The sequence below is a fragment of the Hyperoodon ampullatus genome (assembly GCF_949752795.1).
Source record: "Hyperoodon ampullatus genome assembly, chromosome: 2".
NCBI lineage: Eukaryota > Metazoa > Chordata > Mammalia > Artiodactyla > Ziphiidae > Hyperoodon > Hyperoodon ampullatus.
Window position 1 is genome coordinate 36,329,309 of NC_136915.1, and position 132,023 is coordinate 36,461,331.

Consider the following 132,023-nt stretch of genomic DNA (forward strand, 5'->3'; position numbering starts at 1 on the left):
CAGAGAAAAAGTCTTTATTTGAAAAACAGATAAGAAAAATATTTTTAAATAGCTGTTTTGTGATTTCAACCAGGTACAAAAGAACAAAGCAGGCCATGATGAGAAGTAATAAACTGAGATAAGAAGAACGCATTAAGTACAGTAAGACATAATTTGACACAGAAGACAAAAGACAAACCTGAACTGAAGATAATAAATGGGACCATTGACCTTGCATAAAATTTTAAATATTCCCAGAATGCAGGGGAAAAGAAAGACAATTATGACGATTACAGAATAAAGGGTGAGTTGTGTCAGGGAGGCAGAAATTCTCTTCTACTCTTCTAGTCTCTTTTGGTCTAAGAATTAAATTGACATGAGCCAGATTAACAGGAGAAAATCACACAAAAGTTTAATAACATGTATGCATAGGAGAGACCCTATGGAAACATGTATACATGGAGAGACCCTATGTATACATAGGAGAGACCCTATACATAGGAGAGAGACCCTATACATAGGAGAGACCCAGGAGAGACCCTATACACAGGAGACCCTATACATAGGAGAGACCCAGGAAAACTGAGTAACTCATCAAAATTCCTGAAACCCTCACCTTAAATACCTCACCTTAAATACCATCTTTAGCTCAGGACAAAAGAGGATACTGGGGCTAGTGGTTTGGGCCTTCAAAAGGGAGGAAGGCAATTCACAGGGAGATGAAAAAGCAAATGTTTGGTGAACAAATGTTCACTGGGCCATTTAAAAAAAATCACAGACACAGAGTGAGCTCTGATCTCTCAGAGTTTCCCCTACCACACCTAGTCCATATTCATTGCAGATGTCTCTGGTGATAGCTTTATTCCAGTAATAGGCCCTCTGCCTAATTTCTTCAGGCAGTTATGGGGAAGCTCTAAGTTTCTTCCTGAGCCTTTTGGGCCTTGATTGTTTTCAGCTTGAAATAATCCATGTGCCATAGAGGCATTTGGGGGTGGCAAATTTTGTTCCCCTACAGTTCCATAGATCCAACTTACAAGTATTAAAGAATTCCTAAAGAAGACAACAGTAAATGGATCAGAAGCATTATCCAAAGGTATACTATAAGAAAACTTTCTGAGTCTCAAAAGAAATACTATGAAGATCAAAATATTCCACTGTATTCCAGGGAAAATTAATGAAAGAAAGACTTCTTTAATTTAATATATACTAAAACTGAACCATAGGCAGTCCCTACAATCCAGTAATTCCACTTCTAAGTATATATCCAACAAAATGTTTATATGTGTGCACCAAGAGACATCTACTAAAATGTTCATACAGCATTATTTGTTATAGTTTGTATTGAAAAATCCAATGTTCATCAGTATTAAAATGAATAAGTAAATTGCAGTATAATCACAAAAGGGAGCACCACACAGAAATAAAAAGTAATGAAACCATAGCTATCTACATGCAACAGCAATGATGAATTTCACAAACATAATGTTGACCAAAAGAAGCCAGACACAAAGCATGCATACCATATGATTCCATTTATAGAAAGTGAAAAAACAGCCAAAGTAATCTATAGTGTTAGAAGTCAGGACAGTAGTTACCTTTGAGGAGAAAGAAGATAGTGTTTGGAAAGGGGCATGAGAGAGGCTTCTGGGGTGCTGTCAATATCTATTTTTTGGCTTGTGTGATGGTGACAAATGATTTATCACTTTGTGATAAATCAGTGTGAGCTATACATTTTGGAGAAAAACACTTTTCTACGTCTATGTGTGATATTTCACAAGAAAAAGGTTTTGGTTTATATTGTTTTTTAAATGTGAGTGCTTATCAAGAATTCCTAACTTGGAAATCTGAGTTCTGACAATTTATGGTGCCAGGAGGGAAATGCAAGGATCTCTCATAACCCAGAAGCTCTCCACTTTTACTTTCCTCCCCATCTGCCAGCTGTATAGAGGGGATCATATGGCTTTTCTCTTTTATGTGTTAATATGGAGATGTTCAAAATATGGTGAGTATTTCCAAATATTGAACCAACTTTGCATCTCTGAAAAATCTCATTTGGTCATGATGTATTATTCTTTTTATATGTTACTGGATATTATTTTCTAATACTTGGTTAAGAATTTTTGCATCTATATTCATAAGGTATATTTATCCTTAGCTGTCCTTTTTGTAATAACTTGTCTGGTTTTAGTATCAATGTAATGCTCACCTCATAAAATGAGTTGGGAATTGTTCCCTCAACCTGTTTTCTGAGACAGTGTGTGTAGTATTGGTATTTTCTTCAATTTGTGTTTGACAGATTAATCAGAAAAACCATCTGGCCCTGGAAGGTATATTGCAGGAAGCTTTTCAACTACAAATTCAATTTTTAAAATACATATAAATTTATGCATATTCTCTCTCTCTCTCTCTCTTTCTCTCTCTCTCTTTTCTGTTCTGGAAATTTATATCTTCACAAAAGTTATCCATTTCATCTAAGTTGTCAAATTTATTGGCAAAATTCTTTATGATATTTCCTTTCTCTCAATTAATGTCTGTAGGATGTGTAGTGATGTCCCACTTTTATTCATTATATAGATCATTTGTGTCTTCTTTTTTTCTCTTGATTAGTTTATCTGTATTGTTGAATTTTCTACAAACTAGCTTTTGATTTTATTGGTTTTATCTATTGAGTACTTGTTTTCCATATTATTCAATTCCACTCTTTATTATTTCTTTAATTCTACTTATTTTTTTATTCAAATTTGCTCTTCTTTTACCACCTTCCAAGGTATAAGCCTAATCCATCAATATTGTACTTTGGTTCTTTCCTGGTACCAGCAATTAAAGCTATAAATTCCCCTCTAAGCACTGGTTTATATATATTCTAAAAGTCTTAATGTTGTGTATTCATTTTTTATCAGTTCAAAATATTTTCTAATTTATCATGATTTTCTTTCATTCAAGACATTTAGGAATGTGTTGTGTAATTTACAAGTAATTTGAATCTTCTAACTGTCTTTTGGTAATTGACCTCTAAATTAAATTTGTTGTGGTCAGAATATATATTTGTATGATTCATTCCTTTTAACTTTACTGAAACTTGTTTTCTGGCATAACATATGGTCTATATTGGTTAGTAGTCTACATGCAATTTAAAAGAATGCATAGCCTGATATTGATGGGTCAGTGTGCTCTAATTGACAATTAGTTCAAATGATTGGTAGTGTTTTCAAGTCTTCTATATACTCACAGATTTTCTGTTTACTTGCTTTATCAATTACTAAGATAGAAACGTTGGCAGTTCTGTAGTTTTTGCTTTATGTGTTTTTTTGTTTGTTTGTTTTGTTTTGTTTTTTTGTTTTTGGCTGCCTTGGGTCTTCCTTGCCGCATACGGGCTTTCTCTAGTTGAGGCGAGCAGGGGCTATTCTTCATTGCGGTGCACAGACTTCTCATTGCGGTGGTTTCTCTTGAGGAGCATGGGCTCTAGACACGTGGGCTTCAGTAGTTGTGGCACATGGGCTCAGTAGTTGTGGCTTGCAGGCTCTAGAGCACAGGCTCAGTAGTAGTGGTGGCTGCCAAGGGCTAGAGATAGGAAGCAATGGGGAGCTGTTTAATGCATATAAAAACTTTCTGGAGATCGGTTTCACACAATGTGAATATACACTACTGAACTACAATACTTAAAAATGGTTCAGGGCTTCCCTGGTGGCACAGTGGTTGAGAGTCCGCCTGCCGATACAGGGGACACGGGTTTGTGCCCCGGCCCGGGAAGATCCCACATGCCACAGAGCGGCTGGGCCCGTGAGCCATGGCCGCTGAGCCTGTGCATCCAGAGCCTGTGTGTGCTCTGCAACGGGAGAGGCCACAACAGTGAGAGGCCCACGTACCGCAAAAAAAAAAAAAAAAAAAACTGGTTCAGATGGTAAATTTTATGTGTGTTTACCATAATTTAAAAAATGTAAATAAATAAACTGTAAAGTCCCTAAGGTACTTTTAGGGTTAGGAAAGGGTTGTTCTGTCTATATTATCACATGGCTGATATGGGCCACAATGTCTTCTCAGATAGGAAAGCTCCACTGTTTGTGAGACAGTCATAGAGGGTCTCAGTTCTGGGCACCTGCTTTAAAGTGGGAGAGGATGGGACTTCCCTGGCGGTCCAGTGGTTAAGACTCCAGCTTCCAATGCAGGGGGCACAGGTTCAATCCCTGGTTGGGCAACTAAGATCCCACATGCCACAGTGCAGTCAAAACAAAAAAACAAAAACAAAAACAGAAAACAAAAAAACAAAAAAACACAAGTGGGAGAGGTTTCTGACTACTTCCAAAATCTTTTTTAGGAAATGACTGGCCAATCCTAAGCTCGTTACCTCTCGGGTCTATTGCTTCACGGCCAGTTGTTTTCTGGCGGTGTCCAGCTGCGATTCTGTAACCAGACTAGGTCCTGAGAAGCTGGGAAGGTGAGTTGAGCGGCCAAAGGGACGGGCCATGCGTTATAAGATTTGGGGAGGAGGGGGGTGGACGGGCAGGAGTAAGATCCAAGGGAGGAGGGTGAGCTAGCATGTGTTGCCTGGAGACGGCTTGGGACTCTGTTGCCTGGAGACCTGGCAGCCGGTCAGCGTCCAAAGGGTGGTGAGAGGGGGGTAGGTACTGACCAGACACAGCAGAGCCAAGGCCATGGCTGGACACCAGAAGGAGAAGGCGATCGCAGATGAGGTCCACCAGAACCAGATCCTGCGGGAATTGTACCTCAAAGAGTTACGAACCCAGAAACTCCACACGCAGTATCACGTGAATCCACTCCGCAAGGGTGAGGGGAGCTGCGGGATGGAGGAAGGGAAAGGGGGCGCCCCAGGAAGGAGCCGGCAGAGGTGCGGGCGGGGTGCTGGGTGGAGCACAGTAGGAGACGCCTCCTGTGACCTCTCATCCCTTCATAGCCTTCAGGAACTATGACTTTGGGGTTGGAGAGGGGTCTCACCCCCCATCACATTGAACGTATTAGATACATTAAAATGCATCCACGTCCTGATTAAACAGCATTTTATTGTAAAAAATTTGAAAGGCTTTTTATAAATTTGCTTTTGAAATATTTTGCAGGTTTTCTGTTTTCTTTTGCATGTGTTTTGGTTTGTTGCTATCAAAGGATTTCTTTCCGTCTTCTAACATTGTCTTAAGACCTTCAGAAAGTTCAAGGGGAGCAGACTCAGGGTCCAACGTGCCCCCTGATAAAATGGCCGCACCCCCACTCCTCACTTTGCACATTCCTGGGCCGGTTTCATCTGGTCCTGTAACATCAGCTCCCCGTAAATGCCACCGAGTCTCAAATGGAGCCCCAGACCTACATCCCCAGCCACCTCCCGGCTCCCTTCCCCTGGACATCCCTTAGGTTCAGAAAACCGGGCTCGTGCCGCACCCCTCCCCCACCTGCAGCTACTCCAGAATATTTGGTTTTAGCCAAAGACACCACAGCCCTTCTCTCTCCCAAGTTAGAAGCTTGGGAGTCATCCTCAGTCTCTCTCCCCTCCCTCCACACAGCTGAGTAGGCACTGTCCTGTTTGTTCCTTATCCTTTCTCTCACATGATGGTTCCCATGTTCCCGCCTCAGTGGGAAACACATGATGATGTGTTTCTCTCACATGACGGTTCCCATGTTCCCGCCTCAGTGGGAAACACCACCATGCATGGCGAGGCCTCTCTGCCTCACCTCACTTGTCTCCGCTCTCTCTCCATCCTCACTCCCGGGCCCTCGTCAATCCTGCCTGCATTGGTCTGATGGGCTTTTTTTTTTTTTTTTTACATCTTTATTGGAGTATAATTGCTTTACAATGGTGTGTTTCTGCTTTATAACAAAGTGAATCAGTTATACATATACATATGTCCCCATATCTCTTCCCTCTTGCGTCTCCCTCCCTCCCACCCTCCCTATCCCACCCCTCTACGTGGTCACAAAGCACAGAGCTGATCTCCCTGTGCTATGATGGGCTCTTAACTCTCTCTTTCCCTCCAGGCCCAGCTCTCCAACCCTCTCCTACACCACTGCTGGCGAAAGCTGTGCTAAAGGGGATTTGATCATCCAGTCCCTCTGTAAAATCCTCAGTGGTCCCATAGACTCTGAGCTAAGGTTTAACCTGATCAGTACCTAAGGCCCCCGTGGATCTAGCTCTGCTGCCCACCCAGATTCATCCTGACTCCCCTCCCAATCCGCACACTGTTCCTTTAATAAAAATTTTAGTGCCTGTTCCGCACCAGCCACAGCTCTTTTCTATCCCACCATATTTAGATGCATGGATTTCCTAAATCATCTTCAGTTTCATAAATATTGTTCCTTCTTTCCGAACTTCTCCCCCAGTCCTGGGCCTGATTAACTGTAGTCCACTGCAGCCCAGCTTTGTAAAGAAAATGTAATGTCATTTTTAAAAATAGAATTTGCGTATAGTTAAGGTGTACCACGTGATGTTTAGATATACATATACACAGTGAAGTGATGACGACAGTCAGCTAAGGAGCATATCCACCTTCTCACATACTTACCTTTGCGGGGGGCGGGGTGAGAGTACAGAAAATGTACGTCTTCATTTAGCCTATAACTAACCTGGTTTTCCTCTGGAGCCACCAACTACTAATTCCAAGAAAACCACTTAACGTCCAATTCTATTTAAACTTGGTCTATTTCAACAATTTACATGATCCCTTCAAGCGGCATCCAGGCTTCCTAGGAAAAGCGCTTGGGCTCCCAGCTCATGGTCCTTGGGCACATGATTAATATGATCCACTGGGATTAAGTGAGGAAATATTAGAATTTGTATCTATGTTTACACTTATGTATAAAGAAAGAAATGATGCTTTGTTAATATATGACAATAGTGCATAGAGACTATATAAATATTCATATGGTAGGAGTTTGAGATAGAACACTTGGAGATCACTGGTTCCTTCTGGCCTCTGCTCACTTACTACTACTCTCCTCCTAGCTCCTTCCACTAGAGTTACTCTGCCTCTCGATGTTTCTCTAACTCACCAACCTCACTCTTGGATCCTTCCCACATATCCTCACACAGCAAATTTATTCAGCACTCTGCTCTAATGTATGTCCTTAGAGACATATCACCCACACTACACCCCACCATCAACATGGGTTTACCCATGTAACCTGCTTTATGTTGTTGTGCATCCCATTTATATTTGCTTGATATTATATATCTGTTTATTGAGCATCACCACAAATAGAGTGGAAGCCCAGGGAGTACGGGGACCTTCTCTTTCTTGTTTGCAGCCCTATCTCCAGTGCACCAGTAATTACGGGCTGAATAGATGTCCGTGGATCCTACACCTATGTTATCACATGGCCTGCTGGGTATATATCACTATCTCTGGCTGCCTGGTATGTCTGCATCCCCATAGACCAGTCTGTCCCAGGGAACATTCTGTGAGGATGAGAATATTTTCTATCTGTGCTGCCCTAAATGGCAGCCAGTAGACACATGTGGCTGTTGATCATTTGAAATACAGCTGATGGGACTGAGGAATGAATTTTCAATTGTATTAAATTTAAATTATTCAAATTCAAGTCGCCGCATGTGACTGGTGGCCACCATACAGGACAGTGCCTCTCAGATTGTGAGGTCCCCGAAGGTCTTATGCCCTAGTGCCCAGCACAATACCTGACACATGACAGACACTCAGAAAATGCTGACTGGGTGTCTGGCCTAGGGTGGGTCTTAGAGAGGCCAGGAAGATCGTTTTTTAACTTGAATCTGTGATGCTGTTTTTCTCTAGTTCACACAATCGCCAGAAAGCCCATGTCTTGGCATGATAACCTGGAGGAACCTGCAGATGGTAAGTCTGGGGTCTGAGAATGCTGTTGAGATAGAGCATGGAGAGGCAGCCAGGTGGGAATCTCTCAAGGCAGTTGTTCTTTGGGGCAGGCCTCAGTCCTCTGTTTGATCATCTGAAAACGGGGCTCATACTGACAAAGCTCACAAGAGACTGACACATTCAAATAAACAGCCAGTTTATTAACTGTCAAGCCAAAAAGCATGTTCCTAATGGCCCTGACATTACGGTCATTCATCCATCCAACACTTAGCTGTTACAAGCACAGGTTCTGGAGTCCTACTAACTGAGTTTAAATCCTGGTTCTGCCACTCGTTAACTGTGTGACTTTGAGCAAGTTTTTTAACCCCTCTGAGCCTATCTGTTAGGGGCATTGTGAAGATTAAACAAAATAACCCAAGTGCTTAGAACAGTATCTGGTACACTGGCGATCAGGACATGTTATTATTTTCATTATTACCATGTGATAGTCACTAGGATGGGGCTGGGGATCTCATACCATAGTCAAGGAGACAGACTAGTAAATACACAGGTAAACAGAGAACAAGATTGGGATGGCAGCAGCATAGAAAACAGGTGTCCACCTGAGGCAGTGGAGTTCTGGGAAGTCTTCTTGGAGGAGGGGATAAGAGGGTGAGGTGGAGTACGTCAGGGTGAGAAGAGTGTGGAAGGACATTCCAGGTATATGGAAAAGCACAGAAATGAGACAACAGCATGGCCCACGGACTGTGAGTAGTTTGGCATGGCTGGGATGTACGGGTGAACGGGGGCCACGTTTGGGAATGCGGGAAGAGAGATACTTGATGGGAAGCCTAATCCTTCTGGCAAGCTCTCCTCCCTCTCCTCTACCTTCTTAGAGTGGAGTTTGATAGAGGAAAGATGTGTGATTTTTTTTTTTTTTGTGGTACGCAGGCCTCTCACTGTTGTGGCCTCTCCCGTTGCGGAGCACAGGCTCCGGACGCGCAGGCTCAGCGGCCATGGCTCACGGGCCCGGGCGCTCCGCGGCATGTGGGATCTTCCCGGACCGCGGCACGAACCCGCGTCCCCTGCATCGGCAGGCGGACTCTCAACCACTGCGCCACCAGGGAAGCCCAAGATGTGTGATTTTTGTAGAAGGACAGGGTGGGAAGTGAGGGGTGGGAAGGAGGAGTGAGGATCTCATAGCATCACAGAGACAGACAAGTAAATAGACTAATAGCGAACAATCCAAGAAAGTAAGGTTGTTATCTGCAGTGGAGACATCAGCCTGGTTAGAGTGAAGGATAGGAGCTGGGGACTTGCAGCAATAAGGAAAATAACAGGTGGTGAGGGGCTCAAACACCGGGCGGGAGTTCATTACTAGCTGCCTTGTATTCAGGATAAGCTCAGCCCGAGGCCAGGTCCTGTATTCACAGTCCTTCATTTACTTCTCAGACATCTTGCTGAGGTAGATATTTTCCTCCCATTTTGCAGATGAACAAAGTGAGGCCCAGAGAATTTAACCACCTGTCAAGCTAGTAGTGGAAGGGCCACGAATGCCCTACTACAAAGCCAGCTTCTTCCCCTTGTCAGACTGCCTCTCTCAAATTGAGACTGGATAGGGCAGATTGCAAATGAAATGTGTCTAAGTCCTTAAGCCGCGGAGTTACAGATATACCTGGTGTTGACAGCCATGCTGATTTCAATCCAGAAGGATCTGACCTCACCTGGTACAGCCCAGCTCCTCACTCTCTCTGCTGCAGCTACATCGCCCAAACTTGCTCATGCCCCAGGACATTTGTTCTTGCTGCCTGTGGCGTGCTTTTCCTCTGCCCCTCTCAGGGCTGGCTCCTGCGAGCCTTCCTACTGAGTAGCCAGCCCTGCCCCAACATGCCCCTTTGCCAACTCCCTTCTTCAGAGTTTGCATCACTGTCTGCCACCATTGGGTTTGTTTTTATAGGTGTATATTGTGTCCCCTGTCCCCTCACCTAGACTACATCTCCAGGAGACCAGGGACCATGTCTATCTCACTCTGCTCTACCTCCAGGGCTCAAACAGTGCCTGGCACAGAGTTTGTGCTCAACAAATGTTTGTTGAGAGATGAGTGGAGGAACCAGATACCTGTGTCGCGAGGACTAGGCAAGCCTCTGAGGCTGATGCTCTGCCTCTAAGAAAGGATGTGCCAGAGTCAAGGGCACAGGATCTCTCGTTTGGTCCCAAAGCCTGACACCTTCATAACTCATGCCTTGTCTCCCAGCCAGGTTTCTAAATCTTATCCACCATGCTGCCCAGGGACCAAGGATGAAATACCCCGAGACACAGACTGAAAGTCAAGAGATTGGATGGGACTCAGAGCCCTTGGTAAGTGTGTCTCCTTCACTTGGAAGGTCAGAGGTAATCCAGTGGTGGCTCAGAGAACAGAGTATGGAGCTGACTGCCTGGGCTTGACCTCTGGCTACCATGTACTAGCTGTGTGACCCTGGTAAGCGACTAAGCTCTTTTGTGACTAAGTTTCCTCCTAGTACAGTGGAGATATTACAGCACTTATCTCATAAGATTGTTCCGAGGCTTAAATGGGGTGGTGTTTGTAAGGTGCTTAGAACAGTGCATGCCATGTAGTGAATGCTGGTAAGTGTGGATTAAGCAAAGCTTGCTGATGACAGACGGCCTGAGTTTGCTCTCCCAGGTGTTAGTAGAGTGGTCTCGGGCATATCACCTACATCTCTAAATTCTGTCCCCTTCTCTGGAAAATGCAAATGCCCGTAACATATTTGCCTCATTGATTGGAGCAATCAACCCTAGGTGCAAGGAGCCTGGCAAACGCAGTCTTTAGCACATGATCTCCCTAAATGATATAGGGCTTCTGTTCCTGAGGAAGAAATGCAGGATTTTGAATAGACAACTTGAAGAGCTTCCTGCTACACTTGCCTTTCAACTCTGATTACGTCTTTCCTCATATAGAAGGTTTTAATTTTTAAGTAGTCAGATGTGCCGATTGTTTCCATTTTGACTTCTGGGTTTTGTACCTTACTTAGGAAAACCTTCAAAAACCAGAGTTACAAAACACCTAACTTTGCTCTGTATCTCCCCCTAAGTTGTTATTACTGTTGTAGTTGTTAAGATTTGGCTATGAGCCCATCTGTTTCTTTTGTGGAAGATGTGAGGCTGGAGACACTGTTCCTCAGCTGTGTCAGAATTTCCCTCATTACCTCAAAGGCACCAAGACCTGCACACCCTGTCTTTATATTTGCTGCCCTGCCGATACCTCCTGGCCCCCAGCCCTCACTCCTTGAGAAGTCCCACTCACCCTACATCAAATCCAGGAGTCACCTCTTCCCTAAAGCCCATTAAGACACTTCTGTCCCCCACTCCCCCTGGGCTTCTTGAGCACCATGTGCTCCTGCTGAGCTGCAGCTCAATATCAGTGCATCAATGTAAACTGGTGACCCTGGAGCCAGACAGCCTGCGTTCAAATCCCAGCTCCAATGTTCTCTAGCTTTGTGAACTTAACCTCTCTTAACTTCCATGCATCTGCCTTAACATGGGGATAATAGTATCAACACTTGAAGGTTTGTTGTGTGGATGAACTGAGACATATATAAACTGCTTAAAATGGTACCTAGCACACAGCATGTGCTCAGTAAATGCGGGCTACTGTGATGTTGAGGGGGAAGAATAGACAAGACGGCATGGGGCCCAACTGAGGACCAGCTTGGTGCTTCTCCTGGCCTGTTAGCTTAATCCCTGTTGTCTTTACCTGGTGAGTAATTTTCTAGTGTGCTCCCTTCCCAAGAACTCCCCACACCCTGGAGTCCTCATATTTCTACAGGCGCCTGTCTTTCTCACCCATTTATTTATTTTTTATTTTTTTAATTTTTTTGTGGTACGCAGGCCTCTCACTGTTGTGGCCTCTCCCGTTGCGGAGCACAGGCTCCGGACGCGCAGGCTCAGCGGCCATGGCTCATGGGCCCAGCCGCTCCACAGCACGTGGGATCCTCCCAGACCGGGCACGAACCCGCTTCCCCTGCATCAGCAGGCGGACTCTCAACCACTGCACCACCAGGGAAGCCCAGAAGTGTTGCATCTTTGACCAGCACATCTCAGGGCAGGCCCACCAGCCATGATAGGAAGGAGAAGTGAGACTGGCTTGGCCAGCCCTGCCCTGCGTGGGCCCCCAGATCACTAGTCACTGTGGGGTTTCAGAGGGTCTGGAAATACACCACACCTGTTCATTTTAAACCTGGGGACGATGCCATCAGATGGCACTGGTGGCAAAGTAAGAAAACGTACCCAGAAAAGTTAGATCCAGGGGTCATGCGACCATGAAAGGTAATTAAGCTTTCAGAATGATGTGTTTGGGGGCGGAAGAGGTTTGATCAGCCCCAACTTAACACAGGGCTCCTGCCCCCAGCAGCACCTCACCCCGCACAGGCAGAGAACTCCAACCCCAATACTGGGACTCTGGGGAAGCCACATTCAGTGAGTATCGCTCAGCCTCTGGTCTCCTGGTAACATTTGCTGAAAGTATAACCTTTTAGTTAATGGCACAGTGTAGCTTCTGTGAGATTTGTGTGTCCCGAGGCTCAGTCTTACTCAGTTCTCTGTGTAACTACTCCAACAACATCCAATCTTTCATTCAGCAAATATGTCTTGAGTCCCGTGTGTGCTGGATACTGTTCCAGGTGCTGGGATACAGATGCAGCACCTCCCCTCATGGAGCTTCCATGCCAGTGGGGGGAAGAGTCCACAGGCCTCCACTGTAAGCAGCGGGAAAGGGCAGTGCAGCAACTCTGCATAGTTGAGATTCTCATGCAACCCTGCAAGTCTTTTGGTGGAAATGTTGTCTTTATTTCACAAACAAGGTTTACCAAGGAAAAGCACCAGAGGCTTGCACATCAGGAGACTGAGGCCTGATTCAAGTCCAGATCCCTACAAGCCCAGGTCTTCCTCCTTCCTCCCTGGCTTCTTTCTGATGTCTGCATTCCCCTCTCTAGGTCAACCCACAACGCGACGACCACAGGCTGAACCACTTCAGGGTCTACAATGACATCACTCTACACAAGGCTAAAATGTGGAGCTTGAGAGATGATCACAAGTAGTATTCCCGCAGTGCTGTCAATCGCTGTCGTTAATGCCCAAAGTGTGTGCTTCCCAGGTAAAAAAAAGACACTTTAAAGCCTAGGTCTTTTATTGTCCTCAGTCTCACATTTCTCCCTGGTTCATATCCTTAATTTAATAAACTAGGGGGAGAATTCCAGTTAAAGATGGCAAACTAAAGGCCTACAGTATCTCCTCTGCCTTCCAGACCCCAGTAAAGGATAATAAATGGATTTTTTAAAAGGTATGAACCCACAACAGAGAAAATGAGAGAGAAACATTAGCAGCCAAGAAGACTGAAGCCATGTTTAAAAGATGGAAAGCTGATGGAAGAGGGTGGAGGAAACCACAAAATGCGAGCGGGACACCTCTGAGCCCAAAGCTCCGCCCCCCAGAACTCTGGAGGGAGGTCAGGACTCTGGACAGAGTGGGGTGTGTTGGAGGGAACTGAAATGGCCACTGGGAGGGGGTCTGCAGGGAGTCTCATCCACACACCCCAGCACCAGGCGTGTAACAGCTCCCATGCTGGGGGTTTACTCTTGGAGAAATGGGTAAAGCCCAGGGCTCAGGGACACTAAGTAAGACGTGGGGTAGGAGTGAGGTGTAAGGCTGAAGACAATGACCATCTGTGAAAAGAAGGTTGAACCTCCCACTCGCACATGCTGCATTTTTACCCTGGGTTTGAAGCTAGAGGGCTCCTTTATGAAAAAATGAAACAGCTCTAAAGAAAAGACCCACACACACACACGATACCATTTGAAGGTCCTGGGAAACAAGAACTGGGGAACGTCCAGGCAGGTGAACACATGGAGGTGCTGGGAGAGTCACTAGCCCAGGGAGGGCATGGACGCTCTGTGCACTGCCCCCCACCCTGCCCCCAAATCGTTTGCTCTCTGTATCTCTTCCATCTGGCTCTTCCTGACTTACGCCTTGAAGGGTGAAGTCATATATTGCTGCGGTCACTCCTGCTTTTGTATCCTGCCAAGATTGAATGGAAGCTCCAACGCTGAGTCGCCTCACCCTGACAGCCATTTTCATACAAGGCTGGACTATACCAATTATTAGTGACTACGTGGGAATCTAGAAGGGGGCCAGTATAACTGTTACAAACTTTTTGCTCTAAGGAATCCATGGTCAATGACCAAAGGGTGATCTGTGATATCATAGAAAGAGATTTGGTCTTTTCCTGGTTCCTGACGCAGAGCTCCTAAATCCTTCGTAATTTCCTGAAGGATAGGGGTGGTAGGAGGGTCTTTTGTTCTAATGAGGTGACTCTTAGCAGCCTCTAGACAGCTTCAGCATGGGGGCTGCTCCCCAGGAAGACCAAGCCTTGGTGAGAAACTTGCAACTTTCAGCCCCACCACCCAACCTCTGGGGAGGGAGGAGGAGCTCAAGATTGAATTAATCACCAATGGCCCATGATTTCATCAATGATGCCCACATAGTGAAACCTCCAAAGGCCCCTAGACTGCAGGGTTTGGAGAGCTTCCAGGTGGGTGAACACATCAAGGTGCTGGGAGGGTGGAAGTGTTTTAACTATCAGGACCTGTGGCTTGAGTGTGCCTAGCATTTGGATGCACCTGGTCTTCCTTTAAGGTAGTGTAGATTATTGCTAGATTACTGGATTTTCTTGAGTGGTCATTAGCTTACAGCAGTCTCCTGAATGCCTTTAAAATTCCCTGTCTTCAATCCCCTAGTGGGATTTCTAAACGAATTATCCTACTCTATCCCTATCAGGTTCACCTCCAACATTTTATCATTTGTACTTTCAATGCCACAAAATATCTCCAAGAGTCCCTTTAATGTGAAGTTTTCTGCCAGTGTCACTTCCTCTGGGACATCATCATCCTTTCCATCATTTTCCTCATTCTGTTAAGTTCACATTCACTATTTCTCTGGCTGCATCTCTATCTAGTCTCTACAACAGCAGCCTTGTCTCCATTCCCTCATCACCTATCTCTCCTATAACTCCATTTGCATTCTATTCAATTTTACCTCCAACCTTACCACTTTTCATTTCTTTGCTGCACTTTCATCTGTTGGTCAATTCCCTCTTTCAATTACTTACTTTTGTAAAATGCCATGTGGGTTTATCGCTGGAGATGAGGAGACAACACAACTGCACTCTTTGCCACCTGTGCATGAACTAAATAACAGGTGTGCAGTGACCAATCACCCACATACTTCAAAAGAAGTGATATTTGGCCACTATTCATTATGTATCTTTTATGCAGTGGTTTATGGACTGAAGAGTCAGCAGCAAAGTTTCTACTTTCTGCAATTACTTGGTTAACAATACTTTGGTAACTGAAACATGAACCGTCTTGTCGAGGAACACTGCTGCTACAACTGCACCTTGATAGCTGAAGTCCACGTATATTGGAACAAAGCAAAGCAAGAACAGCCTGGACTCGGTAATGGGAACTGCTAGCTCCTACTTATCTTTCAATGCATGGAATTGCATTTTAAAGCAGTATGAGGGCTAACGCTGAGTTCTATAAAGTATACCTCTGAAATTGAGGAAAGTGATTCCATTTGCTATAAAGAAAAAAAAAAAAAAGGAAAGAAGGTACATTGTTTTCAAAACCTTTAGAAGTACTCAAATCAGTAATTTACTTTTGTCCCTACCAGTGTGAACTCTGGCAATCTGTGTTCACCTTTCTTAAAACTCTCAATATGTTCCACATATAATTCAAAGTCTCTGAGCTGAGGCTCCTTATTGGAATGACTATACATTACCCCATTCACTGCTATCGTACAGACTGTCAAAATAGGTCAGGGTTAAACACTGTGGTCTTCTGAGAACATGACTTGTTTCCTTAAAATTTTGTTCACTGAAATTAGTTTACAAAAACTAAATTCATTCTTTTTGTTCTAGAAACTCAATATCATAGGAAACCAGAGAGATCCTTTTTTAAGTCCCAATGATGCTACAAGGAAACAATGTGAAAATCAGTTGTTTTTTCTGCCTAAGCATATAGAGTTCTCAGATATCTGTAGCCTCCTTAAAGTATGGCTTCTAAACTGGAAGAGAGAGAGGAGGGCAGGGAAGCTGTCTTCCTTTCCCACCTTTCAAGATACAGGAAAGCCCAACACGTAACATGGCCTGCCCACCACATCCAACCTGTGCACAGCTCCCAGCCAGCAGTGGAGAAGCTTCAAACATGCGCCACCGTGGCTCAGCAGACATTAGGGAGAGCCACCACACCCAGCAAAATAACCCTACGCAGGTATACACTCTCATACGGCAGGCAGTGTCCTCAGCATTTTACACATATTAACTCCATGCTGAAAGGAACCCTCTTTGGTAGATACTATTATCATGTCTACATGGAGATGACAAAGCACAGAAAAATTAACTTGCCCAAGGTCAAGCAGCAAGTATGCAGCAGAGCCAGGTGTCAAACCAAGCAGTCTGGCCCCAGAATCCACGCTTTTAACTTCCACCGGGCTCATTTATTTATTATCAATAAATGGCAGTATTATTTAATATGTAAAAAGTAACTTCTCGGGGCTTCCCTGGTGGCGCAGTGGTTGAGAGTCCGCCTGCCGATGCAGGGGACACGGGTTCGTGCCCCGGTCCGGGAAGATCCCACATGCCGCGGAGCGGCTGGGCCCGTGAGCCATGGCTGCTGAGCCTGCGCGTCCGGAGCCTGTGGTCCGCAACGGGAGAGGCCACAACAGTGAGAGGCCCGCGTACCACAAAAAAAAAAAAAAAAAGTAACTTCTAAATCTTTTAGTCCTGAGTTTTTAACCAAGAATATATATTTCTCTGAAAATTTTTCTTTAGTGTATTGAAAGAATTTTTACAAAAGGAAACCAACAGAAGGGATCCAACTGCATTGTGAAATCCCAAGTCTCCATCCCTTTTTCTTGGTCTTTGTATACAAAGATGCTGCTTATTTAGCGTGTTCTGCTCTTCATTTTCTCTCTTGTCCGTTTTCCGGGTCTCTTCTGCAGAAAAGGAAACACCACATGTATTCACACAGCAGCTGGCCTTCTGCCCCAGGGTCAGGATACAGGGAAAGAAAGGGAAGGGGAGGGGCGGGGTGGGAGAGGAAGCTGCTCTGGCCCCTCACCTGCGCCCCCGGCTCACTTACATTTGATCCTTTCTTTCCAGGCCTCTTGAGGCCCTTGCCATGAGCTGTCTTGGCCCGGAAGCTGGATACATCATCATAGCTCTCACGAGTGTTCCACTTGGAGCCTTTCTTCTTCCCACCATAACCAAACTTCTGGTTTTTATAGCGTCGCTTGGCACTGGGCCTGGAAAAAAGTGGTCTTACACGTTACCCTCAGCACTGCAAATCGTGATGAATGTAATGACCCAACAATACCCTCGGTTTCCTATCTGTACAGATACTACTGTACCTAGAATCTCATCCTTGGCCCCACATTTCTACTCTACAAACTCCCCAGGCAAGCTCATCTATTTACAGTCTTAACCACCAAAGCAGGAAAACAAGGCAAGAATCAGGAAAAGACCCAGATGTATCATGTGGCTTACCACTTATCTTCAGAAACCTTTCTTAAACTAAATCTTGCTAAGTCATCCTCAGTTGTTTCCATTCCTCTCAAGGATATTAAATGCAGTTAACATTCAGGTGTAATACATTTTAAAACTGGTCATCCCACAGGAATCTCAATTCACCATATCCAAAGTCACATGTCACCTCTCTTCTAGACTGGTTTCGGCTCCTGTATCTATGTCCTAACTTGAGGCTGGTGGTCCTACCACCCACTCAGCCACCCACACTATGAACCTGGAGTGGGCCTTGATTCTTCCTTCTTTCATTCTCTACACCCAGCTCAGTTACTGAGACCTGCTAATTTAACCTCTTGAATATTTCTTCAAACCATTTTCTCTTCTCTACCCCCGTTAACACTTCTATGTCATTATCCTTGTTCTCTGGACTTCTGTAACAGTCCCCGCCTCCCTCACTTACACAAGCAACACTGAAATATTTAAGACATGAACATGACCTGCTCGCTATTTTGAATAAAGCCCATCAGCGACTCCCCATTGACTGCTGGATACAGCCCAGGCTCCTCACAAGGACAACAAACACTGCCCTGTACTCGGCCCAGGTCCCCCCCAGCTACACTGCGCCACTCCTTGCCCACACTGTATCCCTGTGATACCACGTGCTGGCTGCTCTCATCTCTATGCTTTTGCTCATTAGTGTTCTTCTTTCTTCCCGAAACCCCGTGTCTCTCCCATTCTCCTGGTTAATTTCTTCCTACTCATGCTTCAGACTAAGCTCAGGTGGACCCTCCTCCAGGAAGTCATCACCTGACCCTGACCCCTGGACCATGTCACATATTTCTAAAATGTGCTTCCAGACTACTCTATCTAATGCCTCTGTCACAGCATGTACTATATTATACAGAAATGACCATTTCCCCCAGGACGGGTGTCCAGAAATGCATAAAGGTAAACGAAAAGAACCAATAATAATATCCAACATTATCCCTTTCAGTCTTCCTAATATTAAGAGGCACTTACAATTTTCTCATTTTCATAGATAAGGAAATTAACATTTAGAAAGGTGAAGTAACCTGCTCAAAGCTACCCTCCTAATGAGTGGCAGAGTCCAGATGGGAACCTTAGGTCTGCATACTTAACCATCACACATGAGGAATCAACTTCTACTGAGCGTTCACTCAAAATGTGCCAAATCCTGAAATCGCCTCATTTTAAACTTCAAAGATTGATGTGGCTGAACGGGCCCATCACACGGCCTGTAGCTGTGGCCACACTCTCTGCACTGAGGTCACACTGTGAACTGTGGCCCTGCATGCACCACCACCAAAACAGAACCCGGCACCCATACCCCTTCTTCATCTGCTGGCCTTTGGCTCCTTCTTTCTTGCTCCGTGCGACAGGCTTCTGATCTCCCTCAAGGAAGTCCAGTTTATCAGAGAAGCCTGGGAGTGAAGAAGTACTTTGATCAGCGCCATCACATTTTAAGAAAAGATTAAGCTTCAAAAGAAGGATGTTACTTATGGAATTGGTATTAAGAGGCCCATCTTGCTCCCCACACCATTCCCAAACCTTAGGTCCAACAGTTCCAAATCAATCAAGCCTTTGTTAGAATTAGCAGGTACCCCTGCTCCCCTGTAGCCTTAGGAGAGAATATACTCACCTTTCTGATATTTCTTAATGGCACTCATCATGTGTGCTTTCTCCCGCTGCCGCTTCTGAAGAACTTCTGTTTGCACCTGGACGTGGACACAGGACTGTTAAACCCACTCCAAGCCGGCACTGCAAGTGTCTACATTCTCTCAGTAACCACGCTGTGACATTACCACCACCGCTGAACACTGACTACGTGCCACAATTACACTAAGGCTCTAAGTATATTCTCCATCTCTCGTTTCAACCACCCAGTGAAGTAGAAATTCTTATGACCCCGAAACTAAAGCACAGAGAGGTTACACAACTTGACTGAGTCACATACGAGAAAGTGCGGAGCTGAGATTCACACCCAGGCAGTCTGCACCCTTACCCCATGACACAACCTGCCTACAAGACTGCACAAATCATGTTTATGTCTACATCCAATTCTCCCACTAATTATATTTGGGCAGATTAAATATCTAACCTACTGTTGCTAGGCATGAAAGTACCAAGAGAGAAAACAATCTCTCCGAAAAACAAAGAAAAAAAGCTTTAAGGACAAAAAGAGATGATTAAACTCTAAGGCAGCACTCCTCCATCTCAACACTATGAACAGCTGGGGCAGGATCACTCTGTGTGTGGGAGCACGGCCTGTCCTGGGCACCGTAGGGTGTTCAGCAGCCTCCCTGCCCTCTACCCACTAGCTGCCAACAGGACGCTCCCCACCAGGACGCAACGACCAAAAACATCTCCAGCATTGCTAAATGTTCCCTGGTGAGCAGAATTGTCCCCCCACTGAGAAACACAGCCCTGAGGTTTCCTCACATTAGAAACAAGGGGCTAATGGACCAGACTAAGTTATTCTTTCCTTTGATAATTTAAGTTATGTTAAACCAATTGCCCAAGTCTTTGAGTTGATCTCAACCACCAACCACATCCATCCAATAGATCCACAGCTGCTCTTGTGCAGAGCCCAGGATGCTAATTTGCTCATACCCTGCTGAGGATCCATCAGTGAAATAACTGCAACTGTGGACAGCAGCTCAGCACCCAGATCACAAGTGTTTACGTCCAAAATGTTAAAGTCTTAACACCCATGCTGATCCTCTTCACAGTCATTTCTTCCCACAACCCTAAGTTTAGTTCCTGTCATCTTCCTTCTTAGGTAACCATGAAATAAATAAGGAAATCAAGAAAAGTTTCATGGTATGCCTTCTGGCTTTACATTAGAACTCAGTCACAGTTCAAACATACTGGTGCCATTTTTTTCTGATTGGATAACAATCAATAATATGATTGATTCCTTCAAGGACTTTATAATCATCTAGGCCAGTGATTCTCAAACCAGGATGTGTATTGGAAACATCTGAGAAGCTTTAGGGGCAAGGGATGAAAACATACAGATTCCCAGAGTTCCCGAAGCCTAGAAATCTGTTTTGAAGTTTCCCCAGTTGACTGTGCTGTGAGGTCAGGTTTGGAAACCACTGATCTGGACCCAATTCTCTGCTGTACAGGTGTGCAAACTGCAGCCCAGAGAGGCGCATGACTTGCCAGTAGAGACCACACTACCTCTGGCTACACACAGGTGTCCAGGAGGGATTGTGCTCATGGACACTAGCACCCATGCCACTGTGAAACAGTAAACACACGATGGAACACACACGGGGCACGGAACCAACTCAGACCAAGCAATCTACTGACAAACACACTCGGCCCCATCCCATCCCTGCTCATTTTCCTTCCCACCTTCTTTCCGTATTTCCTAAGTGCTCGCAGCTGCTTAGCCTTTTCCGACTTCTCCATGGCGACCTGTTTAGCCTGCAGCTTCTGTCGAATCTAAAACACAAAATGTTATCAGCTTCTGTTATTTGAAAATGGGATGACTGCTGCTTAGGATGCACTGCAGCAGGGAGCAGTTATTTCCAGCTCTGCAAACTATGGGGCTCAAAGGAACCTTGTGAATCATCTGCTTCAAGCCCTGCAAGGACAATAAGGCCCAAAGGCTGACCACTTTGTCCAAGACACCAAAAGTCTCAGCCTTGCAGCCAGAATATCAAAGCGACCTTCCTCCTCCCAGTGTGCTGTTTGATCCATTTTGCAAAATGGCACTGTACCAGGAGAGAAGACTAACTTCTCCATCCCTACTGTCGGCAGACTGTGTCTGCAGCTTCAGCCCCCTTCTCCAATACACCACATACACAATAAAAGCTCAAACAGATATCAGGTACCTAGCAGCTTGCATTAAACATACACATCTCAGTTAAAGGATGAGCAGTTGTCAGTTTGAATGTGCAGAGATGGGTCTGGGCTCGTCTCTAGATTAGCTTCCCTGAGTTCACTGAGACAAGAAAATCCAGCTTGAGACCCAAGGGAATTATTTAGGTACATCTTGGATTAGATGTTGGTAATTCTCTGCCTCCCAAAGTTGAATGAGGGCAAATTCTACCTAACTCTCAATTATATCAAGTCTGAGCCATATATTAATCCTTCATTTTACAGAAGAGGAAAACCGAGGCCCAGAGAAAGGTAACTGTCTACAAGTTATAGTGCTGCCCCCAGGCATTGGCAGAAAAGAACTATTGTCTTTTCCACACATCATGCCATGACCAAGCCAGTTAGGAAATGCATAAATGCCATCTTTACTTCAGGGACCACACTTCTTACAGTACTTTCCTCCCCTTAACTGTTTAAATTAGGAAAAAGTCATCCTTACATTTATCCAACTTGTGGTGATTGGCACGAATCTGATGTAGATAACTGAGATAATAATTGTCCACTGACAACCCATTCCCTATCAGTGGCCTTATGCCTATGTTTAAATGTTAAAGGAGATAAGCCAGCTGAATACTCTTAAGTACAACGCCTCAGCTATCCAGAGAAAACCATTTCTGTTTCTCACCTTCTGCATCTGCTGATCAGACTTGGCCATCTCTGCAAAATAATCCGTGGGCCGCTTGGTAGGGACTTTGAGCTGACGGAGGCGGGGCAATACTGCAAGCACTGCTGCCTGGGCCTGACAGTAGCTGAGGATGTAGGACAAAAGTGTAAAATAAGCTAAGGGAGAGAGGCCTTACATCCTTTTCACTGCCCTCATTAGGCATCCAAGGTCAGAAGGACTCTCAACATCTGACCTCCACCAGCAAGAACACACACACAAACAAAAACACTAATAAAACCTCATTAACTTAAAGGGAGAAATTGAGATGTACACTCTTTTTAAAAGGAGTGGGGAGTATTGCTAAAAATAAATTAGTAGTTTAAGAGAATGACCACTTTAGAAGTGCCCATTAACTTACAAACAAATGCCAATTACACATTCTTATTTGGTCACTAAGAAAAGCCCATATAAGGACCTTCCATAAGCAAATTTTTGTTCTAATAATTAACTGCACACACACACACACACACACACAAACTTTAAAACTGAGTATTTGAAAATAAACTGGACTTTAAATTGTGATTGCTGGACAAAGGGGCTCTTCTCTCAACCAGGGAGAATCTCCTAGCTCTTCAGTCCAAAGAAGCCTTCCTCCCTACGCCCCGGCTTATGACACCTCTGAGGAGTACAGGCCCACGGCTTCCCCCTCTCCAGCACAAGAACCCACAACCTCTGCTACATTTGGAAACAAACATACATACAAGCTCATCTCACGCTGAAAGTCATCTTCTGGATCAACAGCTTTCTGCTCCTTGTTCTGAGATGTTGCCTGAGGTCCACGGATTTCCGGTACCGGACCCAGGGTCACATCAAGCCTTTCAACCCATTCCAGATCCCGCTTGAATTCAGCCAAACACTGCTTCAGGCCATTCTAGGAAGTTCAGACACTAAGCTCACAAGACAGTAACAGGCCAGTGGACGAAGACCTAACCCCCAAGACCCCGACAGGTAGTTGACCCTCTTGGCAATACGCAGGTTGTGTCTTTCCTGGGACTAGAACACAGCCTCCCGAGCACAACGGTGCCTCGCGCGCATCCCAAGTCCAGCACCCTCCAACCGGGCGCTCGAGCTCACCACGTCGTTCACGGCCTTCTTCGGCCCCTCTAGCACCACGTTGAGGCCTGGCTTCAGAAGCCCTCGGGAAAACGCCTCCTGCAACTACAGGGCACGATCGGCGGTCAGTACCGGGGAGTGAGGACCCCTCTCCTGCGCGCAGCCCCACGAGCTCGGCTGACACCTACCTCTCTGTCTGTGACAAGGGGGTCGTCAGAATCCGAGTCCGAACCTGAGAGCGGGGGAGTGTCCATCTCGCAGCACGCACGTCCACACCCGCCGGAGGAAGCGAAGGAGCCCAAGGCCCCCGCGCCTGTAAAACGGCTCCCCTCGTCGCCGCCGCCGCCCGCTTTCAGCTCCCTGCCCTCCCGCGCGCAGCTCCACGTGGACTCGAACAGCACTAGCTCCCGACAGCCCCCAGATGCAGCTGAACTTTCTGATCGGAGTTCCGCTTCCGGCTGCTGACACACTTCCGGTTACCTGTTGCTATAGGAACCGCTCTGGCGTCTGTGAGTGCTGCGTTGCTTGGGATTCGTAGGCGTAGTACCCTGTATACACGTGTGCTCTGGTGATCCAGAGAGCAGAAGCGACAGGTGGGAAGGGTCCCTCGGGGTCGTCCGGAGGAGCAGGAAGCCACGAAGGCCAAAGGAAAGAGGAGACGCTGGAGCGGGGTCGGGGGCGCGGGAGAAGGTCGCAAGGGGTAGGGGGCGGAGGAGGAGTCCAGGGGAGGATCTAGGGGCGTGTCGAGGGGGCGGGGACGGTAATGTGGGCGGGGTGACGCGCTTCTCCATGCTCACCAGCTGCTCTGCATCTTTAGCGAAACTCCTTACTGGGACCATGTCCACCGTGGTAGCTCAGTCGCTGCATGTTTTTGGTCTTCGATCCCACGTGTCCAACAATGTGTTCTTCTTCGATGAACAGATCATTATATTTCCTTCAGGAAATCACTGTGTGAAGTACAATGTGGATCAGAAGTGGCAAAAATTCATTCCAGGTAAAACCCTTCCCAACATGACACATACATAACCGTGTATGCCAAATATAACCCCATAATACCGACACGACGATTGAACGGAAACTTTTTTGGCCAACTTGAATATATATATAGTTCTATAAATGTAGAAGAAATGCATGTCTACTTGCCTTATTTAATGTATAGATTAATGAATCACACATACATAGTTAAAATCACATGTAAAATCATGTTTTTAAAAGTATTTTTTTTCACTGTGATTTAATGAAAAAAATTCTTTTAAAGAGTTTCATGCATCTTCAATATCATTGTTTTGTCGTCACCAGGGCCACTTTTTGAGTTTTCTAACAGTTTTCCAGAGTACACCACTTTCATGACAGCACATTTTGAACCCATGTATGGTGAAAGCACTGGAGATTTCAGCCCAAGTCACACATAACCGTCTGTATACTGTAACATTTGGTTTCGTTCGCATTGGTGCTGCTAATAATATACACGATTTCCACAGCTTAACCACCTACTCTCTTTTTCCACTCAACATGTTTCATTGTGACTTGCATACAAAAGACTGTACACTACATATGTGTAATATTTAAAGAACTATAATAAAATGAAGATCTGTGAACCCAGCAACAGGAGAGTAAATAGAACATTACCAGTTCCAGTGTTTCTCCCTGACTTCATTCTTCTCACACATGCAGACTCTCACTCCATCCTGGACTTTGTAATTATTCCCTTATTTCTCTACATAATTTTACCACATCTCTATCTGTGTGACCTTATGTAAGATATCCTTTTTGTTTGTGCTCTTCACCAGCTTTATATAAATGTAACCATAGTGTATGTATTCTGTGACTTGCTTCTTTTTTGCAACGACATACTTTTGAGATTCATGCATCTTGATACATATTAACTGAGTTCATTTTATTACTCATAGGACTCTAATTCTCAAGTACATTTATCCATTCTAGTGTTGATGGGCATTTGGGAATGAACTTTTTTTGCTATTTCAAATGATGCCACTATAAACATTCTTGCATGTGTGTACTCATCCACTTGTGCAGAGATTCTCCAGGACACACACCAGGACTAAAATTACTGGGTAATGTGGCAGTACCAATTCACACTGCCATTCCTCCACAACCTCACCCCCCTTTGCTATCTTTCTAGTTTCTACCTCCTAATTTTTGCTCATCTGATGCTTGAGAAAGGGTATCTTATTGTGGTTTTAATGTGCATTTATCTAGTACAAATGAGGATGAATAACTTTTCACACGGTTAAGGGGCTACTCATTCTGTGAAATGTCTTAAGTCTTTTATCCATATTCTGTGTTTTTTGGGGGTAATTTTCTTACTGATTTATGGGCACACTTTATATTTTCTGTATGCTAATCCTTTGTCAGATTATATATATATATATATATATATATATATATATATATATATATATATCCAATAATTCTCCCAGTTTGGGGCTTGTGTCTTCTTCCTCCTTATGGTATCCTGATGGACAGAAATTCTTAGTTTTAATGAAGTCAAATGTGTCAACCTTTTCCTTTTTGTGTCTTGTTGAGGAATCATCCCTTACCCCAAGCTTATTCTCCTGTATTATCTCTTCGGGGCTCTACACATTTGCCTCTCACCTTTTAGGCTCTGGGTTAGAGGGTGCTGAGTGTGTTAGGGGAATAGCAAGGAGGCCAGTGTGGCTGGAGTGGAGTAAATGGAGGAGGGGTGAGAGGTGAGGCAGAGTAATGGGAGCAACGTCACATGGGCTTTGAGGTCAAGGGCTCCTACTCCGAGTGAAGTGAGAAGCCAGCGGGGGAGGGGGGCGGGGGGGGAGGGGGATTCTGAGCAGAGTGACATGATCTGACTTATGTTCCAACAGGTTCCTTCTGGCTACTGTACAGAGAATAGATTTAAGGAGGGGCAAGGGAGGAAGCAGGAGACCAGCTGAGAGACTATTGCTATTAATGTAATCCAGCTGAGAGAACATGGTGGCTCACAGCAGGTGGCAGGCAATAGGGTGGTGAAAAGAGATCAAAGCCTGGCTGTATTTTGAAGGTGAAGGTGACAGATTTCCTCATAGACCTGATGTAGGTGGAAGAGAAAAGGAAAAAGCAAGGGTTTTGGCCTGAGCAACCAGAAGGATGGAGTTGCTGCTAACTGAAGCAGGAAAGACTTCAGAATGAGCAGGCTTTGTGGAGCGTATCAGGAGGTTAGTTTTTGACATGGGAAGACTGAGATGCCTGCTAAATATGCAAATGGGATCCTAAGCAAGCACTTTGATGTCAGGTCTGGGTGCAAGAGAGAGAGAGAGGTCCAGGCTGGTGATAGAAATTTGAGGGTCATCAGCATGGAGGTGAAATATTAGGTCCTTAGAATGGATTTGATCCCCCAGGGAGTGAATATGTTTATGAAAGAGAAGGTGAAAGATTGGGCCCTGGGGCCCTCCTACGTATAGTGCCAGGGAAATGAGGAACAACCTGCAAAAGAGTCTCTGGAGGAGTAGCCAGAAAGATAAGAGGAAATCCATGCAAGAGGTGAACGTATTTCAAGGAGGAATCAGCCACTGACTGGGTTAAAACAATGCGAAAGCATTTACAGACTCTGCAGTCAGTCAGCGTATATTGGTGGCAGGCGCTGGTGATTGAAAGAATGAATAAGCAAGAAAACCAGACCAGGAGCTCTCAGTATTGTAGTGGGGACAGGTATGTATTCAAATGAGCGGGACTATGTAAATGAGCAGCACACCTGCTAGGCCAGGTACAGCCCTGGTACAAAAGCGCAGAGGAGGGAGTGAACTGTTGCCCTTTCCATCCTCCAGGCAATCTCATCTATGTGCACACTTTAAACTCCACACGGTGACTTTTTATTTTTTTTTCTAAAGGCCAAAAGTAAATATTTCTTTTATTGTTTTATACAGTGTTTGTTTGTATACCAAGTTTTTGTTAACTGTTCCTTCTTGTTTCTCCACCTTCCTTTCTCTTTTTCTTTTTTTAAATTTTTACTGGGGTATAATTGATTTACAATGTTGTGTTAGTTTCAGGTGTGCAGCAAAGTGAATCTGTTGTACAAATACATATATACACTCTTGTTTAGATTCTTTTCCCATATAGGCCATTACAGAGTACTGAATGGAGTTCCCTGTGCTATACAGTAGTAGGTCCTTATTAGTTATCTATTTTATATATAGTGGTATGTATGTATCAATCCCAGTCTTCCAAATGATCCCTCCCCCCGCCTTACCCCTCAGTAACCATAAGTTTATTTTCTATACTTGTAACTCTATTTCAGTTTTATAGATAAGTTCATTTGTAGCCTTTTTTTAGATTCCACATATAAGCGATATCATATGATATTTATCTTGCTCTGTCTGACTTATTTCATTCAGTATGAGAATCTCTAGGTCCATCCATGTTGCAGCAAATGGCATTATTTTGTTCTTTTTTTATGGCTGAGTAATATTCCTTTGTATATATGTACCACATCTTCTTTATCCATTCCTCTATCTATGGACATTTAGGTTACTTCCATGTCTTGGCTATTGTGATAGTGCTACAGTGAACATTGAGGTGCATATATCTTTTCCAGTTATGGGTTTCTCCAGATATATGCCCAGGGTGGGATTGCTGGATCATATGGTAACTCTATTTTCATTTTTTTAAGGAAACTCCATACTGTTCTCCATACTGGCTGTACCAGTTTGCATTCCCACCAACAGTGTAGGAGGGTTCCCTTCTCTCCACACCCCCTCCAGCATTTATTGTTTGCAGATTTTTTTAAACATCTTTATTGGGGTATAATTGCTTTACAATGTTGTGTTAGTTTCTGCTGTATAACAAAGTGAATCAGCTATATGTATGCATATATCCCCATATCTCCTGCCTCTTGCAGTCTCCCTCCCACCCTCCCTATCCCACCCCTCTAGGTGGTCACAAAGCACCGAGCTGATCTCCCTGTGCTATGTGGCTGCTTCCCACTAGCTATCTATTTTACATTTGGTAGTGTATATATGTTCATGCCACTCTCTCACTTCGTCCCAGCTTACCCTTCCACCTCCCTGTGTCCTCAAGTCCTTTCTCTACATCTGCATCTTTATTCTTGTCCTGCCCTTCCTCGGTTCTTCAGAACCATTTTTTTCTTTTTCTAGATTCCATATATATGTGTTAGCATACGGTATTTGTTTTTCTCTTTCTGACTTACTTCACTTTGTATGACAAACTCTAGGTCCATCCACCTCACTACAAATAACTCAATTTCGTTTCTTTTTATGGCTGAGTAATATTCCATTGTATATATGCACCACATCTTCTTTATCCATTCATCTGTTGATGGACACTTAGGTTGCTTCCATGTCCTGGCTACTGTAAATAAAGCTGCAATGAACATTGTGGTACTTGACTCTTTTTGAATTATGGTTTTCTCAGGGTATATGCCCAGTAATGGGATTGCTGGGTCATATGGTAGTTCTATTTTTAGTTTTTTAAGGAACCTCCATACTGTTCTCCATAGTGGCTGTGCCAATTTACATTCCCACCAACAGTGCAAGAGGGTTCCTTTTTCTCTACACCCTCTCCAGCATTTATTGTTTGCAGATTTTTTGATGATGGCCATTCTGACTGGTGTGAGGTGATACCTCACTGTAGTTTTGATTTGCATTTCTCTAATAATTAGTGATGTTGAGCAGCTTTTCATGTGCCTCTTGGCCATCTGTATGTCTTTGGAGAAATGTCTATTTAGATCTTCCACCCATTTTTTGATTGGGTTGTTTGTTTTTTTGATGTTGAGCTGCATGAGCTGTTTATATATTTTGGAGATTAATCCCTTGTTGGTTGTTTCATTTGCAAATATTTTCTCCCATTCTGAGGGTTTTCTTTTCTTTTTGTTTATGGTTTCCTTTGCTGTGCAAAAGCTTTTAAGTTTAATTAGGTCCCATTTGTTTATTTTTGGTTTTATTTTCATTACTCTAGGAGGTGGATTGAAAAAGATTTTGTTACAATTTATGTCAGAAGTTTTCTCCCTATGTTTTCCTCTAAAAGTATTTTAGTATCCGGCCTAACATTTAGGTCTTTAATCAATTTTGAGTTTATTTTTGTGTATAGTGTTAGGGTGTGTTCTAATTTCATTCTTTTACATGTAACTGTCCCGTTTTCCCAGCACCACTTATTGAAGAGCCTATCTTTTCTCCGTTGTATATTCTTGCCTCCATTGTCATAGATTAGGTGATCATAGTGCATGGGTTTATCTCTGGACTTTCTATCCTGTTCCATTGATCTATATTTCTGTTTTTGTGCCAGTACCATACTGTTTTGATGACTGTAGCTTTGTAGTATAGTCTGAAGTCATGGAGCCTGATTCCTCCAGCTCTGTTTTTCTTTCTCAAGATTGCTTTGGCTATTTGTGTTCTTTTGTGTTTCCATACAAATTGTAAAAATTTTTGGTTCTAATTCTGTGAAAAATGCCATTGGTAATTTGATAGGCATTGCATTGAATCTGTAGATTCCTTTGGGTAGTATAGTCATTTTCACAATATCGATTCTTCCAGTCCAAGAACATAGTATGTCTCTCCATCTGTTTGTGTCATCTTTTTTTTTCTTTCATCGATATCTTATAGCCCCATGACTTTTATCTCAAATCTGTATTTCAGTCCAAACATCTCCCACAGCTTTCATCATATCCAGCTGCCTGCTAGACCTCTTTACCTGAAAGTTCTGCAGTATGTACCTCACACACAGTATATCCAGAATGGAATTTATCATTTCCTTTTTTCTCCCTCTTTCCTTAAGAGCTACTTTGCCAGCTATCCAAACACATGATAAGAGTATGATTACAAAAATAAGCTAGTCCTAGTATAAATATCCCAGAACCCAGTAATACACACATAAATGAATACAATGGATAAATCAATTTAATACAACATAAAGGTGGCATTAGTAATTAGTGCTGGGATAACCAGTTAGGTATTGATGTTTGGAAAAGGGGAATCATCATGAACCTGAGATGGATTAAAGACTTCAGTGCAAAAAAAAAAAAATGAAATCATAAAAAAATGGAAGCAACTAAGCATGATTAAATCAGAAATATTTGCATGGACTATTTTCAGTGAAAAACAGTGGACGTGACCCTCACCATGGCCCCTAGCTCCCTTAGCCTGTGTTCCATTCCAGTTGTCACCACCACTCCCATCACCAACCAGAAACCTAAATGTCATTCATTGCTCCTCTCTCTCCATCAGCCCCTCACCCCACCTTCACTGAGTCCTCCTGGTTTTACCCCTTAGCATTTCTCTAACCTCCTGTTCCCATCGCCCCTACTGCCTTCCTGTTGCTCATTGCTGCCATGTGTCCTGGTTTTTGAAATAACCTGCTGAAGTTTCCTTCCCTCCAGGATTGTCTTCCATACAGTTGCCAGAGGGATCTTTCTACAACACACATCGGACCTTCCTAAAATTTCCCAGGGCCTTCCCATTGGCCTCCCTGGTAAAGTCCAAACTCTCATGCAAGGCTCTCAGTGACCCAAACCCTGGGTTCTTCTCAGAGGTGCAGGTACTCTCTGCAGCCCTTCCAGAGAAGCCCGTGGGCTGGTCCAACTTGCTGCGGCTTGTGTGGCGCAGTAGCATGGAGTCCATCGTGTCACTTTCTAGCACAGTTTCCCCTGCCTCTCTCACCCACCCCGCCCAGGGCTTGTATCAGGCCAAGTTACTGTGAGGCAGAGCCTAGGGCCCGTGATGCTTTTAGGGACCCAAGAAAATATTTTAATTTTAATTTATTTTAAAGTCAGGAAAAAATGAATATAATACTAGTGAATCTAGCATGGATTATATTCTTCTTGAAACCAATGAGTCATAAAGTATAATTTTTACCATATTTTAATGGAGGAAGGGGCCCATGAAAGCAGAAGTGCCCAGGGCCCATGAAAATTATAATGCAGACCTGATTACATTACCCAAATAAAGCATTTGCAGTTTAATCTTTACATCAGGCTCTGCTCTCTAGAGGCCCATGGCCTTCATTCTCACGCTTGTTACCTCATGGACAAGAAGAGTGCTCGACCACCAGATATCGCCTCTTTATTCCTGAAAAATGGATAGAATGCATCCCTCCTGGTTTCGAAGGAAGCACGGGCTTTACCATAAAGCCCATTCAGCAGACCTCTGCATCTGTCTCTCAGCCAGAATGTCACATAGATCACTTAACTGCAAGGGAGGCTGAGGAATCTAGTGGTTAGCATCCCAGCCTGGAAAGTGGAGGAAGAGTATTGAGTGCTGACTGCTCAGGGCATAAAGGCCTCTGATCTGACCCTACTGCATGCTCCAGACCCATCTTTGGTCACCCCTGGCTCACAGGGGATGCTCAGCCATCTCCCACCATGTGCAGTTCCCCCTCCATCTATACCCTTTCTCACATCCACACCTTTGCCCTTCCTGACGTGCCCAACCCCGCCCCGCGCCCCCCACCCCCGCCGCCACACTTCATCTTCCTTCAGGAATCCTTCCCTGACTTCTCCTCCCACCACGGCCTCAGTGAGGTGCCCATCCTAGTTATTTTCGTAGTAGCACAGACACAGTTGCCCCGAGGGACACAGGGATTGACAATTACCCGTTTCTGCACTTTTCTCCTGTTGCCTCGGCAGTGCCCACCACGGTGCCTGGTTCATGCTGAATCTTGGTGAATGCATGATCTCCCCTCACCAGCTCCTCTCCTTTGTTTGCAGGCTCAGACAAGAGTCAGGGCATGTTGGCCTTGTCCATCAGTCCCAATCGGCGATACCTCGCTATCTCCGAGACTGTGCAAGAAAAACCCGTCATCACCATTTATGAACTGTCAGCCGTTCCCTGCCGAAAGCGCAAAGTCCTTAATAATTTTGACTTCCCAGTTCAGAAGTTCATCTGCATGGCTTTTTCTCCAGACTCCGAATACCTCTTGACCCAGACCTCACCTCCAGAGTCAAACCTTGTCTATTGGCTGTGGAAAAAACAAAAAGTAATGGCCATCGTTAGAACTGATACTCAGAACAATGCTGTCTACCAGGTACCACCCAGCATGACAAGTATGGTGCAAATTATTAAAACATAGTACAAGCTGTCCCTCATTGAATGCTTTCTGTGTGTCAGGAATAGTACTAATTTCTTAAAATGCATTTTAAAATTTGCCTCACAACACCATATAAGGTATGCATAATTATTGTCTCTGTTTTAAAGATGAAGGAACTGAGGCTCCAAGAACTTAGCAGGGCCAGGACTCCCTGACTCCAGGGGCTGTGTTCTTCACTTTGGCCCAGAACTGCTTTCTGGTCCCAGGTCAAGCCCAGAGGCAGGTTGATCAAATTTGCTGTCTCTCCCTGATCCTGGCCTCTTCCGGGCAGCATTGCAGGACAGTGGGAAGACTTCAGGAAGGTGGTGTGAAGTGGTAGGTCTTTAGGAAGCTGTCCATGAAATCGCACTTATGTGGGGAGCAGAAGTTTCTATCGTGGTTTGAGGGCAAAATGAAGAGGATGTGTCGGGGGGCTGGTTGGGGCCTAAGGAGGCTTTTCTTGGAGCAGTCAACCTGGTCTAGGATCTAGTGCTCAGTTTTCCAAGTGCAAGCACTCAGTTCTGTTCACGTTCAGAGATATTGGCTAGTCAGCATCTCGGGCACAGACTCTGTTATTCTCACAAGAGTCTGGCTTGTGAACCAGCATGTCACAACCAGAACACACAGCATTTATCCAGTGTATTTCCTCCCTGGTAACAGAGTCCTTGGGAGATGAAATTAATAGTCAGAAGTTTGCTTGCTGATCATGGAATCAGAGCAAAGGCAGGTAGAGCCTGAAGATTATTTCACCCAGGTCACAGTAAGGCATGATATGGCATCCTATTCAGAGCAGGGAGCACCTCCTCTGAAACTGATCCAGGAAACATTCATCGGATGCCCGCTCTGAACCCGGCACTGGGAATACAGAGATGAAAAAGCCACAGCCCCACCAGGTGCTCACCATCCAGTGGAGGTGACAGGTTGACTGCCCATGACTGCGCATTGGGATGAGGATAGAGATAAAGGAAGTTTAGTCCCTGACATGTGGTTCCTTCACCCTGAACAAGGCACATAAACCTGCCAAACCCTCATTTTCTGCTTCCAGGTGAGGCTTCATTCCATTTTGCTGGCACAGAGTTTGGTGATTGTCAAGACCTGCTCATCTTGCTTTTTGGCCTTTGTCAGATGACTTTTGAAGGTTTCCTAGGTTAAAGACTCATGGGCTGTACAAATATAATGTATATAGATCTGTCCTCTTGTCAAATATGGTCTTAAAATTATATGATTTAGTGATGTTTAAAAGATCCTATGAGCTACCTGGGCTAACTCGTAATTAGTAAAATGGGAAATAATGCCATCAAGTTTAGTTTTATATATCTTTTTCTTTAATTCCTTCCCATTTTACAGGTGAGCTTCAATCCCCAGGATAACGCTCAGATTTGTGTCACTGGAAATGGGATGTTTAAGCTTCTCCGTTTTGCTCAGGGAACCCTGAAGCAAACTAAGTTTCAGAGGGGAGAACCCCAAAACTATCTCGCCCACACCTGGGTGTCTGATGACAAGATTGTTGTTGGCACTGATACAGGCCGGCTCTACCTCTTTGAGTCTGGAGATCAACGCTGGGAGACAAGTATCATGGTCAGGGAGCCCACCAGCGAGATGAAGAACCTGGGGGTGATCCAGGAATCCGAGAGGTAACGGCGCCCTCTGGGCAGGAGCTCTTGGAAAAATATACTCATCATGGTAATAGCATTACACTGAAAACAGCATTCTTTAAAAATCACTCCTATCCCCTCTACCTTAAAAATCAATGCTTTTCATTTTCCCTCTGCCTTTCAAGTGTTCTTCCATATTCAAGCACAAATTAGAAAGTTATGACCGTAACCTAGATACAATCCTTTTTATTTTTATAACTAACCTCATTTTAAAAACATTTTAGTATGACTAGTCTTCAAAACAACAGATTTTCAAAAATATGTTTTCTATTGGCTGCCTAATTTACTGAATCAATTCAATAAATGTCCACCAAGCCCTTGCAGTGTGCAAGGCATCTTGCTAGGTGATGGGGACACAGGTCCATAGGACCTTACAATTCAGTGGGAGGCACCAGACCAACAAGGAAGTGCAAGGAAATGTTGTCGGTCAATCTGACAAAGCATATGGGCTAAAGTAGGGGGTCGGGATAGAGCTGTCTATTTTGCCTCTACTGCAACCAATAACAGTCGTATCTCACCCATATTGGAAAGTACCATTGTGTGTTCTAGACACTGCCTTAAGCACTTTTTATATATCCTCATTTGAGTCTTACCCTAAAAAGTATATATTATTATCATGCCCATTTTATAGATGAGGAAACTGAGGCTCAAAGAGGTTAAGTGCCTCACCCAGTATCACAGCACTGTTAAATGACAGGTCAGGATTCAAACCCAGACCTGTCTGACCCCAGAGCCTGAGCCCTCAACCACAATGGCACACTGTAGATGCCTCTTCCTCAGTGACTTTGGTTTCACCCATTTTCACCACCCTCCATGCCAATGACGTCTCCTTTTTTATTGTGATTATGTTGAGAACTTCCTAATAAGACCATATGCCCTCCAGTTTTCTGGGTTCACCATTCTTCAGTGGGTCCAGGGCTCCAAGAATAAAGCTCAGACTCCTGAGCCTGGCCCACATGTCCCTGCTGCTCAGACCCTTCTTTACATCTGCAGCATCAGCTCTTGCCTCTGTCTACCGCACATGCCTCGTGTACTCTCCTGCTTCTGGGCTTGGTCTGCCCCCACCCCGACCCCACTCCCCTGGACATAGACACATGCCTGACACAGTCCTCTTTGTCCTTCACATCTCAGCTGGGAGCTCTCAGCCTCTGCTCATCTCAGATAGGTGGTCCTCCTCTGTAACTGTCCTCAGAAAACCCTTGTTATCTGCTGACTGGATGCTCCTATCCTACTCAGCCGCCCTTAACAGTCCTTGTCACATGCCCCCTAGACCATCAGCTTCTCAGGGCAGGAACTGTGTCAACTTATTTACCATTGTTTCACAGAGCTGTTAACACAGCGTAACTCCAGTAAATGTTATATGAATGAATGAATGAATGAATGAAAACGTGTGAATGAATGAAAGAGAAACAATGGAAGGAAGGGAGGAAGGAGAAGGGAGGCAGGGAGGAAATGAAAACCTGGATTCAAATCTCAGCTCTTGGGACTTCCCTGGTGGTCTAGTGGTTAGGACTCGACGCTTCCACTGCAGGGAGCACAGGTTCAATCCCTGGTCGGGGAACTAAGATCCCACATGCCTTGCAACATGGCCAAAACAAAAAACAAAACAAAACAAACAACAAAGAAAAACAAGTCTCAGCTCTTCCCCTTACTAATTTTGTGATCTTGGAAACAACCCCTCTGAGCCACTTTTTTCCTTCCAAACAACAAAATGAATATGATAATAACAACGAAAACAGTGACCACACAGGTTTGTGAGACTTCCACATAAATGCATAACTTTCCATCTTCCATGGAGCTCGGGTAGCATTCCCAGCCAAAGGGGAGCATTTGGGCCGTGGGAAAGGGGCTCACACTAGTTTCGCCCACACCCAAGGACAGCCCTTCTTTCTCATCCCTAGCAGGATTCATCTCCTTGGAATCGTCTCTGTTATCTTTACATGCTGTCTTCTTTTCCAGCCTGATCGAATTTCCAACAATCACCTCCCCAGTCCCTTCCTGCAAGCAGGTCGTGATGGCCAGCAGCCACCACCAGCTGTCCCTGCCCCAGGTGTCTGCCATCGCAGCCTATTCCAAGGGATTTGCCTGCTCTGCTGGGCCAGGGAGAGTTCTACTGTTTGAGAAGATGGGAGAAAAGGAGTTTTACCGTGAGAGCAGGGAAATCCGGGTAAGGAGAGGAGGGAGAAGCAATACTGGGGTCCAACTGGCATTTGTTCTCTGGCAGCAGAGCACTGACAGGGCGTCTGGTGTGGGGAGAGGGGCTGAGGGCTAAGCCATTTGTCCTGAGGGGAGTTTTAGGATGGGTTGCACAGAATTGGGGTATAGAATTAGGGAGATCTGGATCTGACTCCTGGGAGAGAGCTTTGGCAAATTCTGTTTTCTCTTTGAAGTTCAGTGTTCCCATAATGTACTGTATATTGATATTTAATGTCAAGAAAACTACCTGGTGCACAGCAAGCATTCAGTAAATATTTGGGGAATAAGTGATACAAACGGTTGTGGAGAGAGAGCTTATCTGGTTGGGGAAGAACCAGGAAGGCTTCAAGGTGTTTGAGGATAATCTTTGAGGAAGGGTCGTAGAGGATGGATAACATTTGACAGGAAGAAACAGATCAGGAATTCCAGGTGAAAGGAACAAAATTAAGCAAAGGCATCACTGACAGGGAGCAGGTGGCGTGTTTGTGAGACATCTGTTGCCCAGTGGAGGGACCTGAAGTCACTTGAAGGGAAAAAGAGGAGCTAAGGCTGGTGAAAGATGGCAAAGCCAGCCTGAGGAGTGTGTATGTAAATCGGCAGGCATCCTGTTTTCAGTGAAGAAGCATTATGCTTCAGAAAAGTAACCTGCCTGTGATGCATGGTGCGGGCGATTTGGGGGCATTGGATATGAAGTGGTTAAATACACAATGAATGAGTTAGACTTGACTCTGAGGTTTACTGGCTGAGTGACTTCACATGAGTTGCTGAATCTAGCAAACCTGTGTCTCTTCGGTAAGGAAATAGCCTATCCCTTGTGGTTATCAAAAGAATTAAACCACATCTCTGTAACCACTGATGCAGTGCCTGTGCTTAATAAATGACACTAGTTATTATTGCCACCGTTAGGAATCAGTTCTGAGGCTTTTTTGTTACTGAAGCGAAAAGGCAGTGGGGTCTAGGATCACAGCAGTGGGAAGCAGAAAGAGCCTTTGTGAAGGTTAAGTCTGTAGGACGTTCCCTGAGCAGATGCGGGAGGCCAGAGATAAGGAGCTCTCAGGGAAGATGCCCAGGCTCTGTGCTGGATGCTGGGAAAGGATGCCACGGCCTGAAAACTGGAGGTGAGAGCAAGGTGGGTGGGGACTCGGGGGGACCACTGTGAGTTTACTTTGCCTGTAAAGCAGGTCATTCTTTTGTGTGTTTATTCACTTAACAAATATTTATTGAGTGTTTACTATGTGCCAGGCTCTATGCTCGGGGCTGGGATACAGATGAGAAGTAACCACACTAAGACTTGCCCTTAGAGCTCAGTCAACAAGTAAACAAACAAATATGAACAGATTGTTGGATGAGATCAATTCTGTGAAGAAAATAAAGCCAGGAAAGGACAGGGTGCGAGAGGGGCTTCTGTTCTAGAGAGAGTGACCTGGGGAGGCCTCGCTGAGGGATGTTGACATTTGACCAGATACAAGGATAAAGTGAAGCAGTTGGATATGTGGTTTAGACCTTGGGAGTGAGATCGATATATCCACCACACACACACACACCCCCATAGTGCTTGGCTTGTATCTGGCACATAGTCAATGCTTTATTTTCACTATTTTAAGTATTTATTATTGTAATTACTTTACTACTATTGTTTTCACTGAACCCTTATATTAGGTAAAATCACTGAGAGAGAAAATATAAAGCCAAAAAGAGAACTGAGGACAAAACTTAGCATTTCCTAATTTCAAGACCGAGACAGGATGAGAATCCAGCAGGGCACTGAGAAGGTGTGGTCCTTCACTCATTCAGTCAACAAACGTCCGTCGTGCAGCTATCACGGGCCAGGCTCTGTGGTGTGGCCTGCGGTGGGTGAATCAGACATGGGCGCTTCCCTCGTGGACCTCACTGTCTGGGGGAGGACCGTGAGGCCACACCGCGCAGTCACTGAGCGCCTGCTATGTGTCACGCACTGCTCCACGCACCAGGAGACAGGCGTGGGGACAGATGTGGTCCTCGGTCTGCGGGCTCCCATTCTACTTTACACAGTGTGATGCGTGTGACAGCAGAGGGAACCCTGGGTGCTGTGGGCACATGGAGGGAACATCAGGGCCCACTCAGCCCAGGGTGGTCAGGGAGGGCTTCCCAGAGCCCTTGCTGTTCTGGAGAGGCAGGGAGTGTAGACTTCATGAGGACGGGTTAGGGGGTACATAGGAAGACAGGACTCCAGGCAGGGGCAGGGCAGCACAGGAGGCCAGGGCCTTCTAGGGAGGAAGGTGCCAAGGTCACTGCTGCAGGCTCTAGAAAAGCCTAGAAGATGAGGGCTGAGCAGGGGCATCAGGCTTTGGTGATATTTATGAGAACAGTTTCAGTAAATGATGCGGTGGAAGCCACATTAGAAGGAATTAAGAACTGAGTGGGTGGTAGGGAAGTGGAGATGGTATGTGTAGACCAGCCTTTCAATAAGTTTGGTTGTTAGTGGAAGGAGAGAAATAGCAGGGAAAAGGAAATCTAGTTTCATAATGTCCACGAGGAACTCCCGGCCCCCTGAGACCGCTGCAGAAGCTGTGTGACCCCTTCTCTTCTTTCTGCCCTGTCACCCACTCCACGTGGTAGAAGGGCTGCCACCTTCCCCTCTACTGCCCTGGAGCACACACTGTGTACCTGGTGCAGGTGGGCGCCCACACTGGGCTCCCAACAGCTGGGCGAGAGTCGGGGTTAGACTAACGCTGGTTGTGCGGGGGAGATCTCAAACTGAGATGTACAGATGGATCAGTTTCACCTGTGCTGCTGCCTTATTATTCAGCCACTAATCACTTAAAGGTGAGTAGGAAATCCACAGAAACGGAGGCCCCTCAAGCGCTCCCTTCTCCACATCTGAGGAGGATCCAGGAAGCATGGTCAGGAGTCTATGAGCTATAGTATCTGAGACAATCTGAAAGCCCGAGGACACCCTGACAATGTGAGGGCATTGCTGACCGCTGTTCTGTGTCTTGGGCAGATTCCTGTGGACCCACAGAGCAATGACCCGAGTCAGTCAGACAAACAGGACGTGCTCTGCATGTGCTTCAGCCCCTCCGAGGAAACGCTGATTGCCAGCACCAGCAAGAACCAGCTCTACAGCTTCACCATGTCCCTGACGGAGATCAGCAAGGTGAGTCTCCCAGCAGCGCTTCCTTCCAACCCGGGGACTGGTCACCATGTGGGAAATTTTTAATCCAATTCCTGAGTGCAGGCTCACTCACCACTTCATAACAGAGCAAAAGAAACTCAGATTTCAAGTTGTCCATGTAAGGAGCGCTCCGATACCCTGGGCGGCGGGGGGAGGGGTGCCCGGGAATGTGATTGCTGCAGCCTCTTTGGAGAACACCCTGGAGACGTCTCTCAGATTTAAATTGTACCTGTCTTTAACCCAGCAAGCAAGTGTACTTCAGGTATTTAATGTACGGCTATACCTGCTTCTGTGCACAGAGATGTATATATGTAAAGGTTTATCATTGCTTTTTGTTTTTAAATAACAAAGGAAGCCAGTATGAATACACTGCAGACATTGCAACAAAACGGTATTAAAGATAAAAAGAATCACTTTGTACTTATAAAAGGTTCACTTCATCAAGCAGACATTAGTTTTAAATTTGTATGCACCTAATAGCATGGACTCAAAATATATCCAGCAAACTTTGGCAGAACAACAAGGAAAATAAACCACCTACAATCATAAGAGATTTTAATATATCTTTCTCAGTAGTGGTGGTTTTCTAAATAACAGCTGTATTGAGTTATAATTCATTATACAATTCACTTATTTAAAGTGTACAATACAATGGTTTTTAGTATATTCACAGAGTTGTGCAGCCATTACCTCCATCAATTTTAGAACACTTTCATCACTTAAAAAAAAAATGCCCTTTACCTATTATGCTCCCACCATCCCATCTGCCTCCCACCCAGCTGTAGCCAACCACTACTGTCTTGTGTGTGTATAGATTTGCCTTTTCTGAACATTGCATACCAATATGTGGACTCTTGGGACTGGCTTCTTTCACTTAGCACAATGTTTTTAAGTTTCATCCATGTGGTAGCATGTATCAGTACTCCACTCCTTTTTTATTTTTGGCTGCGTCGGGTCATTGAGGCATGCAGGATCTTTCGTTGCGGTGCTTGGCATGCAGGATCTTTTGTTGCAGCGCTCGGGCTTTTCTCTAGTTGTGGCATGTGGGTTTTCCCTCTCTAATTCTGTCGTGCAGGCTCCAGGGCACGTGGGCGCTGAAGTTTGCGGCATGTAGACTCTCTCCTTGAGGTGTGTGAGCTCAGTAGTTGGGCTTAGTTGCCTCACAGCATGTGGGATCTTAGGTCCCCAATCAGGGGTTGAACCTGCGTCCCCTGCATTGGAAGGCAGATTCTTTACCACTGGACCACCAGGAAGTCCCTTGCACTCCATTCCTTTTCATGGCCAAATAATATTCCATTGCGTGGCTGTACCACTTTTGTTGGTCTAATCATCAGTTGATGAACATTTGGGCTGTTTCTACCTTTTAGATATTATAAATACTGCTGCTATAAACATCTATGTACAAGTTTTTCTGTAGGCATATGTTTTTATCCTTCTGGGTGTATACCTAGGAGTGGAATTCCTGGGTCACGTAGTAACTCAATATTTAAGGAACTGCCAGATAGTTTTCCAAGGTGCTGCACCATTTATATTACTATCAGCTGTGTACGAGTGTTCTCATTTCTCTCTATTTTTGCCAACATTTGTTCTTATCTGATTTTTAAATTACACTCACTCCCTCCTGTAAGAGCACCGGAATCACAACTAACTACTGAACAATCATCAACAGGAAGACACTGGAACTCACCAAAAAAGATACCCCACATCCAAAGACAAAGGAGAAGCCACAGTGAGATGGTAGGAGGGGTGCAATCACAATAAAATCAAATCCCATAACTGCTGAGTGGGTGACTCACAAACTGGAGAACACTTATACCACAGAAGTCCACCTATTGGAGTGAAGGTTCTGAGCCACACGTCAGGCTTCCCAACCTGAGGGTCCGACAATGGGAGGAGGAATTCCTAGAGAATTAGACTTCGAAGCCTAGCAGGATTTGATTGCAGGACTTCAACAGGACTGGGGGAAACAGAGACTCCACTCTTGGAGGGCACACACAAAGTAGTGTGTGCATCGGAACCCACGGGAAGGAGCAGTGACCCCACAGGAGACTGAATCAGACCTACCTGCTAGTGTTGGAAGGTCTCCTGCAGAGGCGGGGGGTGGCTCTGTCTCACCGTGAGGACAAGGACACTGGCAGCAGAAGTTCTGGGAAGTACTCCTTGGTGTGAGCCCTCCCAGAATCCGCAATTAGCCCCACCAAAGAGCCTGGGTAGGCTCCAGTGTTGGGTCGCCTCAGCCTAAACAACCAACAGGGAGGAAACCCAGCCCCACCCATTAACACACAAGTGGATTAAAGTTTTACTGACCTCTGCCCACCAGAGCAACAGCCAGCTCTACCCACCACCAGTCCCTTCCAAGAGGAAACTTGCACAATCCTCTTAGATAGCCTCATCCACCAGAAGACAAACAGCAGAAGTAAGAAGAGCTACAATCCTGCAGCCTGTGGAACAAAAACCACATTCACAGAAAGATAGACAAGATGAAAAGGCAGAGAGCTATGTACCAGATGAAGGAACAAGATAAAACCCCAGAAAAACAACTAAATGAAGTGGAGATAGGCAACCTTCCAGAAAAAGAATTCAGAATAATGATAGTGAAGATGATCCAGGACCTCAGAAAAAGAATGGAGGCAAAGACCGAGAAGATGCAAGAAATGTTTAACAAAGACTTAGAAGAATTAAAGAACAAACAAACAGAGATAAACAATACAATAACTGAAATGAAAACTACACTAGAAGGAATCAATAGCAGAATAACTGAGGCAGAAGAACAGATAAGTGACCAGGAAGACAGAATGGTGGAATTCACTTCTGTGGAACAGACTAAAGAAAAAAGAATGAAAAGAAATGAAGACAGCCTAAGAGACCTCTGGGACATTAAAGGCAACAACGTTCACATTATAGAGGTCCCAGAAGGAGAAGAGAGAGAGAAAGGACCCGAGAAAATACTTGAAGAGATTATAGTTTAAAACGTCCCTAACATGGGAAAGGAAATAGCCACCCAAGTCCAGGAAGTGCAGAGAGCCCCATACAGGATAAACCCAAGGAGAAACACGCCGAGACACATAGTACTCAAACTGGCAAAAATTAAAGAGAGAAAAATTATTGAAAGCAGCAAGGGAAAAATGACAAATAACATACAAGGGAACTCCCATATGGTTAACAGCTGATTTCTCAGCAGAAACTCTACAAGCCAGAAGGGAGTGGCATGACATATTTAAAGTGATGAAAGGGAAGAACCTACAACCAAGACTACTCTACCAGGCAAGGATCTCATTCAGATTCGAGGGAGAAATCAAAAGCTTTACAGACAAGCAAAAGCTAAGAGGATTCAGCACCACCAAACCAGCTCTACAACAAATGCTAAAGGAACTTCTCCAAGTGGGAAACACAGGAGAAGAAAAGGACCTACAAAAACAAACCCAAAACAATTAAGAAAATGGTCATAGGAACATACATATCGATAATTACCTTAAACGTGTATGGATTAAATGCTCCAACCAGAAGATACAGCCTCACTGAATGGATACAAAAACAAGACCCATATATATGCTGTCTACAAGAGATGCACTTCAGACCTAGGGACATATACAGACTGAAAGTGAGGGGACGGAAAAAGATATTCCATGCAAATGGAAATCAAAAGAAAGCTGGAGTAGCAATACTCATATAAGACAAAATGGACTTTCAAATAAAGAATGTTACAAGAGACAAGGAAGGACACTAGATAATGATCAAGGGATCAATCCAAGAAGAAGATATAACAATTATAAATATATATGCACCCAACATAGGAGCACCTCAATACATAAGGCAAATGCTAACAACTATAAAAGAAGAAATTGACAGTAACACAATAATAGTGGGGGACTTTTAACACCTCACTTACCCCAATGGACAGATCATCCAAACAGAAAATTAATAAGGAAACACAAGCTTTAAATGACACAACAGACCAGAGAGATTTAATTGATATTTATAGGACATTCCTTCCAAAAACAGCAGATTACACTTTCTTCTCAAGTGCAAATGGAACATTCTCCAGGGTAGATCATATCTTGGGTCATGAATCAAGCCTCAGTAAATTTAAGAAAATTGAAATCATATCAAGCATCTTTTCTGACCACAACGCTATGAGATTAGAAATCAATTACAGGGGAAAAAACACAAACACATGGAGGTTAAACAGTATGTTAGTAAATAACCAAGAGATCACTGAAGAAATCAGAGGAAGTCAAAAAACACCTAGAGACAAATGACAATGAAAACACGACAATCCAAAACGTATGGGATGCAGCAAAAGCAGTTCTAAGAGGGAGGTTTATAGCAATACAGTCCTACCTCAGGATACAACAAACATCTCAAATAAACAATCTAACATTACAGCTAAAGGAGCTAGAGAAAAAAGAACAAACAAAACCCAAAGTTAGTAGAAGGAAAGAAATCATAAAGATCAGAGCACAAATAAATGAAAGAGAAACAAAGAAAACAATAGCAAAGATCAATAAAACTAAAAGTTGGTTTTCTGAGAAGATAAACAAAGTTGATAAACCATTAGCCAGACTCATCAAAAAAAGAGGGAGAGGACTCAAATCAATAAAATTAGAAATGAAAAAGGAGAAGTTACAACAGACACTGCAGAAATACAAAGCATCCTAAGAGACTACTACAAGCAATTGTATGCCAATAAAATGGACAACCTGGAAGAAATGGACAAATTCTTAGAAAAGTATAACCTTCCGAGACTGAACCAGGAAGAAATAGAAAATATGAACAGACCAATCACAAGTAATGAAATTGAAACTGTGATTAAAAATCTTCCAACAGGGCTTCCCTGGTGGCGCAGTGGTTGAGAGTCTGCCTGCCGATACAGGGGACACGGGTTCGTGTCCCGGTCTGGGAAGATCCCACATGCCACGGAGCAGCTGGACCTGTGAGCCATGACCGCTGAGCCTGCGCGACTGGAGCCTGTGCTCTGCAACAGGAGAGACCACAACAGTGAGAGGCCCACATACCGCAAAAAAAAAAAAAAAAAATCTTCCAACAAACAAAATTTCAGGACCAGATGGCTTCACAGGTGAATTCTATCAAACATTTAGAGAAGAGCTAACATGCATCCTTCTCAAACTCTTCCAAAAGATTTCAGAGGAAGGAATACTCCCAAACTCAATCTATGAGGCCACAATCACCCTGGTACCAAACCCAGACAAAGATACTACAAAAAAAGAAAATTACAGACCAATATCACTGATAAATATAGATGCAAAAATCCTCAACAAAATACTAGCAAATGGAATCCAACAACACATTAAAAGGATCACACACCATGATCAAGTGGGATTTATCCCAGGGATGCAAGGATTCTTCAATATATGCAAATCAATCAATGTGATACACCATATTAACAAACTGAAGAATAAAAACCGTATGATCATCTCAATAGATGCAGAAAAAGCTTTAGACAAAATTCAACACCCAGTTATAATAAAAACTCTCCAGAAAGTGGGCATAGAGGGAACCTACCTCAACATAATAAAGGCCATATATAACAAACCCACAGCAAACATCATTCTCAATGGTGAAAAACTGAAAGCATTTCCTCTAAGGTCAGGAACAAGAAAAGTATGTCCACTCTCACCACTATTATTCAACATAGTTTTAGTAGTACTAGCCATGGCAATCAGAGAAGAAAAAGGAGTGAAAGGAATACAAATTGGAAAAGAAGTAAAACTGTCACTGTTTGCAGATGACATGATACTACACATAGAGAATCCTAAAGATGCCACCAGAAAACTACTAGAGCTAATCAATGAATTTGGTAAAGTTGCAGGATACAAAATGAATGCACAGAAGTTTCTTGCATTCCTATACACTAATGATGAAAAATCTGAAAGAGAAATTAAGGGAACACTCCCATTTACCACTGCAACAAAAAGAATAAAATACCTAGGAATAAACCTACCTAGGGAGACAAAAGACCTGTATGCAGAAAACTATAAGACACTGATGAAAGAAATTAAAGATGATACCAACAGGTGGAGAGATATACCATGTTCTTGGATTGGAAGAATCAATATTGTGAAAATGACTCTACTACCCAAAGCAATCTACAGATTCAATGCAATCCCTAACCAATTACCCATGGCATTTTTTACAGAACTAGAACAAAAAATCTTAAAATATGTATGGAGACAAAAAATGACCCCGAATAGCCAAAGCAGTCTTGACGGAAAAAGAGCAGAGCTGGAGGAATCAGACTCCCTGTCTTCAGACTATATTACAAAGCTACAGTAATCAAGACAATATGGTACTGGCACAAAAACAGAAATATAGATCAATGGAACAGGATAGAAAGCCCAGAGATAAACCCACACACCTATGGTCAACTAATCTATGACAAAGGAGGAGAGGATATACAATGGAGAAAAGACAGTGTCTTCAATAAATGGTACTGGGAAAACTGGACAGCTACATGTAAAAGAATGAAATTAGAACACTCCCTAACACCATACACAAAAATAAACTCAAAATGGATTAGAGACCTAAATGTAAGACCGGACATATAAAACTTTTCAAAGGGGCTTCCCTGGTGGCGCAGTAGTTGAGAGTCTGCCTGCCGATACAGGGGACACGGGTTTGTGCCCCGGTCTGGGAAGATCCCACATGCCGCGGAGTGGCTGGGCCCGTGAGCCGTGGCCGCTGAGCCTGCGCGTCCAGAGCCTGTGCTCCGCAACAGGAGAGGCCACAACAGTGAGAGGCCCACGTACCGCAAAAAAAAAAAAAAAAAAAACTTTTCGAGGAAAACATAGGAAGAACACTCTTTGACATAAATCACAGCAAGATCTTTTTTGATCCACCTCCTCGAGTAATGGAAGTAAAAACAAAAATAAACAAATGGGACCTAATGAAACTTAAAAGTTTTTGCACAGCAAAGGAAACTACAAACAAGACGAAAAGACAACACTCAGAATGGGAGAAAATATTTGCCAACGAATCAATGGACAAAGGATTAATGTCCAAAATATATAAACAGCCCATGCAGCTCAATATTAAGAAAACAAACAACCCAATACAAAAATGGGCAGAAGACCTAAATAGACGTTTCTCCAAAGAAGACATACAGATGACCGAGAAGCTCATGAAAAGATGCTCAACATCACTAATTATTAGAGAAATGCAAATCAAAACTACAGTGAGGTATCACCTCACACCAGTTGGAATGGCCATCATCAGAAAATCTACCAACAACAAATGTTGGAGAGGATGTGGAGAACAGGGAACCCTCTTGCATTGTTGGTGGGAATGTAAATTGATACAGCCACTATGGAGAACAGTATGGAGGTTCCTTAAAAAACTAAAAATAGAATTACCATATGACCCAGCAATCCCACTACTAGGCATATGCCCAGAGAAAACCATAATTCAAAAAGACACATGCACCCCAATGTTCACTGCAGCACTATTTACAATAGCCAGGACATGGAAGCAGCCTAAATGCCCATTGACAGATGAATGGATAAAGAAGATGTGGTACATATATACAATGCAGTATTACTCAGTCATAAAAAGGAATGAAATTGGGTCATTTGTACAGACGTGGATGGATCTAGAGACTGTCATACAGAGTGAAGTAAATCAGAAAGAGAAAAACAAATATCATATATTAACACATATATGTGGAACCTAGAAAAATGGTACAGATGAACTGGTTTGCAGGGCAGAAATTGAGACACAGATGTAGAGAACAAACATATGGACACCAAGGAGGGAAAGTGGCAGGGGGTGGGGGGTGCTGGTGGGATGAATTGGGAGATTGGGATTGACATGTATACACTAATATGTATAAAATGGATAACTAATAAGAACCTGCTGTATAAAAAAATAAATAAAATTAAATTTAAAAAAATTACATTCATAATGGATGTTGCTCTGTAGTTTTCTTGTGATGCCTTTATCTGCTTCTGGTACCCAGGTAATGCTGGCCTCATAGAATGAGGTGCAGAGACATGGCGGAAAAGAGAGAATTGCTTTTGTTTTAACATAACAGGGATTTGAGTGTACTTAAAAGCTTGTCGGCTAATATATGTCATTATGTTGTATACCCCAAACTAAGACATTTTTATCATTTCACCTGGGGGGACTTCATTCACAAGGACTTAGAAAGGACTAATTTGATGGCTGGATCTCCAGTCTGTCTACTTTCTCTGTGTGGAGGGGTGAGCTCATTGCATAGAGCTTTTCTCCCTGCTGGTGGGCAGGGCCTCTCAGAAGGAAGGCTGTGTGGGGAGGAGAGAACTAGACCAGAGAGTGGGGCCTTCTGTGGAGGGGAGTGTTTCCACTCTCTCTCCCAGGCTGGAAAAGTTTCCTGCCTGTCTCTGCATGTACACTCTGCCCTCCAGCCCCTGAATTATATTCTGTTTGGCTGCCAGAGTGATCTTTTCAAATCCCAGACATGGTTATCACAAAATACACATCCTCCACCACCTCCACCGTCATCACAGCTGCAATCCTTCATTGGCTTCCTGGTGCTCTGAGAAGAACTGAACTCGGTGCATAGGGCTGGGCAATGTCTGGCCCAGGCTGCCCTCTGCAGCCCCATCCCATCATTCCACCTGATAGGACTGGCCTTTCTGATCACCATGAGTCTGCATGTTCCCTCTGCCAAAAGGCTTCAGTATGCGCCTACCTCTGCCTGGGGCACTCTTATACTGTCCCCTTCCCCACACTAGTTCTTGCTCATCCTTCAGGGGAGAAAAAAAAAAGCTAGTAGAAATGTACTAGTAGAGACAGCGAGATTGAAGATATTGGAGAAAGAAGGGGAAGCAGATGGAGAAGAATGGGAATAATCTGTGCCTACCCCCACCCCAGCCCAGCACCTCTTTCTGACACAGTAGAGAAGGGAAGCATCTGAATTTGAGGGGATTTCCAGCTCAGCCTTTGCCTTGGCTTGTGAACAAAGTATGTACACCTCATTAAACTCCCCAGTCATCACCCCTCATTCAGGTGTCCCACGTGTAATGTCTCTGATGACAGACACCTGGAATCTACACAAGCAGTGCAATAGGATAAATTTTAACTTAAAATCATTCACTCAACTCTCCTTGCTGCTGCTTGCGGAGTAACATAGTCTCTCTGCAGAGAAATTTGGGAGTTCTCATTAAGATCTTGAAAATCATTCACACCATTTTGCCCTGTATTCCACTTCTAGAAATATATCTGTTGTGTGGGTCCCAACCTATTGATGGTGATGCCATCAGCTAGGAATGCCGGAGGCACTCCCCGGGGGCTGTATTACTCCTAGCAAAGGCCCCACATACACTCCCCCAACCAGGGCCAATGCTGTGGCCTGACTGGCCCTTTGGTTCTTATTGTGACTGTAGGATGTACTTAATCAAAAACCATCAGGGAACTTTGAGGAACAAGATTTCTTACTCACAGGTCCTGGAGGGTACAGAGCAAGCCCAAGGGCCACACAGTGAGGCCATGGGTAAAGAGAGAGGTGGACCTGGGTCTCTGCACTTATTAAGGTTTGAAGGTGGGGTGTCTAGGGTTTTGCGAGTTCACTATTTATTTAATGGTCATTTAGCCATGAGAGTGAGAATTAGGGCACAGGAAGAGAAAAGTGGGGTCACTCAAGAAGTCAGTTATTTAAGTTATCCAGGACTTCCTGCAAAAGGGGTCTTCAAGGGTGGGGATGGCTTAATTCCTTGGCAGATTATTTGGCTGGTAGCTGTGTCATACAACTGGCAATATGTTTATTCAAGATGGATGTCCTTTGAAATAGATGCCTTGAGACTCAAAAGCTTAACGTCAGGCACTTACCCTACAGTATCTAAGGAAGTAATCAGAGAGGAACACAGACTTACATGTAAGAATATTTAGTCTAGTGTTACCCCTAACTAACAAAAATCAGAGACCACTTAAATATTCCTGTAGTAGAAGGATAGATAAATTAAATTCTGGTATATTCATAGAATAAAATACTTTATTGCCATTAAAATGATGTTTTAAAATAATAATGGTATAGGAAAATATGCATAATGTTAAAGCAGTTTGCCCACAGCCTGATTTCTATGCATCTGGGCTAATTAACATCCATAAGTAGTAATGAGAGCTGGAGTGCATTACCAGCCTTTTGCTTCCTCTGCCCGATCTCATTCTGTATGATTTCTCCAGGGGGAGCCTGCCCACTTTGAGTATCTGATGTACCCGTTACACTCAGCATCCATCACCGGTCTAGCTACTTGCATCCGCAAACCCCTCATTGCCACCTGCTCTGTGGATCGGTCTGTTCGCATCTGGAATTACGAATCAAAGTAAGGAATGAAAGGCTTTGCTACTGTGATATGCACGATTTCAGTTGTTAAATTTTCCATGCGAATTATTTTAATTAGAGGTTTGAAATTTTAATTACTTAGAAGCTTTCAGTTGGAAAAGTTTTTTTTTTAATCAAGTCAGTCAAACTACCTTATTCTCTTTACTTTTCACTCTTGCATGAGCTAGAAAATCACTTTATACTTTATTCAGTGCTTGCTACGTGCCAGACACCATGCTTGGCACGTGTGACATAAAGAAACATCCCAATACCTCCCGTCCTTACATACCCTCCTGTGTCCTTCTAGCTTTCCTATCCCCTCACCCCCACTAGACCTGCTTTTTGTCCCACAGAGCTCCCCAGACCATTGATTCGCCCTTTGAATCCAGATCACTGCCCCAACCACCTTCAGCTCCCAGTGATTTTATCCTCCTGGCATAGCTTCCTTGAGAATCTCCAGCCTAGACTGGCCCCATAACGTAACTTCTTTGCTCTTGTATATAGCTGCTGGGGCTGCTGGAAAAAAAATTGTGCAATAATTCTGATTTGGAAATCTAAATGGAGCTGTGCCTTCAACATCTCTAGACAACCCCATATTCAGTCCCCCTACTTGCCATACTCATTGCTGGACACTATCCTCAAGTAACCAAAATCTAGAAAAAGAGGCACCAATAATTGCAAGTACTAAAGTATCTCAAACGCTAGGATAAAAATATGTACCAGATACAATGGAGGACTTGAGGAACTCAGTGGGCTAGACTTATATTCAATAATTTATCTTTTTCACAGCACCCTGGAACTATTTAAGGAATACCAAGAAGAAGCTTATACAATCAGCCTTCACCCGTCTGGACACTACATTGTAGTAGGGTTTGCTGACAAACTACGCCTTATGAATCTACTCATTGATGATATACGTTCTTTCAAAGAATACTCTGTCAGAGGGTGCAAAGAGGTAAGAACTCCTGGAGATAAAGGCCCAGTTTCTTGGAAAGCCAGAGTTGAAATATCAAGAACTAGCACAACTGGGGAGGTAGGACCAGACTGTCTTAGAGAATTCTGGTGGCTTAAAAAGAAATCCAATTCTCCCACCAAACTTATTGAGTATGTTGGTTCTATCCTCTTTCTTTTATGCCCACCAAAATATATCACTGAAACAAACCATGTGAGATCTCACCTGTGATCAGTCCTCTCTGTGACTGTGAGTAATTTTTTTTTTAAAGCATTAAAAAGAAAGTTATCACAGAATCGGAGTCACAGCTAGGAATGCGAGTTTGGCGATTGGGAGGGGCCAGGGAAAATGAGCAACAGGGAGAGACAATAGCCCATCAGATTTCCCCCTGAGATGACTTGTGGAATCAAGACAGTGATTTGAGGAATTGCTCCCCTGTTCTGAAACTTCTTCTGCAGACAAAATGAGTGTTCTATTCTCTGATCCAAGCACCTTCATGATTCGTGCACATGGTAGTGTCAGCATCTTGGCCAATATGAGCTACAGGAATAGTTAAAGTGAAGATGTCAGCCACTTCTCAGTCCTATTTGCACCTTTCCCTGATTCCCAATCCTACGCAGGGTTTCACCCTGAACTCAACTGTAACCTCCAGATAGACTACTCTGTCTTTCATTCTTGCTCTCTTCCTGTATTTCCTGGTAGTGTTGCTTTAGCAATGGAGGTCACCTGTTTGCTGCAGTCAATGGGAATGTGATTCACATTTTTTCCACCACCAGCCTGGAGAACGTCTCGAATCTGAAAGGACACACAGGGAAGGTAAGTGAGTGCACAGTGTCCAAGGAAACAAGGACACAGAGCCAAGCATCATGCTAGCCAATGGGGTATAAGTAAACAAAAGAGAAGTGATTCCTTTCCCTTGAAGGTCCCTGTCTAGTTGGGGGAAATGACAATAAAACAAATGCACAGACAGATTTAAGTACTAACTGTAGTAAACTCAGTGAAAGAAAAATATGGGTTGTTATGCGAGGAAATGATGAGGAGTGGGCATGATGAGGGAAACTGGGACGTTCACAAAGGCTTGGTCCTAAGGAGTGGGTTGGAATTAATCAGACAGAGCTGGTGGGGAAAATCATTGCAGATAGAGATCCAAAGACCCTGGGCTTCCCTGGTGGCACAGTGGTTAAGAATCCGCCTGCCAATGCAGGGGACATGGGTTCAAGCCCTGGTCCAGGAAGATCCCACATGCCGCAGAGCAACCAAGCCCGTGTGCCACAGCTACTGAGCCTGTGCTCTAGAGGCCGTGAGCCACAACTACTGAGCCCATGAGCCACAACTACTGAAGCCTGCACACCACAACTACTGAGCCTGCGTGCCTAGAGCCCATGCTCCGCAACAAGAGAAGCCACCACAATGAGAGCCCACGCACCGCAACCAAGAGTAGCCTCCTCTCACCGCAACCAGAGAAAAGCCAATGTGCAGCAACAAAGACTCAAAGCAGCCAAAATAAATAAATAAACAAAGACCCTGAGATGGGAGATTTCTAAGGGTATAGGAGGAACCATCTGTGAGGCTGAAGCATAGGTATCAGGAATGAAAATGAGATTGGTGAGGTTAGCAGCAACCCAAGTTCATGGAACCTTGTTCATGGAACCTTGTAGGCCTTTTAAGGATTTTATACTTTATCCTTCCTGTTCCATGAAATCATTGAAGACTTTTAGGACAAGAAATGATGTGACCATATTTGCATTTTAAAAGAGTACTTTGGCTGCAGAATAAAGATTGTATTGAAAAGGACGAGGATGGAAATGGTAAGGAGATTGTCATCTACATGATAAATGATTAGTATTTTAGACCAGGATGGAGGTGGTACCAATAGGAAGAAGTGGATGGATTCAAAAGATATTTAGGAAGTAAAACCAGTAGTTCCTGAAGATAAAGTAGATATGAAGCATGCAGAAAAGGGAGAGACTAAAGATTGAAAAGGTAAGAAGTCAGCAGATGAAGTTGGAGAGAACAAGCAATGGGAAAAGAAAAGCATTCTAAGCAGCAGGGTGTGTTGTAGATGAAGGAATGGGAGTATAGAATAAGATGGTGGTTTGTGGTTTATAGGGCACATTTAAAGAGTGATAAAAGGAGGAGCTGGAGAAGTTTGCTGCACCATGGAGTGTGTATGCCATGCCAAGGAATTGAACATTAGTCTGTAGATGATGAGAAACAATTGGAAGGATTTAAGAAAGGAAGTAATGGTATCAGAAAGATAATTCTCCAAACAGTATTGAGGATGGATTAGAGGGGAGGGAAGTTGGAGTGAAGGAGATCAGCTAGGAAATGAGGGTGAAAGAGGAGCTAGGAACTAAACCATGGCTTTAGTAGTAGGGACAGAGAGAAAAAAGATATTAAGCTCCATTTTGGACACGTTATGTTTGATGTGTCCTGGAGTGTGATATATGAGTGCAGAGGTCAGAAAGAAGTCAGGGCTAAAAATTCCAATTCAGGGGATTAGGTGGTAGTCAGTAGAAGTCAGAGGCATAGATTAGATCACCAGGAGCTCATGTGGAATCTGAGATCTTGGGCAGGAGATGAGTGACCAACATTTAAGGGACTGGTAAAGAAGAGAGAGACTGCAGATGAAGTACAAAGAGAACCTGGAATCGAGGAATTGTATCAAAGAAGCCAGGGAACTGGTTTCCAAAGGGATAAAGTAGTCAGTGGTATTAAATGTCAGAGAGTGGGATGTGAATACTAAAAAGTGACCACTGAGTTTAGCAATTAACAGGTCATAAGCAAAAGTGCTGTTAAGCACAAGCAGTACTGAGAGTTGCTGTGTTTCCTCAGCTCCAACAGTGTGACTGTGGAGATGCAGAGGAAAGCACACCAGGTGAATGTGATGCTCTTTCCAGGACCATGCACACTCCCATAGGAGGCCCTACCTCACCAACCCAGGAGAGCAGCCATGTTTCATCACTTTACAAGAATTTATAACACTTGTCTCCAACCAGGGATATATGTTAGGCTTACATGTGTAATACTGCAAGAAAAAACAAAAGAAAATATAGATGGAGCATGCAGCTAAAGCCATGCATACAGGGAAATTTATAACATTAAATACATGTATTGGAAAAGTGAAAAAGATGAAAATCAGTGATATAACCATCCAGCTCAATAAATTAGAAATAGAACAGCAAATTAATTCAAAGAAAACAAAAGAAAGGACATCATCAGGATAAGAGCAGGAGTTAATGAAACAGAGAACATTCATACAATAGAAGATCATCAAAGCCAAAACTTGATTTTTAAAAAATTTTTATCTTTTTAACATCTTTATTGGAGTATAATTGCTTTACAGTGGTGTGTTAGTTTCTGCTGTATAACAAAGTGAATCAGCTATACATATACATACATCCCCATATCCCCTCCCTCTTGCATCTCCCTATCCCACCCTCCCTATCCCACCCCTCTATGTGGTCAGAGAGCACTGAGCTGATCTCCCTGTGCTATACGGCTGCTTCCCACTAGCTATCTGTTTTACATTTGGTAGTGTATATATGTCCGTGCCACTCTCACTTCTTCCCAGCTTACCCTTCCCCCTCCCCATGTCCTCAAGTCCATTCTCTATGTCTGAGTCTTTATTCCTGTCCTGCCCCTATGTTCTTCAGAACCTTTTTTTTTTTTTTTTTAGATTCCATATATATGTGTTAGCATACGGTATTTGTTTTTCTCTTTCTGACTTACTTCACTCTGTATGACAGACTCTAGGTCCATCTACCTCACTACAAATAACTCAATTTTGTTTCTTTTTATGGCTGAGTAATATTCCATAGTATATATGTGCCACATCTTCTTTATCCATTCATCTGTCGATGGACACTTAGGTTGCTTCCATGTCCTGACTATTGTAAATAGAGCTGCAAGGAACATTGTGGTATATGACAAAACTTGATTTTTTGAAAACACAAAATGCACAAACCTTTAGCACAGCTGATTAAGGGGAAAAAAAGATAGAGAGAAGATATAAGTAACCAATGTGAGGAATGAAAAGGGGATATCAGTACAGGTCCTATAGACATTAAAAAAGATCATAAGAAGATATTATGAACAACTTATGCAAATAAATGTGAATACATAGACGAACTGACAAATTCCTAGAAAAATTGAATCTGTAATTTAAAACCTTCTGACAAAGAAAACTATCACTGGAGAAGTATATCAAATTTTAAGGAAAACATGACACTAATCTTGAAAAAACTCTTCTAGAGAATTAAAAAAAAAAAAAGAACAAATACTTCCAACTTTGTTCTAGGAGGTCAGCATATTTGTGATACCTGTCAAAGACATCACAAGAAAGGAAAATGATAAGCCAGTCTTTTGTATGAACATAAAAAGTCCTACATAAATTATTATCAAACCAATCAATATATTAAAAGGATAATACAGCATGACCATGTTGATTTATTCCAGGAATGCAAGGTTATTTTAGATTTTGAAATCAATTAGTGAATACCACATTAACATAGTAAGGATAAAAAAGCATATGCTTATCTCTATAAATCCAGATATAATAAAAATCTATACCATTAACATGCATTCATGATTTTAAAAAACAAACTAAAAATAATGGGGAACTTATTTTATTATAAAAAAATTTTAGGTACTTTAAAAAAATATTTTATTTGGCTGCACCAGGTCTTCAGCTGTGGCACGCAGGATCTTCGTTGCAGCATGCGGGCTCTTTGTTGTGGCGTGTGGGCTCCACAGTTCACGGGCTCAGTAGCGGCGCACGGGCTCTCTAGTTGTGGCACGCAGGCTCTAGAGAGCGCAGGCTTTTTGCCCTGAGGCATGTGGGATATTAGTTCCCTGACCAGGGCTCGAGCCGTGTCCCCTGCATTGAAAGGTGGATTCTCAACCACTGGACCACCAGGGAAGTCCCTAAAAATCTTATATAAGACATTTACAGGGACTTCCCTTGTGGCGCAGTGGGTAATACTCTGCGCTTCCAATGCAGGGGGCCTGGGTTCGATCCCTGTTCAGGGAACTAGATCCCACATGCATGCCACAACTAAGAGTTCACATGCCACAACTAAGGAGCCTGCAGGCCACAACTAAGTAGCCGGCAAACCACAACTAAGGAGCCTGCCTGCTGCAACCAAAGAGCCCACGTGCTGCAACTAAGGAGCCCGCCTGCCACAACTAAGACCCAGTGCAACCAAATAAATAAATAAATAGTAAAAAAAAAAAAAAAAGTCTAGCCTGGAGAGAAAAAAAGACACAGAAAACCTACAACAAACAGCACGCTTGATTATGAAATTATGAAAACACTCCCTCTTAGATAGAGGACAAAACATGATGCCTTCTGTTAGCCTTGTACTGAGTCCTATCCAGTGCAATAAGGCAAGGAGGAAATGAACTATGCATTAGTCCATGGGGCTGCCATAACAAAACAGCACAGACTGGTTTCTGTTATAAACAACAGAAATTTTTCCTCACAGTTTGGAGTGTGGGAAGTCCAAGATCAAGGTGCCAGCATGGTCAGGAGAGGGCCCTCTTTCCTGGCTGCAGACTTCTTGTATCCTCACATGGTGGAAGGGGCGAGCTAGCTCTCTGGAGCCTCTTTTATAAGGGCTCATGAGGGAAGCACTCAGGACCTAATCACCTCCCGAAGGCCCCAGCTCCTAATACCATCATCTTTGAGGGTCAGGATTTCAAAATATGAATTTTGGGGTGAGGAGGTAGCGAGAGACACAGACATTCAGGCCATAGCAAAATAAAAGGCATGAAGGTTGGACGGGACGAAATAAAACTATCACCACAGACATAATCAGGTATGTTGAAAATTCAGAGAATTTGCAGATAAACTATTAAAATGAGTGAATCTAAGAATATTGTTGGAGATAAGATAACTATATTTAAGTGCATTTTTACATGATAGTGGAAAACTATTAGAAAATGCAATTTAAGAGGTAGAGCTAGGACTGAGAAGTGGCTGACAGGACTGTAGTCATGGGAACACCCAAAGAGGTAACCAGTGGGTCGGCAGGTTTGTTACCTATAAGGAGATTGAGAAAATCCATTAACGTATCGGAGTTCATGGGAGCCAGTCTCTCTCTATTGGAGAACGGAGTTACAAATACGAAAAGGGGAAAAGGCTAGAAAGTTTTTATTTGGTTGTTTTGTTTAGTAACTTGGCTGAACTAATTCTGAGAAATCTTTTTTTTTCTCCTACAGTGGGCAGCCTCGGATGTCTCTGCTCAGATGTTTTTCTATTTTGATCTTTTAGCCTGGCTACCTAGGGCTTGCCCCTGGGTTGACCTAAGCCACTCATTAGTCATAGATGGTGCTTAAGACCCCTTAGCCAGTTAGATTTTCACCCTTTACTGTTGGATTTGTGTTTGGCTTAGAGGCTGCTGTCACAGTTCATGGAGTTTATGCTTTTGCTCCATGTTTAGCCAGAGACTAGCAGTTTGGAGGTTCCCTCTCTGATTGTACCTGAGAGGGTGCAGCCTTAGCCATGCACACAGCCTTCCAGGCTGCCAGACATAAGCATGGTTTTATTTCTAAGCCTGACTTCCTGGGAAATGCCCCTGGGTCAGGAGCTTAGTATTCAGTTAGTGTTTGGTCAGATGTGTTTAAACCCCTTGTGCCTGTGATGCTTCCGCCCTGTGTTAATGAGTCATTGTGCAGCTTAGGAGATGCTTTCAAGTGTTCCCCATATCCTGCTCTGATTGCTCTTGAGTGGGTGCAGCCTTGCACGTACATACAGCCTTCCCAATCCCCAGAGTTGTCTATGATCCCAGAAGGGCTCTCTTGACTGTCTCTTTCCCTTGTCCTCTCTATTACAATTCTGTTGTTCTGCCATCTTGCTTATATCAAGGAGTTACCAGCCTTCTCTTTTTTTGTTGTTTTTTGTTTTTGTTTTTGCGGTACACGGGCCTCTCACTATTGTGGCCTCTCCCGTTGCGGAGCACAGGCTCCGGACGCACAGGCCCAGCACCCATGGCTCACGGGCCCAGCCGCTCCGCGGCATGTGGGATCTTCCCGGACCGGGGCACGAACCCGTGTGCCCTGCATCGGCAGGCAGACTCTCAACCACTGCGCCACCAGGGAAGCCCCAGTCTTCTCTTAATTGCCCTCCACCTAGATCTCCATTGATTTAGATGATGCCCGTGGATGGAATTCTCCATGCTCTGTTCCAAATAAGTCAGTCTCCTCAGGCAGAGCTGTAGGGCTCTTTGTCTTATGGCTGACTTCCCTCTGGGAAGAACCCCTGCTCCACTGCACCAGAGCCGGGGGTAGGGACCTTCTTTTCCAAGAGTGACATCCCTACTCCATGAGTGGCACGTGCAGGTAGAAAGGGGGTGGAACCCCTCATCTCTTTAGCTCCCCCCTCATGGTGAGGAACCCTCACCCTATGAGTTAGCTGGGGCGGGACAGTCGGGGCACCGGTATTCTCGTGCTTCTGCACTTGGAGGAGAGCTTCCACCAACAGGTGGGGATTGGCTGGGGGAAAGAAAATGAGGTCTTCTTGGCCACGCCTGCCTGGAATAGAGCTTCTAGGTGGGGATAAGAAACACCAGCAGGTTTCCCAGGGTGAAACCATAGCCAAAGACTGAGATCCAGGGAGAAAGGGAGCCCCATCTTTTGGCCACACCTGCCCAGAGTACACAGGAATAAAGTGTTTGAAGCTGAAGTGGGTAAAGGAGCCGATTATGGCTCATATGCCACAGTCTCTGTTCCTGAGTAGATTTTCCTGAACGAATGTCTCTACATTTGCTGCATGCCCTTAGGACAATTTCCAAAGACTTTAAATAACAGTTTTTATTGTTTTTAACAGTTACCTTATTGTGTGGGGGGTAGGTCAGCTGAGATACTTACTCTGCCATCTGAAAAAACCCTCTTTCTGTGCAATTTGTGCAACTCCCTGTGAATAGATAATTATTTCAAAATAAAAAGTTTTTGTAAAACATAGCAATGATGGGTTGTAGCATTAGAGGAGCTATTATGATTCCGTCTTTACACTCATAAAGTGAAATGGAAATGGGAATGTTTCATCTTCAGTACTTTGCAAGCATCTGAGAAAATAGAATGTTAACTTTCCCACAAAGCTATGATTCGTGTTTACTGAAGGGCATGTACCAAGAAAGGACATTCTGCCTCAGTCTAGTGGAACACGTAAGAAGTTATCCTCCTTTCCATGAGAGGCGTGTGTGTGTGTGTGTGTGTGTGTGTGTGTGTGTGTGTGTGTACACTCCTAACTGGGTATGTCTTCATCCCCCATAGATTCGTTCAGTTGCATGGAATACAGATGACAGCAAACTGATTTCTTGTGGCACAGATGGTGCTGTATATGAATGGAATCTGTCCACAGGAAAGAGAGAGACAGAATGTGTGCTCAAGTCCTGCAGCTACAACTGTGTTACCATCTCCCCTGATGGCAAAATCATCTTTGCTGTTGGATCAGACCAGACCCTCAAGGAGATAGCAGATTCTTCAGTAAGTCTTCCCTTGTCCCTCCTCTGGGCTGCTGCCCTGATTTGCAGAAGACAGCCTCCTCTGTTTACAGCAGAAAGGGATGGAAAGGGGCCCTGTGAGAACAGCGTCCCTTCTTCAGGGGATAACACCTGGCTCCTCATTCTTATAGGGTCAGCTCAGTAATTGTTACTCCTGGAATTTCCTGCCCAGCATCCAACTGACTGGGTTAAATTGTGGGGCCCTTTTCCATTTCTACTTTGCTTGCTGTCTGTAACTTCTCTCCTACCCTCCAGGGATGGAGGTCAGCAGCATCTCTAAACTGTGCTCTAACCCTTGATCTGCACATGCTTTCGTGGGGTAAAAACAGTACTCTAGTTATTGCTATCACCTAAGCTTGCTACCATATTTGTTTGGAAATCCCCAAACTACTATGAAATTTTAGAATTAGCACGTTAGCTCCAAATAGTAGAGGGAGGAGAGAAGAGCTCAACAAAGACACTTCCTGCAAATGGAAGTGTGGCTGTGTCCTTCTCCACAAGCCCAGCTGAGAGTAGGGTGTCTCTCCAGTGTGCCCCCAAGCAGCTTGGTCCTGACTTTGTGGTGGCTTCCACAGTGCTGCACCAGAACAAATCTCCTTTAGGGCAGGGCCATGGTTCACACCTCTTGGTATCCCTACTAGCTAGCACAATGCATGGCCCACGGCACACATTCAGGAAATATTTGGTGGCTAGATGGGTGGGTGGGTTGATGAGTGAATTAAAGAACAAAGTAATGAATGAATTCCCTGATAGAATAGTCTTTTGGTTATATAATGGACATTAATAAATGTTTGCTAAATAAATTTATGATCCACATCCCATTCTTAGTTTGAGATACATAGTTAGAATAGCAGTCAAGAGCATAGTCTTGGGAGCCTGGCTGCTACCTAGGAGGTGGTTGAGTTGAGGCAACTGACCTAGTATCTCTGTGACTGTTTCACCATCTTTAAAGGGGTTTTGTGAGGATTGGATGAGTTACAATCTGTAAAAGCCATAGGACACTGCTTGGCACATGCTTTATGAAGGTTTCCCTTTTTTAGTATTATTCCTAACTCCTAGAGCTGCTTACTCATCGGTCAAGCAGCCAAGAGATATTTAGTTTGTGCCCCTCATGTGCTGGATGGTATGCCAGATGCTAAAACAAATGGAAAAGACACACTTTTAAATCCAGAATTTGCCCTAATGTTGCTATTAGAAGCAAGGAGGAGAATGACATGGGGACAGTGGGTACACGGCTCAGCCCCTCACCCTGAACAGAGCTGGCTGTGTTCCAGGTCCTTCGAGAGATGTCAGCATTTGACGTCACCTACACGGCCATCGTCATCTCCCATTCCGGGAGCATGATGTTTGTGGGCACCTCGGTGGGAACCATTCGTGCGATGAAGTACCCGCTGCCTCTGCAGAAAGAATTCAACGAGTACCAGGCCCATTGCGGTCCTATCACCAAGGTGAGGGCAACCGTCTCCCCTAGGGCCCAGTCCCAGATCCAGCTCTCAATAGATCCACCTGGTCCTGCCCTCCACATACCACCTTCATCCCTTCAATCTCCCAGCATCTTTTCTCTCCCTTTATTTATTCATCCAGCCAAATGTTCAATAAACATTTATGGGCTCTTAATACTCTTCGTTTAAACTACTCCCAGGAATTTGTTCTAGGAGGTAATCAGAGATGCACCTAAAGATGGAGGTACAAGATTGTTCATCATAATATTTCACACAATTATGGGCCATTCAACAGATGTTATAGGCCCCCTGACCACAGCCAGTGCCCTCATGTCCCAGCTGCTGAGTGTTGGCTACTAAAGGCTCACAGCTCTCCTCGCCCTCCACAGAGTCACTCTGGGCTAAAAGGAGTCATGGCCCAGAAGATGAGCCCCCGCCCGTCCCTGGGCGTCATAGCATGAGCACACATTTGTAAATTGGCCTTCCATTCCCCCTTGTAAAAAAGCAGTGTCTACGTATACATGGGCTCCTGAAGAACAGGCACTGGGAAAATGTGCTCTCTCTCCCTCCTCGCCTCTCTTATCCCCAACTGAACAATACCAACACCTGAGGTTTTTAATTATGTCCCAAACTCTATACTGGCTTGCCTGCAGACACCATCTTTACTAGGAAAGGCTTTTTCATTATAAACTGGAACATTTCTATACCAAGCCTGAGTCTTGGGTCCAAAGTAAATTACTATCACATATTCCCCCCTTTTGCTTCAGAGCTACTAAGTTTTGTGGATAAGATGTTTACTTTTCTGATTATAAAAGCAATACATGTTTATTTTAGGAATAAAAATCCTCATAATAGCATTATCATTAGTATAGTGATGCATTTTCTTCTACTTTTTTGTGCACATGCTTTAAATAAATTAAGACCATACTGTATGTATCCTCTTGTAGGCTGCTTTTTTTAAATTTATGCTCTTGTAAGCATTTTTTGTATGATTAAATATTCCTCAAAAGCATGATTTTAATAGCTATTCAAATATCCTATCACAATGATGGAACATAACTTACTTAACTGTTCTCTTACAACTGGGCATTTAAATTATCATGAACTCATGAATATCCTAGCCTATAGATTTCTCTGAGCATCTCTGATTATTTTTTCTAAGGCTAAATGCCTAGGCAGAGAGCGAATCCTGAGGGAAAGAGCATTGCCATTTTTAAGGTTCTTGACACATATTGGTGATTGTGAGAGGACAGTTTCCATAGTTGATTCTTTACTTTTCACTTTTTATTTTGAAGTAATTATAGATTCATAGGAATCTGAAAGATAGCGTCAAGGTCCTGTGTGCCCTTCACCCAGTTTCCCCCAATAGTTACATCTAATGTAACTACTGTAGAAGGTCAAACCAGAAAACTGACACTGGTACATTATGTGTGGGGTTCTGTATCATTTTTTCACATAGATGCATAAATGTGCGTAACCACCACTGCACGCAAGACACAGAACTATTCCTGCACCACAGCAGCTCCCTCATGCTACCCTTCATAGTCACCCAACACCATACCTAGTCCTCAGCAACCACTAATTTGCTTTCCATTTCTATAATTTTAACATCTTGAGAATTAATAAATAATCATACAGTATGTGACCATTTGAGAGGAGCTTTTTTCACTCAGCGTAATACCCTTGAGCTCCGTGCAAGTTATTTCATGTATCAATACTTTATTCCATTTTTGCTGAGTAAAATTCCATGGTAAGGATGTACCGTGATTTGTTTAACCATCTACCTCTTGTGGGATATTTGATTTTTTTTCCCCAGTTTTGGGCTATTACAAATAAAACTGCTATGAACAGTTATGTACTGGCTTTTATGCTGACATGTTTTCATTTCTCGGGGGTGAATGCCCAGGAATACTATTGCTGGATCATATATTACAAGTGTGTTTATTTAGTTTTTTAAGAAACTACCAAGCTGTTTTCCATTCCTACCAGCAATGCATGAGAGATCCAGTTTCTCTGCATCATTGCCAGCATTTGGTATTATCACTATTTTTTATTTTAGCTGTTCTAATAGGTGTATAGTGACATCTCATCATAGTCTTAATTCATATTTCCCTAATGGCTAAGAATGTTGAACATCTTTTCATGTGCTTATTTGCCATTTGTATAACTTCTCCAGTGAAATGTCTCTGTGTCTTTTGCCCACTTTCTAGTAGGATTATCGGGTTTTTTTACTGCTGAGTTTTGAGGGTTCTTATATAGTGGACATAATAATTGACTCTAAAGATTCCAAATCCACAGAGAACATATACATAGTCTTATTCTTTTATTCATTCTCAGAAGTCCGTGAGGGTTCTTGTCTCATTTCTTTTCTAAGATAGAGTCTTCCTCCCCAGTAGGCTGTACCCAGGCTGGCATGGAGGGAGGGCTTACACAACAGTTGGCTCAGTCCTGCTCTCCACGGCCTGCGAAAGCCTCCTGTCCATGCTCCGTCTCCTCAGATGTCACTCACCTTTGATGACCAGTTCCTGCTGAGCGTTGCCGAGGATGGCTGCCTGTTCACCTGGAAGGTCTTTGATAAGGATGGTCAGGGAATCAAGCGAGAGAGGGAGGTGGGCTTTGCTGAAGAGGTGCTGGTTACCAAGACAGACATGGAAGAGAAGGTAAGAATTGGATCTAGTGAAGAGGGACATGGAAATTCCGTACCAGGCTGCATCCAAAGTCCTGGGACTGGCATAGAGCCCTTTTCTAGCCCAGCTTCCCCTGTGCCCGGCACAGACCCCCACAGCTCCCTGTACATGCTCGCCCACGCCACCGCCGCTGCATTCTGTGTCCTCCCCACCCCACCTGTCCTTCTGCCACATGATCGTCTTGACTTACATTGAGCTCTACTTCTAGCCTGTGACCTATCTTTCCTCTCCTACTCTTTGAGGGCAGGAACCACGACATATAATTCGCTTGTATGACCAACAGTTTCCAGCTCGTGCTAGGCGTAAATAAATATTTACATAAATATTTCCGATAAATATTTACAAAATTAAAGTGACAAACTTGTATATTCCAGTTGTATCTGTTAAACTTAAACTTGTCTGGAACCTTCTTTAAAAAAAAAACAAAGATATTTATAAAACAGTCCTGGGGCTTCCCTGGTGGCGCAGTGGTTGAGAGTCTGCCTGCCGATGCAGGGGACACGGGTTCGTGCCCCAGTCCGGGAAGATCCCACGTGCCGCGGAGCGGCTGGGCCTGTGAGCCATGGCCGCTGAGCCTGCGCATCCGGAGCCTGTGCTCCACAACGGGAGAGGCCACAACAGTGAGAGGCCCACGTACCGCAAAAAACAAACAAACAAACAAACAAAAACAGTCCTGAAACCCACTCCTCTCAATAATAAAACAATAACAGTAATAATAACCAATCATCAACTTTATTTTAGGTTAGCCACGAAGCAGACACTGTGCTAATTACTTTATAAGTATTTTTTCATTTCAATCTCCCAATATCTCGATGGAGAAGATACTGTTGTTTTCCCCACGTTTCAAAAAATGTTTTTGGAGAGGTTGGGTGACATGTCCAAAGTCACTGAGCTAATTAGGAGTAGGCCCAGAGTTCCAATCCAGATGTCATCTGGAGCCCACTCTCCTAATCGGGACCTCAGAGCGCCTTCCCTCCTGTTGATGCAGCTAACAGTCCGTTAAGATGTGTTTTGAGCACTCTGAGTGCTGCACTCCCCAAGGGAGAAACCGAATGGGTGGTAACCTCACGGGGCTTACAGAGGGTGCACAGCTGCAAGCTCACTGCTGTTCATCCAGAGTTTAAAGTGCATTCATTGAGTACCAACTGTTTGCTGGTCACTGTGGATGCATGTGGGAGAAGACAGGATGGGCCCTGTGATCAGGAAACTCACAGTCAAGTGAGGGACAGAGGGGCTTCCCTGGTGGCGCAGTGGTTGAGAGCCCACCTGCCGATGCAGGGGACGCAGGTTCGTGCCCCGGTCCGGGAGGATCCCACATGCCGCGGAGCGGCTGGGCCCGTGAGCCATGGCCGCTGAGCCTACACGTCCGGAGCCTGTGCTCCGCAACGGGAGAGGCCACAACAGTGAGAGGCCTGCGTACCGCAAAAAAAATAAAATAAAATAAAATAAAAAATAACTCCAAGTGAGGGACAGAGACAAGCAAAACCAACAGGACCACAATGGCCCCAGAGCAGGATGATAGGCCCCTGGTGATTGCTGGAGAGCCCTCCTAGAGCTCCCTGGAACTTTCTGCAGGAAAGGGAAGTGGGAGGAAAGGCTGAGGGAGAGGCTGTGAGAGTTAGGAGTCTGACCTCCTACAGGCAGGCAAATGTGTCTCCTCCTCTTCCATCTTCTCTATTTCCTCTCTTCTTCCCCGAGGGGAGGGGAAGACACCAAGTAGGAGACACCAGGCTGCACCAATAGCCTGAGGTGTCTGGGCTGACTCCTGACCTCAGCCCCCAGCCCCCAGCTAGGCCTGACAGCACGACTGCCAAGCTGGAAGTGACTAGTGTATGTTTTGCTCACTTCTTGAAATTCCCTTCTCTCTCGGGCTCCAGGAGACCACACCACATCATTGCCTGTGTGCCTCTGGGACTGTTCCTCCCCAGCTCCCTTCCTGGCTCTTCCTTCAACTGGCCTTAAAAGCCACATTGCCCAGAATTCCCAGCTCTCTCTTTTTCTTTACATTCTATGACATTCTATGTAACTACCGTGATTTACCCACTCATTCAGTCATTCATTTATTCATGCACCTAACTAGTATTTGCAGAGAGATGTGCTATGTACCAGACATTGTGCTAGGTCTGGGATTACAGAAATGAAGGACATAGATGGTCCTGGAGCTGATATCATGGGAAGAGGTATAGGTAAAATTTTAAAAGGGAACCAAGTGTGTAATGAGTGTTATGAAGGAACTGTGCTATGGGAACACAGGGAAGGGACCCTGACCCAGGCCAGCTGGTGCCAGGGGAAGTGAGCCTTGAATGGAGCCTCCAGAACAAGTTGCAAAGGGCCTTCCACCCTGAGGAATGAGTGTGTGCAAACGGACGAGGGGGGATGCTCCGGGGAGGATGCTCCTAGCTGGTGGGGCTGGAGAGTAGAGGGGGTGCCAGAGAGAAGCGTTGGAGGTGAAACAGAGAGATAGTGAGGGGCCTTTTACACCATGTTTTTGACTTTGGAAATGCTTCCTAAGGCCCCACTGATGACCTAAGTTAGGGGATGGCTCAGTAGATTTGTGTCTGAAGAGACTGCTCTGTAGCAGCAATGTGGAGAAGGATGGAGAAGGGCAATGAGCAGGTGCCTCCAATGCAACCTGTCAGAACCAGGTCATTCCCACCAAAATGTGTCCCACTCGTCCGCGGTGGGCCCTCAGGGCCATGTATTCATCTGATACATATTTGTTTAGTGCCGGTCCTGTGCTGGGCTCCCAGGATAAAGCAGTGAAGCAAGACAGGCCAATGCAACCCTCAGGGAATGGTCTGGGCCAGGGAGACGGTCTCCATCCACAGTCCTCTCACTTCACCCCACAACCCAACAGGCACCACGTTCCCTAAAATCTCTTTCTTTGGAATCTTTCCCTTCTGCTCTGCTCCCCACCTCTGGTCGGGCCCTTACCGTCCCCCACCTGAACTATGCAGACCCCCCCAACCAATGCATCCGCCTTCAGTCCTTCTCTACCCTAGCCTGCGTGCACACTCCCTGGCTTTGGGCACTTACCACAATTGGTAATGTTATGTCTCCTTGGCTGTCTCAGTAGACTGTAAGTTCCATGGGGTCAGGAATCATGATTCAACAAATATTTTTCGAGTGCCTACTCTGTATTCGGCACTGTTCTAGGTACTTGGGGTACCTCAGCATACAAAACCAACAAAGATCTCAGCCTTCTTGGAGATTAAATTCTAGTGGGGGATGAAAACAAAAGACCATAAAATAATAAGTAACATTTAAAAGTGCCAAGATTTAAGGGAATAATACAAAAGTAGAGCAGAGTAAGGGGGTGGGGGGAGTCAGAGGTGCCGGGAATGGGAAGGGGAAGGAAGCAGGATTAAATCATGTGGTCTGTGTAGAACTCACTGAGGTGACATCTAAGCATAGTTGAAGGAGATGTGAGTTATTAGCATACTGCCTGTTGCACAGTGGAGCTCACTGATTACGTGTTTTGAGGGTAGAGGAAGAAGCTCATATTTCTCCTAGTGTCTGGTCTGTGTGTCTTGTGCCGAAAGATGACACATGCGTTGGAGGCTGAGCAGAGCTGTAAGTCTCAGAGAGCTCAAGGCCACGGGTTTAAATAGTCTTATTCACCCGCACTGTGATTGTTGTTGATTCTGTGTCCTTCTCCCAAAGGTTCAGGTTACGTTGGAGCTGAAGACTCGTGTGGAAGAATTAAAAATGGAGAATGAGTATCAACTTCGACTAAAGGATATGAACTATTCTGAGAAGGTTAAGGAACTAACAGACAAATTCCTCCAGGAAATGGAGTCCTTGGAAATGGAAAACCAGGTCTGTTGAACCAACAACGGCAAATAACAAGAAATTTCCTGCTCACTCAAGACAACTGGCACACGCTCAAACAATAAGACATATGATAGTGTGCGATTTTAAAGCCTAGTTGATAACATCAGAGATGCTTACAACAAAGTGCTAAGTGGGAAAAAAAAGCAGAATATAGAACTCTCTATAGTGAATGCTATTAATGATGTAAAATAAATACACATAGAACTCTTTTTAAGAAAATAGCTAACAGTGTGATTATCTCTGGAAGTTGGGATTGTGGATAGTTTAAATTTGGTTCTTTACGCTTTTCTATAATTTCCAAATTCTCCACCATGAGAATATATTACCGTTGTGGTCAAGAGAAACTTATTTAAAAGCAAAATGAAAAGTAACAAGGAAAACAAAGTATGGAAAGAGAAGAGCTAGCAGGATATTGACCTCAGAATTGTCAGTAGGTTAAATAAAAATTAGTCTAAATTGGCTTCCCTGGTGGTGCAGTGGTTGAGAATCCACCTGCCAATGCAGGGGACACGGGTTTGATCCCTTCCCTGGGATCCGGGAAGATCCCACATGCCTCGGAGCAACTAAGCCTGTGCACCACAACTACTGGGCCTGCACTCTAGAGCCCGTGAGCCACAGCTACGGAGCCCGCATGCCACAGCTACTGAAACCTGTGTGCGTAGAGCCCGTGCTCTGCAACAAAAAGAAGCCACCACAATGAGAAGCCCGTGCACCGCAAAGAGTAACCCCCACTCGTCACAACTAGAGAAAGCCCTCATGCAGCAACGAAGACCCAACGCAGCCAAAAACTAAAATAATTAATTATTAATTTAAAAAAATTGTCTAAATGGCTTTACTGTAGTTAAAGATGGTCCAGGACTCTCCCAGGATGATTTCTCTGTTCTGTACAAATCTGCCTGGCCCTTCACCAGAACAGCCAGTTTTTTGCTCAAGTGATATTTGTTCTTTTTTGTTATCTCCATGGGTCTAAAAACACCCTGGCTGTTAATTTTATTATTTCATTCATTTAATCAACAAACATTGGTGCCTTCTGTAATCTGAGCACAAAGTTAGATACCTCCCCTTCCTGCAAGGAGCTTTCCTGCTCCATTAAAGAAAACACTTTCTTAGAAGCTGATACATTAACATAGCCAAGGATTTCCTTGAGAGCAATGGGCTGACAACAGAGAATTCAAATCAATACTTACCTTTTCCACCCAAAAATCCATTTGGTGCATGTCCAAAACTGAACTCATCATTGACAAGATTCATTTCGTAGAAGGATCTAAATAGAGATAGTATAGAACTTTCAGAGCAGAATATAATGCAAATAAAAGTGATAGCTTGCATGTTGCTTGTAGAACAGTGCTTGGTGCAAAGTAAGGGCTTGGGAAATGTTTGTGAGTGAAGGAGGCTCTCATTTGTATAACTGGTGCTTCTCATGGTGGTGCTTTCAGCAGATGTGTAGAAATGAGAACATTTTACTCTGCGTCTTAGGTTTTAAGAACAGAAAAAGAAAAGCAGGATGCACTCCATCGTGAACGCATGGATGACCTCCTGGAAAAACAGAGCCGGGAACTGCAGGACTTGGGTGAGGCCATCAGTGGAGGCCACTGGGCAGAGGGCAGTTGACTGGGAGCAAGGTCTGAGAGTCCTCCAGATTCAGCAGAAGCCCCAGTCTATAAACAGCCTACATTTAACCCCTGGAACTCACCGTGGTTTTTGCTCCTGTGCATTTACTCATTGATTAAACACAAATAAAACACGTACTGCATGCCAGTAGGAGATAGGAAAAGTATGGGTTTGGAGCCTGATAGGCTGCCTTGGGTCCCATATTCACCTGGACTTGCTGGGTGCTCTAGGGAATCACCTAAGCTCACCAAGCCTCAGTTTACTCTTCCATAAAATGGGGGTACTAGTACCCGTTTTGCACACTCAGGGCATTCTTCTTGGCCCTGAACCCCCAAATACCCCTCTGCACTTTCCTGGAAACCTTTCTGCCTAGACAGTGAAGGGAGGAAATCGGGCTGCCAGACAAGATGATGGCGTGGGGGGCCCGTGAGGAAGACAGGTGTGCATTTGTATCTCGCCTGTGGAGGCAGAAGCTCTAGCTGGTGCTGGAAGGGGGCCCAAGGCTGGAAAAGCACCCAAGGCTCCCCTGGGTGTCCCTGAGGCTGATGCTACTGTCCCTCCTGAAATAACCTTCCTTGCTTCTCTCCAGAATGTTGCAACAACCAAAAGTTGCTTCTAGAATATGAGAAGTACCAGGAGTTGCAGCTCAAGTCCCAGAGGATGCAGGAAGAGTATGAGAAACAGCTTCGGGATAACGATGAGACCAAGAGCCAGGCCCTGGAAGAGCTGACTGAGTTTTACGAGGCTAAACTGCAGGAGAAAACCGCCCTCCTGGAAGAGGTACTCGCAGGAAGCCGAGCTGTGCCTCCCTGTCACGGTGCCATCCTGGCCTGGGAACAGCCCAGAGAGCTGTGGGAAGCCTCTATTGACCTCCATTTCCTTCCCCACCTTCCTTTCCGAGTGTATTTCGTTTGGCCTCGTTTTGTACTGTTTATATATTTGTTTCCCTGGCGGCCAAGGGACTCCCTGAGCTGGGAGGTGCTCAGCTTTTGAAACTAAACTTCCTTGGATAGACTAAGTTCATAACTATTGTTCTCTCCTAACTGTACCTTTGAGCCTTAAGCACTGGGAAGAGATTTCTAGAAGAAGCCTATAGAACTGGAGAGGAACAGGGACCTGAACCATGGGAAAGGTGGTTGCCTGAAACCCCTTCGTAACTTCTTATGTCTTGCAAGACATTGTAAGCCAGTGAAATCATTCCTGCACGGACTCAACAAACACAGACTGTGTCTTATTGGTTTACCAGTCTGAGTGCTGGGTGGTGAAGTGAAGTGAAACATGGGGCCAGGTTCTCAGTGGGTGAGAAAGGCGGTCACATAGGCTGATATTCATCATGGTGTAGACGGGACAGTGGGGAATGCAGACACAGAGCACCCACCCTGGCCTGCAAGGTCTGGAAGGGGTTGCAGGAGCTACCGAGATCCAGGAGGCATGGAAGCTGGAATTAATCAGGAGACTGGGAAATGCAGGAGGTTAAGAACATACAGGCAGAGCAAAGTCATAGAATATTCAAGCAGCTGGGTTGCCAAAATATCTCATTTCCCAAGATGAAGGGAAAAATGAGAGAGGCCAGATAGTGTCCTTTTTGGCATGAAATTCTGGCAGACGTTTTTGCTGACAGTGAGAGGGCAGGAGAGTCATGAAAGTATGGAGTGATTTTTGAAGGGAATGAGGAAGGAAGTGACCAAGAAGAGGACGGGCAGGTCTGTAGCTGAAGGCCCAGCTGAGGTCTGAGAGGCGAATTCTGGCGGCGTCCACCCACCAGGCTGTGGGCTTTTCCACAGCAGGGCTCAGCAAATAGGTGTGTGAGAGAGGAAGGCCTGGAGCAGCCCTGAGCCAGAGCTGGGGCTTCTCTGAGTGGTGAAAATAAAGGTCGGCTGGTGACCTGCCACGGGGTCCAGGCCAGAGAGAGTCAGTAAGGCACCAAGTGTCAGTGGAGGAATCAAGACCAGGCGAGGGGACGTGATGAGGTTGAGAGCTGGGATGGCATACCTGGGATCCAACAGAGAAGTCACCTGGGATCCAACAGAGAAGTCACCCGTGCTCAAAGAGCAGGGCCTGTATCTTAAGATTTCAGAGGCGGCACCATTCCAGGGGGTGGACCTGAGAGTGGGTGCAGGAAGATAAGGGTCAAAGCACCAGGAGACGTTCTAGGATCCTCTGTAACCACCTGGTGATGGCAGGGAAGATGGTGAGTCGGCATCCAGAAGTCTTCGATGAACAGGGAGGGTGACCAGGCAGTGGGGGATATATAGGTGGTGAGAAGTAGAGGGTGGAGGTCCCGCAGACCTGGCAGAGGCTGAGCTCTGATAGCAGAGGGGGAGCTAAGAGATTCCACCCCCACCTGAGCCCGGCCTGCTTCCAGTTCCACGGCGTGAGGAATGTTCCTTCACTGCCCTGCCCACCTCCACAGCCCCACTTCCAGCTGCCCTTGTCCAGTGATGTGGAGCCTCTGGGAGTTTCCTGCACAACCTCTGAGCCCCTGCTCAGGATGATGCCTCTTCATCTAGGCACTTGTTTGCCCCCTCAGGGACTCAGGACAAGAGCTAACTCCTTGACGATTCTTCCCTAACCCTCCCCTCCCACAGGGCTAAGCATCCCTCCTCTGTGTTCTCAGGGCCCCCGGGCCCCTTTCACCCATGTGGCTTACACAGCAACATCATGGTTTCCTAGGCTATGCTTTTAGGGTGAATGGATCAATCCTCCCAGAGGGGAGAGAGGCCAGCCTTCCTCCCAGGACCTCTCACAGTGATGACAAGGCTTTTCTTCTTCTGAGTCAGTAAGATTTCAGCTCAGAACCTTCCTAGGGAGATTCCTCCCAAGTGCCATCTTACTACGGGCTGGGCTGCTTCTACTTTTTAGCAACATCTCCCAGACCAAGAGCAGGGGCTTGCGGGCCCCTCTAGGCTGCAGTCGGAGCCGACCTGGCCGGGCTTCTGTCCAGCAAGGGTCTGGTGATGTCATGGGCAAAGAGAAGCCTTTCTCAGGAGGCCATTGAGCCCAGTTTTAAAACCACCTTGTCTCACTCAACCTCCAAAACACTCAGTCCAGGGATGGTACATGCAGCCTGGGAGAATACCAGGGTCAGTGTGAGAAGAAAGCCATTGACTCTACTGTGATCTAAATGTCCACCCCTGGACAGCAGTGAGCAAGGAGGAGCCCTGCCCCAGTCACTCCCCAAACTCCACCAGGCAGAGCTCGTTTTCCCAGCATCTGGGCTCTAGGCTTTTCCTCATTCAGCACCGACATGTACCAGATACTGTGCTGGGTGTTCACTGCGGTGGGTGGAGATGTGGCCCTGCCGTCAAGGAGCCTCCGTGTCAAACAGGCATTTACAATATAATGTAAAGTGATGGGGGATGTACAGTGTTCACACGGGAAATGATAGCTGAACCAAGAGCCGGAGGAAGAATAGGAGAGAGCCACGGGAAGACGCTGGAGTCAGAGGGACAGTGGGTATCAAGGCTCAGCAGCTGAGGACTATGCACACTGGGGGAACTGAAGTTAGTTCACACTGGAGAGAGCTTGGGGTGGGAGTGATGGCTGAGGCCAGGGAGATGCACCAGAACTGCCTCCTGAGAGCCTGTGGACCCGTGTCAAGAGTCTGGACTCTACCATGAGGACAAGGGTGAGCCAGAGAAGTCTTCCAAGTGGGGGTTGGCATGACCAGGTGTGTGGTTTAGAAAGCTCCCCTCGACTAGAGAATGAGATCCGACTGGAGGGAAGCATGACCAGAGGCAGGAGGCTGGCTAGGAGGCTGACAACAGTCCAGGCAAGAGACGACAGGGGCCTGGGCAGTGGCAGAGGCATAAAGTGGATGGATTCAAGAGGTGCAAAGGACGGGACTGGTTGGATTAAGGAGGGAGAGGGTGGAATTAAAGATTCACTCATTCATTCAGATATTTATTGAGTACCTACTGTGCGTCAGTGTGCATTGTACACTGGGAACTCCAGTTCCCAGTGATAGACTGGGCATGATAGACTGGGTTTTTACCCTCAAGGAGCTTACATCTAATGGGAGAGACAATCAAGTGATTCCACGAATAAATATAAAGTCACAAGCGTCACAAGTTTAGTGAGGGAAAGATAGAAGGGGGCTGGTGTCAGTGTGAAGAAGACCAGAGGTGGAACAGGGTCGAGGGGTGTTGGTGGGACAGTGGTTGAAGTGATAGAGCCCAAGGCCTGATCTGGTAGGGAAAGAGGGACAAACAGAAGGACAGAAAGAAAGTGGAAGGGTCAAGGGACCCATGGCCTTGGTTTCCACTTCTGTACTCACACTCGGTCTCCCATCCCCATGATAGGCCTTGTATGTTCACCTCGTCCCAGGCCCTCTGAGCACAAGGGTGCCACGTGTCCCCTCTCCCCTGGGCACACACTCTCCCTCTCTCCGAGCCAGGCACAGGAGGATGTCAGGCAGCAGCTGCGTGAGTTTGAAGAGACCAAGAAGCAGATGGAAGAAGATGAAGACCATGAGATCCTAGATATCAAAACCAAGTATGAGAAGAAGCTTCGGGATGAAAAGGAATTAAACCTGTGGCTCACAGGAGAAACGGGCATCATGAAGAAGAAGGTACCGGGCTGTTCCCGAGAGGCCTGGGGGCAGACCAGGGCCTCACTACAGAGAAAGCATGGGGTGGGCAGACGGACACAGAGCCAGCTGATGGCGGCTCTGCCCCGGGATGACCTGACAAGATCCCACCTGAATGTCCTCATCTCCAGCAAGCGGGTTAGGAAAGCAGCACTGGCTGGTGTGAGGGTTCCCCCTGCCCAGACAGGCAGACAGATCCTTACCACATCGTCTGACGGGGTAACCATCGGGGCTCCCCCTCCTCTTTCCTGTTTACAGGGACAGTGAGGTTCGCCATGACACTGGTGGACACCCTGGGCTTTCATTTATTGGCAAGTGGGATTTAGAGTTTTCAGAGCTAAACATTTAAAGTGGAAATGAGGTCTTTGGAGGTGAGATAGATAAAGTCTTCGCCTGGAGGTGTCCTCAGGCTCTCAGTGCAGGGATTCAGGGGTGCTCCTGTTCAGACTCTGTGGGCAGGAGAAAGATTGGGAGTATAGGATGCTTAGGTTATAAGGCAGGGGAGATATTTGTAGTCACTGATGGCTGAGTGAGGAGGCATTCAATTCATAGATCCTTATAAAATTGCCAGTTGCCCCGAAACGTTTAGCCTTAGAGAAGCCAAGTTCAAAGCAAGCTCATGTTTTTTCCTATTAGAAATCACACTACTAGTCAATCCAGGGGGCAATCACATCTTCCCTTCTTGGACATGACTAAGATGGCTCATCAGTTAGGGCCCAATCTCTGCAACCTTGATGGGGCATGGATCCCAGCCTTTCAAGGTCGGTGTGGTCATGGAAAAGTCTGGATCTGCTGGGGGAACTGGTCTCTCTGGAGCCTCTTAAGGCAGACAGCCCTTCTTCACATAAGGGGATGGGACTGGATCTCGTCGGACAGAATTGTCCCATTTGGCCTGGGAAATTCCTGACTGTCCCAAATTCTGATGGGGAGCTCTTAAAATCTACAGGCAGTCAGGAGGAATGGAGATGAGTTCACAGGCTCTAGTGGTCTCTGTTGTTGCTGTTTGTTCCTCTAGTTCAGCAGCCTGCAGAAAGAGATTGAAGAGCGAACCAACAACACTGAGATTCTGAAGGGAGAGCAGGGGAAGCTGCAAGGAGTCATCAAGTCCCTGGAGAAGGACATCCTGGGTCTCAAGCGAGAGATCCAGGAAAGAGACGAGACGATTCAAGATAAGGTAAAGGCTCATCCTGTGTCCCGCCTCAACTCCAGCCTAGATGGACCCAGGCATTGAGGACAAAGCTCAAGAGACAGGGTCCCTGCCTTCCTGGAGCCCATTTATTGAACTTGATGGGGGGGTGAAGGGCCTACTGTGTTCTTGGCACTGGGCTAACTGCTGTAAACACATACCATTCAATTCCCCCAACAACCCCAGGGACCATGGGCAACCCAGTTGAATAGCTCAGGAAACTGGTTCCGAGGGGTAAGTATCTTGCCCAGGCTCGTACAGTTTATAGATGACAGACTTGGGGTAACAACCTGAGTGCTGACTGCCAGGCCCCTGCTCGCCACTGTGCCAGGCATCCCAGGGTGACCATCCCATGGACTGGGGGCAGCTCACTCACCCCATCACCCATGTGGTCCCCCTGGTCAGAGAGGAACTCCCCCGTGGTTGGCCCTGTAACCACTGGATACCCCAGAAAGTGGTATCATTTTTCTGGATGGCTTTCTCACAAAACACTAAAACAAACACATCACATTTTGTGAGGCACACCACCTCCGTATCCAAAATCTCATATCCTCCTCCTGAGCAAATCCAGGCTCCGTGCCCTCTTCTGCAGCCCCTCTGTCATTGCCGCCTTAGTTGGACACAACTCCTGGATGGCTGAGAACGCAGGTTTCAGCCTAGTGAGCTAGGTTCCAGGGCAGCCTCTGCAATTGGCCATAGGACCTCAGGCAACTAATCCAAGCCTTGTTTCCCCACCTGGGGATGTGGCCCTCAGGGGCTCTGATAAGGATGAAATGAGACAGTGCACACATACCATTTCTGCAAGTGAGCGTTTTCATTTGTATCTGGGCATTTTTGTAGGGAGGAATCAAAGCTCTCTGCAGATTCTCAAAGGTTTTTTTTTTTATTTAATTTTTTTAAGATGTTGGGGATAGGAGTTTATTAATTAATTTATTTTTATTTTTGCTGTGTTGGGTCTTCGTTTCTGTGCGAGGGCTTTCTCTAGTTGTGGCAAGCGGGGGCCACTCTTCATCCCGGTGCGTGGGCCTCTCACTATTGCGGCCTCTCTTGTTGTGGAGCACAGGCTCCAGACGCACAGGCTCAGTAGTTGTGGCTCATGGACCTAGTTGCTCCGCGGCATGTGGGATCCTCCCAGACCAGGGCTCGAACCCATGTCCCCTGCATTAGCAGGCAGATTCTCAACCACTGCGCCACCAGGGAAGCCCTAATTTAATTTTTTTTTCCTGGTACGCGGGCCTCTCACTGTTGTGGCCTCTCCCATTGCAGAGCACAGGCTCCGGACGCGCAGGCTCAGCGGCCATGGCTCACGGGCCCAGCCGCTCCATGGCATGTGGGATCTTCCCGGACCGGGGCACGAACCCGTGTCCCCTGCATCGGCAGGCGGACTCTCAACCACTGCGCCACCAGGGAAGTCCCCTAATTTAATTTTTATTGGAGTAGAGTTGATTTACAAAGTTGTGTTAGTTTCAGGTGTACAGCAAAGTGAATCAGTTATACATATATCCACTCTTTTTTAGATTCTTTTCCCATATAGGTCACTACAGAGTATTGAGTGGAGTTCCCTGTGCTATACAGTAGGTCCTTATTAGTTATCTATTTTATATATAGTAGTGTGTCTATGTCGACCCCAATCTCCCAATTTACCACTCCCCCCAACTCAAAGGGGGTTTTTGACAAGAAAGAGGTTAAGACCTCTAGAAAATTACACCAGCCTCCTAACGGGTCTAATGGCCTTCCTTCCCACTTCCCATCCAGGCTCCCTGCCACCACACTCTGTAATTATTGTCACTCTTCCACTTAAAATTTTTTCACACGTCCCAACTGCCGGTGGCAAGGGGCAGCAAAAATTTTTTTTCTATAAAGGGCAAGGCAGTAAATATTTTCATCTTTGCAAGCAGTGTGGTCTCTGCCACAGTTGCTCAGTTCTGCCACCGTAGCATAAAATCAACCATAGACAAGACATCAATTAATGGGCTTGGCTACGTTCCAATAAAACTTTATGAAAACATGGGCTTCCCTAGTGGCGCAGTGGTTAAGAATCTGCCTGCCAATGCAGGGGACACGGGTTCAAGGCCTGATTCGGGAAGATCCCACATGCCGTGGAGCAACTAAGCCCGTGCGCCACAACTACTGAGCCTGCACTCTAGAGCCCGTTAGCCACAACCACTGAGCCCACGTGCCACAACTACTGAAACCCGCGCACCTAGAGCCCATGCTCCACAACAAGAGAAGCCACCACAACGAGAAGCCCGCCCACCACAACGAAGAGTAACCCCTGCTCTCTGCAACTAGAGAACAGCCTGCGTGCAGCAACAAAGACCCAACGCAGTGAAAATAAATAAATAAATAAATGAAATTTTTTTTTTAAGTATTAAAAAAAAAAAACTTTATGAGAACAGGTGGCAGGTCAGATTTGGCCCGAGTGCTATAGCTTACCAACTCCTGGCCCCTGGGATAAATTCTCAACTCTTTAACCCAACATGGAAGACCCTTGCCTCTCTCCCCTCCTCCCCTCCAGACTCACCTCTCACTGTCCCCATGAACCACCACCCTGACTCACACAAGTTGTTCTCAGCACCCTCAATACACACCACGCCTTCCATGTGCCTCCCTCTTCCACAATACCTGTCACAGTGTAGGTTTACATTTGTTGACACATCTGCTTTCCCAGCTAGTGTGTTTCTCTGTAAGGGTAGGGACTGTGGCATATTTCTATTTGGAATCTCCGACCTTGGCAAAAGATCTTTGTGCAGTAAATGTGTGGTAATGGATAGACCTACATTCCAACTACAATTGCCTTGCAACAAATTACCCCAAAACGTAGTGGTGAAAAACAACTGTTTCATTATGCTTGCAGATTTTGTGGGTCTGGAATTTGGGCAGGGTACAACGGGATGGCTTGTCTTTGTCCCCGATGCCTGGGTTCTAGTGGGGCCTCAGTTGGGTGACTCCCGCAGCAGGGGGCTGGAAGACCAGCATCCAAGGTGGCTTCTTCATCTCCATGTCCAGCCCCTTGACCAGCATGGCTGGGAGGCTGAGCTTAGCTGGGACTGTTGACAGAGCACCAAACATGCTCTCCAGCCTGGAGGTCTCAGGGTAGGAGGACTTTTCACATAGCAGATGGCCTCCCAGAGCATGTGTTCCAAGAGAACCAGGTGGAATCTGCTCGGCCTTTTCCAAGCTAGGCTGGGAAGCTATGCAGCATCACTTGAGTTTCATTCGTTCGATACAAGCAAACCATAAGTCCAGCCAGATGCAAGGGGAGGGAATTAGACACCACCTCCTGATGGAGAAGCATAAGAAGCACGCTCTTCTCTTGTAGAAGAGCATGTAGGACAGGAGATGCTGCCCAGGTGAGCTTTGGAAAACACAGTTGACCAAAACCTATGTCTGAATGGGTGAGTGAATGAATGAAGTCCTGGCACAGAAGCCAAGAAGTCAATGGCTCCCTCTGGTAGGGGATCCGGCCTTTGTGTCCCCAGCAAGGGGAGCAGTCTGTGGCCTCCTCAATCAGGAGGTCACAGGACTTGTGCACTTTGCCTAAAGGGATTCCGTACCAAGGCGTCCTGGTAGCTCTCTCAACTTCTCTCTCCTCTCACGCACAGGAGAAGCGAATCTATGATCTGAAAAAGAAAAATCAAGAACTAGAGAAATTCAAGTTTGTGCTTGACTGCAAAATAAAGGAGCTGAAGAAGCAAATAGAACCTCGAGAGAATGAGATCAAGGTGATGAAGGAACAGATTCAAGAGGTGAGAAGCCATCTGGACCCCCGGCCTCCTTCCCAACCATTCCTGGCTGGCCAGGAGGGAATGAAAGAAAGCTCCCCTGGGACTTCCCTGGCGGTCCAGTGGTTAAGACTCCCATGCTTCCACTGCAGGGGGCGTGGGTTTGATCCTTGGTCAGGGAACTGAGATCCCGTATGCCGTTCAGCGCAGCAAAAAAAAAATTTTTAAAGAAAGGAAGCTCTCCTCACAGCCCCTCCCTGCTCCCAAGGTGTGGGCAGCATCCACTCTGCAGAAGAAGCCACAGGGAAGGCCAAACGGGGGTTTGATGGTGCAAAAGCACAGTGCTTTGGGATTTGGCTTCCCCCGGGGCCTGGGGGTGGGCTTTGGACCTATTTGGACCACGGTTGCTGGGCCTTTAGCCACCAGGGGGCGATGTGTACTCAGCCACCAGCCTGTCCACCAGAAAGTACACCCCTCCGGATTCAACACTTTTTTCTCAGACTTAACATGTTGGTGGGGGCCCTATGCAAGGCCATGGTGTTTGGACTTCCTCTGATAAGGAGTAGGAAGTCATCAAAGGCTCTTGAGCAGGAGAGTGGCAAAATTAAGAGTGTGTTCTGGGAAGCAAACAGGATGAAGGCAGAGAGGAGAGAGCTCAGAAGCAAGGGACGAGGGCTTCTGAGAGCCCAGTGGGGTACAAGTGTTCCCCTTCGGCCCCTCTGCCCAGTACACAGGGCATTTCCTTATGACGTGTTTACCTGTCAGCCTCCCCACACTGGGCAGTGAGCAACTGACAGTGGGGTCCACGGTTCATCTAAACGAGGGTGGTCCTGACGTCCCCCTCGTCCAGTATCCCCATTTCTCAGTCAGTGGCACCACGATCCACCCAGGTGCTTAACATAGAAGCGTGGAAGCCTTCTCGGTTCTTCCCTTCCCTTAACTCCTCTATCCAAGTCACCGATGCCTATCTGATCCATTTCCAAACGATATCTCAGATCCAGCCCTCCTTGCCCTCTGCTGCCATCACTCCAGTCCAAGCCTCCATCATCTCTCTTCTGGACCTGACTCCAGCCCCCAGTCTGGTCTCCACATAGAGACCACAGCAAATCCCCAGTGGTATCTCCTCCCACCTAGAATGAAGCCCAGACTCCTTACAGAGGCCCCTGAGGCCCTGCATGATCCCACCTCAACCACCCTCTCTAGCCATATCTCCAGGCTCCTTCCCCGGCTCCAGCCTGCAGGCTTTCTGACAGTTCCAAGGACAAGCACCTTTGCAGTGCTGCTCCCCCTGCCCAGAAGGCTCTCAGATCTTCACATGACTGGCTTCTTTGCGTCTTTCACATCTCAGCTCGTGTGTCACCTCTCCAAGGAGGTCTTCCCTGCCACCCCATCCAAAATAGCCTCCTACTCCCCTTCCATCTTCTCTAACTGTGCTGAGCAAAGCTAAAAGGGTAGCAGAGTGTACTGATGGCCCAACTAGAATTGGCTCCACAAGGGCTATCGTGGAGAAAAGCAAAGCCTTTTCTCCAGGAGGCCCAGAAAAGAGGCCACATTGTGGGATCAGTCCAGGGCTGGGGCATCCAGAGAGGATATGTCCTGTGACGATAACTTTCTCCCTGACCTCTGGGATAAGGAAGGATGTTCCCAGCTGACCACAGAGCTGCCTCCTCTGGCCCTCCTGCCATTCTTGAGTGACCTCAGGGCCCAAGAATGGCAGCCTGAGAAGATGAGAAAGAGCAGGTGCCCTACCTGCCTGGAAAGCAGATGTGCCGCAGGCCCCTGGCAGTCACGGCCCCACTTCTCCCACCTCCTCTGACGTATTTGTCAACTGCACTTAAGGTTGGGTTGGTTGCCTTCCACTGCAACACGCCTGAGAGATTATTCACGTTCCCTTCAGTAACTGGACCAGCCACGGCTTTGATCCTCAACAGGGGGATATGCCACCCCCTTGGGAACGAGTCAAACAGGACCCCTCCTGCCCCACCCCAGGTGCCAGTCGCTGCCAGGGCTGATGTCTGGGCCCAGTTCCTTCCCCAGTAGCCTGTGACCTGGGGGCTTCCCTCTGTGGGTCAGACACATGTGGCCCACCTGCTGTGGACCTCCTGTGAAGTTCCTTTCCCTGCAAGAAGGAAGCTGCAAGCCCTTGGCTCCTTTGTAGAACTGAGACATCCGTGCCTGAAAACAGAAAACTTCCCTGACTCAAGTGCCTCCCCTCACAGACACTCTTCCAGCTTATCTTTCATGAAACGTGACTATCTCCTTCCTAGGGCAGGAGTTTCCAGAACCTCATAATTTTACTTCACACTCTTTTATTTCTTCATCTAGTGCAGGTTTTCTCTGCCTCGGCACTATTGGCACTTTGGAGTGGATAATTCCTTGTTGTTAGGGGGCAGTGCTGTACATTGTGGGATATTTAGCAGCATCCCTGGTCTCTACCCACTAGAGGTAGAGACAATCCTCCCCCAGGGGTTTGTCCTCCCCCTCCCCCAAATATGACAACCAAAAATGTCTCTAGATGTTGCCACATGTCCCCTGGTGGGGCGGGGGTCAAGATGCCTCTCCCCAGCGCCCCCTCCCCACTAAGAATCTCTGAATGTGATGAGTACCACCTGGACGAGTAGATGGAATTTCCACTCCAGGAAAAGGATGCTTGTTCCTATTCATTGGCTAGTCTCCTGGCTGACCAGCCAGCTACTCAAATTTGACATATTTCTATGTCAATCTTTCTGTGAAATAGATTCTTTTTACTCTCAGCATGGTTTGGGGCTTTGCTCATATCACTTCCTTTCTAACCTAATCTGGTCATTGCTGACTTTAAGATTGTAGAGAAAGAGGCACAGCCAGCTGCAAGCACTCAGACCTTGGAGAAGCCCCTTTCTCTCCTTCAGCGGCCGTTTCCTTGGTCTGGGGCACCAGCATCTCACCTGGGCCACAGCGGCAGCCTCCTGACCAGGCTACCTGGCTCCAGTCTTGCCCTCTCCGGTAGAGCCTCTGCATCAGGCCTTCTAAGGTGCAAATCAGATCATGCCACTCCTTGGGTAAGACCTGTCAGTGGCTCCCTGAACTTTCAGGATAAGGCCCAAACTTCTGACCTATTTAAACTTCTGGGCAGGGTAAAGGCTGAGCTTCACACCATTCGAGCCTCAGCCCCAGGGTCCTGCATGACCCAGCTCAGCTGACCTCTCTAGCTCCTCTCCCACTTCCTCACACGCACCCCTCCAAGGTCCAGGGGTGGCTGGACCACTTGCAGCCTGCAGAGATGTGCCAGGCTGCCCATGCCTCTGGTCCTTTCTGTGCATGGCTGTTCTCTCTGCCTGAGATTCTCGTTCCCAACTTGTCCTTAAACCCTATTCCTGAGGCTTCCCTGGTGGCACAGTAGTTGAGAGTCTGCCTGCTGATGCAGGGGACGCGGGTTCGTGCCCCAGTCTGGGAGGATCCCACATGCTGCGGAGCGGCTGGGCCCGTGAGCCATGGCCGCTGAGCCTGTGCTCCGCAACGGGAGAGGCCACAGCAGTGAGAGGCCCGCGTATCGCAAAAACAACAACAACAACAACAACCCTATTCCTCCTACAAAACCCGGCTGAGCGTCCCTTCCCTAGGTGCCACCCTTCAGCTCCACTGCGCACACACAGGGCCCTTTCCGCCCTGACTGCTGATGGTGTTGATCACTCTGCACGTGAACTTCTCATTTACTTCCCTCTAATCCCTCTAGACCCGGGGCTTCTTGAAGATGGAAACTGCCTCTCAGTCAGGTCTGTATCCCTATGCCTGTGACAGCCTGCCAATCCTTTCTAAGGGATACATTCTTTCCTTAGCTGTGTAAATATCCACACTTGCTCTGTGTCCTCTACCAGGTGGCTCCACGTAGCTCTGCCAACATTGCATGTTTATCTTCTCATTCTTCCAGAGGCAAGTTGTTTCAGGCTCTCCTCCCTTCCCTCACTCTTGCTTCCCTTGGCCTTCTATACCTGCGATGCATTCATTTATTCATATGAATATTTATTGAGAGCCGCCTTTACGCCAGGCATTGGGTCAAAGGGCTACTCTGTTCGTACAAAATGCTTCCAGTAATTAGGCTAACATTCTTCCAAACGCTGCCCCTTCCTGTCCAGGATGCGGCTCCCTAGGGCCTCCTGGTACCGGAGAAGCTGGCCCGGAGCCTTGAAATCTGGCCAAAGGGCCTGTGTTCAGCTAGAGGGGGTACTCCATCCAGCCATGAAAAAACCCAGTGAACTCCCCATCCCCCTCAAAATAGTCAGCAAACCTCCCTAATAACAGGAACACTAGCATCCACCAGATCCGGCGTGTCAGTCAGACTGCACTCCTTTGCTTTTGGCAGGAATTAAATCAAAGGAGAGCTCACCTGCAGCTGATCTCATTCTAATCAGAAGCTCTGATTGTTACTCACATGTCCTTGGTTGATACCAATGTAACAATGAATAAAGAGTCAGAAGCTCATGGGTAGCTTCTTTTCTTTTTCTTTTGAAGACGAGGCCCTCTGAAGTTGTACTTTTTAGATCTTTTCAACAGAATGATGAGGCAAAGATTCCTTCTCAGCCTCCTCTTTTCTGTTTTATGCCTTAGACTGGGGACACCTACATGCTGATCCCTCAAAACTTTCTGCTTGAGGGTCGGCCCTGATGATTTGTGGCCCCAGAGGGTCAAGATTCACTCACACAACTTCACAAAGTAGAACGAGGAAGCTGCTTTTCTGCAGAACCTTGCCTCAGGTTACAGGTTCCAGTCAACTTATAAGGAATTCAAGAAAAGAAGGAAGGAACAGGGAAACTAAGGGCAAAAAATTCATAGCCGGGCTCTAGAAACACATGATCTGGGTTAACATATCAGCCAAGGGGTGGGGAGCTTTGGGGACGGTGAGGCATAAGAAGAAAGGTTCCTTCCAGTGTGGGAACTAGAAGGGAAGTGCCCTGGTAGCAGGGGAAACATTCCCACTGAAAAACTTCAGTTCTCAAATATAATTTTCATTCTCTGACTTTCTTCATTGAGGTACCATTGGTTTATAATTATGTAAGTTTCATGTGTACAGCATTATATTTCTACTTCCATATGTACTACAGCGTGTACAGTTTCCATCCGTCACCGTACAGTTGCTCCCCTTTACGCATGTTGCCCTTGCCCCACCCTTTTCCCTCTGGTAGCCACTACTCTGTTCTCTGTATCTATGTGCTTGGTTTGTTTGGTTTGTTCATTTATTTTGTTTGTTTTTTGTTGTTTTTTTAATTGAAGTACAGTTAATTTACAATGTTGTGTTAGTTTCAAGTGTACAACAAAGTGATTCAGTTATACATATAACTTTCAGGTTATTTTCCATTATAGGTTATTATAAGATATTGAATATAGTTCCCTGTGCTCTACGGTAGATCCTCGTTTACCTATTTTATATATAGTCGTGTGTAGATGTTAATCCCAAACTCCTAATTTATCCCCCCCTCCACCCCCTCTATCCCCTTTGGTAACCATAAGTTTGTTTTCTATGTCTCTGAGTCTATTTCTGTTTTGTAAATAAGTTCATTTGTATCATTTTTTTTAGATTCCACATATAAGCAATATCATGATATTTGTCTTTATCTGACTTACTTCACTTAGTATGATAATCTCTAGGTCCATCCATGTTGCTGCAAATGGCATTATTTCATTCTTTTTTATGGCTGAGTAATATTCCATTGTATATATGTACCACATCTTCTTTATCCATCATCTGTCGATGGACACTTAAGTTCCTTTCATGTCTTTTATATCCCAAATGTGAATGAAATCATACAGTATTTGTCTTTCTCTGTTGGGCTTATTTCACTTAGCATAATACCCTAAAGGGACCCATCCATATTATTGCAAATGGCAAGATTTCATTCTTTTTTATGGCTGAATAGTATTCATTTGTGTGTGTGTGTGTGTGTGTGTACCAAAGTTTCTTTATCCATTCCTCCACTGATGGGCACTTAGGTTGCTTCCATATCTTGGCTATTGTAAATAATGCTGCGATAAACATAGGGGTGCATATATCTTTTCAAATGAGTGTTTTTGCATTCTTTGGATAAATACCCAGAAGTGGGATAGCTGGATCCTCTGTTATACATCTATTCTTAATTTTTTGAGGAATCTCCGTACTGTTCTCCATAGTGGCTGCACCAATTTACATTCCAACCAATAGTGCACAAGAATTTCCTTTTCTCCACATCTTCTCTAACCCTTATTATTTCTTGCCTTTTTGATAATAGCCATTCTAACAGGCAGGAGGTGATATCTCATTGTGGTTTTGATTTCCATTTCCCTAATAATTAGTGATGTTGAACATCTTTTCATGTTCCCCAAGACATGCCATCTGCATGTCTTCTTTGGCTTACTTTCTTATTCTTGACTCTTTTTCCCCTGTTGTCTATAGATGGAAACTGAACTGGAGCATTTCCATAAGCAGAACACAAAGCTGGAGCTGAACATCACAGAATTGTGGCAGAAATTAAGAGCTACTGTTCAGGAGATGCACAGAGAGAGACAAAAGGTGTGAGGATTTTCAGAGTCTGGCAGCTCTTGGATTCGGGAGCTGGCGCCTGTCTGCAACGGGCAGCTGGCTTTCAAGAGACAGAGCCAGCCCATACCTAAGATACACCCATTTTAACTCGCATTCTTTACTTGCTCACAGCCCTGCCCTATTCCAGGCTCATGTAAATTTACGTAACTGAATCCATCTGAGACTATAAAATGACTTTGAGTATAGTGATCAAGGAGGTGGGAAGCCAGTGTTATAGGAATGCTCACAACATTGGCTTGTGTGGCCTGGGAAGGAACATGCTCAGAGAGATCATCTGTAGTCAGTGGTTAAAGGCTTGACTACCAAAACAATGTTGACCTAAGAGGACCTCAGAAATCACCTATTCTGGTCTCTCTATGTAATAAACAAGGAAAGCAAGGTCAGAGAGATTAGGAAGGTAGAAACTTCACCCAGCACCCACAGCTAGTGAGCACATACAGAGCCAGGGCTGGGAACCCAGTCTTCTGGTCCTGGGCCAGGACTTGGCTGCACCCTCACCCCCTGGCACAGAGTACCTCGTAATGTTGGTAGAATCAGATTGAATTTTTCCACCCCTCACATTAAGGATTGGCTCTGTACTAAGTAATACTAGAAGCTGCAGAGCTATCAACGTGAAGTGATACAGATCCTGCCCTTCACAAACTGAAGAGGTTGACAGGTGATTTGTGGCATGTGCATAGTAATTATCAGCCAGCCAAGGCTGAAAATTATGGAACATGAATAAAGAGCTGTGGGAGTGAAGAAAAAGGAGAGGCTCTCTAGGTCAGGGGTAAGGGAAGGTGGGTATCTGAGAAAGCGTGATGGAAGAGGGAGGATGTAGGGCTTCCCTGGTGGCGCAGTGGTTGGGAGTCCGCCTGCCAATGCAGGGGACGTGGGTTCGTGCCCCGGTCCGGGAGGATCCCACATGCCGCGGAGCGGCTGGGCCCGTGAGCCATGGCCGCTAAGCCTGCGCGTCTGGAGCCTGTGCTCCGCAACAGGAGGGGCCGCAGCGGTGAGGGGCCTGCATACCGCAAAAAAAAAAAAAAAGAGTAGCCCAAGTTTGCAGATGAACCAGTCTGCTCAATTTTGTCATCATCTTCCCTACCCACTCACAGCAGCCCTCAGGAAGGAGAAACACTGGATGAGCTAACAAAGGGGCAGGGAAGCCCTGGCGCAGGGATCTGCAAGAGAGAATCGATGCTCTGCATCTTGGCTCCAAAAGGAGTAGGTGACCGCTTGCGCCTCTTTTAGTCTTTTAAGGCCTGTGGTCCTGGAAGGAATCCAGAGCCAATAACGGAATCAGTGTGTGCTGCCTCCTAAAAATGCAACTGTTCAGGCCAGGGACACAGGAGTTTTAGGGCCTCTCCCTCTGGGCCCTGTGTGGCCCCTGGTGGTCAACGGTTAAGTCCTAGATGAGGTGTCTCTTGTCCCTTTAAGTAGCCACAAGGCTGCAGCCCCTGCCCCTGGAGAGTCCCTATGGGGCTAGAAGTAAATGTCTCTGCTTGCAGGAGCGGAACTTGGAGGCGCTGGTCAAACGGTTTAAGACGGACCTTCACAACTGTGTGGCGTACATCCAAGAACCCCGGCAGCTGAAGGAGAAGGTCCGTGCTCTCTTTGAGAAGTACGTGCAGCGGGCAGACATGGTGAGCTCTGCCTCCCTTTCTGCCCTCCCCTGCCCTCCAGGCTCTCCCCTCCCTCACGGTGAGCCTCTCCTGCCCCATCAGGTGGAGATCACAGGGCTGAACTTGGACCTGCAGCAGGAGTACACCCGTCAGCGGGAGCACCTGGAGAGGAGCCTGGCCACCCTCAAGAAGAAGGTGGTCAAGGAGAGTGAGCTGCACCTCGCGGATTATGTCCGCATCATGCAGGTACCCGCACGTGCCCCTCAGCTCCCTCGAGGCTGGGCCATCAGAGACAAGAGAGCTTGTCAAGGGCCCCTCCAAGACCACTGTCCTCAGGGTTCCCCAAATGTCCAAGGGACCCACTAGCTTTCTCCAAAGCTCCTTCTTTGACCTGTCTCCTCTGACCCCCCAGAGCTTGTCCTGGCAGTGACCACGGCCCAGAGCCCCGCCAAGGAGGTTTTCCAGGCATTTCCATGCCCACTCCTGCCCCTCCAAGGTTGGTTCATTTCTACCCCATCTCACTTCACCAGCCACCCATTTCTTTTTTCTACTCCCATCTTTATCCAAAGCACTCCTGCATCCTGCCTCACTCCTCTCCTTGACCCCTGTCCCCTCTGGACTTTGGCCATGTGACTTTAGCTCTCCAAGTTACTCTCTTCCTTCTCCTCTTTTCTGTTTCCAGCTCTTGTTTCACCTTACTTTGTTTTGCTGCTTTTTATTCTGCTACCTGTATCACATGGTCCCTGCTGGCCAAGTTCTCTCCTGGGAACATGCCCATCTCCTCCCACCTCCTCCGGCTTTTCTGGTGCCTCACGTCCCTACTCTTATCTCTCGGGTCCAGCGCCAACCACACCCACCCTAAGTGTTGGCCTCCCCTCGCTTTAATGAGCTCTCCACGCCCACCTCCCTGGACTCTTCCTAGGGCCGTTCAGAGAGCCTAACCCCGTTACTGCCACCTCCACTTACACACACTATCGGACTGCCAGGCAGGATTCTGCTGCCAATTTCTCTTTGGGTATCAGTCTCACCTGAGGCGGTTAATGTGAATTAATATCAAAAGAGAACATCAGACTCACATTTATAAGGCATGTACCTTTTTAGGTTTCTATTTCTTTAATGCTGTAATTAAAATGCTGGAATGGGGATGGGCTGCAGTTGGATTGAAACAAATCAGTTCCGAACACAGCTGGGCAGAGCACACTGCAATTCAGGCCAGCCCCAGGCATGGCAGGTCTCATGCCACCTTACAACCAGCCCCTGCTTAAAAGCAGCCCACACCATCAAGCAGCCCACTGCCCAGCTCCTGAGCCATGAAAGCAGTCAGAGGCCCAGAGATAGGAGTAGATTCAATTGGTGGGACCCTTAGGAACCAGCAGCCAATACACAGAGCCATTGCTAAGGGTCTCGAGTGCTCCCAAGCATGGAGAGTCCCCCGGGGCACTGCAGTGCAGCCTGCGGGGCAGGGGGACCAGGGAGACTGCAGGAGTGGTTGTCAACTGGTGACATTGCTGAGCTCTCATCTGTGACTTGCCACCACAGCACAGGCCTGAGGGGTCCTCCAAGGGCTGGGTCCCTCTCTCCATGCCAACCAGACACCCAAAGCAAACATTAATCCTAGGAGAAGAAGGAAAAGGAAAGAGAGTAAAGACCACAGCCTAGGTGAGGGTGTAAGCATCAGCATGAGGCTGCTCAGGACAGGCAGAAGGGCCTCTTTTGCTCCCCCATTCCCCAGGGGCCACATGCCCACTACTGCTGGGCCAGGGTGAGAGTTGGGGTAGCGGGAGCAGAGGCGACCCAAGCAGGGCTTCTGCCCAATACTACCACTCCCTGGTGGCTGGCAGAGGGAGCCATCAACAGGGAGAACCCCGGAGAGTGTTTGCTCAAGCAGCATTGTAAACCTGTGTGCTGCGGAGCCCTGTGGATGCACAGAAGTGCCACAGACAACTGCAGGGGGCCAGAGGGGGGTCAGGATGCGGGGCTCTGGGTTCCCAGCACCTGCTCAACCAGGGAGACTCCTTGCTTATTGCAGTGGGCTCTGTGTAAGATTTTGTTTGGAAGACTTAAAAAAAGAAAAACTTTCAAAACTACTGTTCTGGATGATAAAAATTGTTTCCTTCTTTGGTCTTAAGGGCCAAGCAAGGTGGCGGGCCTGGAGAAAAGAGCACAGCCCTGTCTTTGTACAGACCCAGTTCACCCTCCTGCTGGCCACTCTTGCTGGGGGAGTGGGGTGGGTCCTGAACTTCTCCAGGAGCCACCTTCCTATCTGTAAGAGAGGAAGGAAACACCAACCTCAACCAGTTACTGCAAGGATTGAGTGAGCTAACTAATGTCAAGCATTGGCCACTGGCCCTGTACAGAACAGGTGCTCCAAAAATGCTATTTCCCTTCCCTTCCTCCGAGCAAAAGACTTACTCAAGAACCAAGGCAAAATCTAGTAGGAGAGCCTGGAAGGCCATCACAGCACAGACTGGGAGTGCCCATGGGCTTGAGGCATGGAAGACGGGACAGTACAGCTGATCCCAGGCCCCCCCAGCTGGTGGCCTGGGGTGCCCATTGCTTTGGTATGCATTTGTAAGGAGCTGCATCTGCAGGTACCAAGGCCCTGACACTTAAGTCTCAAAAGGCTGAGGAAGGCTGGGGCAGATATGGCATCTGAGAGAAACTTGTTAGAAAACACAGAAAATGAGGTCACTGTCTCATTTATATGTTCAGATAGGAGCACGGGGCCTCCTCATTCATTCTCCAGCATGATTGCCGATACTAAAATAAGAGTTGCAATGGAATACAAACATCTAGGACACGTACTTTATTCATTCAGGACACGTATTTTGTGGGCTTCTTACACGCCAAGCTGTGAGCTTGCCGTGGAGGATTCCCAGATTAATGTGATGGCTTGCCTACTCTCAGGGAGCTCATCTAGGGAACTTGAGCCAGACACAGATAAGCACTGCTCCGTGCAGCGCATCCAGGGTGGTAAGCTCACCAGAGAGGGGGGCTTCAGCTAGGGGCATGGCATTTGAGCTGGGTCTTGAAGGGTGAGTAGAGGGGGTCAGGGAGCAATGGGGGAAGAGCCTTCCAGACTGAGGACACAACCTGAGAACAGAGAAGAGAGAGGCCTGTGGGGTGTTTGGGGATCCAGAAATCCCCCGACGTAACTTTATTGCAGAGAATGGGGGCAGGGAGGAAGGGCCCTTTGGAACGGTAGGTAGCTTAGGGTCATGTTGAAAGGGCTTTCCGTGTCACACAAGAAGCATGAAGTTTATTTTATAAGCTGGTGCCCCCTAAGGTTTCTTAAGTAGGTAGGGGTGTTATCTGTTCTGGAAAGGTTACTTCAGTGGGAAGGGGGGAAAGACCAGTGGGGAAAGACAAGTGGCAGGAAAACCCTTTTGAAGATGACTCCCATGTTAAAGGGAGATGACAGGCCTTGGGAGGGGAAGTTGTGATGTCAGAAGATGTTTCAGAGTAGAGGTGATGAATAGAAGTGGGTGGTTAGATGTGAGAGGAAGGCTGAAAGAGGAGTGGAGAAATGGTTCATTTGTGCAGTTAGGCAGGTGGTGATTCCACTAACTGTGGGCTCCGGAAAGACGCCGCTGAGTGGGGCTCCCAAGTTATCGGAATAAATCCGTTGCCTGCTTTTTCCACACTAACCAGACCCTGCTGTATTCTTAAAGGTGTCAACTCAAGGGAGGCCAGAAGGGGGTGCTCTAGACATTTCCTTTCTGCGCCCTTCTCCCTCGGAGTCTGAAGTTCTGTCAGTCGGTTCCCTTGTGAGGCTCTCTGGCCTTGCCCTCAACCAAAGACAGTCCTGGACAGCTTGGCGTAGCCTCTTTGTTCAGAAGCCTTTCTATATAAACAGACCTTAGTATCCCCGAGCCAGCCTCTCTCACATGCCCCAAGTCCTGGCACTCGATGGACCCAGGTCAGATCTTCCCTGCAGAGGAGCTGGCTGGGGGTCTGGAGGATCAGAGGGGCCTTTGTAGGCCGTCCTGACCAAGGGGGGATCAAGAACAGAAAGCTCAGAAAACCTGCTGCATTCACGTTTTTGTTTTGTTTTGTTGTTGTTGTTGTTTTTGTGGTATGCGGGCCTCTCGCTGTTACGGCCTCTCCCGTTGCGGAGCACAGGCTCCGGACGCGCAGGCTCAGCGGCCATGGCTCACGGGCCCAGCCGCTCTGCGGCATGTGGGATCTTCCCGGACCGGGGCACGAACCCGTGTCCCCTGCACCGGCAGGCAGACTCTCAACCACTGCGCCACCAGGGAAGCCCCTGCATTCACGTTTTGACTTCACGAAACTACCCAAGGCACTTACACTTGACCTCAGTGTGGCCTCTGGACTCCTCAGAACACGGACCACCCAGAAAGCCCCCTTAAGGCAGCCCCACTTGTACTTTTCAGGGGCTCCCTCGGCCTCCATACTATGTGAGGTGTTGACGGAGGTGATGTACAGCAGAGGTGAGAGTGGAGTCTGGGAGGCAGCAGTCAGAGGCATCAAGGCACCCGGGGGCAGACGCCACCAGATTCGAATCCCAGCTCTGCCACCCCTGCACGGCCTCCTTCCTCATATGCAGCTGTATCCCATAATACCTTCCTCCTGAGGTGGTTGTAGGGATTAAACAAGGTTGTGTATGCAAAGTGTCTGACACAGTGCAGGAATCCAGTCCTCGCTTGGAGTTGTTATCTTGTTATTATCATCGTCATCAAGCATTTGGCGGCTCAGACCCTGCTTGCTCCCTCTGGCTCGGGGCCTGAAACACTCTTCCTTGCACCGCCCCTCCCCCAGGCTCCACAGGGAGGCTTCCTCACACCCCTGACCCGCCCTGCGGGGCATTTCTCTGCACTGGATCCAAGCTGGGCCTCCCACATCTGGCACAATAAGCACCTAATAGGCTTTCTGTTTTTATGAATGAACCAACGGAGCAGAGGAATCGGGCTGCATTGAGTCCTGGGCCTCAATCAACTCTAGTGAGGCCTGAGTCGTGTTCTGGAGACCTGTCTTAGGTGACCAGCCTCATGGAGGTGTCCAGGGATGGCAGTGGCGTCAGAAACATGCATATCAAAAGGTACCAGGAGGGCTTCCCTGGTGGCGCAGTGGTTGAGAGTCTGCCTGCCGGTGCAGGGGACATGGGTTCGTGCCCCGGTCCGGGAAGATCCCACATGCCGCGGAGCAGCTGGGCCCGTGAGCCATGGCCGCTGAGCCTGCGCGTCCGGAGCCTGTGCTCCACAACGGGAGAGGCCACAACAGTGAGAGGCCCGCGTACCGCAAAAAAAAAAAAAAAAAAAAAAGGTACCAGGAACCTGAAGTCCCAATCATGGCGACAGGGTTGTCAGGGTGGAGAGAATGGCAGGGGCTCCACGTGGGGCCATTACAGTAGTAACGGTGAAAGATGCTGAGAGCTGGTTATGAATGAACATGAGATTCAGTTCAGACACAAAGTCGACAGGATTGAGTGACAAAATGAATGGAGGTTGACCAGGAAGAAGTACCTAAAAATGTTTCTGGAGAGAACTGGGGAAATGGCACTTTCAGTCTCTAATCTTTATTCTGATTACTATTATTTTATTGAATGAAGCAGGGGAAGTGAAGCTAAGTGATGCCAGCTAAGAGGAGGAGTGGAGAGAGCCCCTGAGTGGGCTGGTGTGCCCAGAAGTTCCCTGTGGCTCTCCTAAGACTCCCTTCTGTCTGGTCTCGCCTGCTCAACATTTACCCCCTGGTTTGTAATTTGCTGGTTTACAAGATTCATCTTATTCAACTTGGTATCCACTGTGCTAGTTATTCATTTGCTTATCCCTTCCACAAATATTTATTGAGCACCTCTTACAGGCCAGGCAGAGTCCAAGGTCTTAGAATCCAATAAATACGTATTTAAGTGATTATGTCATGATATAAAGTCAGCATGGAGAAATTCCAGGGGGAGGAAACAGAGCATCTGGAAAGAAAATATGGGCTATGCATCACCAAGGCCTGTGCTGGTTCAAAGGGTAAAAAATCAGAAGGAGAAAACCTGCTGACTTTATAGAAAAACAGGCACAAGCCGAGCCTGAGAATGAGGGACTGGTAATAATTGGGCATTTCATCCAATGTGGGACTGGTAATAATTGGGCATTTCATCCGGAGAACATTTTTTTTTAATGAGGAAGAGTGAAATTAAGTGAAATACCAAAAATCTGAAGGTAGATCTGATCTGCCTAATTAAAAAGGCTCCGGAGGGAAGGACTATCGGGGTGTCTGCAGTTCACATCCCCATAACAGAGAAGGCTTGTCCTGCTCGCTGACAGCAGTGCTTGGGATCACGCTGTCCTCTGTGCTCAGACTCCATACTCACCACTCCAGAGACAGTGTCCCAAGGGGAAGCACAGTTTGTTTCTGGCACATGTTCGCCTTATGTAGATTTGGTCAGTGTTTGCCTTTGTTGGTACTCAGACCCTCGAGGGCCTCGCATCTCCTGGGACCTGGTTAGAAATGCAGAATCTCAGGAGCAGCTCCAGGCCTGCTGACTCAGAAGCCACATTTAACAGGATCCTCAGGCGATTTGTGCATAGTCCTATGAGAGGTGCTGTGGAGGACGTGCTGAGTACTGAGGCCGTGGGCTCCAAGAGAAGAGCGGTCGATGGTGAGAGGGACGCCTCCATGGAACCTCCCTTGGGGCTCCTGTGCTGAGTGTGAAAAGGAAGGCAAGGCAAGAGAGAAGAGACTGCTTGGTCCCAGAGCGCAGAGCCCCTCCACCTGGCCTGCAGCGGGCTCTGCCCTGCACGCCTCTCTACTCCTCTCACCTCGTATTCCCGTGACACAGAACTGCTGCAGGTCACCCCACACACTTGCTGTGTCATTCTGTGCCTTTCTCCTGCCATTCCAGTTACCTGGGACCCCCTTTACCCTCTCCTTGGTAACTCTGTCAAGCCTCAGCCCAGGGGTCAGTTCCTAGGATTCCACCCTGGTCATTCAGGCAGAGCCAAGTGCCTTTCCTCTGTGTCCCACTCCTCCAACCCAGCCAGGTGGCCACCTCACTAAAGTGTGCCCAGACCCCTCACTAAACCCTAAACTCCTCAAGAACAGAGGCCAAGTCTTACTTTCTCTGTATATACACCTCAGGATCAGCACAGTGCCTGGCACATAATAAGTGCTCAATAAATATTGGATGGATGGATATTTATCAAACACTAACGAGAGAAGTGAACTTCCAGTGGATGTAGCAAATGTTAATTATCCATTTACTTTTACTTTTCTTTATTCCTCAGTAATGTATGCTGCTGAGAGCAGAAACCGTCTTATTTCTGTCTGCATCCAGGGGATGCAGCAGATACCACATAAATGTAGGTTCAACAAATGAATGGAAAAAAAACAAAGTGTAGCACAGTACTTAAGAGCTCAGAGCTCTGGAGCCAGACTGGGTCAGAATCCTGGCTCTGCCACTTGCTATCTATGTAATTTGGGTAAGTTACATCACCTCTCTGTGCTACTTTAAAACTGTGGTTGTAATAGAATCTATGCATAAGGTTATTATGAAACTTCAGTGCATTAAGTTCATGAAAAGTGCTTAGAAAAGCATTGTTGCTACAGATGGGAAGAGCCTGGATGGATGGGAATGGTGCACACTGCCTGTAGCTAACTTTGCCAGAGTCCACCTGAAGGTAAGTCAGCTGGTACCTCAAGAGACTGATCCATGAGCCAGGATAAAGACTCATGCCACAGTAGAGGCACCAGAGACATAATCTGGGTCCAGGACCAACCCTGACTCTTCCCCACACCCTTAGCGCCAGGCCAGAGCAGGTCCTGTGCCCACTGACCACTTATCCATCTACACTCACTCTCTCCTCCTTCTTCTCTATAGGAAAATGTCTCCCTGATCAAGGAGATTAATGTGCTCCGCAGAGAGCTGAAGTTCACCCGCTCCCAAGTCTATGACCTTGAAGCAGCCCTGAAACTGACCAAGAAAATTCAACCCAAAGACGTTCCAGAGACAGGTAATGTCACCAGTGGTCAAGAAAGGTGGGCACTGGGATCCAGGGACCAATTGCAGCCACGAGCAGGTCTCCTTTTGGCTTTCAAAGCTGCCTCTCCTGAGTTTCTTCCTGTATCAGCTCACATCCACCCCATGGCCTCCTGGGCACCTCTGCATGCCACGCGCCTGCTCTTCAAAGGATTTGTGAGGACCCTACCACATTCAAACATTCGCAAATCCAAAATTCTTGGAGTTAGCAAAGGTTTCAGAATTCAGAATCTTTCAGATCTTAGGAAGAACATACTCTATATACTGTCTGGGGCAGTGCCCTGAAATCAAACACATTAGTATTTCTGTAGTGAAACATATGAATATTCACACTAAACTTCATGAATTTAAAAATGCTTTCCATTTTTAAAGCTTTTTGCATTTTACAATTGTGGATCAAGGATTGTGGACCTGTACGATGAAAATAAAGGCAAAAATAAGGACCAGAAACAATTTAAAGGGAGAGGGGAAAGAATTACATTAAAAATATTAAATGAGTTAGTTATTGCAGTTATAAAATTCCTCTGAACTTCTGATAGCCAAGACAAAAAGGGAAAAAATATGATGGTTTACATAGCTCTCATAGGGGGAAAGGAAGTTTTTTTCTGGAGGAACAAACATTTCCCTGGTACTAAGTTCTGTGAGAAACTAAATACATTGAGCCTTACAAAAGGGATATTGGGGGCTTCCCTGGTGGCTCAGTGGTTGGGAGTCCGCCTGCCAGTGCAGGGGACGCGGGTTCGTGCCCTGGTCCGGGAGGATCCCACATGCCGTGGAGCGGCTGGGCCCGTGAGCCATGGCTGCTGGGCCTGCGCGTCCGGAGCCTGTGCTCCACAACGGGAGAGGCCACAGCAGTGAGAGGCCCACGTACCGCAAAAACTAAAAACAAAAAGGGATATTGAACAACGTAATTGACAGTCTTTAATGGTAGGTTTTCAGACAATAAAAAAACATTCTTCAGGTGTCTATTTCTTATCTGGACAGTCAATAAAAAACAAGAGTATAAGGTATTACTGTGGAAAATTAAGCCAACATAGTTCAAGTATATTGTTTTCTGGTGGTTTACCTTCAGGAATGAAGCTTAGAAACCCTAATGAACTGAAACATTCCACAGCTGTGGACTGGGTCGTTCAAATATTAGCCACCTCAGGTACTATGGTTATGCAAGGTATTATCATTGGCGGAGGGTAGTTGAAGGATACACAGGAACTCTCTGCACTATTTTCAAAACTGTTTGTGAGTCTTGAACTGTTACAAATTTTATATATATATATATATATATATATAATTGTTGCTTCATACGCCATTGTCATTAGAGTTGAAGTTAAGAGGGTAAACTCTGTGAGTAGTACCCGAAGAACAATATTACCTCTGAAGAACTGACATAAAAGCACAGCATGTGTTAAAAAGACTGAGAACTTGGGAATTCCCTGGCGGCCCAGTGGTTAGGACTCTGCGCTTTCAGTGCCGAGGGCCAGGGTTCAATCCCTGGTCGGGGAACTAAGATCCCACAAGACACGTGGCACAGGCAAATAAATTAATTAATTTAATTTAATTAATCAATCTGTTAAAAAAAAAGACAGAACTTGACTTCTTGGAGGTGAAACCATCTTCAGTTGGAGGTGAAGCATAGATGTGTCTGTGAACAATCACAAAACTTCTCTTTTAAAAAAATATTTCAAATATGCCCCAGCAGCCTAGCAAATAACCAGTTGAGACCTCCTCAGGGTGCTGTATGATATAGCCAGGTTCTTCTTATTACTATGATGGAAACTATCAGACATAGACAAAAATTGAGAGAAATTCTAATGAATCCCCATGAATTCATTCCCTGACTTGAACAACTGTCGCTCTTGCTTCATCACTATCGCCACGCCCCACCCCCCCCGCCCCAGTTATTCCCTCCCACGCCCATAGTAGATTATTCTAAAGCAAACCAAACATCATGCCACTTGTGTCATAGAGCTTTACTCAAGGGAGGTTTCATCGGTAATGGCTGAAGACAGGTATTACCAATTGTCTGTCTTGATCATGAAGAACCTAAGTCTGGCTTCTGGTTCTGAACATGGGGCCTCCAAAACAAGTTAGCTCAAAATATACATTCCTATGTTGTTTAAAATTAACCAGTTCAGTTAGTTTTGAAGAATTCTTTATCTGAACAGGAGAGGTTATCATCCCCAACCACAATTTTAGTTTTAGCAGCATTTATATTGTCATTCATACAACAATTAACCAACAGGCCTAATAGACACACCTGCTTGGTTTTCAGTTATTAAAACCATATTATTAGAACGTCTAATTAAAGGTGGCTAATTGAAAACCTACTAAAATGGCATAAATAAACCAAAGGAAACAAGAGACGTACAATTTTGAAAGCTGGAAAATGGATGGGTGAGTGGTTACTGACTTCATAGACCTGAGAAACCTGAATCCTAAGCCAGGAGTGGGGAACCTAGAAGAAACCTGATGAACCCCTGAAAGGCTCAGGAATTAGCAGAAGCAGCTATCTCTGGAAGTGGGAGTGAAGGTGTGGCTGAAAGCAAGAGGGAACGTCTTTAAGAAGCTGTTAGATCTACCTAGTACCCAATACGGTGGTTAAAAATAGAACCATCAGGTCCATCATCATAAAATTCTAGAATATCAGAGTGCAAAGAAAAAACTCCTAATTGTGGGATATAAAGTCAGCACACAAAAATCAGTTGCATTTGTATACACTAACAATGAATAATTTGAAAAGGAAATTAAGAAAACAATTTAACTTACAATAGCATCAAAGAGAATAAAATAGGCTTCCCTGTGGCGCAGTGGTTGGGAGTCCGCCTGCCGATGCAGAGGACACGGGTTCGTGCCCCAGTCCAGGAGGATCCCACATGCCATGGAGCGGCTGGGCCTGTGGGCCATGGCCGCTGGGCCTGCGCGTCCGGGGCCTGTGCTCTGCAGCAGTAGAGGCCACAACATTGAGAGGCCCACATACCGCAAAAAAAAAAAAAAAAAGAGAATAAAATACTTAGGAATAAACTTACCAAGGAGGTGAAGGACTACCTGTACACTGAAAACTACAAAAAAAACACTGAAAGAAATTGAAGAATACACGAGCAAATGGAAAGACATCTTTTGTTCATGGACTGGAAGATTTATTAAAATGTCAATACTATCCAAAGTGATCGACACATTCCAATGTAATCCCTATCAAAATCCCAATGACATTTTTTTGCAGAAATAGAACATCCATTCTAAAATTCATTGGGAGTTTCAAGGTACCCCAAATAGCCAAAACTCTTGAAAAAGAACAAAGTTGGAAGCCTCACACTTCCTATTTCAAAATTTACAGCAAAGCTATAGTAATCAAAACAGTATGGTACTGGCATACATATAGACATATAGACCAATGGAATAGAATACAGAGCCCAGAAATAAACACTCATATATGTGGTCAAATGATTTTCAATGTGGGTGTCAAGACTATTCAATGAGGAAAGGACAATCTTTTCAACAAATGGTGCTGGGAAAACTGGATATCCACATGCAAAGGAATGAAGTTGGACCCTTACCTTACATCATATACAAAATTTAACTCAAAATGGACTAGACTTAAACGTAAGAGCTAAAACTATAAAACTCATAGAAGAAAATATAGGGGGAAACTTCATTATATTAGATTTTGCAATGATTTCTTAGATATGACATCAAAAGTACAGGCAACAAAAAGAAAGTAGGGGCTTCCCTGGTGGCGCAGTGGTTGAGAGTCCGCCTGCCAATGCAGGGGACGCGGGTTCGTGCCCCGGTCTGGGAGGATCCCACATGCCGCGGAGCGGCTGGGCCCGTGAGCCATGGCCGCTGGGCCTGCGCGTCCGGAGCCTGTGCTCCGCAATGGGAGAGGCCACAGCGGTGGGAGGCCCGCGTACCGCAAAAAAAAAAAAAAAAAAAAAAAAAAAGAAAGTAGATAAATTGGACTACATCCAAATTTAAAGCTTTTGTGCATCAAAGAACACTATCGACAAGCATGAAAAGGCAACCCATGATATGGGAGAAGATATTTGAAAATCACATATCTGATAAAGGGTTGACATCCAGAATATATAAGGAACTCCTACAACTTAACTACAACAACAACAAAAAATTTTTTTTTAGTAAGCAAAGGACTTGAATAGACATTTCTCCAAAGAAAATATACAGATGCCTATAATAAGTATATGAAAAAAACAGGCGGGGAGGTAAACAGAAACTAGGCAGAGGTGAGTGATGCAGGCCCAAGAAGGTGGATGGGCTGGTAGGTGGATGGGCTGGTAGGCTTTTGTGTGCTATACCTTCCCAGGGGTGCTACTTTTCCCAGGGCTCCATGGCTAGGCCACAGCTTGACTGAGGAGATGGTTACCAGGGACAACCAGTAGCAGAAGGAGGATGAAGGGTCAAGACCTAGAAAAGAGAAGAAATCAAGAGCCTAGAAAGATCAAGAGTCTAGAAATTGCAGTAAAGGAGAAGAGGCAAGGAGCAAAGGCAGACAGAGAAGGATCCAGACTTCTCCTGGGAAGGATGGGATAAGTCGAGTATACTCTGAATGCTGGCCCCATCAGGTCAATTAGAGGCCAAGGCAAGGATGGCCACTGGCCACTGCTGACCACTTCCTCTTTAAAATACTCTCTTCCTTGGCCACCATCATCTGTTCTTTTCTAGTTTTTCCTCCAGGGAAGGGGTTGGCAGCAGATAGGAAAGAGACCCCTCTTCCACTGAGAGAAGCTTGACTGTGGTGAGGGAGTTGGAGACACAGTTCCTCAGTGAAGAGGGTGGCAATGTCATCCATTAAGAGCAGAGGAGAGGATGGATTTGGCAATAATTTCTTGGATATGATATCAAAAGCACAGGCAACAAAAGAAAATATATAATAAATTAGACTGTCAAATTTTAAAACTTCTGTGCATCAAAGAACACAATCAACAGAGTGAAAAGGCAACCTATGGAATGAGAGGAATCATACAGCTAATAAGGGGTCAATGTCCAGAATATATAAAGAACTCCTACAACTCAAAAACAAACAAACAAACCCGATTTAAAAATGGGCAAAAGGGCTTCCCTGGTGGCACAGTGGTTGAGAGTCTGCCTGCCGATGCAGGGGACACGGGTTCGTGCCCCGGTCCGGGAAGATCCCACATGCCGCGGAGTGGCTGGGCCTGTGAGCCATGGCCGCTGAGCCTGCGCATCTGGAGCCTGTGCTCCGCAACGGGAGAGGCCACAACAGTGAGAGGCCCGCGTACCGCAAAAAATAAATAAATAATAAAAATAAAAATGGGCAAAGGACTATAGACACTTCTCCAAGAAGATACACAGATGGCCAACAAGCACATGAAAAATGCTCAGTATTACTAACAATTAGGGAAATGAAATCAAAGCCACAATGAGATACTGTGTCACACTCATTAGGATGGCTACTATCAAAATAAATGAAACCAAAAAGAAAAAACAAAAACAAACAAAAAACCCCAGAAAGTAACAAGTGTTGGCAAGACTCTGGAGAAATTGGAACCCTGGTGCACTGCTGATTGGAATGTAAAACAGTACAGCCACTATGGAAAACAGTAAGGTGTTTCCTCAAAAAATTAATAACAGAGTTACCATATGAACCAGAAATTGCACTTCTGGGTTTATACCCAAAAGAAGTGAAAGCAGGGTCTCAAAGAGGGTATTTGTACACTCACGTTCATAGCAGCATTATTCACAGTAGCCAAAAGGTGGAAGCAACCCAAATTTCCAACAATAGGTGAATGGATAAACAAAATGTGGTCTATATATGCAATGAAATATTATTCAACCTTAAAAAGGAAGGAAATTCTGACATATGATACAACATAGATGAGCCTTAAGGACATTATGCTAAGCCAGACACAAAAGGACAAATACCGTATGATTCCACTTATCTGAGATACCTAGAGGCATCAAATTCACAAAGGCAGACCGCAGAATGGTGGCTACCAGGGGCTGGGGGTGGGGGGACTGGGGAGCTGTTTAATGGGGATGGGGTTTGAGTTTTTCGAGATGAGAAGAGCTCTGGAGATTAGTTGCACAACAATGTGAATGTACTTAACACTACTAAAGCATACACTTAAAAATGGTTAAGGGACTTCCCTGGTGGTCCGGTCGCTAAGACTCTGCGCTCCCAATGCAGGGGGCCCAGGTTCGATCCCTGGTCAGGGAACTAGATCCCACATGCCGCAACTAAGAGTTCTCATGCCACAACTAAAGATCCCACATGCTACGACTAAGAGTTCTCATGCCACAACTAAAAGATCCCACACGCAGCAACGAAGATCCTGAGTGCCACAACTAAGACCCGTGAGGCCAAATAAATAAATATGTAAATAAAAAAATTTTTAATGGTTAAGTTAGTAAATGTTATATAGATTTTACCACAATTTTTTTTTCTAAGTAGGGCAGAGGAGTTGGAGCAAAGATTGAAGTTCCTAAGTGCTGCTGTGGGGAATGAGAGTTTGCTGACTATGGACATAAAGTCCGTCTGGGGAGAGGGGCCGGGCTGAGGTCAGGTTTAGCATTTGCCTTATCAGTCCAAAGCGTGTCTCTTCATTTCTCCTTCTCTGCTAGACAGTGAAATGGCTCATCTCCATCTCCCTAGCATGTGGGTTGGAGTGTCCACCCCATAGCAGGTGCTCCATAAATGTGTGCGGGGGTGGAGGTTAGAGGGGCAAGGGAGGATAAGCTTTGCAGCAGCCCAGTAACAGGTCCACACTAGTCCTGCTCTGTCCCCTACAGTGTCCGGCAAAGACTTGCCAGGCATGCCTCCCACCATGAGACTGAATGAGCAAGAAGAAACTGGGAGAATCATTGAGATGCAGCGCCTGGAGATCCAGCGCCTCAGAGACCAGATCCAAGAGCAAGAGCAGGTCCCAGGCTTCCACCCCTTTGCCGGGATGCGGCTGCCTTCCCTCCTGGGGGCAGAAGCAGACTTAAAGCTGCAGACCAAGTGACCCACTCTGGTGAGCCGTCTCCAGCCACGCCGGAAGAAGCACGGTGCTCCTGTCCCCAGCCTGACTCTGGGCTGCAGCCCCTGCAGCCCGGACCACACCAGCCTCTCCCTCCTGCCCTGGGGAACCTGGGACATGAACAGAATAAAGGTGTTCTCCCACAATCATGTCCAACTCTCTGCTTAGCCAAGGAGCTGGGGAGGGAGGAAGGGAAAGAGGGACCCTGAGGCCCGGGGGGCTCCTGCTCATCCAAAGCCACCACTGCTAGTCCCTGTCCAGGCACAGGGCTGCCTGTCACTGCAGAGATCCCACGCCCCTCCCCGCTCTTTTCTGGACCTCAAGGGCAGGGCTGTCTGTCGCTTCTGACCTGCCTTCTTCTCTGCCGGCCACGTCAGGACCAGAAAAAGCCTCCTACGTTTTCTTCTTACTTATGAAACATAATGAGGTTTTCTGAGAATTTTCACAGCTGTGTGAAGGTGAGGGTAAAATCATGAACATGGCAAAGTTGGTAGAGTTCCCCCACATCTTCCATTGTCTGCAGACCCTGGTGTCAGCACTATAAGCAGAACTCTGCCCTTCTTTCTCTTACCTCCAAGCCTCTCCAGACTTGTCATCCTCGGTCTGCAGGGCCCTGCCCTGCTCCTCCATTTCTGGGGGCCACCTCTTCCTCTAGACCCCACACTGGGTGGCCCAGCCACACATACCAGGAGAGGTGGTGTTTTATGCACTAAGAACCCAGATGTCCCTGTCTTCTCCCACCTGCAGAAGCCAGACACCCTTCTAATACCCAAATAACAAATATTAAGCCCCCGATCTCTCCTGGTGCGTCATGGAATCTCAGGGCTGAGATACAACCAGACCTCGAGAAGGACTTGAACTAAGACCTGGGACATGGCTGGAACCCCCTCTCCCTCTCTTATTCTTGCCTCTCTATAGACCAGCCTCCCATTGCCAGTACAGTTGGCAGAAGGGGACCCTTAGCATCCCATGAGTAGATGCCCTGAGGCTGACATGGAGTCTCTAGTCTAACTTTAAGTTGCCTAAGGAGAATATTTGGGGCCTAGCTTGAATCTGGAGCTCACCGCTATCCAATCAACTGTACCCATAGGGGTGGGTCACAGGATAGAATCCTGGTTACTGGGGTTCATCCCTGTAGTGAAGTTGGTCATTGTGAGTGGAGCAGATATTCCAAAAGATGTCTGTCTGGGGCAACTGTCAGTCATGGAACATGGGGTGGGGGCAGGGGACCTGGAGCCATTGAAGACCTGGTGTTGCACCTGTGCTTTAAGGCCTTTATTCTCCAACTGCCTTTCAGGGTGGCAAGGATGGGACCTCTTTTGCTCACAACCATCTCCAGCACCTGCACAATCCCTGGTCCAGAGAAGGGAAACAGTAAATGTTTGCTGGATGAATTATATTATTTATCGCCCCCCCCAACTATTTAGACTAAGTATTATTGTCTCCATTTTACAGATGAATAGACTGGGACACACAGAGTTTAAGCCATTTTTCTAAGGTTGCAGAGCTAGAGCTGGGACTGGGACCTTCAAGGTCAATCTAGTTCCAAAACCAATATTCTCTCCACTGTTCATGCTTTCATTCACAAGCATTCCTTGAACACCTATTATATGCCAGGCCTGTTCTAGGAGTTAGGATGCATAAATCACTCCGTTCGTGAAGCTTATCTTCCAGGGCGGTAGACAGACAATATTCCAGGCAGATAAGAATATATGGCATATTTGACAGCGACAAGTGCTAAGGAGAAGCATGAGAGAATAAAGGAAATCAAAGAACGAAGGGCAGAGAGGTAGGAAGTAGGGGGAAGGCTGTGATTTTAGACACAGGAAGGAAGCCTCACTGAGGCGGTGACATTTGAGCACCTTCCTGAAGAAAAGTGAGGGAGGGAGCCACATGGGAGGAAAGGGCTCCAGGCAGAGGGAACAGCCAGTGCAAAGGCTCTGAGCTAGCACAAGCAGAAGAGGGACAGCGGGGGGGTGAAGTCAGAGAAGGCCTTAGAGATTGTGGGAGGACTCTGGCTGTTTCTCTGGGTAAGACAGGCCATTGGAGGAATTTAAGCACAGCAGTGACTTTACCTGCTCTACCTTATAACAGGATCACTCTAGCTACTGGGTGGAGAATAGCCTGAGGTGGGAACTTGGCCAAGCAGGGAGGCTGGGCTACAGGGCCTCTCCCTTCTCCTGGGTCCTCCCACCGTCTAACACAGGGGTCCCCAACCCCCCCGGTCACATCCAAGGCCTGTTAGGAACTGGCCGCACAGCAGGGGGTGAGCAGCCTCATCTGCTGCTCCCCACCGCTCCCCATCGCTCCCCACCGCTCCCCACCGCTCCCCACTGCTCCCCACCGCTCCCCATCGCTCCCCACCGCTCCCCACCGCTCCCCATCGCTCCCCACCGCTCCCCACCGCTCCCCACCGCTCCCCACTGCTCCCCACCACTCCCCACCGCTCCCCATCGCTCCCCATCACTCCCCATCGCTTGCATTACCGCCGGAACCATCCCCCCACCCCAGCCCCCAATCCGTGGAAAACTTGTCTTCCACGAAAGCAGTCCCTGGTGCCACAAAGGTTGGGGACCGCAGGTCTAAGGGATCAGTTAGAATCCACACCTCACGCTCTCTGCCCACTGCCACCTCCTCCCCCTGCCTGCAGTACCACCCATCTGAGCTGCCTCAACAGCCTCTGCTTTGGGGACAGAGTTCAACAGCCCTGTGAGGAGCCTGCCTGTCCACTTTAACTCCAAGTTATTCGATAAGACCCAGAATGAGAACAAAGTCTCACCCAATCAATGTTTAAACTGGAAGCTTTTAGGCTTTGTTCCCTCCACCAAAAAAATTCCCTTCAAACCCCCAGGGGAAGCCGGTGGAGGGCAGGGGGGCGTGGATCTCATGACGTCCCCTGCCCAGCTCTATTCAGGACACCTGGACCATGGATGGGTCTGGCTGGGACCGGCCCCTCCTCGGGACCAGGAGGAAAATAAATGTCAGAGGGGCAAAAAGAATACACAGCCACTGAGCCCTGCCAGGCCCCTTCTTCCCCGCTCACCCCAGGGCAGGGAACTCCTTTATAATGCTTTGCAAAGTGGCAAACCCACATGTTTGTCCCCAAGATCCAGCCTGCCCTAACCTTTCCTTGAGAGGAAGAACCATCTAGCAAGGGATCTGCAAGCCACACATGGCGAGCTTTAGACATGTGGCTAGTCTGAGCTGAGATGCACTGTAAGCATAAAATACACAGCGAATTCTCAAGACGAAATAAAAGACTGAAAGAGCTCAATCACTTGTGTATTAAAATGAAAATATTTGGGGCTTAAATTAAAATTTCACTGTATTAATTTCACCTGTTTCTCTTTACTTTTTTTCACATGATTACTAGATGGTTTTACATTTTAAATTACGTATGTGGCTCATATTATATTTCTACTGGACGGTGCTGCTCTAGAGTTATGACCAGGCCCCCAGTCATCTCCACCGAGCAAAGCAAAGAGAAGCATGGATAGGTCCAGCATAATTATTTTGTGAGCTGATAATGGAAAGATAACTTTGATTTTGTTTTTCTTGTCTAGTTCATACACACCAAAAGGAGAGACAGCAGGAGGCATTACAAGGGGTTCAACCCAGCTGACAACCACCTCCAACTAGCCCCACCCCCCGCCCATCGTGTAGTGTGTGGTGCCAGATTCACCTGTTAGAAGCAGAGCCCTGGCCATGTCCTCATTATACTTTGGAACCCTCCATGAGTACCTCAGATGAGTCCAAATGCCTCACCAAGGCATTCAAGGCCCTGTGCCACCTGAGCCAAACTTGCCTTTCCAGCTACCTCTCACAAGCTCCCTGCGTAGCCCCACATCTGGCAGTTCACACGTTCATTCATTCAACACATGTTTACTGAATACTTCCCATGTGCCAGGCACAGTGCTGGCTGCTGAGGTCACAAGGGTTAGCAAAACAGGCACTAAACCTGCACCCACTGGGAACCACACATCTAGAGGGGGATGACAGGTGAATAAATAGGGCGATCACAGCACATGCAGTAAGAGCAGTTGTGGGGGAAGCATGGGGGCCATAGGTGCCCCAAAGAGGCACCTGAACCAGCCTAGAGGTCAAGGAGGGCTTCAGGGAGGAGGTGACATCTCAGTTGAAGAATTTGAGTTAGCCAGACCAAGGCTGGGGGTGGGGCGTGGTAAATATCCCAGGGAGAGAGAACTCTGAGTTCAAAAACCAAGCAGAAGGGCAGAGCAATGTAGAGCATACATAACTGAAAGACAGGCATTCTGGCTGGAGGGCAGGGGCCAGGGGCAAATGACTGGCCTGCGGTGGATAGCAGGGGTTCTGTGAGCCTTGTAAAGGAATATGGCATTTAATCCGAAGTGTTTATTCTGCAAGTGTTTTAAGCAAGGGAGCTCCTGTTTCCCACCTGAAAAGCCTTTACCCCCTCCTCCCTGTGCACTCAAATCCTGCCTCCTCAGGGGGGCCAAAACGTGGAGCAAACCTCCCTTGGTCATGCCCTTGAGGCTTTGAAGGAGAATGGGCAAGGGGTTTGTGGGGCTCCGGCCCAGGGGAAAGCGCCAAGGGATGGAGGTACTGGGGCTGGGTTTGGGGGCCAGCTGGTGTTGGAGTTTGGGGCTGAGGCAGGATTTGAGCTTGGAGTCGGGATTTGGGGGCTGGATTCAGGAACATGGGTCAAGGTTGGGGCCAAGGATGAGGCTGCCATCTAAGATCTAATTCCAGCATTTGGAGCTGAGGTTTCAAGCCAGATTTGGGGTTGGGATCTGGGGCTGGGACTGGAATTGGATTTGGAAATGGGGCTAGGGGGTCAGGGTTGGGATTTGAGATTCAGGGATGGGACTGAGATGTGGGGTAGGGGCCTCGGTTGGAGCTAGGAGTTCTAGTTAGGGTTTGAAACTGCAGCTGGGGCTGGGGTTGGGTTTAAGGCTGGAACTAAAGTTAAACTGGGTTGGAGCTGGGGGATGGGCTCGGGCCTGGGCTCTGGGGCAGATGGACAACATTCCTACTGCTGCCTGGGTCTGGAAATTGTGTTCCTGCCCTAACAGCAAGGGACAGAAGCCCCTCCCTTCCCAGGAATGCCTCAGCCCAGCAGAAGGAACAGCGCCACGTCAGCCAATCGGCTCAGGCCCTGCCTTGGAAACACCTGTTGATCCTCCTCCCCCTGCCCGCCCCCCCCACCCCCCGCCTGAGCTCACCCAGGTGCAGGTCAGGCAGGTGAAGCACCTCCCCGGAAACAGAGCTGGAGCGCCCCACCTGCCCTCCCTGCCGGCTCAGATCGGATCCAGCACCTCCAGGCTTCTTGTGAGTGCCCCGTGGTCCCCCCTACCCCCATCATTCACCGTCTCCCACTGACTCTTCCCCTGAGAGCCTCCACCCCACCCCCAGCCTGGCCCCATGGTCCCGGCACACCTGTGCAAGCACTTTCAGACCCTGTGAAATCACAGCCCTGGGGAATGCTGGGACTGATTCCAGGGCCCCTCCCTCGGCCCCTCCCCCACCTCCCTTGGGGGCACCTGCAGCTGCCCCTCCTACCTCGTGTGCCGGGCAACCCCTGCTGAGGGATTGTGGAGGACGGATGCCTCATCAGAGGTGTAACCCATGTACAGCCATGAAGTCATAGTCCCGAATGATCCAGGACCTGCATCCTATATATAAAGCAGGAGTCCCATCCTAAACGGGAGGAGAGAATGTTGTGTTCTTTTATTCAGAAACCATGCTCTGGGCATCTATGCAGGCCCTAGAATTCCCACTGGAATTCTGACCTGGAGATTTTAATGCCCCCACCCCTCAAGATAAAAGTTATCATCCTCACTTTTCAGATAAGGGTCCTGAGCTCCAAGAGGTGAACTTACTAGGGGCTTCTCTGACCTCCCCCAAGCCCCTCTTCTGACTAACCCACAGCCAGCACTCATCACAGGAACACACCTTCTATAAACTGGGGCTCCCTGAGGGCAGGGGCCGGGCTGCTGTACTTTGCCCGGTGGGAGTCATGTTGACTGGCCTCTGGAGGACGTGTTCAATGAGGAACCACCGCGAGGTCCCTCGTCCACGTACCCACGGTGACAGCGACTGCAGCTGGGGGTCCAGTCCAAAGCCCTCCTTCCCTTTGTACCACTTTAGAGAAATCATGGAGGAGGATGGCATGGGAGTGCGGTGAGAGGGAGAAGAGTGGGGGAAGCAGGAAGACCGGTGAGGAAGTTGGGGGGAGGGAGGTTGAAGCACAGAAGCAGGAGGATGAGGGCAGGGAGTGAAACGGAGACATGTTTAGAGGTGACCTGCACAAGGGAGGGACACAAGAGGAGGAGTGGGTTTGCGGGAAGATGAGGAGCTTGGGTTGGAAGCTGTTGCATCAGAGGTGCCTGTGGGACATCAAGGTGACAATTGTCTATGGGTCTTGGAGCTTGGGAGGGAGATCTGGATTTGAGAGAGAGAGGGATTTGGGAACCAGCAGCCATGCCTGTGAGGTGGGATGGGATGCTGGGGGTCAGATCCTGACTCGCGGAGAAGGAGTCGCAGCCCAAAGAGAGAAGATTCAGGGTCAGGCAGCTGGTTGCAGAAGGGTTAAGTCATAAGCCCCCTCCCTCCCCACAACCCTCCCCCCAGGAGCCAGCGGTGACAGCTGAGGCCATGTGAGTCGGATCCTGAATGAGGCTTTATCTCTGGGTCTCCATCCAGTCCCATCGTCCACCGTGGCACCAGCTCCCTCGGCCAGCCGGGATGGGACAGGCAACTGAGACAGCCAGAGCCAGAGAGGTCAGGGAATGGGCAGGGGGTTTCCTGGATGGGTGAGGGTGCTTTGGGTGGAGGGCGCTCTCCTGAGATCTCTGGAGAGGCATTCCCGAGGGGGCAGTGCTAGGGAGGAGGTTTTCCTGGGGCGGGGGGGTGGTTGGTTGCAGGGGACATGGGAGGATTCCCAGGGACCATCCCCAAGGCTCCCAGGAGAGACCATAAGGGGCAGGTGGGCCGGGGAGATAGCAAGTGTGATTCTCCCCCCTGCAGGTGATGGTGACCATCCCCTGGACCGTGCGAGGAACAGGACTCTGGGCCTCTGGCTGCCGCGCAGGTAGTGGGGGCTCCAGGCCATGATCCGTACCTCTGCCCCCTGACGCAGCCCTCTGCCCTTACTCGTGCCGGATCAGCCATGTCTGAGGGAGAGGCTCGGGCCCCGCCGGGCCAGGGGCTGCCGCCGGACGTGCTGGCAGAGCAGGTGGAGCTGTGGTGGTCCCAGCAGCCGCGGCGCTCAGCTCTCTGCTTCGCCGTGGCTGTGGGCCTCGTGGCGGGCTGTGGGGCGGGTGGCGTGGCCCTGCTGTCCTCCACCAACAGCCGCTCGGGCGAGTGGCGTCTGGCGGTGGGCACAGTGCTCTGCCTGCTGGCCCTGCTGGTCCTGGTTAAGCAGCTGATGAGCTCGGCCGTGCAGGACATGAACTGCATCCGCCAGCCCCGCCACGTGGCCCTGCTCCGCAGCGGTGGCGGGGCTGACGCCCTGGTGGTGCTGCTCAGCGGCCTGGTGCTGCTGGTCACCGGCCTGACGCTGGCAGGGCTGGCTGCCGCCCCTGCCCCTGCCCGGCCGCTGGCCGCCATGCTGTCCGTGGGCATCACCCTGGCTGCCTCAGGTGCGCTCTTGCTTCTGGGCCTGCTGCTGTATCAGGTGGCCGTGAGCGGACACTGTCCCCCCACCCGTGCGGCCGCCCCCTCCGCCCACAGTGACCACAGTGGGAATGGCAGCGTCTTCAGCATCTCAGGACGGTTGTCTGCTGGCCAGCGTCACGAGACCACGTCCAGTGTCGCCAGCCTCATCTGACGGAGCCCGGGCCCTCGTTCCCGCGACCCGCCTCAGCCTCCACAGAGCCGTGCCCGGGCGCGAGTGAGGGTGTGTGCAAACACGTGTGCGCACACGCACCAAGGGGAGAGTGACTGCATGGGTGTCCCCAGGACTGCTCAGCCCTCTGAAGGACTGTGTGACTGTGATGAGGGGCTGACTTGCACCCACACACCCACGTCACAAGGAGAGAACTGCTTCTCCTTGGAGCTCGTGGAACCGTCAGTCTGCCTGTCTGTGTCCAGGGGCTCTAGGCAGAGAAGGGTCTGGGATCCCTGAAGGTCCCTGGCCCCTATCCCTAACACCCCTCAAAGGCAACTCTGCCCTGTGACACCTGTCAGGGATTTCCCCAGGAGAGGGCTGCCTGCCCCAGAGACTGCACAAGTGAGCCCCTTTATCAAGGAGACTGAATGGTGACAGAGTGGACAGAACACAGGCTCCGGCATGACAGGCCTGGGCTGCAGTCCCCGCCTCTACCACTCACCAGCTGGGGGCCTTGGGCAAGTGGCTTAACCGCTCTGAGCCCCGGTTTTTGAGCGTCATGGTCACGGTCATCAACTGTTAGGATCAAATGACATTATGTATAGAAGGACCGGGTACACGGCAGATGTGCAATAAAAGTGGTGGCTGCTATTAGTGGTATTGTCTTTATCTCACCATCTCACCAAGAGACCTTCCCTCCCCTCCCCCTCCCCTCCTCCCCCCAGCCACCCCTCCCAAAGGGAACACATCGTGCCTACCTCAGGCTGACCTAAGGTGCCTTGAAGGTATCCTCAGCCAGACCTGTGGTCTCTCCTCATAAGTACTAGGAAGACTGAGGGGAGACGGGATGAGGGGATGCTTAGCCTCAGGAAGGTAGTGTGTCTCTGGTCCCAGGGAGAAGGTGTTGTGGGCAGGGAGGATGGTGAGTCCTCATTTGCTTATGTGCTGGTTCCAGATGAAGCCTGAAGTATTGGGGTTTTATCGCCTGGTTTCTCTGGAGGCTGCAGCTCCTAACCCCACCTCTGAAACCAGAACATCCTGTTCTGTGTAGTTGCAGCACCGGCTGACCTGCCTCTGGGTTTCCAGGCACAAGAGCGGTGTTGGACACCTGCTTGGGCATGAGAGTACCTGCCTGCTTGGGGTCAGCCCTGGAAGGGCTCTCCCTTTCTGGATGCAGGGGCACTTCCTGTGTGACAAGGACAGAGGTCCACTGGAGGAACGCCCAAGAGCGCCAGTTACTGTTTCATCACTTGCTGCTTCACAAAATGAAGATTATAGGAAGCCCCACGGGGGACACCAAGAGAGGCCGGGAAGCCAGACAGACATGTTGCCTAAGAGGTGTTAAATGTGGAGCTACAGAGGCTCTGACAGGAGAAAGTTGCTTTCAACTTGCCAAGATCAAGGCAGTTTCCTGGAGAAAACACTAAGCCAACGGATGAGGGAAAGGGTGTTGCCAGGCCTGGGAGGGAGAAACGTGAGCAGAGAGAATAGGGCAAGTCCAGGTGCACCGGGAACTCCGTGCACCTCAGACTCCACATATTCAAATGTGAGCCCCTCTCCTCTCTACCCTGAACTAGGTCCCCGTCTCACCCTCCACCCAGCATCCAGGTTAGAGACCTCAGGTGCCGAGGTTCCGCCTTGCTTTTGCAGGCTAGTGTGCAGACTCCCCAACACGACAGGCCTCCCTCTCTCCTCAACACACCCACGAGCCAGCCACGCTGCACCATTGTCGTGACTCCACCACGGGGGGTCCTGGCACGGGCCTGGGCACATAGTAGGGTGTGGATGGGCGGATGAAGGACTCGGCTTGGTGAGACCCACCTATGACTGGGAAGGGTAGGGAAGTCAGGCCATTGTCCGCTGTTGGCCCTGAATCTTTCCCTCCTGAGGCCCCGCACTGTCTTCCCCAGAAACTCTCATTCTTCCCGGGCTCCCAAGAGGGAGCTCTCACTATCAATCACCCAATTCCTGGGCCATTAGAGGACCACAGAATGCCTCTTCCTCCTGTTAAACAGGGATAAATCCTGTTTCTTTTCAGCTAAGACAGGGTTAGACTCTTTCATGATATTTAAGAAACTAAAGGAAAACAGAAACACAGAAAATTGGGAGGGGGGAAGAGTTACACAGGAAAATGTCTAGATGAGCAGCTACTGTAGGCCAGGCCAGTGGCAGGCTCTCCTGGGAAGGATGCCAGATGAGGAGCGTGGTTAGTGCCCACAGAGGACACTGTGGACCTATTCCAAAGGGCAGTGGAAGTCGGCATGTACACACCCAACTACAACATGAGAAGGATGGTAGGAGCTGGGTGGAGGCCCAGGTGGGGCGGAAATGCTAATACTTCCTGATTCACTAAAGCCGACCCCCACAACCTCCCACCTCCAGCTTGTTTGCTCAAAGCTGTGCACTAAACCCCATCTTGGTCCCCATGGCAACCAGTCATCCACTGGCCCCTCTGCCTTCTCTCTGTCCCTCTAAAGCAGCCCATTCTGTTTTCATCTCCCATCTGGCTCAGATTCTGTGACCCATCATGTCACCCACTCCTTGACAGAGTCCTCAACAACTTAGCCCCCTGACCTTTGGTCCCACCCTCCCAGCAAAATCCCCTCCGTGGATAAACCCTCACACCGACCAGCTACGAGAGAGATCTGCACAGCCGGGCAGCCTGGCGTTACCGTGATTCCCCATCACCAACCTCAACCAGGTCTGAAACTCGGCTCACCAGCTACACTGTTTCCCTGGCCAGCTGCTGCTCCCACAGCGCCCTCAAGTTCTCTCCACTCCCTTCACACCACAACATCAGCCCCTCACAGCCCCCAACACTGCTCTCTGCAGACGACTTGGCCTCCCTCGCTCGCCATGAGAAAATAAGAGTCGTGGGGTGGGAAGCCTGCGAAATCACGCCTCCTTTACTCCTGTCTGTCAAATGGTCTTGTCAGCCCAGCTGAGGGATTTGGACTTTGTCCTCGGGACACTGAGAAACATGGAAAGATTTTAATTAGGGGGTTACTCTGAGCAGAATAGGATTGGGGACTCGCTGGCTGCAGTGTGAAGCTGGGATTGGTCTTAGCAGAAAAAAAAAAAAAAAAGACCAAACAGCCCCAGAAATGCCATCTCAGCTGGCCCCTGAGGGATGAGAAGCAGCTTGTCAAGAAGGTTGGGAAGAGAATCCCAGAAAGAAGGAATAGCAGAAGGGCCCAGAGACAAAAGAATTGGTTCCTTTGAGGAACCACAGAAGGTTTGGGTGGTGGGAACATGGAGTATCAGCTGGCAAGAGGCAAGGGTGAAGCTGGGGGGATCCCTGGGCCCCTCCCGGGTTTCAGAGGCTCCCTAGCAGGTAGCACAGTTTCTTAAGGCCAAGAGGAATCCAGCGAAGGATTGTAAGCAGAGGGATGGCCTGGCCAGAACTGTATTTTAAGACAATTAGAATTAATTGGAAGGGGTAAAAATGGAGGCAGGGAAATCAGTTGGTGGATTGATGCCTCCTCCAGATGCGAGATGACGCGGCTCGGACAAGGGGGTGGCTGCTGGGACAGAGTCAGACAGGACAGGTTCAATGGATGCTCAGAAGGTGGGACCGACAGGTCTTTGTGACTAACTACCTGGAGGAGTTTTAGGATGGGACAGATGTGATGGGTCCATGATGATTGAAAGAGAAGTTGAAGACACAAAGCAGAGAAGAGGCCAGTCTTCAAGTCCCTGAGCGGGGGAGGCGGGGAGGGTGGATCCGAGCCCACAATGGAGGGAGTGGGCTCACAATGCTATTTTGATAGGAGAGAAGGAAGAATGTGGACAGGAAGGTTTGTGGGTTTTGTAGCAGGAAACTGACAACTACTCCCTCTGTGAGGCAAAGGCCATTTTAAGGAGCTTCTGCGGAGAATGACCAAGAAAACAGCGAGGTTGCTGAAGGCTTTGAGAGCCCGCGCGGGAGGCCGGAAAACAGGCAGGAACAGAAGCACGACCTGGACGATGGGGGCCGTGAGGGGGGCGGGTTCCTCCACGCGGAGGAACGGGATGCAGGCTTCAGGTTGGAGTGTCACCTGGGGTGTGTAATGGTGACATGACAGGGCAGGTAAGCTGAGGATACTAGCAAGAGGGAGGCTGACATAAAGGGCCCTGTAATCTAAACTGATGTTGGGGGGAAAGACAAGAGGAGCTGCTGGAGACGGCACAGAGAGGTCTGGATCTCCTAGAAGCTCCCACTGGGCGGCGGGCGAGGTGGAGGGAGAGAGACCTGCCACATGTTCCTCCTGGGCCACCTGGATGCTGGATCCTGGAAGAACATGTTCCTGAAATTTCCAAATGTGTTCCAGTCCAGGTGGTCTTTCCATCATATCCAGTCACACCCCACCTGAGACCTCAGGCCCCCCTCGAGGAGCTTCCTCCGGGCCTCGGGGGACCAACACAAGCTCAGTTCTTGCACACTCACTGGGTTGCCTTCTGGACCGCTCCCCGGGACATGTGAGACTGCCCTGGGCATGGCAGAGACCGGCCCACTCTGGTCCCCTCCCCAGCCAGGGATGGGACATACCACTTCTACCCTCACAGCCTGCTCTCCCAAACCTGGAACTTCTCGGCCCCCATTCACACGGGGCAGAGGGGCGCCAGCCCAGGCAGGGTGGGAACAAGTCCAGCTACCAGGAGATTCCTTCGCTGGGTCTGTTTGATCATGACTTAGATGTGAGATAAGGGCGTTATTGCTGAGTGAAGCAGGCAAGTTGCAGTTAACTTGTTTGAGCCTCAACTTCTCAGTCTATAAAATGGGGTGCCTGCCCAGCAGGGAGGTTGTCAGGAAGTGCTAACACATCAGTATTATTATTGTTATTGTTGTCATTATTTTTATATTCTACAGCATCAGAACTTCTAATTCAAGTCCTTTGCTGTTCTGAACTGGATCTTCTGACCTGAGTCCTGGGAAACAGAGAAGTTCAAATCCCAGCCCGGAGAGAATGAGGAGGAGGAGGCATGGTAAGCTCCTCCTTCAGGATTAAGACTGATCACCTGTCCTGGGGAGCAATTGCCCTGGCGTTGCCCATACAGATATGGCTAAAACTTGCAGATGCTCGCTCGGTTCTACTTTACACGTCACTCATTCAATCCTTCTAAAACTGTGTGAGGCAAGTACTATTATGATCCTCATTTTACTGAGAAGAAATTGGAGCGCTGAGGGCGTAAGTAACTTGCCCAAGGTCACACAGCAGGTAGATGGCAGAACTGGGATTTGAATCCAGATAGTCTGTGCTCTCAACTCAGTTTACTGCTCTGCTGGGCTTCTTCAACTTCATGTCCGTGGCTTGTGTGACCCCTGTCTTTGGCCTCCACACAAGGACAATGGATGTGGTCTTACTCTGGGGGCAGCAGGATGAGGCAGCCGGGAAGCTAGGCTGTCCTCTGCAGTCAGGTCTGGGTTGGGGCTCCCTGGGAAGAGAAGGTGATGCCAGCTGCTGAGGGGTAAGGACAGCGTGCAGGGCCGGGGGCAGAGATGGGCTGGGATCAGGGTCTGAAGCCAGAGGAGGGCAGACCAGAGGGAGGCCTGGCTGAGTGCCAGGCCTCCCAGCAGTTCCAGCATCCCCAGGCCTTTGAACCTGTGGACCCAGGTGGTGCTCCCTCTTCGTGCCTGGGGCCAGGCATGCAGAGCTCAGTGGGAACCATTCCTCAGGGGAATCCAGCAGGGCTGCTCTCAGAGTCCAAGTTTCCTGCCACCCGCAGCAGGTTCTGAGAGGAAGCATTCCCTGCCAACCCTTCTTGGTGCTGGGCTCAGAAAACTGACTTCTAATCTGGGGTTGGGCCCTTACCTCCTCCTGGATCCCTCAGAGGTTCTGACTCAAGTCCCCAAGAAGATGTGAAAACGGGGACGGCCGAGCTCTTTCCTAGCCTCGAACTGCAGGCAGGGCAGCCCCTCCAGGTGGACCTTGGGAACACATGAGGACAGGGGACAGACCCACCTGGGTTCCCAGCAGCTCCTCCCCCGGAGGCCAGGACACGCTCTGCTACTCAGCCTCCTCTCCGGGGTCTCGGGCTGGGGCCCACACAGGGCCTCCCCGGGCCTGCGAGGGGGTCAGCTGTCTCGGGACTGAGGAACAATGGCTGGGGTTGGGCTCCCCTCCTCCCTGGCGGCTTCTCGCCAAGCTCTCCTGCCACATCCTCCTCTGCAGACGAGCCCTCCTCTGCCAGTGTTTCCCTGCTCAGTCCTCAGCGCCTCCGCTACCCCGCCCCCTCCCTGGTGATCTGACTCACTCCCGGGGACTCAGGGACCCCATTGTCAATGATTCCCAAGCCCACATCTACAGACCGGCCTTCGCCCTGTGAATCCAGCTGCCCCAGGCATCTCTCCCCTGAAAATCCCATGTCCGGCATTGAACCCTCCCTCCCCCAAAACCTGCTCTTCCTCAAGTGCCCAGCAGCCAGTCAGAAACCAGGGTGGCTTCGTTGATTCCCTACTCCCCACGTCCAGCAGCCGAAAGTTCTGTCAAACACCCCTGCCATCCGCCCCCATCCCTTCCACATGTGACCCTGCCTCTGTCACACCTCTGGGATCTCTCTGTTCCCTGTACCACATCTTAGTCACGTCTGGGTCTCTCCTCTGCAATCCATCCCCACGCACGGCAACCCCCTCTTCAGCTTCATCACTGGCGCGGGCACCCTGGACCCTACACTGCAACCCTCCTGGACCTCCTGCCTTTTCCTCAAGCACCCCCCTATATTAGTCAGCCCTCACTTTCTTTCTCTGCTGGCTCTTTCCTCAAAGGCTAACACTGCATCCGGTAGACACGTGAGTGGCTGCCTGGTTCCCGACGACTTCCCCTTTTCTGGCTGGGACTGACCTGGAACAAACAGGTGGGCTCCCCAAATCACAAGTGGACTACAGGAGCCTGCCCCCACTGGTCAGAACTGTTTGCACCAGTAGTAGATCCTTTTTTTTTTTTTTTTTTTTGGCTTTGTTGGGTCTTTGTTGCTGTGTGTGGGTTTGTCTCTGGCTGCGGTGCATGGGCTTCTCATTGCGGTGGTCTCTCTTGTGGAGCATGGGCTCCAGGCATGCGGGCTTCAGCAGCCGTGGCACGCAGGCTCAGTAGTTGTGGCGCACAGACTTAGTTGTCCCGCGACATGTGGGATCTTCCCGGACCAAGGCTTGAACCTGTGTCCCCTGCATTGGCAGGTGGATTCTCAACCACTGCGTCACCAGGGACGCCCCGCAGTAGTAGATACTTGACTCAAGCTGGGCCAATCAGATTCTAGCACCTGAATACTTGAGATCCAGAATCAAGAGTTTGGAAGTCCCAGGCATGAAGCCTCATAAGTGCCCATAAATGACAAAGCACTCACTAGAGGTCCCATGCCTGATCTCAGGCGGCTGGGACCACCTGCTTCCTGCCCTCCTGAGTCAGCTGTCCCTTTAATTCACCCCCAAAACTCCTTTCCATTGCTTGCAACCAAAGAAGCTTAACTGAAGTCTCTGCCGTCTTGAAACTGCCTCCCTTGCCCCAAACTCCCCCCAGCAACCATGACTCTGTCCTTCTCCTCTCTGCCAAGGTTCTTGATAAAGTCTTCCACAGTAGACTCCATGCCCTCACCTTTCATCCACTCGCCTGTCAGCCCACGGGAATTCAACAAAGTCAACAAATATTTATTTAGCATCTGCCGTGTGAGAGACTCTGAGGACACAGAACAAGGCACAGACTGTAGCCTCAGAGAATTCACAGTCTAGCCCGGCAAGGGGTTAGTGCAAATTGTAATAAAGATTAAAATTAAACGTGGTGGGCTTCCCTGGTGGCACAGTGGTTGAGAGTCCACCTGCCGATGCAGGGGACACGGGTTCGTGCCCCGGTCCGGGAAGATCCCGTGTCGCGGAGTGGCTGGGCCCGTGAGCCATGGCCGCTGAGCCTGCACGTCTGGAGCCTGTGCTCCACAACGGGAGAGGCCACAACAGTGAGAGGCCTGCGTACCGCAAAAAAAAAAAAAAAAAAAAAATTAAACGTGGTAAGAGACTGGTAGGGGAACTCACAGGTGTTATGGAAGGGAGGGGCTCCGGTAAGGTGTCCCAGGGAGAGGATGTCTGAGCACTGTCATGGCTTTGAGTGACAAGGGACATGTTTGTGCACAAGTTTCAGTTCAGGAAAGTAAAAAATGAGTGACTTCCTCCTATTTTTATTTAAAATGAAAATAGATTTATTAGTATCTGTGAAAAACATAATATATTATAACTATTTAGATTACCACTTGATTGATAGGAAAAAAATCTCCCTAAGAAACTTGGCTCAATGATTTTCACCTGTTAAGATATTATCACCTGGGCACATGTGAAATGCTGGCAGGTAGGCAGGCCACATGGGGTCTACTGGCCAGGGATTCTCATCACTGTCATAAAGGACTTGGGAGAAGAGAAGGGCAGGGAGACAAGGGAAGAGTGTGAGCAAAGGTCCATGGAGAAACAGCATGGTAGGTGGGGGAGGAATAACAAATAATTGGTTAAGTAGGGAGTAAAGTAGGGAAAGGCAGGAAAGGAAACCAAAGGCTGACAGAGGCCTGATTTCATAGCCAGGGCCTTGGTAGGCTTTATCCCAAGAACAAGAGGGAGCCATTGAGGGTTACTGAGCAAGAGAGGGTCATGGTCACTTTGGTGGCTAGTGTCAAGGAAGGGGGGGATTGATCTACCCCTGGTTCACCCTTAAGCCCTAGCCACCAAGTCCCTGAGGCTTGTGGTTCCCACAAAGTATCAGCTGTCCTTAAGCTGTCGGGCATAGGAGTGGGGGGATCCGAAGATGACGGCTCAGAGGGAGAAGTGGTCCCTACTTCCCTCCATCCCCAGCCCACCAACCCCAGGGTGAATGTAATTGTCCTCGATGAAGCCATCGTCATCCTCATCTTCACCCACCTCAGGGCGGATCCCTTTCCCTGTCCCAGACAGCGGGCGGTGCTGGTAGCTGGCACGGTATTTGCGGCAGAGGTGGCATTTGGCAGCAAGTGCGATGAGGAGAGAAAGGACCACAGCCCCCAGCACGACCCCTACCAGCACAGGCCATGCCCGGGCCCCGCTGCCCAGTCCAGGGGATACGGCCGATGCTGTGGGGAGCTCCGAGGGCTCCACAGTGGCTGCAGAGAAAGGGACAGTGTTAGGGATGGGGCCCCGGATTGGCTCCCTGGGGAAACTGAGAGGAGTGGCGCAAGTTCCTCCCCGCAACCTCAGCATCTAAGGGGTACCCAATCCCCTCCTCAGCCTCCCTCCCACTGTCACTCACTTCGGTTTGCCTCACTCATTGAGGGGCCAGAAGACACTGGTGGGCCTCAGCCTCTGCCAGAAGAGCCCTGGCTCTAAGGAGACTCCCAGACGCCAGGCAGCCCCAGGGCACAGAGTCCTGGAACATACACACACGTTTGGATGTCAGGGATGGCCACAGGGCGCATGTTCCAGGCCACACTCACAGCTGTGTGAGGGCGCTGCACAAACTCCGGAGACTGGACAATTGACCATAACCAGTTGCCCACAGAAGAAAAACAAGCCGAGCCACGGAAACTGGCTGTTTGTGAGGGAACACCCGGAAGCAGCTGGAAAAATAACTCAATGCCGGAATTTACTGAGCACAACTTATGATTCAGTCACCAGGCAACGTGCTTATAGAACCTTGTAATGAGGGTATAAACATTATCCCCACTCTCCAGGTGAGGACTCTGAGGCCCAGAAAGGTGAATTAACTCAGCCAAAGTCCCAGGACTTGAACCCAGGTCTCTGATGCCAGGGCCCAGAGCCCAGGCTGCTCCCCTGCTTGGTAAGATGAGGATGGTAGGCGGGGCAGAGGTAGTCCTGGCTTCCAGAGGTTGGGCAACAGCAACTGCTGGGAGCTAATGGGCAAAGTGGAGACCAGCATGGAGGACGGTGCTGGGCTCCACCCAGGACAGGAAGCTCCAGACACAGCCTGGCCCCTCTGCTCCTGAGTCAGAAGCCCTGAGTCCACACCCACCACCGCTACCCTCAGCCCTTCAGGCACATTCCTTGTCATTTCACCTCTGCCCCAGGGGGCGGCGAGCTGTATTCTAGGAGTAGCCAAATGTAAATCAACTGGATCAGGAAAATATCTGGCTGAGAATCACTAGGGGCTGGGAAGGATCTAGAGGAGGAAGAGCATCTGAATTAAGGGAATATCTGGAGGAAGATCTTATAGGCTCAGGATACCTGGAGGAAGAGCAACTGGGCCAGAGGAGTGTCTGGGGGAACAGCACCTGATTCTGGGAAGCACCTACAGGAAGAGCGTCTGGGTTACAGAAGTACCTGGAGGAGGAACAGCTGGGGCTGGAGGTATCTGAAGCAGAGGAGGACCTGGGAGGAGTGTCCAGGCTAGGAAAGCACCTAAGAGAGAAGCACCTAGTTTAGGGGAGTACCCGGCCATACTCTGTAATATCAATACTGTAATGATGCCCTCCCTCCTCAACCCCACATTGCCACCAAGCCCCACGCGTTCTTCCTCTCAATACCCCTAGAATGCCTATGCCCCTCCTCTGCACCCCGCCGCCACTGCCCCAGTCCATGCCACCTTCACCTTGTACCTCAACTCTTGCAATAACCTCCTAACTGGTCTCTCCTTACCTCTCATCCATTCCTCAGAGTGATGGGCCTATGGCTCAAATCTGACCCCATTACTCCCCTGCTTAAAAATCCTGCACAAGCCCCCCAGGCCCGCGAGGCTGCGTGCAGATTCCTCAGCACATCCTTCAAGGCCTCGCAATCCAGCACGCAATCCAGCACACAGCCTCCAGTTCCCTCCCCGTGCTACACACACACACACACACACACACACTCACTCACACACACACCCTGCCTTGCCCTCTTGTTTCCCAGCCACCCCCTCCTCAGTTTTTTGAGTCCCCCATCCCTCAAGGTCAAATCAGACCATACCTGCCTGTGAGGTTGTCCCAGGGCCCCCCTCATCACCCCCTTCACTGCCCTGCCCAGTCAGCCACCAGTCAGAACTGGCCAGTTACTAGATGGGCAGCTCCCTGGTCAGGGACTGGGCTGAATAACGTGCGCCCTGGCGCCGGCAGAGAGCTTAGTAGTCAGCTGCTCCGTACGTGTTTGTGAGATGGGTGAACATGGGGGTAGGGTGGGGGGGCATTAGAAAGGAGGAGTAAATCATTCACTCATCCATTCATCAGCAAACATTCATCGGGTGCCTACCACAAGCCCGGCACTAGGCACTGGGTCCTCAAAAAAAAAAAAAAAAAAAAAGGATTTTGTTAAATTGAAATGAGTTGAATTCAACCTGACGTTTTAAAGATTTTACTCCTACTCCTTTCCTTCCTGCCCCGTCCCTTTGAATTCTTCCCAAGGAGACACACACACACACACACACACACACACACACACACACACACACACACACACACACACACACACACACACACACCCCTCAGGCTGTCACCCCACCCCTTCTGGTCACATTTCTTCCACCGACAAACACACACCCCACCCTGATTTGTAGCTCCTTTCCTGCTCCCAGGAGTCCTCGGGGATCTGTGGGTTCCCCATCCCAGGCCCCCACAGTGTCTTTCCCTCTGCTCCCCACCTGTAGGAACTGTGCACGGTCCGCGGAGGAGCTTCCAGTTACAGCCGGCAGGACCCGGCCAGGTGGGCGGGCCAGAACTGCAGCTTGACTCACCTGTGGACGCAGCAGCCAGGCGGGGCCGAAGCCGCAGATGAGGGCGGAGAGCAGAGCCTCCAATAGGGAGGACTTATGCTACACCTTCCCGAGAGCTGCGGAGAACCTTCTGGCGCAGGCCTCACCCCCACCCCCAGTGCCGGGGGCGGGGGCGGTTGGGGGGTTAGTGCCGCTGGGATCCAGAGAGGGGGCAGTCTTCAGCAGGCAGCCGCTCAAGCTGGCGGCCCTGATAAACAAGTGAATTTCCGGTGACAGGTACGAAGTCCAGAGTTGAAGACGGACCTCCTGTGTAGGCGGCCGGCCGGAACCAGAGGGGAGGGGGGTAGGCATTCTCCAGGCAAAGCCAGAGGGACCAAGAAGACGCAAAACTGCCTGCAAAAGTGTATGTAAGCGTGTCTGTGTGTGTGTGTGTGTGTGTGTGTGTAGGTCAGTGGAGAGTGTGAGTTCAGAGGCCTTTTGAGGAGTGTGTATGTGCCCTTGGGGGGTTATTGTGTGTATGTGTGTTTACCTGGACAGGGTACAAGCCTCCATCTGGATCTCAAGGATCCTGTGACCCCACAAAGCTAGGCTCTGAACCTCTACCTTTTGCCTTACTCCTCTTCCCCAGGCCGAGTGCCTCCTCGTCCTTTCAGACCCTCACGGGGTCACGTTCCCAGAGCCCTCCATCTAGCCCAGTAAGCCCCGCCTCCACCTGGCAAGCCCCGCCTCCTCCATCCCCAGAGCACCGTCTGTCACAGCATTGCTTTCACGATCTTGTAATTGTTTCTTCCTGTGCTGCCTACCCAACTGGACTAGCAGGGGAGCTCTCCCAGGGTGGAGCCAAGTTTGACAGTCTCTGGGTTCCCAGCACCTGCCACAGGGCAGGCTCTCAGTAAATATCTAAGGGAGGAAGTGTTCCATGAGCTAAGCCATGCTTGCACAGGAGTTCACAGGAACCCGCAGGGCACAGCGGAGCAAGGGCTGCTGCCAAGGCTTGCAAGTGGGGCACGGTAGAACTGTGGCTGGAAAGTGGAGGCCAGTTCATGCAGGACCTTGAAGATCTTGGCTCCGAGTCTGAGCTCCTACCGCCAATGGCCCCTTCCTAACCCTCCCACCTACACCTCACACTCTCTGCTGCAGTCACACCAAACTGTTCCCTATTCCTAGAACCCACCATGCTCTCATCTCCCAGGCTTTGCATGCACTCTTCCTGGGACCCCTGCTTTCCTCCAACCTTAACCTTCATCCTCTCCCCCCCACATGTCCACCTCCCACCTGGCTGACTGTTCCTCCCATCACATGGGTCCCAGCTTAGGTCCTCTTTATCTAGATGCACCCTAGTCTGGATCCCTCCTCCCCGCTCTGTGCCCCCTGAAGACCCTGGCCCTTCTCCCCCATAGCCCTGACCACACAGCATTGTGATTTTCTCTTTACTTGTCAGAGTGCCCTATGAGCCTGTGAGCTCTGGAGATAGGGTCTGTGTCTGTCTTGTTCCCCTTCAAATCCCTAATATCTAAAATGACAACAATAAATACTCGAAATAAATGAGACAAAAGTGGAGATTATCCTGGATGGGTCAGTGAAGAGCCAAGGAAGTTTTAGGGTTTTGGTTTGAATTTGAAGCAAGAAAATCACAGGATTCAAAAGATATTCATTGAACACCTACCATGTCCTGGGCACTGTGCCAGGTGGTTTTGTTGTTGTTGTTGTTGTTTTAATTGAGGTATTCACATAGTATAACCTAGTTCACACAACAAAAAATTCACCATATCAGTCAATTTCAGTGCACAATTTAGTGGCATTTAGTACATTCAGAATGTTGTGCAACCATCACTCTATGTAGTTCTAAAACATTTTCTTCACACCAAAAGCATTCTCCCCACTCATTCAGCGATCACTCCTCATTTCCCCCTCCCCAACCTCCAGCAACATCTAATCTGCTCTCTGTCTCTATGGATTTGCCTATTCTGGATATGTCCTACAAATGTAATCAGATTTGGGCCAGCTTTTTAATAAATTATTTCATTTAATCCTCCTGACTGTACTATGAGATAGATGTTAATTATTTCCTTAACAGATGAATAAAATGAGGCCTTGAGATGGTAATTTGCATTAAGTCCCACAGAAGAAAACAAGTAAAGGTCTACCCATCCATTAGTAAGCCATTTATTCAATGAATACTTACTAAATGCCCACCACAGAGCCACAGCCAGCCCATATGGCAAGCATTGCAAAATAGCAAAAGGCCACCTGCTAGATGCCCCACAGCATGGAGAGCAGAGAGCAGGCTGGATACTGGCACCCACCGGCCCATCAGCCAGGAGCTCTGGTACAGTGAACAACCTTCACAACCTTCTGTGGCAGCCCTGGCAACCACGTGGTAGGCTCTGTGCTAGCTGCTGGGGAGAGTTCCTGCCGCCATACAGCTTTCATTCTGGTGGTGAAGATTGACAATACACAAGTAAAGAAATAAATACGATCATTTCAGATAATGGTTAGTGCTATGAAGAAAGCAAAATAGCTTCGAGTGATGGAGTTGTGGAAGGGGCTGCTATTTTTTTCTTTTTTAATAGCTGTGACTTCTATGGGTGACAGTCTTTTTTTTAAAAATATTTATTTATTTATTATTTATTTTGGCTGTGCTGGGTCTTAGTTGCAGCATCCGGGATCTTCATTGTGGCATGCAAGATCTTTAGTTGCGGCATGTGGACTTCTTAGTTGCGGCATGTGTGCTCTTAGTTGCAGCATGCATGCAGGATCTAGTTCCCCGACCAGGGATCAAACCCGGGACCCCTGCATTGGGAGTGCAGAGTCTTATCCACTGGAGCACCAGGGAAGTCCCAGAGCTGCTATGTTATATTAGGTGGTCAGAAAAGGGGGGGACTCGCTGAAGGGGGGATGTTTGAGCTGAGATCTGAATAAGAGTGAATGAGCAACCATGCCAATATCTGGGGGAAGAACATTTCAGAAAGAGGGAAGAGCCAGAACAAAGATAGAGAAACAAGAGTATGGCTTGTTCAAGCAACAGAAAGGAGGCCAGCTGGATGGGGTTCAGTAAGTGGGGAGAGATGGGAGGAGCTGCATGAGAGGCCTGTCCAGAGCCATCTGAGGTGGTGCTGCACTGGGTCCTTCCCTCTGTGAGATGATGGGAAGCCACTGATGATTGGAGCCAGGGACCAAAGGACTGGACTTCTTCGGCTTCTGTGTGAAGAATGGACTAGAAGAGGCCAACGCAGAAGTGGGGCAGCCAGTTAGGGAGCCGTTGCTATCATCCCGGAGAAGGGGAATGTGGCATCAGGGTGGTCAGGCAGAAACGGGGAGAAGTGCTCAGATTCTGGATGTACTTTGAAGGTGAAGTCAACATGATTTGCTGACTGGATATGGGGTTTGAGAAAAAGAAAGGGAGCAAGAATAACTCCAAAGTTTTGACCTGAGCAACTAGAAGGATGGAGTTGTGGGAGACTGCAGAGGTGACAGCTTTGGAAGGGCAATCTGTACCTCAGTTTTGGACATGTTACTTGTGAGATGCCCGTGATTCATCCAAGAACATACTAAGTAGGCAATAGCATAAACCAGCCTGAAGACAGCAGAAGGTAAGGGCTAGAAATATAAATTGAGGAACCAGTAAAAAGTGGATGGTTTTTTGTTTTGTTTTGCGGTACGTGGGCCTCTCACTGTTGTGGCCTCTCCCATTGCGGAGCACAGGCTCTGGATGCACAGGCCCAGTGGCCATGGCTCACGGGCCCAGCCGCTCCATGGCATGTGGGATCTTCCCGGACCGGGGCACGAACCCGTGTCCCCTGCATCGGCAGGCGGACTCTCAACCACTGCACCACCAGGGAAGCCCAAAAATGGATGGTTTTTTTTTTTTTTTTTTCGGTACGCGGGCCTCCCACTGCCGTGGCCTCTCCCGTTGCGGAGCACAGGCTCCGGACGCGCAGGCTCAGCGGCCATGGCTCACGGGCCCAGCCGCTCCGCGGCATGTGGGGTCCTCCCGGACCGGGGCACGAACCCGCATCCGCTGCATCGGTAGGCAGACTCCCAACCACTGCGCCACCGGGGAAGCCCCTGGATGGTATTTTAAAGCTGGTCATCTAGGTGAGGCCCCAAAGAGAAGTGCAGAAAGAGAAGAGGGCTGAGGGCTGAGCCCTGGAGCACTCGGGGAGCAGAGGTCAGGGAGTGGAGGAGAAGCAGGAAAAGAGACTGGGGAGCGGCCCGCGTGGTGAGAGACAGGCGAGGGAGGTGCCCTGGAGGTCAGAGAAGAAAGCGCTTCAAGGGCAAGGGCTTCACCAGCTACGCCAAATGCTGAGGCTAGGTCGACTAAGACAACACGAACTGAAAATTGACATTGAATTTGGCCGTGTAGCCGTCACTGGTGACCTTGACAAGGACAATGTCACTGATTTGTCAGGGACATAGGCCCAACCGGAGCGATGCATGGGTATGGGAGCAGAGGAAGTAGAAACAATGCCGTCAAGGAATTTTGCTATAAAAGAAGCAGAGAAATGGGGCAGATATGGGAGGCGAGTGTGGGATCAAGGAAGGATTTTTTCAAGGCTAGGAGCTTTTAGACCACGTGTGTATGCTGGTCAGAATAATCCAGGAGAGGGAGGAAACTGATGATGCAGAAGGAAGAGAGAAGGGACAGTGGGGGTGGGAAGTCCTTAATGGCATCGAGGGGTGTGGGGTTGAGCACACAGGTGGAGGGCTGGCCTTGGGCAGGAGCAGGGAGGTTCCCTCTGAGGAAGGAGGAGGGTCAGGTGAGTGCAGGAGCCTTAAGGAGTTTTCTTCCCATGGCTTCTGTTTTTCCAGAGAAATAGGAAGCAGTGTCATCCGCTGAGAGTGAAGAGTGGGGAGCGGGTGCTGGGGTTCGAGGAGAGAAGAGAAGGTGTAAGTTCATCATCCTGGGGCTTTGGAGAGAGAATGGAGTGTGGTAGGCTTGCCAGGCAGCATCAGGACCCCCTTGAGGTGAGCGGCATGAATTTAAAGTGATATCAGTAAGGGTGGCTGAATGTTTTGTTTTCCAGCCACTCCAAGTGTGCAGTTGGGGAGAAGATGGAGCCTGGAATTTAATCAGGATTGGGGCCTTGCCAGGCAAGTCTGATAAAGCCAGAGAGGGGCAAGAGGGCTGAGCTGTAGGCAAGGCAGTGGTTGACGTGATGGCCCAGACAATCAGGCCAGGTAAAGAGGGAAGTGAGGATGGGGTCGGGGAGGGGTGAGGAACCCTGAAAAAGTGGTAGGACTGATAGATTTTAGGAGCGATTACTGACGTACTAGAGAAAGTTGAAAACATAGAAGGTGGTGGGCAGATGACGGCATATAGAAATGGAGGTTACCCAGGGGATACAGATAAGCCCTAGGACATGAACCATGGAGTGGTCCTGAGGTAGGGTTTACAGACCAGTGGTGGTTTTACTATCATCTGAAACATATCAACTCAACCTGCTGAATCAGAGGTCCAATGATTATGTGCTAACAGCTCTATAAGTACATGGCAGAGGTAGAATTTGAACCCAGGTCTTCTGCCTCTAGGTCCAGCACGTTTCCAGATACATCCCCACTGCTCCTATGAGTAACACTATTAAGGTGTTCCATTCCTCACAGTCAAGTGACAGATAGCAATCATTGCTTTTCAAAGATTTGCTTAGGGGCTTCCCTGGTGGCGCAGTGGTTGAGAGTCCGCCTGCCAATGGAGGGAACACGGGTTCATGCCCCAGTCTGGGAAGATCCCACATGCCACGGAGCGGCTGGGCCCGTGAGCCATGGCCGCTGAGCTTGCGCGTCCGGAGCCTGTGCTCCGCAACAGGAGAGGCCACAACAGTGAGAGGCCCGCGTACTGCAAAAAAAAAGATTTGCTTATATTTCCCAAAGGAGACTTGGGGTGCTGCTACTAGAAGAACCAGGAATGAATGCTGAGCAAGCAAAAGAATGAGGTGTCCCTGTCCCCAGCCTGCACCTACTTCCTCCTCCACCTCACCCAACCCCTCCCTGTGGCAGACCCAGGGCTCTTAGCCTTGGGGTAGTTGCGTCCCCTTTAAGAAGCTGATGAGAGCCCCAACTGCCCTCAGCCCACACACCAGCCAGCTCCGTTATGGTGACCTGCAGCCCCACCGTCATGATTAGTGATAATGAACCAGGTTATGACCTGGGTTTATTTTGTATACCTAATCATTAGCTAAGGATTTGGAAAAGGTGTTTATTCCTCATGGACTAATTATGGACAGGACTGAACAGCTTGCTCGAGATGTGATGGAGGAGATGGGAGGCCATCACCTCATGGCCCTTTGTGTGCTCAAGGGGGGCTATAAATTCTTTGCTGACCTGCTGGATTACATCAAAGCACTGAACAGAAAAAGCGATAGATCCATTCCTATGACGGTAGATTTTATCAGACTGAAGAGCTACTGTAATGACCAGTCAACAGGTGACATAAAAGTAATTGGTGGAGAGACTTCCCTGGTAGCACAGTGGTTAAGAATCCACCTGCCAATGCAGGGGACACGGGTTCAAGCCCTGGTCCAGGAAGATCCCACATGCCGCGGAGCAACTAAGCCCGTGCGCCACAACTACTGAGCCTGCGCTCTAGAGCCCACAAGCCACAACTACTAAGCCCGCGTGCCACAACTACTGAGGCCCAAGCGCCTAGAGCCCGTGCTCCGCAACAAGAGAAGCCACCGCAATGAGATGCCCACGCACCATAACAAAGAGTAGCTCCTGCTCACCGCAACTAGAGAAAGCCCGCGTGCAGAAGTGAAGACCCAATGCAGCCAAATAAATAAAAAAATAATTTTTTAAAAAAGGTAATTGGTGGAGATGATCTCTCAACTTTGACTGGAAAGAATATCTTGATTGTTGAAGGTATCATTGACACTGACAAAACAGTGCAAACCTTGCTTCCCTTGGTCGAACAGCATAATCCAAAGATGGTCAAGGTTGCAAGTTTGCTGGTGAAAAGGACCCCTCAAAGTGGTGGATATAGACCAGACTTTGTTGCATTTGAAATTCCAGGCAAGTTTGTTGTAGGATATGCCCTTGACTATAATGAATACTTCAGGGATTTGAATCATGTTTGTGTTATCAGTGAAACTAGAAAAGCAAAATACAAAGCCTAAGATGAGAGTTCACGTTGAGTTTAGAAACATCTGGAGTCCCATTGAAATCACCAGTAAAATTATCAAATGTTCTAGTTCTGTGGCCAGCTGCTTAGTAGAGCTTATTGTATGTATCTTCTAAGAATTTTATCTGTTTTGTATTTTAGAAACATCAGTTGCTGCATTCCTGAACTCTATTTGCACGATGAGCCTATAGACTATCAGTTCCCTTTTGGTAGATTGCTGTTTGACTCGTGAATGAAAAATCCCTTAAACCACATCACTAGTGAATGAAAATATTGAAATTGTATCTGTAAGAAACATTTAAAGCAAAGAATATATTAGTTTTTAAATTGGTATTTTAATTTTTATATATTCAGGAAAGAACAGAAGTGATTGAATATTGTTCATTATACCACTGTGTGCTTAGAAAAGTAAGAAGCTTCATATCAGTGACAGCATTTAGAGGTATCATTATGTTGGATAAACCATATGTCCTGGAATTATTTTAGTAGGTTTCAGTAGTATTAACTGTATTTTCCCACTGGTTCAGATTATTTCCGGTGAATCTTTTTTTTTTTTTTTTTTGCGGTACGTGGGCCTCTCACTGTTGTGGCCTCTCCCATTGCGGAGCACAGGCTCCGGACGCGCAGGTTCAGCGGCCATGGCTCACGGGCCCAGCTGCTCCGCGGCATGTGGGATCTTCCCGGACCGGGGCACGAACCCGTGTCCCCTGCATCGGCAGGCGGACTCTCAACCACTGTGCCACCAGGGAAGCCCTCCGGTGAATCTCTGTCAACAGTTCCTTTTAAATACAGATCGATAAGTTCCAAAAACCTGCCACTTTTTTGAGTCTTCAATATAAAATCCTTAAATAAAGGCTTCTCTTTAAAAGAAAAAAAAAAGCAGCTGATGAGAAAAACAAAATGCATTTGCACACCCAGTCACAAATATGCTCACAGGCTTGGCAGGGAGTGAGGGCTCAATAAAAACTTGTCGAATGAATGAATGGTTGGAATTCCAGGGGTCTCGCTCTCTTGGGGTTAAGAACTGGTGTTAACACGCCAGTTCCTGCACACTGTGTGTGCAGGAACCTCTATTCTATGGTAAACAGGTACCCCTTTGATTCGGTAGAGCACCTCTTCTTTGCAAGCCTCTGAAGGGTGGCTGCCCATTTCCTGCTCCCAGTCGCGTCCAGCCTCCCAGCGGTGGAGGTAGCACCATCCTGCCCTCTCCTCCTTCATTCAACCCCCATCTTCCCTGGAGGCTGGCTGTTCCTTGCTCCTGTTCTGCCAACACTGACATCCTGGACGTGCCCCAGCATTCAGAGCATCCCTGACGTAGTCCCAGCGGGGACTGGGCTTGAGACTTGGTGAAAGCAAGCTCTCTGACCTGGTCATCACTGATGTAAGGTCAAGGGATATATTCCCAGTGGTGCTTCCCAGACCTACACCTGAGACTAGGGAAACGCTTGGACATCACAGCTTCTACGGTTTCCTAACTTGCTCAAGGCAGACCAGCCTGTCTGGGGCCATGGTATTCCGCAAAGCCCTGAGAGAGAGCTTGCTAAACCTCCTCTATCCCAGTATATCCCTGAAACTCCAGTATAATCACCTCAAATGGTTGCCACATCCAACAACCAGGTTCACGGGACAACTTCCTCCCAAGCCACCAGCTCCAACTTGCCACAACGGATTTATAATTGGACATCACAGGTGCCCAGTGTGATGAGGTAGCCATCTGTGGCATCCTGTGATCAGTTACCTCTTGGGTAACCGGATCTGGGAGGAACAGAACTCAGCAGACCTGGCAGAGGATGACCATACCCTCTCCCGAGGGATGTAACGCCCAGGCCAGTGGCCAGAGGTGGCAGAACAGCGGGACAGAGTGGCCCTATCAGGCTGCCCCTTCCAGCCCTGCCTCCCTGGGTTCCCTGCAATAGGAATGCTCATCTCTTCCACATTCTCACTTTCTCCTGGGGTCTGGAAAGGAAGAAAGTAGGTCCCACCTGAGACGCCAGGAGTGTTGGAGCATTCCCGAGTGGAAATCCTCTGGTGGCCAGCACCACTCATGCCTGGGAAAAGGCATTTCTTCCCACGGGAACAGGAAGCCCACTCCTGCGTGCTATTGCACACACACCCACTCCGATGCCCCAATCAGAACAAGCGTCCCTTCCTCAGGGTGTGGACAAGGATGGAGCACCAACATGCCTTCAGGGAAAAAGGGTTAAGAAAAGGGTGGGACATCCCTATGACATTGGTGAATGAATCATGAGAGCTAATGGGCTTGCGTCATCACTACTCCTTATCCTCAAATAACATTTGAAGTGAGATTGAGCAGCCAGGAAGCCATCCCCACTCTTCAGCCAGGCTACGGATCCTGCAGGAAGGAAGGTGTGTCTATGGCCGGTGGTGGCAGTTTACTCCCATAAAATGTGCTTTGTATTCTAAGTAGGCTTGCTGTTTTTTGAGGCCAAGGACAATGAGTCATTTGTGTCGGGTGCTAGTGGTTCTAGGGTTTCAGAGTGATCTGGGGGTGAAGCAAGGACCTGGTGTACCTTAAAGGCAAGACACCCTGAAAATTCATGCCTGCCCATCTCTGCCGGCCCACCCTTGCCTTTTAAAGGGCCCCCACTCAATCATGACACAGCACAGAGATGAGCAAATTATTTTTCTGGAATAAAACCTCTAATGCTTTCTGAGTACATAAGGGTTGGCTTTTTAAAATCATTTGTAAGACTTTGGAGGTGACACATGCAGATGGTAGCCACCCCCTGTGAATGCTGGAAAAGACTTTTACCCTGCTTGCTATCTAGGCAGGACCATTTAGCAGGCCCAGTGTGGAGTTAAGCTCTCTGGTTGTGGATCCAATTGTCTGGGGTCAAAGCTGAGCTCCACCACTTAACACCCTTAGGAAGCATCAGTTTCCTCATCTGTAAAATGGGGATAATCACAATGAAACCTGCCTCAAGAGGTGGGGAGCCCATGAGGAGGTGTCAGTATCTTTTCCTGACACCTGTAAATGTTCAGTAACTGTTAGTCATTCTAATGGGGGTTTGTTGGCATTCTATGTAAGACCTCTGCTTGCAGTACTGGGTAATTTCATTCTAACCAAGTTCGATAAAAGTCTGTTATGCTTTAAGAAGGTCCTAAGCTTTGAACTATCTGAACCCTCTTTGGGGTGTTGATACCAGCTTCTGGCCTCACAGGGTTCCTCGGGGCCAAATGGCCTTTGTCAACCAGTTTGTATAAAAGGGACTTCATCCAAGCCTTGTTGGATTAACTGGGGCTTCATTTAAATAGGGGCTTGTTTTCAGAAGCTTTCTTTTTCCAACAAGGGAAAAGAACACAATGGATTCCAAGTAATCTAGTCCTCATCACAGCTTGTCACAAACACCTGGCACATCTTTTCAGCCCAGAGTGCAAACACACACACTCCCTCACTTGCTAACTTCAGGAATACAGCCCCAGCCTGATGTTCCAAAAGCATTTGCTGACAAACTTCCTCTCACTATAGAGTTATTTCCTGGAAGAACAGCAAAAACTGTTTTTGAATTGACAGTATGGCTTTAGCTGTTGCTGAAGTTAAGTGAAAGTACAATTGTTACCACCTATTTACCTTAAAAAAAAAAACCCTGAAAACAATTACTTTTTTTTTTTTTTTTTTTTTGCTGATCAACATTTTTCAAGCAAAGACAGGTCTTAGGAATTGGGTTAATGTGTTGCTTATTTCAAAAAAAGAAAATTTCTTAATATTTTTTGGGCAACATTTTACTTGGTGCTTCAAAAAGCAATTGTGATGAACAGTAGAGAAAGTTAAAGCACTTATGGAATAGATAGACACCGGCATTTGGGGTCGCACATAACAAAGAAATATCTTAAATATTTTTCAAAATATTCTAGGAATCAAGACACAGGGGCATGCTTTAGGAATGTAATAGGGTGGGGGGCATATTGGAACTACCCATTTCCTTTAAAATCACTGAGGAAAACAAAGCAGCATTCAGCTTCACATACTGACTTTACACAGTTTATATGTAATAGCTTGACTTAAATCCAAGAAGCAAAGATGGAACTCTCACTCTGTTTATTTTGAAAAATAATTGCATGGACACCCTCTCCTTGGGTTTCCCTGAGACACAGTAGTATTGAAATCAGAGCAATTAATAACTCTACAACGGCCTCTAAGTGTTCAAGGGAAAGAAAGAGTTAATTGATCCAGACGTCATTGTCTTATTTTAAGAAACTGCCACGGCCACCCCAAGCTTCAGCGACCACCACCCTGACCAGTCGGCAGCCACCAACATCGAGGCAAGACCCTCCACCAGCAACAAGATTATAACTCGCTGAAGGCTCAGAAAATTGTTAGCATTTTTTAGCAATAAAGTATTTTTAATTAAGGATATATACATTGTATTTTCTAGACATAATGTTATTGCACACTTAATAGACTACAGTATAGTGTAAACCTAATTTTTATATGCACTGGGAAACCAAAAAATTCATGTGGCTCGCTTTACTGAATTA

At 47.5% G+C, this 132,023-nt stretch overlaps 5 protein-coding genes and 1 pseudogene across 6 annotated transcripts; 4 read left to right on the forward strand and 2 right to left on the reverse strand.

Annotated features, from left to right (window-relative positions):
• Positions 1-4,631: 4,631 nt before the first annotated feature.
• Positions 4,632-12,844, forward strand: CFAP144 (cilia and flagella associated protein 144; the record flags this gene model as incomplete). Its single annotated transcript, XM_079698457.1, has 4 exons — positions 4,632-4,764; positions 7,731-7,790; positions 10,003-10,106; positions 12,740-12,844. The coding sequence occupies 4 exons, from the start codon at positions 4,632-4,634 to the stop codon at positions 12,842-12,844; spliced, it is 402 nt and encodes a 133-aa protein (XP_079554583.1).
• A 3,732-nt stretch (positions 12,845-16,576) lies between these two features.
• Positions 16,577-23,295, reverse strand: EBNA1BP2 (EBNA1 binding protein 2). The gene is made up of 9 exons (XM_079697311.1): positions 23,140-23,295; positions 22,973-23,056; positions 22,600-22,769; positions 21,860-21,983; positions 20,707-20,796; positions 18,986-19,061; positions 18,674-18,767; positions 16,943-17,105; positions 16,577-16,796 (listed from the first exon to the last, which is right to left on the reverse strand). The coding sequence occupies exons 1-9, from the start codon at positions 23,203-23,205 to the stop codon at positions 16,746-16,748; spliced, it is 918 nt and encodes a 305-aa protein (XP_079553437.1). The 5' UTR covers positions 23,206-23,295; the 3' UTR covers positions 16,577-16,745.
• Positions 23,296-23,788: 493 nt separating this feature from the next.
• CFAP57 (cilia and flagella associated protein 57) lies at positions 23,789-100,960 on the forward strand (the record flags this gene model as incomplete). The annotated part of the gene is made up of 22 exons (XM_079696851.1): positions 23,789-23,945; positions 31,638-31,954; positions 33,344-33,630; positions 35,611-35,818; positions 38,831-38,983; positions 49,178-49,317; positions 50,106-50,271; positions 50,971-51,084; positions 58,543-58,755; positions 60,047-60,220; positions 62,713-62,874; positions 66,565-66,720; positions 68,212-68,305; positions 68,936-69,126; positions 72,743-72,916; positions 73,950-74,108; positions 77,726-77,869; positions 84,249-84,365; positions 85,883-86,017; positions 86,099-86,242; positions 93,825-93,957; positions 100,746-100,960. 22 exons carry the CDS (start codon positions 23,789-23,791, stop codon positions 100,958-100,960), a joined length of 3,753 nt encoding a protein of 1,250 aa, XP_079552977.1.
• A 7,162-nt stretch (positions 100,961-108,122) lies between these two features.
• On the forward strand, positions 108,123-109,419 carry TMEM125 (transmembrane protein 125; the record flags this gene model as incomplete). The annotated part of the gene is made up of 1 exon (XM_079728505.1): positions 108,123-109,419. One exon carries the CDS (start codon positions 108,123-108,125, stop codon positions 108,780-108,782), a length of 660 nt encoding a protein of 219 aa, XP_079584631.1. The 3' UTR covers positions 108,783-109,419.
• An 8,127-nt stretch (positions 109,420-117,546) lies between these two features.
• On the reverse strand, positions 117,547-118,034 carry LOC307048332 (type III endosome membrane protein TEMP; the record flags this gene model as incomplete). Its single annotated transcript, XM_079697391.1, has 2 exons — positions 117,547-117,869; positions 118,016-118,034. 2 exons carry the CDS (start codon positions 118,032-118,034, stop codon positions 117,547-117,549), a joined length of 342 nt encoding a protein of 113 aa, XP_079553517.1.
• An 8,454-nt stretch (positions 118,035-126,488) lies between these two features.
• Positions 126,489-127,518, forward strand: LOC307048532 (hypoxanthine-guanine phosphoribosyltransferase-like; annotated as a pseudogene). The gene is made up of 2 exons: positions 126,489-126,841; positions 127,207-127,518. The product of its transcript is annotated as a hypoxanthine-guanine phosphoribosyltransferase-like (transcript).
• Positions 127,519-132,023: the final 4,505 nt, after the last annotated feature.

What these genes read in the sequence shown, in the direction of transcription:
- EBNA1BP2 (XM_079697311.1), bottom strand. Translation starts at nt 23,205, where the DNA reads ATGGACACTCCCCCGCTCTCAGGTTCGGACTCGGATTCTGACGACCCC. An exon ending in CCCTTGTCACAGACAGAGAG is followed by an intron (nt 23,057 to 23,139) that starts GTAGGTGTCAGC and finishes CGTGCCCTGTAG; the next exon opens with TTGCAGGAGGCGTTTTCCCG. An exon ending in CTGATCAGCAGATGCAGAAG is followed by an intron (nt 20,797 to 21,859) that starts GTGAGAAACAGA and finishes TTTGTGTTTTAG; the next exon opens with ATTCGACAGAAGCTGCAGGC.